This window comes from Achroia grisella, unplaced genomic scaffold (genome assembly GCF_030625045.1).
Source record: "Achroia grisella isolate CSIRO2021 unplaced genomic scaffold, CSIRO_AGI_Agris_v1 utg1110, whole genome shotgun sequence".
NCBI lineage: Eukaryota > Metazoa > Arthropoda > Insecta > Lepidoptera > Pyralidae > Achroia > Achroia grisella.
The window spans coordinates 411957-556135 of NW_026712580.1; the positions used below are offsets into that span (position 1 = coordinate 411957).

Below are 144179 nucleotides of genomic sequence, written 5' to 3' on the forward strand. Positions count from 1 at the left end.
ATATAAAGATTTTATTGCTTGTTTCCAATGCATTCTAACACTGATTTTCTTTAATCTATATTCTTCATTTGTTACACGGACTATATTTTCTTATAAAAAAATAGAGATTCCACAGTAAACAAAAATAACTTAGAGCGAAGCCGGGTTGTGTCGCTAGTGTATTATAAAATAGCATATTTAACCGAACTCTGATTTTCACAAAACTTTAAAGGAAGATAAAAATAAAATATCTCAAAAGTTGAATGAACCTTAAAACCTTGAAGGGAGAGGTTGGTTCGGACATAAAGGTAAATATACAATTCGTAGCACGTTTATGTCTGTAAACCTTAGTGATTTTGTACAGAGAGCGAGATATCAAAACAATAAATACTCTTATATACTATTAAAATTTAAACAACATAGCAACGAGACACAATAATAGTATTACTATTGTGTCTCGTTGCTATGTTGTTACCCTGGATAATCCACATAGCCCTAAGCTAAGTAGAGTTTGAAACAATATAGAAACGAGACAATAATAATAACCCTGGAAAATCCACACAGCGCCATCTAGCCCCAAGCTAAACAACTTGTGTTATGAGTACTAGACGACTTACATAAACACTTAAACATATATTTTTCTTAAATACATAAGGTTATAAATATAGGCAAAATGACATAGCTACGTATTACGTAGTTAATAGATGACAAGAATCTACCACCATTTCTTGTATTTACTGGTTAGTTTTTGGTATTTCCGTCACGGAAAGTTAGTTAGAAATATAAATTGACACAAACTTTTTTTTTGGTGTCGATCAGATTCGAAATCACAAACGTTCGATCTAGGTATGGATAGTAAAACAAATGGGCCATAATGCTCCGAGGCAGCGCCCCAACTAAATGACCCCGGAGACGTGCGCGTGTACACATTTCCACAATTGAGTAGGGTGAATAGGTCGCCCTAACAACGAGATGGGGCGTTCCTTACACTACTTATAGAGCGTATCACCGCCACAAGAGTCGCGGTACAGTGCAACGCGACGTCGCGGTAATAGCGCTCGTAGGTACACCGTATAGTTTTTAATAGGTAAGAACCTAAATGACCCCGGAAGCGTGCCCGTGTACGTTTCCACAATTGAGTAGGGCAAAATAGGTCGCCCTAACACCATCCACATTGCGCGGCGTGCCAACGCCGCTGGAGTCACGGTAGAATGCTTACGCGACCATGGCGCTCGTAGGTACACTGTGTGGTTTTTTAGTAGGTATGAACCTAAATGAACCCAAGGACGTGCACGTGTGCACGTTTCCGCAATTGAGTAGGGCATAATAGGTCGCCCTAACAACGAGATGGGGCCTGCCCTATACCATCTACAGGGCGGACCAACGCCGCCGGAGTCGCGGTAGAATGCTACGACCTTGCGACTCTGCTACAATGGTGCTCGTAGCTACACCGTGTGGTTTTTTAGTGAATAAGAATCTCACAAACCCCCTCGTCACTCTTTAACGATATTTTGAAGATTTTTCACACAATAAATAAGAGCATAATGCTCTCATGTATGTATATTATTAATGTCCTGCAATTAATAACTGCTTAAAGCAAGAACGGTTTTTAATTAAACTTTGGAAAGAAAAATTTTGCTGAAGCGTATCGGAAAGTGTAGGCGATGGGTCATAAATTGCAGGTACCTGGCGGTGCTTTCAGGATAGTGCTTGGTGTTAGTTATATGGGTCCGCATAATATAGGAAATTTATTTTTATTTTACTAGCTGATCCGGAACACGTTGTTTTTCCAAATAAATTAAAGTTAGAATATATACATAATAATAAACAATAAATAACTGTAGGGTTTGATAGTAGAAGGGTTGTTTTGGAACTTCTCTGATGATATTAGCTGCAGCTAGCCTACACAGCTTCATCGAACGATATCGTAATTTCGATACCCGAAATTAAATCGATCAGCTGAGAGGGGTAAAAATTAGGGGTTGTATGTATTTTTCAGTGCCGAATTATAAATCTATGAGTATTTCAACCGCCAAGAAGCTGGGTTTGTAAGATGTCATTCGGTTAAATATGTTGTGATGCCAGTGAAATTACAGGGTACAGTGGTACATATTCATAGACCTGCATAAAAAATAGCTTGCATTCTTCTTCTATAGACACGGTGAATAGAATAGAAAATCATTTATTCAAATAAACATAATTTAAGCACTTTTGAATGGTCATAACAATTTGTTTTTTATTTACCACTCGTTCGGAAAGCTGTCTCATCACAAGAAGAACGAGCAAGAAACTTGTGTGTTGCTCTTTTAAATAATCCTTGTAAGTTTACATTTACAAGTCGAAACGTGCGAATACAAACTACCAACAAGCACTAATTTTTTGGGTCAAATATAATCATGCAATAAGATTAAATCAGTCGTAGTGATAAGAGCAGACCAGTCCCTACAAGCAGCACTCGTTCACGATTATGACGGATGAGCCATCACTGCGCTGCGCATCACTGTGATTGTGAGTACTATTGACTAAGGAACCCTATTCGCTTGGAACCCTTTGAACTTGATAGCTATTAACCAAGGAACCCCACTCGCTTGTTTCCAATATGCTCTTGGACCGTTTTATCGTGTTTTAATGAAAAACTATTTTACGTTATAATTTTAATGAAGCCTGAAGCTTTCAAAGAAATAAAGACTGTGACAATTTATAAACTATTATATTGAAATGGTTCTTAGAAAAATGTTATTATAAATTCAATGAATATAAGATAGAAGAAAAATTTTGTTAGTTAGTTATTATATAGGTCAAATATGTGATTCTTATCACTATATATATATACTAGCTGTCCCGGCAAACGTTGTTTTGCCTTAAAATAAAAATAAAATTTAGGGGTGGACTACCCCTAACATTTAGGGGGATGAAAAATAGATGTTGGCCGATTCTCAGACCTACTCAATACGCTCACAAAATTTCATGAGAATCGGTCAAGCCGTTTCGGAGGAGTATGGGAACGAAAACTGTGATACGAGAATTTTATATATAATATATATATATTTAATGCAGGTAATATAGTGGTATATGTACATATGGGATTTTGTGTTTAACAATCTTTTATAACATATTTGTCGCAATAAATTATATTATTATTAATGTGGCTCTTCTAAGTTAGTCACTTTTTTTATTCTTTGTTGGTGACAAACAAGCATACGGCCCAACTGAAAGAAAAATTCAACTACTAGTGCATTTGGTACACACACAGATAATTTTTCTAGATTAATACATGAAGTAGTGTTACCCAAAATAACCCGCAAAAGCCGCGGTATACCGATAGGTACTTGTATATGAACACTTTTAGGAATTTATGCGCGTCAACTTTCAGTCGAATGAATCCCATTTCCTGAAACCTACGCTAAAATTTATAGGAAATCGTATGCTAAATCATCTGTAGACACTTTAAGGTTACTAGAGCATTCATTCTGTTTACACTACTTTTTAGCAAATGACTATATTACGACGGCTACGATGAAAGGGCTGTGCCACAAAAGGTCAATCTGAGGTAAAATCTTTATTCAGTTGTATCTAAGATGTTATGCCTCCGTACTTGTAATTTCACTGCCATCTCTAACACATTGAAGGTTTAGTTGAGGGCAGACGTTCTAGGGGTCGATCAGCAACGCAATGTACAGACCCTATCAAAACTACACAGCAGTCCATTGTACAATGTTCTGGCACAGCCAAAAACTGTACTAGATAAAGGCAAATTGCGACGAGCTCTATCACAAAGGAGGATGATGAAGAGAATCCACTAATACCATAATAAAAGCCACGACTACGGCCTCAAGAGTCTATGACTGAAGAAAAGATCTCACGACCTAAACGAAATACAACTTACAAATCAGCTCGGCGACTGTAATAGGTGAGAGTGAGCATGCAGTTTCCTCCCGTCAGCATTGTCCTCCTTGGTGGATAGAGCTCATCGCAATTTGCCTTAATCTGGTATGGTTTTTGACTATACTAAAACATTGTACAATAAAGTTTTGATAGAGTCAGTCCATCGCATTAGTCTTGAGGTATTCTCACCTATTTTAGTCGCCGATCTAAATTGTTAGTTGTATTTCGGTTAGGGGGAAAGATCTCTTTAGTAGTCATACACTCCTGAGTGGATATATGTATATATGTATATCCGTATCAATGGACCCATGCAGACACCTTCATATAACCTTTTACAAAGTTGTCATCATCGTCATTTCATCATTCAATCAACTATCAAATATATTCAAGCCATTTCCCACATATGATCTTCTACCTTTCGCATCGATCCACTTCCAGCCACATTCTTGAAGTCGTCGGTCCATCTTGTAGGAAGGCGCCCGATAATCCGTCGACCTGTATGCGGCCTACAAAGTATACAGTATTGTTGAAAACTGTTTAGTATATCTTTTATGTATGTTTTTTATAACAATTATATTGTTTTATATATATGACATAAGTCAATAAAATGTTGTGCGACTATATCAGTACCCTATCATCTCTGATCTCCTTCCTCTACAAGTATTCAAATTCAAATTCAAAATATCTTTATTCATATAGGTCTATTACAGACTCTTATAATATGTCAAATCTACCGTCAGTTCGGAATGATTTCGAGATGAGAAGAACTAACAAGAAACACAGCTCGTATTCTTTTTAAATAAATGTTATACACGTTTACAGTAATACAAATTCATTTTTAAATTCAAATTTGGGAAAATATAATGTCCAGCATATGAAGTCTAATCTGTGTTCGTAACCTGAAGAGACCAATCGCCACAAGCAGGACCCGTTCACAAGTATGACGTATCCTTTATCCAAAGTATACCTTGGTAAATAAATGATCTGTGGGCACTTCATAATTACTGAAGCATTCAGTGTGTACACTATTTATTAGCAAGTGACTGTATTAGGAGGGCGACGTCAAAAGGGCCGCAGGGATGTGTCACAAAAGGTTAATCTGGGTTGAAATCTTTATTCATTTTCTAATTTACATCTCAGTGTACATTAGAGACATACTAGTCGACTATTATTATGATGCTTATTATTTGACAGTGTCGGTGGTCTAGCGGTTTAGCATACCGCTTACTTCCGATGGTTGCGGGTTCGATTCACCGCACAGTACACATATTTGTATTCATGAATATACTCGTAATTGTTTGTATTGTTCCGGACGTTTTATATATATATTAAGTACGACAGTATGTATGTACAAAAATGACTGTATGTATCTATGTATTTATACCTGTTGCCTAGCACCCACAAGCTCTGCTTAGTATGGCACTAGGTGGCGCTGTGTGAATTGTTCTTTACTTATGACGCCACTAGAAATTATCTCTACTCAAATAAACTGAAAAAAATATTATATAAATGTTTAAGTGCTTTCAACATAAACAGTTTTTTTTTTATTCTACTGCTCTCATACATGGTATCCAAGTTGAAATATTAAGAAATACTGTTATATAAAAATAATTAATGGTTTATATGTATCTTCAGTATATTCATTTAATTTATTTAGTATAAAGAAATGTCGTTGGTTTTATCTTTGTGCTTTTCCGATTATTTCTAAATATTGTAACGGATTTTGATACAATTTTTAAGTAAAATTTCGAGGATATCTCTAAAGGTTTACGAGTATAATACATTCATATAATTATAAGTATATATATATTAGTTAGGACACATTATTTTATAAGTATAAATTATTTTACTACGTGAAGTTGTTTAGCATACTTCCTAATTCATCGATGGTTACAGTTTAGATCTCCGCATAATAGATATAATTGCATTACTATATGTATAAAAATATTTATATATGTCTGTCAGTTGTTCTGTATCCTAATAGTAGAAGTTTACTTTGGGACTAGACAGCACTGTGTAATTTGTTCAAGGATATTAATTTATTTGTAAATAATTAAAACAATTGCAAAATTATTATTTTTATTATTAAGCATATATGGTTAATTATAGGTGTATATGTATATACAAATCTTACTCTTGAATATTGCTAAAAACTGCAATAAAATTCGTTGCGTAGCTTCTTTAAGCGAATTCATTTTGTACTGTGCAAAACCAAGGTACACGTAGTTCCTTAATCTAAATATATATAACTCAAAGGTGACTGACATAGTGATCTATCAACGCACAGCCCAAACCACTGGACCGACCGACCGACCGATCGGCCTGAAATTTGGCATGCAGGTAGATGTTATGACGTAGGCATTCGCTAAGAAAAGATTTTGATTTATTCTACCCCCAAGGAGATAAAATAGGGGATGAAAGTTTGTATGAAATTTTGTCAATTTTAAACCGATCAGGCTGAGACTTTGCATGCATAAAGCTACTACGACGTAAGCATCCCTTAAAAAGGAGATAAATTAACGGGAGCGAAGCCGCGGGCAAAAGCTAGTATTCTATATACTTATGTAATACTGTTACGATACGTAGTATACGTTGTATTAAAATTACAAGTAAAATTTGTTAAAAGTTTTCAAGTTTCACGGTAATGGGTACATTAAACAATTTATGTGGTATAATGTTTCTTATGTCCATAAATATAAGAACGTCGGCGAGGCACCATTGGGAGACGGGGAAATATGGCGTCTACACGGCAAATAAGAGGCTTCGCTTCAGTACTAATCGTCTCATGCATAATTGAGTTATCGTTCTTGGTGTAGGAGTCACATGTCAGAGGGAATTGCCCCCACAGCTGTTATTTAGGTTCGAAGTTCAGTAGGCTTTCGAGAATCCTTAATAATATCATAAATGCGAAAGTAACTGTCTGTCTGTCTGTCGCGCTTTCGGGCCAAATCCACTGAACTGATTTATATGAAATGTGGTAGATGAATAGGAAAAGACTGTGTAAGGGATTGAAAGGAGAAATGAAAGGCTATATGAAAATATAGTAATTTTTAAATAGATAGATATAATAACTATGACATTCAAAGTTTGTAAAACAATTACCCTAAAGTTGTAAAATAGAATAGCGGATGAAAGTTTGTATGGAAATTCGTCTTTTTTCATGGTAGAATAATGAAACATTTTACTTTGGCTTTTTTGGCTTAGATTTATTATTAGTAATGAAATAAATGGAGGTGGTGGAACTCCACCTGGAAACCATCGAGATAAATGTTGGCCGGACTGACCTGATCTCATGTTCATCTTATCAATCTCCACTGATGCCCGCCCAGCGTAAACCGTTAGCGTAGATGGAAGCACCATTCCATTCTAACATCATATAATAGTGTAGTGGGTTGGCCTGCCAGTCTAAATATAGATACGTTACGAATAGCCAGTCTATGTTTAATAGTAGCGACGAAAATGGGATTCGAACCCACGCATGCACTTTGTTGATGTCATTTGCGTCGTTTGTCTATTCCTGTCGCAAATCCACTTGCTAAAAAATCCGTGTTTCTTTTGAAGAGCAGTGAAATTTTAGGGTGTACATAACATCAGTGTTGCTCTAGAATGGCAATGCATAAATCCGTTGATGAACCGTCGAATAAATGTTACCACTTACCGTATGTTTTTCTAGAAACTTTTTGTTATGCACATAGATCTAAAAATGTTTTCTAGAAACTTCTTGACCTTATTCAAAACCGAGCAGCAAGAATCATTAGTAATCAACATCTTTGTGACAGACTCGACTCATTGACTTTGCGGCAAGATATTGCATCTCTGTGCATTTTCTATCTACATATATCACGATGAGTGTTCTGAAGAATTATTCGGATTAATACCAGATGCTGAATTTCACTATACTACCAAAAACTAAAATACCACCCTGACCATCTGGATGAATGGCGGTCCTCTATCGTTCGTTTTTCTGGAAACTTTTTGCTATGCACAACCACATTATAGAATCACCTTCTACTAATGGTATTTCCGAATCGATATCATTATTGAAACCTTCAAGAAAAGAACTTATTCCTTCTTAAACCGGCCGTTAGCAATTCTCCTGGTGCTGAGGGTGCTCATGGGTGGCTGTAATCACTTACCATCAGTGAGCCGCAAGCTTATTTATCCCCTATACTATAAAAAACTATCATCAGATTGTCTGCTACTCCAGTTATATCTATACTAAATCTAAATATATATAACTCAAAGGTGACTGACGTAGTGGTCTATCAACGCACAGCTCAAACCACTGAACGGAGCGGGCTGAAATTTGGCATGCAGGTAGATGTTATGACGTCGGCATCCGCTAAGAAATAATTTTGACTAAATCTACCCCCAAGGGGGTAAAATAGGGGATGAAAGTTTGTATGAAACTTTGTCAATTTTAAACTAATCGGGCTGGGACTTTGTATGCATAAAGCTACTATGGCGTAGGCATTCCCTAGAAAGGATTTTGATAAATTCCACCCCTAAGGGCATAAATTAACGCGAGCGAAGCCGCGGGCAAAAGTTAGTTTAAAAATAAATCTGTAGTTTTATAAACATTATACAATCTCATTTGAAAAGAATGTGAACTGAGTTTCATGGCAGTTCTTCGTGGCTCGATGATAGATTTGACATATCAGAAGAGTCTATTACTCTTCTGATATATGAGTAAAAATATTTTGATATAAATAAAAGTCCACAATAAAAATACAATTTTATTCCAATGTCATGCACATCTACATTTGTTTCACTAAAGAGTAACGACGTGATATTCATTGTGCTAATTGTGGCGCAGACATGTTGACATCAAAGTAATTAATACCTGACCAAAGTGAACCTTACGACATTGACATAAAACTTAATTTGTTCAGGTTCTATAATATCGTAATGCAGACAACACTGCCAGAGAGATTTAACAAAAAATTCTGACACTTTTGTCTGGTACTAAAGTAATTGAAACCATAGCGTAAATAATAATAATGTTAAAGATTTTATTTATTATTGCTATATTTATTTAATGGATTTTCATTTGACGTAAATCCTAAGTAAATTTTGTGTGGTAAAATATTTTGTAATTCGAATTTTAAATATTTTATTCCTAACATGACTCATTATTTATTACATCGAAATTTTAAACTATATCTTAAAAGAAAGAAATAGTTTATTTATTTGTATAAAATTATTGTTTACCACTGAAAACTCCTTCACACGAATGGTAAATAAATCTATTCTCTAACTAATTCTTTATTATAATTGCATTTAGTACCAAATCTTAAATCAATGTGATGTTTATAAGCGTATCCTTTGGTGACTAATTAAATATACCTTAATATGATGTATAATAGGAGTATATAAAAAACACTACACGGATTTACGTCAAATATTTTTTACTAAATAAAGGAAAAACAACTTCAGGATTTACAAAAGATAGTGTTATTATATGTAATTTTCCCTATAATGGTGTTTTTATTATTGTTTCATGATTATTAATAAAATAATAAATAACGTAGTAAAAGACTGTACTGTATTGTAACATGCATCAACACATAAAACCTTGTAACCATTATATAGAAATTCGACTTTTTTTTGTTTTAAATTGTAAAGAGCAATAGAACATATAAAATAAGCTATACACGCGTGAGTCAATGTAAAATCATTTTCATTATGTAATACTTTCGAATAAAATAAATCTATTTGTATATAACAATTGTAATTTAGAAGATCAAATGTTAAATATCCTTCATAGAATTCCATAAATGGAAATCAAATTTTCATTATTACTATCAGTAGATAGATTATGACAGTATCTTTCAAGTACTTTTACACAATTAATTTAGTCGGTAGGAATTAATTTCCGTGAATCGCAGGAAAAACCCTGTACAGAATAATAAAATATAGTCAGAGATAAGTTACAATAAATTTTTATTCAAAACCCCATATATAGGGAATGTTTGGAATTCGAATTTCAAATTTCGAATCTAAAATAAAAAGTGAAACTATTTTTTTTTCTTTTGGTGACTAGGCACAAAACAATATGGCTGTCCTTATAGAACATGACTGACTCACCACGTGTCTATTGTCTAAGTATGTATTCAGAAATATTTTACACTAATTACCATCCAATTTAGTTATTATAAAAAAATAACCAGGTTCTTTTCCTTCCCAAATGTAAAATAGAATGACAACTAATAGTTCTTCAAGTTTCGTTTGTTTTATTGTTTTGTAAAATCTTGTTGTTATATGATAATGTTTTATTATTTAAATACATCAGTATTATTCCTAGACCAACAATTTCCTAGAACAATCAATAAAAATGTTTCTATACATGTACGAGTGTAATAAAATACTAAAACTGCTTTTATATAATTTCATATCGCTAGACCTTTTCCGAGGTAGTGCTTATATAATCAATTTAACTAATTAAATATGTCAAGCCTTCTAAAAATATTGTAAAATAATATTAATTGCTTGCAGGTTTATTGCAGGTATTACACCTGTAATAAACTAGTTTCCTGTAATAAACTGTTAGAAAACGTAATTCAGATTTTATTAAGGATACAGTATTTCTTTTTTACGTTCAACATATTTCCACGAAACTATTAGTACAATTCTAATCTAATTGTACATTTTTTTATGTATAACATTCTTGACTTATTGTGACACTTTTCCTGAAGCGAAATTAATTTATTCAGATTGTGACCAAACGTTAACATTATAAATAGCAACACCTAAGTAATATGGTAATTTCTTTTTTAAATATAAGCAAGAAAAGGTGACAGTTGTGTTGCTAGCGTAAAAATATTTTTAACGCTTCGATTATTCCCCTCATAACTAATTATTCATTTTTGTAGTTTGATTTTAATGAAAATTATTTTTAAAACAACAAGAACGATGATAATATCTGTAAGATATAATATGTTATTATACGAGTTTTAACAGTATTTATTTTATGGCAAATTAATATTAAAATTTAAATAAAAAAGTCAGTCAGTTCGTGACGATGGCGAGAGTAACTTAGTCGAAATGTCAAGAGAGGTAAATTTGTTTTTAAGGTAACTTTATTTACCATGTAATGTAGGTTAAAGCCCGGTTAATTATATTAAGTATATCACATATATAAGTAATGATAGTTTTGCTCCTGAAGAAATCACTAACTATCTATCTTCAAACAAAACTAATATTGTACAAGGGGTAACTAGGAATGTGAATTAAATATTTGTAAAAAACATAATCTGAAATCAGTCAAATCAATATAAATATATTTGTATATAAATATTTATATATGAAACTTTACCAACCTACCGTTATACTCGTATGACTTGAAAGAGTATAGGAATATATAATATAATCATGAAACAACAAAAAACACCTGTTCTATATAGAGGGAGATACCCTGATATCGATTTAATATTATTTAATAATCACTACTTAATTCCTTGCGGAAAAGTTTCATAGTAAAAACTACTATTTACATACTATTTACATTATTCATTAATTATTACATTAATTTGAAAAGAGTTTAATTGTTAAATGTAAAAATAAAATCGTCTATGGAATGTTACATTTTTTTTTAAATAATAGTTACAATTATTTACTTAAAATTAATAAACTTAAAATATATAAATTCCTAACACTAGATATATTAGTGAGTTCCATAGTAAAAAAAAAAACATATTTCTATTATTTTTATGCAACAAAAAATTTATGAAAGTTTTATAATTAAAATTATTGTATAATTAAATTAATTTGTTAGAATTTATTTTCTATGCAAGTAAAAAATGTCTATCCTAAGTATAACATCACAATAATTTGGTTTTGTTTCAACACGATGTTACTTCAAGATATTGTTTATTATTAATTTTTATTTAAGTTGAGTAATGTTTAAAGAATATACTGAAATTAATACATACATAGTTCTAAATTTAAATTACAATAATTAAAAATAAATATAACGTACCTAAATGGTATTCATGCTATTTGGATTCATATTGACGAATTAATGAAATATTTCATAAATAATGAAATATTTAGCATGTTCAGATTATGTGTATATTTATGTGCTTTATTTTCTTGTTCACATTAATTGAAATAATATTTTATTGCACTACAGTATACATTATTTTATATGAACATACAAAATCATTATTATGATGTAGCAATCTCTTGAATGGTTTTACAATTGTACACATTATAATCATATAACGGAATATTCACTATGAATTTTTAATTTTGAAATAATGAGACAGATTATGTTTAAAATTATGTGGCATCCATTGTTACATATTATTTAAAAAAATACAAATGTGATGAACTTCTTACCATTCCATCACCGTGCCATGGCATGGATAGACCAGGCATCCGGTCTATTGGGTTCAAAATTGTTAAACCGCGTATCTAAAGCGGCACTAGCAGACTCTTACCAGATTTAGCTGGGAAACTCCGAGCAGTTCCCGGGAGCATATACCCGGTTGTAGCCTTAAGGGTCCTTGCCGGCGTACGTCAACACTCATGTTCATCGCTCATATTACTCCGTTACTCTCCCTGCTCAGCCAGATCTGGTAGGAGTCTGCTAATGCAGCTTTAGATACACGTTCAATTATATACTCTAAAAAATTGAGTTGATACAGCGAGTGTTTTTTATCGTTACTATCAAGTTGTTTCGATGATAGAGGCAACGATTTCATTTTTTTTATCTTATTTTCTTGGACATATAAAATTTAGTGCTAAAGTACAAATGGTGATACTGGTGCCTGTACTAGATACCCGAAGAACCTGTGTAACAGCTCACCGGAAACGATGTACGAGTATGTAGCAAGAGACTAAGAAAGACCAGAGAGTTTTTATCGCAAACAGTTTTACACTGCCATCTCGATACAGTTACGAGTCTACGTGACCAGAATACTTGTAACTATATCGAAATATCGGTAGCCGATAATGATATTACAACATATACATATCCCGTTATATAACCTGTACAATTATGAATAAAAAAGTTTAACTATAACGTTAATTTGCTTTTAATAACACTTGATAGAATAATTTCAAGCTCGTGCTTGCAATAATACATTAGTATGGTTTCCTGGCGTCATCGCAAGGAAACCGTACTAAGCTCTGCGATGATGACAATGAACGCTTTTCATTAGCTACGGAGTGTAAAATTAGACAAATGTTTCAGATTACCCCAATTAATTACTCCTTAAACTGAGAATTAACTGAACAGGTAGCTTGGTCGCCTAAAATATTTTAGTAATAGAATCTCGTAAGCTATAGTGGAAACAAGAAATTGTTTTGTTGATTATATAGACATTACTGTCAGAGGGCGTTGACAAATAACAATTGAAACAATAGTATTTTTAATTTGGTTTTCAATATGAGTGAGATTTCCGTATTATAGATGCTACATTCATAAGGTCAATTTTAGGTGTTTTATACATTCTTATATATTTATTCTAATGAAATCGTTTTTATACTTTAAAACAGATAATTTAAGGCAATTCTAAAAGAAATAACAGTTGTATTTTTATGTGAAACTATATTTGTTACAGGTAGAAATTACATTACAGTTACTTATGCAAATTATAGAAGATTTACCGTAAAATATAAAGAATACATACGAAAAGGAAATTAAAGACATAAAAACACACATAAAAAACATTTTAGTAATTCATAACAATTATTATAAGAACGACGACTGTATTTTTCAACTAACTTGGATAACTGATACGTCTATATCCGATGTTTTCAGCATAATTGTGTCTATTTTGATGATTCTTTTTGCATTCGATAGACTACTTTTGTATTTATTCCATAATAATTAAAATGATTGTCCCGATTAAGAACAAATTGATTTTTTAATGATTCTATTTTCTGGAATTATCAATAATGGTAAAAATGGTTGATATATTTTAATGAAATTTCACACACAGACAGATAATATCCAAGATGTACTTTGTATTAAACAACGCATGATGTAGCTAGTCTAAAATGAATTAAAAGAAAAGACGAACTGAAAATAAATGTTGATTTCCATCTACATCGTAATTATTTGAGAAAGAAGTACACCTCTATTCTTTTTGGTCCCTATACTACAAGTATTTTCATTGTATTCTATAATTTTGTGACCATAAAATATAAATTATACTACGTTCAGAATCGCTATACCACTCCTGAAATACAGTAAACATTGAGAAATAGTTTGTCAAAGCTAGGAGAATTCATTGCTGCATAAATTTAAAGGGATTTGTGTGTAGCACAAAAGAGATGTTGATTAAGTATCATAACATCATAAGACATTCTAAGCAGAAGTTTGACAGATCAACATAAGGGAATGCGAAATACATTTAGTATTCGAAACACGTTCTACATACTGTTATATGTTGGAATCAACTTGCGTGTGTTTGTGAAGTTTGCAAACAGAACTTGGTTCTGCGAGTAAGGTTACATCAAGTGTAAACAAAGTTAATTGTATAACGAATGGTAAAACTGTATAATTAGTTAGTTGAAAAACACTGTCGCCCTGAAATGTCTGACTAGGAAAGATTTGGTAATGATATTTTATTACTCACTATGTAAAAAACTCGACAGTCCACGAAGCGTAAAACACGCGCATAAAAGTAATAATACTGATATACTTCTAATTCAAAGACATTTGTAATATCACATACAGACATCTGAAAACATTTTCACGCTTCGTTCACTGTCAAAGTGTTCAATTCTATGTACAATTCTACTTATATTCAGTCGCTTTATCACTTTATTAGCGTCTAGATTGCCCTGTTTACGCATTATCGTTGTGACGACGTCGTCAGATGTCGTTAGCATCACCCACGTAACCCTCGTCGGGGCTCTCCGAACAAATATCTGCGGCGCATTTAGCGTTCGACACTTGTGGCAAAGGCTTTAAAACATTTTCGGTGCCCTCACCGGGCATACGAGCGTCTGTGGTTTGTGTATCGACACACCTTGTTTCCACTTGATAACACCTGCCAGGAGCCTCGGCTACACCAACAGGCACCATCACTGCGCATGTCCCTTTAGGATTCACCCATGATGAGCAGGCTTCCGCTGGCGCACAACACTGTACTGCAGGCTCCGTTTTGTAACCTTCCGGCGGGGACGGAACAAACTCCTCGTTATAGTACACTGTTCCATTGCCCACAAAAGCTATTTGTCGGTTTCGTGGCACCGGATATCCGTCTAGAGTGCGTCTCACATTTGTCGCATTAAATAACTCGAAATTTGCACACGTAGGTGGCGTCGCGTTGAATTCCATGTCTTTAGCGAATTTACATACGAGTTTTTGTCCTTTCGATCTATTGTGTGGTAACGTTTGATAGAATGGTCCAACGACTGAGTAATTCGTCATCATTGGGGGTCGACATGGATGCTTAGGAAGACCATAATCATAAGGATAACCATCGCTATCTAAAAAGCAGCCAGGATTTAAATGTACATCAGCAGAATGTTGGTACATATTATTTAAAGTATTTTGTGGTAAATTAACGTTATTTAAATTCTGCTGGTCCTGCCACGTGACCTGTCGGGGTATTGTCGGAGCAGTGAAAGCGGTTTCCTCTTCAAAGCCCTCGCTGTTCGCGGTTTGCGTTTTGTACACAGATAACACTGTGTTCTCATTTTGAGTATTGTTAGCGACTGTTTCCGCGTCGCTAATTAGGTCAGGATTCCTGTCGACAAAGCCTTTCATATTATTGCTTTGATACACATCGCTAGACTCGTAATCACGATTTGTTTGCACTGTGTAGTGCAACGCGTGATGAGAATGTGCGTTTACAATGAGGCTGCCATTGTTTTTAGGCATTGTGCCATTACTTCGATTGGAAGGTAAAATTTGATTACACAGAGCTACATCTTTACCGCTCTCTTTCTTTTTACGACTCTTAGTGTCGGTTTTGAATTTTAATAAAACTACAGCTATTATAGCTATTAATAATACAATAATAAGAAATACTATTGTAACTATAACCACTAAATGTCTTTGAGGAAACGTTACCACAATAACTACAGGTTCCTCCTTTACTATAACTCTAAGCGTATAATTGGCACGTGATTTTCCCGCTGGATTTTCTGCAACGCACGAATAAGTTCCATTGTCGTCAGTATCAATATTGAATATGTATAGCTCACTCTTTTTGTCCGTAACACCATTCTCAACAAAGTACACATCATGGGAGTCGGTCGACATGCTTGTATAGTTGTGGATGATTTGCCCTTGATACAACCATGTTATTTTTGCTTCAGGTATAGCTTTAACTAAACATTCGAGAGTAATATTACTACCCATATTCGTATCTAGGAACACAGACGTAGGGGTCATTTTTGGTAAGCAAGCCAATTCAAGCTCGGGAATACTTGCTATTGTACGTTTCCTCAACCGGTCAGGAAGAGAGCAAATTGGTTCGACGGCATGGGGCATATTGAAATTCAACAACCAACTATGTAAATCTCTCAAATGGCAGTCGCAGTTCCAATTATTATTTTGCAAGTCGATTCCTCGCAATGTATCTGGAAATAAATTCTCTCCTTGAATGTTTGATAATCTGTTGCCATCCAATCGTAGCCACTCTAAATGTTGTAGCCCTGAGAAGGCTTCTCTTTCTATAACTTCGATCTTGCAATCACTCAATTCTAATGTATTCAAATAGTTCAGCTGTTGGAAGCAGTGGGTTTTTATACTTGTTACAGGATTGTTATTCAAAGATAATCTCATTAGAGACGGGAAATAAATGAAGTTTGTCGATGGTATGACAGTTAGATAATTATTAGATAAATCCAACTCAACTAGATTAGCGAGACTTTTGAAAGCATGGTTATCTATTTTCTGTAATTTACATCTTTGAAGATAAATCTTTTGCAAATCGAGTAATCCGAGTTTATGAAACGTTTCTTTTTGTAAGACTTGGAGATCGTTGCCCGAGAAGTCTAGCACTTGAGTTTCGGAGTCTAGCGCGTTTGGGATCGCCTTTAATTCTTTTTCTACGCATTCCACGTATCTTTTCCCATTTTTCCACTTACATACACATTGCGATGGACACGCTATTGCTGGAAGCAATAGGCAAGTTGTGCACAAGGCTATCAGCCGTACGTCTAGACTCCTTTTAACTTTCATATTGCCTCAGGGCATTAATATTTCAATGAAGATCCGGACCATTATCTGAAACAAAATGAAACAAAAGTTGATTAATGGCGATATAACTTGTTAATTTTATATTTACAAAGTCCGATATGTCAATGAATTAATCATTGTTTTATCATTAAACATTAATCATATTATTCTGAGTATTTGTTGCCTCTTAATCCACGTGTGATATCGATCTTTTTTTAGGAGGGACTGTGTAAGTAGGGCAATATAGAAAAAACATGGCAAAAATTGTATTTCAAAATTACAAGATTCGTGACATCGCAATTTAACGGAGTGGCAAATTAAAAGTACCTAGGTATTTGGACAGTGACGAGGGTTGGAAATGTTTGTTTTTATTTTAATTTCGTCTGGCATCTCGCGTTCTGCGTTAAGTGTCTACCAATTGCTCATGTCACTGTATCTGTTAAACTTTACATTTTCGCAAAATGTGAACTATATTATGTATGCTGTTGCATTATTTATGTGTATCGAGCGTCTGACCCATTTTATTCCTCTCCACGATTGTTTGTACGAGCCTTATTGCTACTATCTCCCGAATCTTTGTATACGCAGGCCTTTTCTCTGTGTCCCCGACGAAAAATAGCACCACAACAACAGACTGCTGAATAATGAATAATATTACCGGGAATATGAAATAATATAATTTTGCCCCTTAAAACAAATTGTTGGTGAGATATCTTATTAGCTTAGGAAATTTGCCAAATGTGGGTATGTAAAGAAATAAATGAGATGTTTTAAGAACGTTGAATAATGAAACATAGCAAGTAAAATGAAATATCTTCACGTCTATATCATAGATAGGATAATATAAAGTTAAATAGAAAATTATCAAATAAAAACTGTTGATAATAGGCGATTATAATTATGTTCATATTGTGCAGAAAGAAAATGTCTGATTGAAGTTCTTCAAATATATTTTAAGGTAAACCATAATTAAAGTGTCTATATACAACACGTATAGACATTGTTAAAATTTAAGTACAGTCAAGCATCAAGAAGAATTTGTAAATACCAAACGTAGACATAGTTAGCAGAAAGTAAATACTAACATGAATAATCCATTATAGGCCTCTTTGAAGGCAGTAGCACATTGTTAAATAATGTCTGGATTACTTTGTGTCTGAGAGCATGAAAGTTTTAGCTCTACATACGAGCAGTGGATAAATCTCTCCAATAGACATTCCAAGTATTTGTCATTAAAAATAAGAAATACTTGGAATGTCTGGAAATACGAAACGATTTCTTTTTTCTATATTTCTGATATTATTACATGGGTGAATACTGTTTTTTAAACAAATATTACAAAGGAAAGACTTGTTTTTTTTTATGTAAATTACTTTGCCGGTTACAAAAATATTTTATATAAAGAAAGTTCCATTATAAGCGATTAAACTAGAACATATGTTACGCGGGTAAAATGCGCCCCAGTTTGTTATAAATTGGTATCTTACTTGCTTGTAGTAGACTAAAAATAATATAGTTCAAAAAGAGTATCTTTCTAGATGTTTTTGAGATAAACTTTGTAAATGGTCATTTATGAAGATACCTTGTCTCGCCTTCTTCAGCAGCCAAACAGCTTGCTTTTAACAAGGTGTGTTTTGGTACAAGAGTAAAATAAGGCAGTGAAATTATAGGATAAGTGGTATAACATCTTAGTCCTTCTGAATGGCAATGATTGAGAAGTAACACGATCATCATTTAGCGACTTATAATTTATATATACCTGTATATAAGCGACGGTTATAATAATAATCTCAGGACAATTCACACAGCGCCATCTAGACCCAAGTTAAGCAGGCTTAAGCTTGTGTTATGGATATATATATTTTTGTATGTATAATATGTATTACATGCATATTGTACATAGAAAACACCCAGACCAATACAAACAATCATACTCATGAATACAAATGTTGATGCCGTGCGAGGAATCGAACCCGCGACCACCAGTCGTAAAACGGTGTGCCAGACCGCTAGACCATCGAGGTTATCACTGTATACACAAGATGTTGTAAAAATACAACTTTTAATTACTAGTCTGAAAGAATTTTACTGGTATATGTGTTCACAATAACTCCCTATCGTAGTTATAGTATCACGTTTGAGCTTCTGTTAAGAATTTGGAGAAAAATGAAATTGCCTTTGTTCTGGAGTAATCACAGCGGATTTTCGGGAATAATGAAATTAAAGACGCAGAGTAACTTGTACGACTTCTAGATTTTTAACTTAATAAAAACTACAAAATTGTATGAGCACAAATCGCAAAAGTGTAGTATTTGCGTAAATAAAATAAGTAGGCGCTTTGACTTCACAACATGCCCCCCGGCATTGAAAGCTACGCTTTCAATCAGACTCCGATGATACTGGTAATGGGCAGATTTTGCTAAAGGCTCGCCGAATAACTCCAGTGGATGTCCGGATATCAGCAACCCGTACTATGCCGTCAAGACCAGGATGAACTCCCACAACTCTTCCCAATTTCCACTTTAATGGCGGAAGATTATCCTCCTTAATTACTACCAACGTATTCAATTTTAAATTATCCTTGCAAGTACGCCACTTAACACGTTGTTGCAATTCTGCAATGTACTCTTTGCTCCATCTAGCCCAAAAATGTTGTCGTAATTGCTCAATGCGTTGGAACCGTGTTAATTTATTTGTGGAATGTCTTTGATAATCTCGGTCTGGCAAAGAAGTCAGAGACCGCCCAATTAAAAAATGGCCTGGGGTTAATGGATTATAGTCCGCAGGATCCGAAGAAAGTGGTGTCAGGGGTCGAGAGTTCAGCACTGCTTCAATTTGTATGAGAGTGGTGTTAAGCTCTTCATAGGTTAATGTACAATTACCCAACACTCTCTGTAAGTGGTATTTTGTCGACTTTACACCCGCTTCCCATAAACCTCCGTAATGAGGAGCATACGCCGGAATAAAATGGAAGTCAATGCCATCACAGGCTGCACTTTCGCCTAAAGAATTACAATTCGTCTTTAGAAATTTTGAAATGTCGTTGTATGCACCCACAAATGAGGTACCATTATCGGAATAAATATTGACAGGTTTACCTCTTCGCGAAATGAATCGACGTAAAGCAAGTATATAATTATTACTAGTTAAATCGCCTACCAACTCTAAATGAATAGCTTTGGTAGTGAAGCAAACAAAAACTGAAATATAAACCTTTACTAGCTTACAACCGCGGCCTTGTCGACTAGCGGACATAATAGGTCCGGCATAATCGACACCGACCGTTTCAAAGGGATAGCCACCAGAAAGTAGGCGCTGCTGTGGTAAATTTCCCATCAGGGGGTTACAATTTTACCCTTCATGCGTGTACATCTGATACAATTGTGATAACAGGTTTTCGCTAAATTTCGCCCGCCTATAGGCCAATACCTTTCTCTTATAGATGCTAGCAACAATTGAGGACCGGCATGCATTAGCCGTTTATGCTCATAAATAAATAATAATTTTGTAAAAATGTGACTGGACTGTAAAATTATAGGATGTTTTTTATCTTGTGAAAAATTTGAATTATCAATACGACCTCCGACGCGCATTAATTTATTTTCGTCCATAAAGACGTTCAGTTTTAATAGTTGACTGTTTTTTGGCAAATTATCATTATTTAACAGTAACTTGTACTCGGGAAAGGATTCATATTGACTATTTGAAATAATTAAAACTAAGGCGTCGCGTAAGTCTACCTCTTCTAAAAAATTTGATACTACAAATACCTTTTTACAATATTTGATAAATCTTAAAACATAGGCAACTGATCGCAATAGTCTTAAATAATTAGAAAAGCGACTAAATTCAATGAGCCCACAGGAATTGTTATTGTTAATAACAATAGCATTTAGAGATATGTCTGGTTTAATTTCTGGGAGAACTTCAACACACTTCAGTTGCGTAGGCCACTTCGACAAGTCATTCATGAGAAATTGCGGACCAGACCACCATAAGTTTAAACCTTGCAGATTACTAATATCCACACCACGAGATATTAGATCTGCTGAGTTTTCATCAGTTGGTACGTGTCGCCATGTACAATTTTCTGTCCTTTCTAAGACTTCAGCAACACGATTACGTACAAAAGGCTGAAGTCTAGAAGGCAGCATACGTAACCAACCTAAAACTATGGTGGAATCTGTCCAGCAGTAAGCTTGATCTATTCCCGATCTAAGCGACGTGATGACCTTATCATATAGCCGCGCTCCCATCAACGCACCGCACAGTTCCAACCTAGGTATTGTGGTAGGCTTAATAGGATACTCGGCTCTTAGCCATTAACAACCGAACCATAACTTCACCAGAAGTACTGACGCTACGCAAATAAATGCAAGCTCCATATGCACGCTCTGAAGCGTCCGAAAAAACATGCAACTCTGACGACTTACAGGAGTCGCAAATAACAATCCTCGGTACACGAAGATCGTTCAAAAGAGGCAAAGTTTTACGAATGTAATTCCAATGACGATTAATATCATCAGTTAATGGTTCGTCCCAAGCTAATTTTTTAATCCAAAGCTGCTGTAACAATATTTTCATATTAATTATGCATGGAGCCAAAAGTCCCAATGGGTCAAAAATTCGAGCAATCATCGAAAGAATATCACGTTTTGTATTACCATTAGGAACTAGAGAACTTATTGGGAAACAGAGTTCATCAGAATCTGTGTGCCAACTAAGACCTAATAACTTATTTGGCTCATCACTCCCAATATTCAAATCGAATGATGATGCTTGAACGTCCTGAGGATCAATCATAGGATTATTCGATTTCCATTTTCTTAATGGCATACATGCAGAAGCAAGTACATTAGTAACTTGCTTACGTATAACTTGAACTTCAGCCAAATCGTTACCGCCCGTTAATAGATCATCAACGTAAAAATCATGTTGAATGATCTCGGAAATTTTATCATCCTTGCAGTCGATTCCTAACTGCTTTAGACAGCGTGTAGCCAGAAATGGAGCACTGGATGTTCCATATGTGACCGTGTTCAATATGAATTTTGTAATTGGCTCAGCTACATTACTACGCCACAGTATTTGCTGCAGATGTCTATCAGACGGGTGGACAATTATTTGTCTGTACATTTTTTCAACATCTGCAGACAAAACATATTTATGCTGCCTAAATCGAAGCAATATGGATATCAAATCATCTTGGACGGTGGGACCAATCATTTGGATGTCATTGTAAGAAACACCTGAGGTCGTAGGAGAACTGGCATTAAATACAACACGGAGTTTGGTGCTCGTGCTACTATCTCGCATAACACCGTGATGAGGAATGAAATATTCCTTTTCATCTACCTCAGGCTGTTTATATTCTGACATATGGCCAAGCGATTTATACTCTGTCATGAAGTTGCTATACATATCTCTCAATTCAAGATTGCTCGTCAACCTACGCTCTAAAGAAAATAAACAGTGTTCCGCTCGATGAAACGAATTACCTAAAACAGAAGAATCATGTTTAAGCGGTATACGGACGCAGAAACGACCGTCATCGAGGCGCGTTGTGTTCGCAACAAAATGTTCCTCACACATTCTTTCTTCCGGAAAATAATTTGATTTGGAGCATATCTCTTCCAGCTGCCAGAATCGTGTCAAGTCAGCTCGAATGTCGTCCAAATCATGACTTGCACTAGAATCAATTTTATTAAAATTACATTTTATATCATTTAAATGCATAATTGTGTCATGATGACTAAAGATAGGACCTGAAATTATCCACCCTAATCTGGTTTCGCACAATACAGGCTTTTTCTTACCTAATATTATTCTCCGCGTCCCTACCAAATCCCAAAAGAGATCGGCACCAATCAAGATATCAACATCTGCTGGTACAAAGAACGTAGGATCCGCCAAACTAATGTCAGTAGGGATGTCAATATTAGAAATATTAATTTCGTGACCGGGTACATTACTTGTGATTGATGGCAAAACATAACATTGAAGCTCAGAAGAGAAACTGTTATTCAACGACGTCATGTGCACATGACAAGTTTTGCCTACGCGTAAAGTTGCGTTATTTACACCCATGATTGACTTATCTACCTGACAGGTTTCCAAATTTAATTGTCGACACAATCTCTCAGTCATTAGACTTGATGTACTACCACTGTCTAATATTGCACGTACTATATGTTCGTGATTATTCTTGTCATATAATTTTACCAACGCAGTAGATAATAATACATCACATTGAATTTTATTATAACTAGACATATTTGCTGCTAAAGTTACATTGTCAGAAGCAGCAGTCGTTGAAGACGACGCTAAATGTGTAGTTTCGGATACGACTCTATTTTCATTACGAATATGATGATCATTGGCTGCATGAATCAGAGTGTTGTGTCGACGCTTGCATATTTTGCAACCTGGCCTTTTGCATAGATTAGCAAAATGACCTACACGAAAGCAATTGAAACATACCTTAAAACTGGGTAGTACCTTTAGGCGCGCTTCAACGCTCAACGCAAGAAAAAAAACCGGTTAGACTATGGTCACCCTTACACTTAGGGCAGATTCGATTATGTGATTCTGCTGTATTGGAATTCTGATGTGGATGACTGCCATGAACTGAAACCATAGATTTTAATTTCATAGTCGATTTATGATTTAAATTGCCCTGATTGACACGTGAAAGCTCTAATGTTTCAATCAAATCTGCACGATTTCGGATAAATTCTAGAAAGGTGTCAAAGGTAATTGAAGTATCTTTATGTGAATGCCCCTTAAATTCCTCCCACTCTCTATAAGTTTTACTATCTAATTTATGGGTAATAATATGGATTAAAAGGGTATCCCAATGTTTGACAGGTTCACCTAATGATTCAAGTGCCCGCAAGTTTTTATTTACCTGATCAATTAACCGCTTTAAATTTGCTGATGACTCCTTTGTTATTGCTTCCACATTGAACAAAGAAGACACATGATTTTGTATCAACAGACGTTTGTTATCAAATCTATCGCACAAAAGTTTCCACGCAACAGCATAATTACTAGATGAAAACTCAACTGATTGAATTACCACGGCAGCAGAACCCTCTAACGATGCACGCAAATAGTGAAATTTATTCACTTCGTCTATTTCATCATTGTTGTGTATAAGGCTAGTAAAGGTGTCTCTAAATTCCAAATAATCATCGTATGAACCACTGAATCGCGGTAGCTGGATGGTCGGAAGACGCACCAGCTTATGATTATTGCTCGCTCGAGTACCTCCATCACTACCCATATTGCTCATAGTCTCAACATTAACATTTTGTAAACCTTGGGCTTTCGCGATTGCCTTGAAATATTGTGATTCAAAGTCGGAGCGCTCTTTAAATTGCTCTTCACTATTATCAACTATACATTCAAGGCGCAACTGTACCTGATCATACTGTTCATACAACGACTCAATTTTACCCATACGTAATTGTAATTCTCTGGCATCCGAGAGACTTAACGGTTCATCAGTTAGTGTATGCAAATAATTAATAAATGCAGTTAAACGGCCTTTAAAACTGCCTCGCTTTTTTATTAACTCCTTTTCTTCGGTCATTATGGGATTCGAGTGTTGTCGACCTGGAATTTATACAATTAAAAAATTAATTCTAATTAATGAAATAAAGATCTACGATCAATAGGTATGAATATAAAATATTAAGCTAACAATATGTTAATTCGATAAAGAAATATATTTATATGTATATTATATAAATCTAGTAAATGTACTGTAAATGTTGTGACATTACATATATTACATATGCACAAGCATAAGTACCGATTCAAATTGACATTAATAGAGAAAATACTAGATTGTTTCTTAACTTGCTGTCGTACATACGGCAAATTATTTGTTTAACATAAATGTACAGATTCCTTAAGTACCTAAATTGTAAAATAATATAGAACCTGACAATAAAATTAAACACCAAACACCAAAGTAACATTTAACACAAAAGAATTAGTTATACCTACTTTACTTACATACAACTGACGTGAATAACTATTGAAATTTGCAATTATAAGGCATATATTTTGATAATTAACTCAAACAATGTAGCATTAGTGCTTACTATACTTAATTAAGTAGATTTGTAGTTAATTTTAGCAAATTATGAAAAAGTACTAATATTATTCACAATGCAGTAGGTAGGAAACCAATGAAGTTAAAATAAAGTGATACAGATAAATAACGTAATTATCGTTTACTAACCTTAATAAAGTTTTTGATTTACTTATAATATACCTGTAGTGTTGGGATAAGTTTATTATATAGTAATTTATACTTAACACCACTATAAATTACACTCGATTCACATCCAATGGTAGGTAGTTCTGCCGGTCAACTTGAATCCAATTAATTTCTCTTTTATTTCTTGTATTTCGATTTAATTCCACAAAATAATAACTGATCCGCATTTAATTCACATCCGGCTTCGATATAGGACCATGTTCTGGAGTAATCACAGCGGATTTTCGGGAATAATGAAATTAAAGACGCAGAGTAACTTGTACGACTTCTAGATTTTTAACTTAATAAAAACTACAAAATTGTATGAGCACAAATCGCAAAAGTGTAGTATTTGCGTAAATAAAATAAGTAGGCGCTTTGACTTCACAACAGCCTTGTATTCATTTAAATTTTTTTAACAACTGCGCGAACACGTTTAAACTAACGTCAATTGTTAATACGATTACAGTGTTTGAGTTTGTAAACGACATAGTTGTGAAGTTACGAATATCTTAATTACATTTTAGAAATACTTGCTTCCGTACTCCATACAATAATTATATTTTATATTTTCGGACTACTCTAATGCTGTTAGGCGCAGCTGGCCTTTACAGCTTCACCGGACGATAGGGGACGTGTGCAGATGGCACTCCAAACCCGCGGTTTGACTTATGGAGCGGCTGAAGGCCAACTCCCGCCTGACGGATACGACTTTAGTCTGAGGACACCACTAGGAGTTCGAACATTCGAAAATCTGTAGTAAATTCGATTCCCATTTGAATTGGACGGGGTTTCGATCGGACTATAATTATGTTATGGTTTATCTTGCTATTTTTCAAAAATTGAGAGGTGCTTGATGCTTGGTAGTTTGTGGTGCCCACAGAAAATCACCATGCCCAAAAAAAGTTGTAATCTTGTTGGTCGTCTGCTTGTCTGATGTTCCAATTATATAAAGACATATTCTATCATTTGATGAATGAAGACATTTCATTTTAAATCAAACATATCTGATAATATACGTGTATATATAGAGAAAGGCTCCGAAACCTCAGATCGTGCTCCCAAAGGGAAACGTTTGCCGTTCTACATACCAATTACGCTGTGCCAACACGCTATCCAAGAAATATATCACCTAAATTTGCACAGTTATAGTACAATTGTAGGACTTTGCGCATGGTCTGGCCGTACAATTAATTTATCTTGACTCTGAGTTTACTAATAGCCCCAACTCGTAGGGTCCTTATTATATAAATAAAATTAAATGTATGTATGTCCGTGGACGCTTAGAAATATGACACCCATAATCACAATCGACTTAAAATGAAAACAAATAAAACATACAATGAACAAAACAAAAAATAATAGTAATAATATTTCAGGACGATTCACACAGCGACATCTAGTCCCAAGCTATGCAGAGCTTGTTTTATGGTTACTAGATAACTGATATAAATACAATATATTTTGTTTTTTGTAAATACATACTTAATATTATAGAAAAACCCAGATCGATAAAACAATCATACTTATGAATATAAATGTTTGTGCTGTGCAAGGAATCGAACCCGCTACCATCGGACGTAAAGCGGTGTGCTAAATCGCTAGAGCACCGAAGTCGTCAATATTACTAATAATTAAGAAATAAATATACGTATTCATATAAAGAAAGAGTAAACAGAAAAGAAATAAAAATGTTTGTACCATAATGTTTTATATGTATAAACCGAAGTGTGTGTATCATTTTATTAAATCATACGTACATGATGGTGTGTGCTTAATCTGTATGTAATAATTCTGTTGCCACGTAGTTATAAATAAGAAAAAAATATTTTTTCATTGTTGACGTTTGTACCATAATATTTTATATGCATAAACCGAAGTGTGTGTCATTTTATTAAACCGTATGTACTTAAGCTGTATGTAATAATTCCTTTGCCATTTAGTCATAAAAAAGAAAAAAATATTCTTAAATAAAATATGGTGGAAAATATACGGGAATTATATTGTTAATAAAGAATTTCTATTTCTATACAGCTCGGAGTTATTCATTGTGTATAAGCACCCACCAAACAGATCTGTGCTCAGCATAATACTGCAAGGCCTCTATCGTTGCAGCCCTAATATATAATCACTGCACAATTTGTTCTCCGTTCCTATAGGAATAATAAAAAAAAGTGGATTCTTTTCCATTACAAAATAAACCACCATTGTAATATATATCTGGTTTCTTGACTAAGTAAGCTGTAAGGTTTTATGGAAATATGGATTTCAACAAGTTTCAATTCTCAAAATAGGCTATTTTGCGTCGTCATACCTGAACAGGTTTGATGAGTCTTTTTAGAAAAGAAAGAAAGAAGGTGACATTGTTTTTTTTTTCGGACTCTTTTATAGATTCACCATGTTGAGCCAACGAGCATATATCTTAGGAGATACACATTTAAATGATTCTATCCATACGAATGCATAGAAAACGGCTAGTTATACAATATAGTCATACATGCTATCTAGTGATGCACGTATAATTTAGTTGAAATTTCAACCTTAATTCTATCACAGTAATACCCTCTATACTGTGGCAACGATAAACCGCAAACGGCAATCAAAAATTAAAAAATTCGAATGGCAATCTTTCGTCCGAGCCAGACCACGTGTTCTGTTTCATTTTTTATTGATACCGACCTTTGACGAGTTAAATATTCATCGTTCATACTACCAGTATAGGTATTGCTGTATTATTGTGTATTATTATGTATTACAGAACATATATTTTAAATAAAAATGCTCTATGTTAGAAGATTTTCTGACGGCCTCGGTGGTCTTGCGGTTTAGCACAGCGCTTTATTTGTTATGGTTGTGGGTTCGAATCCTTGCGTATACAAATACGTGTATACATGAGAATGATTATTGCGTATCGTTCTGTATATAATGTATATAATAATAATACACCTGGACAATCCACACAAAGTCATCTTGTCTCAAGAACTGATATAAATATTTTGAAATTTTTTTTTTGTAACGTGCGGTGAATTTATTTTATTTTAACTAGTGCTAACGCTGCATTTTAAGTCTGAGTGGTAAACCTAACGCTCTCAACTTTAGTCATGTCAAGTATCTAATCAGTATTAGTCATTATTTTTAAATTCCTTATTATTCATACTTCTATACCAATATTATAATTGCAAAGCTATAACTGTACATCTGTGTTTGTATAATACATTATCATATAGCTGTGTAAATGGTAATATAAAGAATCTAAATATATATAACTCAAAGGTGACCGACATAGTGATCTATCAACGCACAGCCCAAACCACTGGACGGATCGGGCTGAAATTTGGCATGCAAGTAGGTGTTATGACGTGGGCATCCGCTAAGAAAGGATTTTGGTTAATTCGGCCCCCAAGGGTATAAAATGGGGGATTAAAGTTTGTATGAAACTTTGTCAATTTTAAACCGATCGGGCTGAGATTTTGCATGCATAAAGCTACTATGACGTAGGCATCCCCAAAGAAAGGATTTTGATAAATTCCACCCCTAAAGGGATAAATTAACGTGAAGAAGCCGCGAGCAAAAGCTAGTTTCATATAAAAATACATTGTAATACCCTGATAAATATTCTATTATATTTTCGGTCTATTTTCTGTCATAATAAAAAGTTCTAATCTACTATTATTAATAAAATTAGCATTTTAAATTAGTACAGTACAATAGTAACATTAAAGTACTTAACTAGCTAACCTAAGTACCTTTCTATACACTTGAAACTTGGACCTTTTACATTAATGCTTGTAATCCTATTAGATTCTCGAAATCCTTTTTCGGGTTTAACGTGAGCCGAATGAATGAATCACTACTTTAGTTCAGACTTACATAATCCTAGTATTATACTTACTTATTGTGAATGACATTTCATTAACTTTAAGGATTATCATACTAAAGAAATCTATTTAAATAACACTCATCTCGCTTACGTGAAATTTGTTTACTTTATCAGAAAATTATTATGAAAGAATTTTACCTTTTATTTTTTTTTCGAACTATCCTAATTTACCACTGTTAGCCTTTACAGCTTCAATGGACAACAATTAGAATAGAATAGAATAGAAAATCTTTTATTCAAATAAACTTAATTTAAGCACTTTTGAATAGTCATTGTTGCGGGTAAATGATACGATGTTGTTGGTAGAGACGATGTATATTATAGATGATAATAGACTGACTATATGTACATAGAAATAATGATCTTATATACTAATTGACAATAGGAAAATGTAAGATGGGATGACACAGTTTGGACACAGCAGTGCTTAGTAGACAATATTGAATTTGTCTTACTAGGCATTATTAAATGCAATTATTATTTAGATGTATCTGGTAACTGTGTCCCATAGTTATAACATTTTTTTTAATCTACCACTCATTCGGAAAGCTATCTCATTACAAGAAGATTGAGCAAGAAACTTATGTGTTGCTTTTTTAAATAATCGTTGTAGGTTAAAATTTTCACGATTATAATTAGCACTAATTTAATTTTTAATTTGAGTGCAGAGTCACTATTAACCAAGGGATGAACTTATGGAGCAGTTGAAGCACAACTCCTGTGTGACGGACACCAGTTTAAGTCAGATAGCACCACTAGCATTCGCCTCGATCCAGGGCGTTGTAATTACGATTCTCATTAGAATGAGAGAGGGGATCTGTTGGATAGGTATCTCATGTGTCGGACAAATGTAATATCAGGTAAATGTGTGAAGTATAAGTTATAAAGTTTTATCGCAAAATATATACAAATTCATGAACAAACAAATATTAATATCTTTATGTAACACGATTTGTATCGCGCGATCTTCTGCACTAACTTTCACATCTTATTTCCACCCTTTTCAGATTATATTGGGGATAGCCGACGGATATAACGTTATTATAATACAATTATAACACATACAATCTTTTCATTCTGCTATTCTTCCTTTCTACTAAATTGTCTCTTTTTTAATTGCATATTACATAGTTACTGTGTTATTACAAATTTATTTCTTTAATTTTAATTATTTATTGTATTTTATACGTATATTATGTATAATGTATGTATATGTATTTACATTATGTATGTGTATATGTATATATATTTATATGATATATTACTATTTTTATTGAATCCATCATGTGCCATCCACCACCTTCTGTCTTTTTTGCTCTACCCAAAATTTGTCTGGAAGAAATCGCTTAAGCGATAATACCTTTTGTACCTAGATACTATGAATATTGTTTTGTTTTGTATTTTTTAAGGTGCAATAAAGAGTTATAAATATAAAATTCTATAAGATATAGTCACAAATATTTTCCAAGAAGGGGTTATCATCATCCTCATCAGCCCACTGCAGTCCACGGCTGGACATAGACCTCTCCCAAGGCATGCCACTGGGTACGATCTTCATCCCTAGAAGGGGTAGTCAGAGTATAGTTAATTGTCAATGTTGTGGTAAACGAACAGATCACGAGCGTTTGAATATTCGCTATCTATTTTGAATAGCACCTATAGTAATAGTATGGCCCGTAATACGTCTCCCCTCGTATTGTCTATTTACTTGGAAGGAAATAGCTTCGTCTGGGTTGAACGGACGTAATATAGGCCAGCCTATTATACATTCTCTTCAGATAGTTGTGTATAAATAAAATAGGGTTTATATTCAGTTTTTACACATTTAGAGCAGATTATAAATCTTTATTTTTTACAAAAGTAAACTAACCACCGTAATAATGTACATCGTTGTTTTTTTTTACATTATTTCTGTCCTAATTTTATTGTATACATAAACTACTGTAATATATTTTTATGTATTTTTTTTATTATAATTTATATTTTCGTGGCACTATAATACACGTGGACACATCTGTGTCATAAATAAACTCAGTGAACTAAGTGGTTTTGTATATGAACGTAAATATAGAAATGTTAACGTTTAATGAAAATTCTATGAAAAACCGATCATATAAAACTATTAATCCTGACATATACCTATGCATTAATATAACAAAGATTTGATTACTTATATGATAGAATCATTAATCATATCATGTGAGAAACATTTTATGCTAGAAACAAATACGTACAAGAATGTTATAAAAAATCAGACTATACTTTAAAATATAAACGTAAAATGCAAACTGCAATTTTTATATGCAGAGTATTGTAAAAGTTATAAATCAATATAGCTATAGTATATATATACTTACTTATATACATGTACTGTATATAAGTAACTACATAAGTATAAATACATATATATATATATATTTCAAAATGCTCTAAAACACTTCAATTAAATGAAATGAACACGCCGCCACCTAAGCTACCAAAAGCTTCTGAATAACGATTAGCTAATTTATTTATTTTGTCACGTATAGAAAAATCTACCTAACCAGTAAGCAAAATAGGCTACATCTCACTCAGACAGTGCAACGGACTCAGACTTCAGACGATGAAACTAGTATTGTAAATTGTGATCCACAATGTATTTCGAAATGACTATAAATGATTCTAGTCATGAGATCAAAGAGCTACTGAAATTCAGGTGTTAAATTAAATACAGTTTTGTACTAAACCTTTAATATCCCTTAGGGTTACGAGTCTCTAGGGTTGCCATAATCTATAATAAATCCCGAATAAAAACTCCTAAATACCCCGAACATTTGGAGATAACGGGATTTTTTCGGATCACACTTCAAAAAAGATATTTTATAAAACACAAACCATATGGCCTGGATTTGTACGGTGCAATTGTTACAAGAATTTCAAATATTTTTAGTACGTGAATTCATTTTATAATCTTCATATATAATATTTCTATATAATATGTACTAGTTGGAATATTAAATAAATAAAATAACATAAAAAAATATACCAGTCGAGTTTCTCGCCAGTTCTTCTCAACTGGAGAACTAATTTGAACTGGACTCTTTTTGTTATATTGATAAATATTTATGACTGGCCGAAAATTACTAAATAATTTTTGACTTTGATTTTGAATCCGGATAACCCGGGATAGTCACGGATATCCTTCAGAACTCCTGTTCTGACCCAAAAGAAGAAATATACGCGGATGGCAGCCCTGTCTTCAGACGGCTCTGATCTTTTACCCGCAGTATAAGTCAGTAATTTACATATCATTACATAAATATATTCATAACCGTAGAAAATTGAACTGCCAGCAAATATATTCGAGAGAAGTATCAGTTTAATATGATTTATATTAATATGAGAATGTTTCTTTTTTAATTCAAATTATTAACCGGGTCTTAACACGAATAATTTTATGGCAAATAAAGGTATTTACCTCTCTCGACTTCGACTAGGTTTTAGGTTTGTTAGGACCCGATTAATAATTTAAATAATGTATATTAAACACGAAAGTTTAAAATTAACTGTTTCTTTTTTAACTTTACAATTTTTTAATTGTATGTCATAAAATATTGGTTGGTTAATTTAAAATTCTAATTGGAAATCCGTAGTCCTTGTAAATATAAGGACAGTGTTGTATGTTATATGCTATATATTACACATAGGGAATACACAATTACAAATGTGAAAATCGGTCTGTATATCTAGTTGTTACCTTTTCAATAGATTTCACTTTGAAGATATATTTTTATATCTTTAGTCCCAGAAATTACCCGGTAAGGGTGACATGGAGGATGAAACTTTATACAGACGAAGTCTCAGTATTACTGAAGGAAACCTTTTGATAGATTTTTTTATAAATTTTTGGTTAAATATACGGTATTTGACATTATTTTCCTTTCTCTTTATACCGATTATTTTTCTAATACGATATCTATTATTTGTATTAAGTTTTCTCTAGAAGCTTAAATTTACCTCACTAAGGAACATGTTTCATTTAAAACCAGTTAATACAGTTCCGTCATACATGTTACAGCTAGGTACTATACCAGAAGGTTTACTCACAAAAGATGACGGTTGTTAGGTACCGTTCCTAAGCTCTCCTATTAAACTTAAGTCATAATTGTTAATTAGCTGTTATGGGCATCCAACTAAACTTTGGCCTAAGATTATCAGTTGTTATTGCGATTGCAAGTTACCCAATTACTTTAGATAGAGTCGCGTGCTAGTATCCAAGCATACATATAAGCATATACATAAAAATCATTTATTGTATCGTCTCGGATTGCAACATGTGATCATTCAAGCGTAGCCGTGAGCTAGACCACTAAACTAACGAGGCCTTAAAGAATATTGGTAAAAGAAAGATAAATACATATATCGAAAACTATTAATGTATTATTGGAATTAAAATTAATATCGGAAAAGTTACAGATAAGTTCAAGTTTAAAAGAACCTTATTTCCTCATTATTTCTATTACGAGAAAAAAAGTTACAAAACTCCAAAAAGGTTAGCGAAATATAGTCATGTCACAAATGTGTTCACTACAATATCCCCCTCCGATCGATCCCCCGTCCAATTCAAACGGGGATCGATATTACGACGGCCTGAACCCCTAGTGGTGCCCTCAGACTAAAGTCGTATCCGTCAGGCGGGAGTTGGTCTTCAGCCGCTCCGTAAGTTCTTCCGCAGGTTTGGAGTGCCATCTGCACTCACCGTCCGTTGAAGCTGTAAAGGCCAGCTGCGGCCGACAGCATTAGAGTAGTCCGAAAAAAAACTACAATATCGATAATTGACAATCCCTCTGCTTACCTCTTCTAGGACAGTCGTAAAGATACAGATATTATAAAATTTTACGAGCTCCACAAATAAATAATAACACACAAAGTCATGAACGCTTTGATATATTATTTCACTAGTCCGCCTCTAAACCTCAAACATCCCAACTAGACTGCATTCCGGATAAATCAAATAAGGGTTAACATTCCGCAGACATCGCATGGTTGTATTGGTATAGAATTTAATTTTGTACATTACGAAACGGCTACCGCCCTTTGTTACTTCAATGCCTCTGTACCGGTTTATTTATGACAATAATTATGATATTGCGCGCACCCTTTTGTATTATTTGATATTCTAAATGGTACGTCACGTTAAAAATGCCAGTGGTATGAAGCATCAGATAAAAATAATTATATTTTTAATGTAATTAAACATTTTTTTGGGTTAGGGTAGGAAAAGGTAAATTTTAACCCTTATGATATGTCTTTGACCGTTTATTCGTACATTTATTTGTACACGGTATTTATAATATTTTTAATTCTATTAATGATATTAATTTCAAATATAGAGAAATATCTTCTAAATATATATAACTCAAAGGTGACTGACATAGTGATCTATCAACGCCCAGCCCAAACCACTGGACGGATCGGGCTGAAATTTGGCATGCAGGTAGATGTTATGACGTAGGCATCCGCTAAGAAAGGATTTTGATTAATTCTATCAAATATCAACATTTTGTTACTTCAGCGCCATCTAGTAGCCAGTAATGAACTATCATTCATATGACACTTACCGACATTGCATGTAAAAATGAGCATATTTCTTAGCTCATATTTTTCTTAATTATTATTTGGTCAATATGTAGCAATTTATATTTGTAACTGACTCTCCAGTGAAGGAAAACCGTATTAAAACCAAAAATAATCGGAGAGATGGCGATAAGCTCGCTCTCTGCCATGTTGAATTCAAAATCCGAAATATGGGCATCGTAAGTTTTGTGTTTACTACAAGATTGACAATAGACGTACCTCTGATTACCTCATATCGTATAACACTACGAAGGTATGTATTATAATCCTTACAGAAACATTTCTTTTCTGCCTCTCCTCAGCTTTGCTAATATTTATATTTATGTATTTAGAGACCCGATAATTCAATAAAGTTATTCAAATACTATTAGAGAACCGGTTAATTATTTTAAAAAAGCATGACAGGTAAACCATCTACTATTTATTAAATTATGATAAAAAAAAAACAAAAACTCACACATGCGCCACCAGTTGTCCGGAAGGAATTACTTAATATATAAGATCACCTTTCGTAACTCAAAATCTATTTAACATAATTCTTGTATTACATATGTGGTGCAATAAAGAGTAACAAAAAAAAACTTATCTAGTAACATAAAACTTCTAAATAATACAAATACTTATGTATTAAAATGAATATAGTTATACACTAGTGTAACTATGTTAATGTAGATAGTAGAACATTGTTTGTATATAAGCACTTATGAATTTTAAGTAAGTATGGATTTATTAATTAATTATGTTCTCAGCAAATACATATTAATGCAATGATTATTAATAACAAGAACTTACTCTGGATATAATCCCTTCATCTTGTTAGACCGCAATCGATAAGTTGCGGATGGTACAAGACACCGACTTATCTAAGGTAACATATTTTTTAAAAATAATATAATTTATATTTTACACTAAAATCCTTTTCTAAATGTATTCTAAAGGGTTAATTGTCACTATTCAAAATTGTAATATGTATTTTATATTGTCATTAGAAAGTTTCATAATTTTAATCATAAAGTTTCAGGTGTCGACTATATTAATTAACATTTTTTAAACTCATTAAAATGCAATAAAAATATGATTACAATGTCTGTGAATATTTGACATATAACTAAATAACAAAATCATTGTATGTACATATAGAGCACAAAAATTATTATACAGAATAGTCTGTTAAAGATTCCTTCAGTCTTTCATCGTATCTTGCTGCGCTTTTTTGGGTCCATAGGCTCTTATTATATTATTATGTCAACCTTTATTATGACATTATGAAATACAACTGATTAAATAAATAAAAATTTTTAAGTACATGACACTCTCAGTTTGAGATGGTCACATAGGAAATTTGAAAATGATGAAATGGTTGTACCTTTATATTACCATCTATATCATTGCCACGAAAGTTATTAAAATATAAAAACTGTTGTCTTGTTGGTGTATCTGTGAGATGAGGTCTAGTTTATACCAACTTAGAAATCAAAATATTTCTATCTAGATAATATTAGATAATTTACTTGTAGTACACAGAGTAAAATCGTATTTTAAGAACTATTGATTTGATTCAAAATGTCGTCGTATTATTCTTATTTTAATTCTCTACTCATGCGGCCTGCAGAACATCGGTTGCAATTTTGTCATGACAAAAAAATAAGACACGAGTCCTGCATCTTATGATATATACCACTCAAAATGTCGCCACGTCTGCAACGATCGTTATTCATACATAAACGAGCTAAGTACACTGAATTTGATTTAAGACCAGCCAGGAGCAAGTTGACGCCATAAATTTTGCGTATGGCAACTGTTCAGTTAAACTATTACGATATAAATCATGTGCGCACACGAGCTGTTTTCTAACGAGGGAAGTGTGATGTTCGGGATACTATTAGTCACGCAGAGTTTAATGTGTCAACATTTGAAAAGGTACAAGTGTACACAAGTTGGTTTGACAAGTAAAAACCTTGCTTGTTAAATCTTATCGAATTTGGTGTTATTTTGCGGAAGGCCATTTCGTTACTTAGTGGATTTGTATTATTTTGTTTATGGAAGTGGAATTAAATTAAATAATAGAAATCTACCAGCTGTCCCGGCAAACGTTGTTTTGCCTTAATATAAAAAAAAAATTAGGCGTGGACTACCATTTAGGGGGATGAAAAATAGATGTTGGCCGATTATCAGACCTACTTAATACGCTCACAAAATTTCATGAAAATCGGTCAAGCCGTTTCGGAGGAGTATGGGAACGAAAACTGTGACACGAGAATTTTATATATAAGATTATATACTAATTATTAAGATTCAGACTCTAACTGTACATAACTTTTTTAGCAAAATAATCATTGTATAAAAATGTACTCTATCCAGAAAAAAAATCTGTTAAAGTATGACATTGTTTTAATTCATTTGTGAGATGCCAGTATATTGCCATATGCAAGGATTAAAATACAACTATTACCTTTGATATGAATAAACTTTTCACTAGGTAAGGAAGCCTACGAAATCTTAAATCGTCTGGTATTCATCATGATATAGAATCTAGAATATGTCTCTGACTACACTTTCTGTATTAACAGTTGTGAAACTATATAGGTGTTTTATCATCCAGACCATATATTATTAATATTATAAACGCGAAAGTTTGTGAGTATGGATGTTTTTTACTCTTTCACGCAAAAACTGCTGAACGGATTTTAATGAAACTTTACAGTAACATAATGTTATGTTACTGTAAAGTTTCAATAATAATATAAAGTAAAGTCCCGGGAACTGCTCGGAGTTTCTATCTCTGCCGCACGATAGAACGAATTCATAGAATGCTAAGTAGGTCGACCCTTTCTTAAACAAAAGCATATTATAAATTATATTAAGTGATATGTAATAAAAATATTATTATTATCATTTTATATACAACATAGCTACAATATTCTCATAACTTCACAAATACGCAGTAAACATTTCTTCGATCTCGAAGGGTTCTAAAGCAAACATTGCTAACACCCACTCTATCCCCCTAGTTTAAGTGGGCAATTAGTAAGCGTAGCCTTTAAGTCTGTTAAAATAGATAGAGTAATGAGAAAGTTTAGTGAAAACGCACCTGTCTGTTCATTTTGGGTGTTTAACATGCCACTAGCAGCTGGTACATTACTAGTAAGTCAGTGACATTGTCCTCAGTGGTTTAGTGGTTACCACATCGCGGTTTCTTGCGATGGTCGCGGGTACAATTATATTATTCAAGTGTGTATTTGTATTGGTCCGAGTGTTTCTATATTATCTCTGTCTGTCTTTGACGACCTCGGTGGTGTAGCGGTTTAGCACAGCGCTTTTCGTCCGATGGTCGCGGGTTCTATTCCTCGCACGGCACAAACATTTGTATTCGTGAGTATGATTGTTTGTATCGGTCTGGGTGTTTTCTACGTATAATATGTATGTATTTACAAAAAAAATCTATGTATTTGTATCAGTTGTCTAGTACCCATAACACAAGCTTTAGCTATCTTAACTTGGGTCTAGATGGCGCTGTGTGAATTGTCCTGAGATTATTATATTATAGGTTATTATTATTATATGTATATACAAATAAAAAAGTATTTAAGTATTTTACCTGTATTCTCTGTTATACCAGATACTCCATTTGCCATGTTATAAATGTCGAACTATCTGTTTATTACAGCTTATTCAATTATACAGAGCTACAGGTTATTCAACTAAACGGTTGAACAGATTTTCATGAAATTTATCGTGTGGATAGATTGCGTCACGAGAATGGTCATATCAATGATATATCTGAAAATAAGCAGATGACGTCGCGGGAAGCATTCTATATATTAACAACTGTTGATGTCTAGTAGGTTTTGTATCCATAACCCTCTTATCTGATTAACCAACATCATTATCTTATATTATTAATATAAACGTTTAAGAGCGTTTAATATGTAGATAGTTGTAAGCAACAATCTATATATTAATACTTTTTTCCTTTAACAAGGTTATATTAAGGTTTGTTAAGGGTCGGCAACGTGCACATGATACTCCTAGTGTCTCATCCATCTATAAGCTACGGTAACTATTTGCCATTAGATGTGCCATTTGCCTGTTTGCCAACATAATAGTATATAAAAAAAATATATGAAACAAAAACTTTGTACTCCTTTTTAAGAAATTTGCGCGGACAGAGAACTATAACATTTCGCAGTCTTATAATTTACTCGTATATAGAAAAAGAGTGCAGAATGCTAACATTTTTTTTTTAAATCGTATATAAAAATATCTTAAGACAATAAACAAAATATTAGACATACTCTTTTGTTTATTAGTGATGGTCTAATTTCGACCACTTGGCGAACATGAATAGATAAATGTTAAAAATAAAATTGTATTGTGTCGCCGAGATAAGGTATCACTTGAATCCCCAACGGGGTCGGCCACTTACAGCGCCGAGGAAAAAAAACGGGAGGGTTTCAATATCCATTTTTCTTTCGAAGGTCCAAGTCGCCACAGTCCAAACAAATTTGCAAACTCGCCTCCCGCGGGATTTTGAATACGTGACCTAAGTTTCTTTCTTCTTTTTAAGCCTTATTTGAATGCAGCTGCGGTTTCCTTCTGAGCAGATAACATTATTGCCACTATAATCCAAACATCTAACGGTATCTTCTGCATATTTAAGACACACGAAAAAAAATATCTGCATAAACTTTTCATAAATAAATGATTATTATTCAAATCATCCTTCCATATTCGTCACGATTATTTAAATTCAAATTTTTCAAATTCAATAATCATTTATTTAAATATGACATTTTAGTCACTTATGAACGTTAAATTTTTTAGTTATATTTTTTTCCCCTGCCGTTAAACGGCTATAATTTGTGCAGTTAATAAAATTTTAATATGTATGGTATATATTATATAAATCAATTTTGAAGAGGTAATAATAAAAAAATAATTTAACTTAACTACTATTTTTGAATTATTATTCTTATGACATTATCACTTCTTAGTCAAATATTTTTTTTTTAGAAAGACAAGTCACAATTTTTATCTACTTACACTTTCTATCTACTCTCACACTAATCAAAGCTTATAGAGCAAGAGCCCACGACTGCCAGACATACGTCATTTTAATAAACGTGAAAGTTCTTGTATGTGTGTCCCCAACACAGGTAAGAACGATCCCCAAATATGAAACCTGGATCGTGGTTCCTTTGGCAGGTACCAGGTAACAAAGGTGTAAAAAAAATCATACCAAATTCGTTATTTTAAGAAACTCCATATTTTCATATATTGTTCGTAGCACTATTATAACTTGCGCTGCTCATTGCCAGACACGTAGTGTGGTTCCAACCCACCGCCGGACCCCCCTAAACTATACTATTTTAGAAATAAACTTACGTCATTTTAATAAAGCTGTAATTTATATATATTATTGAGAGTTCTCTCAAACTGAGTTTCCTAAATTGCCAGACAGTTTTCTTGGTTCCTTATACCAGACTCATTGAAACCGTATATTGGGTAACAACGGTGTATACAATTTCATATCAAATTCGTTATTTTAAGATGCTCCATTTTTTCACATATTGCTCGTAACAGTATTATAACTTGCTCTGCTCATTGCCAGCCCCTTAGTGTGGTTCCAACCCCCCGCCGGACCCCCCTAAACTATACTATTTTATAAATAAACTTACGTCATTTTAATAAAGCTGAAATTTATATATATTATTGAGAGTTCTCTCAAACTGAGTTTCCTAAATTGCCAGACAGTTTTCTTGGTTTTTTATCCTACCAGACTCATTGAAACCGTATATTGGGTAACAACGGTGTATACAATTTCATATCAAATTCGTTATTTTAAGATGCTCCATTTTTTCACATATTGCTCGTAACAGTATTATAACTTGCTCTGCTCGTTAGACCCTTAGTGTGGTTCCAACCCCCGCCGGACTCCCCCAAACTATACTATTTTATAAATAAATTTACGTTATTTTAATAAAGCTGTAATTTATATATATTATTGAGAGTTCTCTCAAACTGAGTTTCCTAAATTGCCAGACAGTTTTCTTGGTTCCTTATCCTACCAGACTCATTGAAACCGTATATTGGGTAACAACGGTGTATACAATTTCATATCAAATTCGTTATTTTAAGATGCTCCATTTTTTCACATATTGCTCGTAACAGTATTATAACTTGCTCTGCTCATTGCCAGACCCTTAGTGTGGTTCCAACCCCCCGCCGGGCCCCCCTAAACTATACTATTTTATAAATAAACTTACGTCATTTTAATAAAGCTGAACCTTATATATATTATTGAGAGAACTATTAAACTGAGTTTCCTAAATTGCCAGACAGTTTTCTTGGTTCCTTATCCTACCAGACTCATTGAAACCGTATATTGGGTAACAACGGTGTATACAATTTCATACCGAATTCGTTATTTTAAGATGCTCCATTTTTTCACATATTGCTCGTAACAGTATTATAACTTGCTCTGATCGTTGTCGAACCAAGAAAACTGTCTGGCAATTTAGGAAACTCAGTTTAATAGTTCTCTCAATAACATATATAAAGTTCAGCTTTATTAAAATAACGTAAATTTATTTATAAAATAGTATAGTTTGGGGGGGTCCGGCGGGGGTTGGAAACACTAAGGGTCTGGCAACGAGCAGATAAGTTATATACTGATCAATATGTGAAAAAATGGAGCATCTTAAAATAACGAATTTGATATGAAATTGTATACACCGTTGTTACCCAATATACGGTTTCAATGAGTTTGGTAGGATAAGGAACCAAGAAAACTGTCTGGCAATTTAGGAAACTCATTTTAATAGTTCTCTCAATAATATATATAAGGTTCAGCTTTATTAAAATGACGTAAGTTTATTTATAAAATAGTATAGTTTAGGGGGGTCCGGCGGGGGGTTGGAACCACACTAAGGGTCTGGCAATGAGCAGAGCAAGTTATAATACTGTTACGAGCAATATGTGAAAAAATGGAGCATCTTAAAATAACGAATTTGATATGAAATTGTATACACCGTTGTTACCCAATATACGGTTCAATGAGTCTGGTATGATAAGGAACCAAGAAAACTGTCTGGCAATTTAGGAAACTCAGTTTGAGAGAACTCTCAATAATATATATAAATTTCAGCTTTATTAAAATGACGTAAGTTTATTTATAAAATAGTATAGTTTATTGGGGTCCGGCGGGGGGTTGGAACCACACTAAGGGTCTGGCAATGAGCAGAGCAAGTTATAATACTGTTACGAGCAATATGTGAAAAAATGGAGCATCTTAAAATAACGAATTTGATATGAAATTGTATACACCGTTGTTACCCAATATACGGTTTCAATGAGTTTGGTAGGATAAGGAACCAAGAAAACTGTCTGGCAATTTAGGAAACTCAGTTTAATAGTTCTCTCAATAATATATATAAAGTTCAGCTTTATTAAAATGACGTAAGTTTATTTATAAAATAGTAGAGTTTAGGGGGGTCCGGCGGGGGGTTGGAACCACACTACGTGTCTGGCAATGAGCAGCGCAAGTTATAATAATGCTACGAACAATATGTGAAAAAATGGAGCATCTTAAAATAATGAATTTGACATGAAATTGTATACACCGTTGTTACCCAATATACGGTTTCAATGAGTTTGGTAGGATAAAAAACCAAGAAAACTGTCTGGCAATTTAGGAAACTCAGTTTAATAGTTCTCTCAATAATATATATAAGGTTCAGCTTTATTAAAATGACGTAAGTTTATTTCTAAAATAGTATAGTTTGGGGGGTCCGGCAGGGGGTTGGAACCACACTAAGGGTCTGGCAATGAGCAGAGCAAGTTATAATACTGTTACGAGCAATATGTGATAAAATGGAGCATCTTAAAATAACGAATTTGATATGAAATTGTATACACCGTTGTTACCCAAAATACGGTTTCAATGAGTCTGTTATGATTAGGTACCAAGAAAACTGTCTGGCAATTTAGGAAACTCAGTTTGAGAGAACTCTCAATAATATATATAAATTTCAGCTTTATTAAAATGACGTAAGTTTATTTATAAAATAGTATAGTTTAGGGGGGTCCGGCGGGGGTTGGAACCACACTAAGGGTCTGGCAATGAGCAGAGCAAGTTATAATACTGTTACGAGCAATATGTGAAAAAATGGAGCATCTTAAAATAACGAATTTGATATGAAATTGTATACACCGTTGTTACCCAATATACGGTTTCAATGAGTCTGGTATGATAAGGAACCAAGAAAACTGTCTGGCAATTTAGGAAACTCAGTTTGAGAGAACTCTCAATAATATATATAAATTTCAGCTTTATTAAAATGACGTAAGTTTATTTATAAAATAGTATAGTTTAGGGGGGTCCGGCGGGGGGTTGGAACCACACTAAGGGTCTGGCAATGAGCAGAGCAAGTTATAATACTGTTACGAGCAATATGTGAAAAAATGGAGCATCTTAATATAACGAATTTGATATGAAATTGTATACACCGTTGTTACCCAATATACGGTTTCAATGAGTCTGGTAGGATAAGTAACCAAGAAAACTGTCTGGCAATTTAGGAAACTTAGTTTGAGAGAACTCTCAATAATATATATAAATTACAGCTTTATTAAAATAACGTAAATTTATTTATAAAATAGTATAGTTTGGGGGGGGTCCGGCGGGGGGTTGGAACCACACTAAGGGTCTGGCAACGAGCAGAGCAAGTTATAATACTGTTACGAGCAATATGTGAAAAAATGGAGCATCTTAAAATAACGAATTTGATATGAAATTGTATACACCGTTGTTACCCAATATACGGTTTCAATGAGTTTGGTAGGATAAGGAACCAAGAAAACTGTCTGGCAATTTAGGAAACTCAGTTTAATAGTTCTCTCAATAATATATATAAAGTTCAGCTTTATTAAAATGACGTAAGTTTATTTATAAAATAGTAGAGTTTAGGGGGGTCCGGCGGGGGGTTGGAACCACACTACGTGTCTGGCAATGAGCAGCGCAAGTTATAATAATGCTACGAACAATATGTGAAAAAATGGAGCATCTTAAAATAATGAATTTGACATGAAATTGTATACACCGTTGTTACCCAATATACGGTTTCAATGAGTTTGGTAGGATAAGGAACCAAGAAAACTGTCTGGCAATTTAGGAAACTCAGTTTAATAGTTCTCTCAATAATATATATAAGGTTCAGCTTTATTAAAATGACGTAAGTTTATTTATAAAATAGTATAGTTTAGGGGGGTCCGGCGGGGGGGTTGGAACCACACTAAGGGTCTGGCAATGAGCAGAGCAAGTTATAATACTGTTACGAGCAATATGTGATAAAATGGAGCATCTTAAACTAACGAATTTGATATGAAATTGTATACACCGTTGTTACCCAATATACGGTTTCAATGAGTCTGGTAGGATAAGTAACCAAGAAAACTGTCTGGCAATTTAGGAAACTCAGTTTGAGAGAACTCTCAATAATATATATAAATTACAGCTTTATTAAAATAACGTAAATTTATTTATAAAATAGTATAGTTTGGGGGGGTCCGGCGGGGGTTGGAACCACACTAAGGGTCTGGTAACGAGCAGAGCAAGTTATAATACTGTTACGAGCAATATGTGAAAAAATGGAGCATCTTAAAATAACGAATTTGATATGAAATTGTATACACCGTTGTTACCCAATATACGGTTTCAATGAGTTTGGTAGGATAAGGAACCAAGAAAACTGTCTGGCAATTTAGGAAACTCAGTTTAATAGTTCTCTCAATAATATATATAAAGTTCAGCTTTATTAAAATGACGTAAGTTTATTTATAAAATAGTATAGTTTAGGGGGGTCCGGCGGGCGGTTGGAACCACACTAAGGGTCTGGCAATGAGCAGAGCAAGTTATAATACTGTTACGAGCAATATGTGATAAAATGGAGCATCTTAAAATAACGAATTTGATATGAAATTGTATACACCGTTGTTACCCAAAATACGGTTTCAATGAGTCTGTTATGATAAGGTACCAAGAAAACTGTCTGGCAATTTAGGAAACTCAGTTTGAGAGAACTCTCAATAATATATATAAATTTCAGCTTTATTAAAATGACGTAAGTTTATTTATAAAATAGTATAGTTTAGGGGGGTCCGGTGGGGGGTTGGAACCACACTAAGGGTCTGGCAATGAGCAGAGCAAGTTATAATACTGTTACGAGCAATATGTGAAAAAATGGAGCATCTTAAAATAACGAATTTGATATGAAATTGTATACACCGTTGTTACCCAATATACGGTTTCAATGAGTCTGGTATGATAAGGAACCAAGAAAACTGTCTGGCAATTTAGGAAACTCAGTTTGAGAGAACTCTCAATAATATATATAAATTTCAGCTTTATTAAAATGACGTAAGTTTATTTACAAAATAGTATAGTTTAGGGGGTCCGGCGGGGGGTTGGAACCACACTAAGGGTCTGGCAACGAGCAGAGCAAGTTATAATACTGTTACGAGCAATATGTGAAAAAATGGAGCATCTTAAATAACGAATTTGATATGAAATTGTATACACCGTTGTTACCCAATATACGGTTTCAATGAGTCTGGTATGATAAGGAACCAAGAAAACTGTCTGGCAATTTAGGAAACTCAGTTTGAGAGAACTCTCAATAATATATATAAATTTCAGCTTTATTAAAATGACGTAAGTTTATTTACAAAATAGTATAGTTTAGGGGGGTCCGGCGGGGGGTTGGAACCACACTACGTGTCTGGCAATGAGCAGCGCAAGTTATAATAGTGCTACGAACAATATATGAAAATATGGAGTTTCTTAAAATAACGAATTTGGTATGATTTTTTTTACACCTTTGTTACCTAGTACCTGCCAAAGGAACCACGATCCAGGTTTCATATTTGGGGATCGTTCTTACCTGTGTTGGGGACACACATACAAGAACTTTCACGTTTATTAAAATGACGTATGTCTGGCAGTCGTGGGCTCTTGGGCTATTACCACCAGTCACTAGATTTGCTTAGTATGTAGTATGGATATTAAATAATTAATAAAAATACCAGAATATATATTTTTTTACAAATACAAAGAAATCAATACCAGCAATCATACTCATTTATACAAATGTATATTTCGGAAGGACGAGCTAGACCTCTAGATCTCAAGATATAAAAAAAAATTATGATATTTTTGTAAACATTAATATTATTTTTTGTATATTTTCAGACATTCCATTATACTCGTACATACTCGGTGGGCATTTTCTATCTAAAATGCCCATCGAACTGGAAAATAATTAAATTTAGCTATTTGGAAAGTCTCTAACCACAGCCCTGAATTCGTGGATACCACAAAATTGTGAGCAATCAAAAAGTTTGGACACATACAAATTAGTTTCACTGAATCGATAACATATTTTGGCAGTTTCCTGAACTTGAAGCTGAGATGAACTGATCAAACCATGAAATGTGGTTGTTTTCCCTGGAATTTCAAAGAGGATGACTATATGTTGCACCAGTGGAGTATGATACGATGAGCATGAGGTTAGGTCAGACAGCCTATCGTGAGGAATTCACCTGGAATTAACCATAATGGTTTCCAGTGGGAGCCGAGTGGAGATCTACTAGACGGGGTAAATTATAGTAATGGGGTTTGGACGGAAGAGGATTGTTAGTTAGTCTACATTAATAACCCAATTACTAACAATCTACCATAACCTTCACACGATTCCCCACAGAAACCGTCGTAATAAATACTACGCGATGAATTTGCCACGATGAGCTCTGATCTCATGCTTATCTTATCAGACTGCTGATCTTATCATACTATAGTGGTCGTTTGTATTCAAACGTTTCGACTTGTAAATGTAAACTTACAAGGATTATTTAAAAGAGCAACACTCAAGTTTCTTGCTCGTTCTTGTGATGAGACAGCTTTCCGAACGAGCGGTAGATAAAAAAAATTGTTATGACTATTCAAAAGTGCTTAAATTAAGTTTATTTGAATAAATGATTTTCTATTCTATTCTATTCTACTCCAATGGTGCACCGCCAGCTTTAATCTATATATATATTTAATTTATACATTAAATCAATAAAAAAACATTACACACGCTACCATTATAATTCACGACTGATAACAAAACGTCGATACAAATAATGTCAATATTGTTAATTGGCCGGTAGGGAAAAAATTAAAATTATAATGTAAAAATTTGACGTTCATAAGCGGCTAAAATGTCCTACATGAATAAATGATTTTTGAATTTTAATTGTCAAATCAGCGAATGTCATTCGCTGATTGTTTCTGTGATGTTATTAAAGTAATGACGACCTCGGTGGTCTAGCGGTCTAGCACATCGCTTTACGTCCGATGGTCGCGGGTTCGATTCCTCGTACGGCACAAGAATTTGCACGGCAAATGATTATTTGTATCGGTCTGGGTGTTTTCTATGTATAATATGTATGTATTTACGAAAAAAAATTATCTATGTACTTGTATCAGTTATCTAGTACCCGTAACACAAGCTTTAGCTAGCTTAACTTGGGACTAGATGGCGCTGTGTGAATTGTTCTGAGATTATTATTATTAATACTCTATATATTAATACGAGAAGCAAGCCTTTGACAATAGAAGCTTATTATTATAAAATTTAAATTAATTATCTTTGAATTTCGACTACTGGGCGATCTCTAAAAAATATAGTAAGAGATATCAAAATATAAATTAATAAATTTACTTTATAAATTGGCCGCATTCATTACAAAGTCATATTCACTAATTTAGTCAAAAACAAGACAAACTCCAGGTACATAACTGAAACAACAATGGCTAGTTGTTGTAAATACAATTCTATAACAAATTAAATATCAAAAGGAGAACTATAAAGTCTGCATTAGTAAATAGAACCTTTACATCATTTACCCTTTTATTCTCGATACCCTTGAGTAGGAAAACGTGAGTTTATAAATAAAATAATAAAGGGCGGATCTTGAGGGCTTTCTTTAACTTTTTTGAAATACCCATAGAAAGTTATTCTCCTTTATCTGCGTGTTTACGGCAGCACGTTTTCCGTTGTGAAATAAACAATATTTTACTCTACTAAATTGTGGCTTATTCCTTAAAAGAATCTCCGTTTGATGTAACAGAATTACTTATTTTACTTACATCTATTAGATGTTAGAATACGGTGAATTAAGCGATGTTTTCAGACGTCCATTTTTTATATTTGTAGGTCCAGATTTTTCTGTAAACACGACTCGATTTCGTATTGAAGGAAAAATATTGTTGAATGAATAATTTCTTTAATTACATCTTGTTTTTAACCTCGGTACATTTTTTACGTGTGTATTTCTGTGTTACATACTTTAGGTACGACACAAGTAGTTTGTTTGTGTAATGTAGGGATATGGCAGTGAAATTACAGGTAACGGAGGCATGATATCTTAGTGCAGAAATGCCGTCACGATATATTCTGTGATGTACTTGGTATTGCAAACTCTTTGCACAATTTTATATATTTACTTTTGTACTAATTTATTTATTTATTGCCATTATAATTAAATAAAACAAAAATGGTTTATAGCTCAAATCATTACTGGCACCATTCATTGAATTACTTTCATTTATTAGACGTAAGAACGCGTTAAATTAAGTGATCTTTCCAGAGACCATCTTTTTTATGTCAATATAATATTAAAAATGAGAAAAGAACAGTTACATACTTATTCAGAATTAAGTTGATTTTTCAACGTATTTATTCTTACAAAGCTGTTACATGATACTTGACACTGAAATGCTTTCTTGTAAAAATTTCTCGGAATCGAATCGTACCTTATAAATACGAGCTGATGATAGACGTCTCGAGATTTCAAAGCTTTTGTAAAATCACTTGGGAAATATGCACTTAAATATTACAATAATCCGTCGATACATTCCCTTGAAGAACTCTCAGCTGTATAAAAAATGTATCCAAAAGAAAAGTATAACTAACGGTACTGAAATAGCAAAAATCCCTTTTAGCAGCCCCTTCCCCAGTGGGCACGGAGATATTTCTTAATGAGAATTTTCATTCCCTCGTGATTCCATGACAAAAATTTTAGGGGCCGGAAAATTAGTCATGATCCCCCGTTTTTTAGTTTCCTCTGTCAAAGTTAACATTTTCGGCATATCTTTTTGTTAGACGACCCTAAAATTCTTTTTAAAATGAATTGTAATTATTCTCAATTTATATGTTACTAGTCTTTACCTATTTCCTGTACTTTTTTACGATAAAAGACAGCCTAAGTAGTTTCTCGTTTACAATCTATATTCTCGTCTTATTAACATTCTTTTATAGTAACCAGTAATCAACGCCTATATACACAAACAATACTACCAGGTTATCATTTGACGCTCGTGATACCATCCATATATTGCCATTCAAAGGAATAGGATATCATGCCTATCACACAGTATTTTTAATGCCTAATCGCATCCTATAGCAAAAATACAGCGTACATAGCTGGTTGCTTGACGGCTGAAATAGGTGAGACTAAGGTCCTCACGCTAACGACTTTTTACTGATTACTTCTGGTAAAATTACGTCCAACCTTGTGAAATAAACAAACACGCTTTCCATAATACTAATTGTTAATCGCTACTTCGTCTGCACAATCTTTAATCTCCTGTTTCACTCCCTAGCTATATTTTTTGAGATAGAAAATAGTCTATGTCTGACCTAACAATTCATTTTCATGTCATTTATAATTATATGTTTCCAGATTGTTTTTTTGTAAAACATGTATGATTACATAAGGAGATATTGGGTATATCACGAATTTGTCAGGCATGTTTAGCCTAAGGCATATAAATGCTAATCTTATATATAAAATTCTCGTGTCACAGTTTTCGTTCCCATACTCCTCCGAAACGGCTTGACCGATTCTCATGAAATTTTGTGAGCGTATTGAGTAGGTCTGAGAATCGGCCAACATCTGTTTTTCATCCCCCTAAAGGGTAGTCCAACCCTATTTTTTTTTTATATTAGGGCAAAACAACGTTTGCCGGGACAGCTAGTAGTATATAAAAAAGTAAATATAATATTTATTTAAAAAGTCTGATATTTTATCTTACTAACATTATAAACGTGAAATTTTTTGAGCCTGGATAATTGGATGAATGGATGTTTATTACTCTTTCACGCTACTAAATTTAGAACTACCTTATATATCAGAATGACAGATAGACTATAATTTAAAACGATGTCATGTAAATTGGGCGAAATATGTTAATAAATGTCAAGTAAATGTGATACAGAAGAAGTCGCTCCGGTAAGCTAGTATTATAATAGCATTTATCAATTTATAATTTCTTTAATTTATGTTAGTATCTTCGGAACGTTGCCTAAAGGGTTTTAATAATATATTTTAGTCATCATATTATATTTTTTTAAACTTTTTAATTTTAGGTTCTTAGTTGTACAATTAGGTTATGTAAATACTAGTAATAAATTTGAATTTATATCCACAAGACAGCAACCCAGATGATATAGTCAAAGCCATTGTCATTTATGTTTAAATTTATAATATTGGTATGAGTAAATGACACAATAAATTTAAAATGTGTATATTTACTAATCCTGTGGTTGTATAAAAGAAGAACGAGGTTTAGAGATCGAGGTATAGTAATAAAATATGCCTGAGTGACTTTTGTATGTACATAGAAGCATCCTTACATTTCGCTTAGGTGGATGACAGGTATTCTCACTAGGTACTCAAATTTTAATTAAATTTCAACACCAAATACTGCATCGAATTTATAAAGTAAACATTAGATTAATTAATAAAGTTTTTTTTATTATTTTTAATTATTATAGAGTTGTTTTTGTGCATATGACAGCCTCGGTGGTCTAGTGGTTTAGTACACCGCTTTACTATCGTGGTCGTGGGTTCGATTCCTCGCACGGTACAAACATTTGTATTCATGATTATGATTGTTTGTATCGGTCTGGGTGTTTTCTATGTATAATAAGTATTTATTTACAAAAAAAAATGTATCCATGTATTTATATCAGTTGTCTAGTACCCATACACAAGCTCTGCTTATCATGGGACTAGATGGCGCTGTGTGAATTGTCCTGAGATATTATATTATATCGAGCGTTGTTACCACAATAATGTATATCGCCACTTAATAAGAAATTATTTATAAGAACTGAAAGGAGAGATGAAATCTTGTATGGAAGAATCGTTATTTTTAAAGATAGAGGCAAGAAACTTGTTGTTTAGGCTGTTAATGTATAAGGGCTTTTTTGGGTTAGATTATTAAATATTTTTTTTCTAATTAGTTTTATTCCACGCGGACTGTCGCGTGCACAGCTAGAATCCTATATTTATAGAATAGAATTTTATTAACTCGTTTTTACAGTAATAACATATGAAATACAAGAATAATTTACACATTAAAAAACGGAGTCAATGTGGACCACAACTCAGCATAATGCTGGAAATAGTTTCCAGCGCTGATTTTCAGTTGGGCCCTCAGTACGGACGCGCAAATATTACAATTAAAAAATACGTATACATTAACTTAATAAATCAGATATTATGCAATTAAAATAAAAATAATAATATCAAGAGAAAAGTATATAAATAATAAAAAGTAAAATTATATATTAATAATCGTAAAACATTATATACGTAATGGATAAAAGATATTTCAGTGTTTTATCTCATTTTGCCAATAGATATTTACGAAGCAAGCAGCTTTGCGCCAGAAATAAGCGACACAGAGGTGCCCAAACGATTTTGTCTTATTATAATTATCTGCACAAAATCCCCAGATATAGCTTCTGATCTCAACAGCAAATCGTCAAAACTGGATTAAAGCAATTTCCTTCTCATTTACAGATTACTCGTATTTTTAAGCGTCTTAACACTGAATGATGACTTTATAAACCGACGGCGGTATCGCAAATCCGTTGACAGTAAACAACAAGCTGAGAGGAAAATTTGCACGAAAAATATTGTTAATTAAAAATTCTAAGCAACTGAGATAATTAATCTTGGGATGTTATTCGACCCCTATTTCATTTTGGGATAAATTTTGTACCTACTAACCGTTGAGATCGAAAGTAATTTGATATTAACGTTATTTTGTGAGAAAAAAAGAAAAAATACTATGAATCTATAATATACTAGAGGTCATCCCCTGCTTCACCCGGGTGATCATATAATAATCATAATCTCAAGACAATTCACACAGCGCCATCTAGACCCAAGGTAAGCTGGCTAAAGCTTGTATTATGGGTACTAGATAACTAATACAAATACATAGATATTTTTTTCATAAATACATAGAAAACACCCAGACCGACACAAACAGTCATACTCATGTATACAAGTATTTGTACCATATAAGGAATCGAACCCGCGACCATCGGAGGTAAGGTAGTTTGCTAAACCGCTAGACCACCGAAGTCAATCATAACTTTATAAGTTTTGCATATTATTTTTACTTCATAATTTTCTTTCGTTCTAAAGTCACGTATTTAAGCAGTGAATAAATTTCTTACATCGGTGTGTTCCAGAGTTTATTTGTCTCACAACGAAATTGACTCTGTCGATATATACGTATTAATATAAATTCTTCAGGGGTATTCTTCAGTAGTGAAATGTAATATGTGTTATAGATTTTATAAAACTATTGGGAAATCTGTGACAGCACTATATTTTTAAAACATCTAATAGTTGTCAACGGACAGGTTTTTTCATGCGCTATTTTTTTCGGACTACTCTAATGCTGTCCGCTGCTGTTTCGGACTACTCTAATGCTGTCCGCTGCTTCACCGGACGTTCATGCGCGATCAGGAGCGCTCGCTATTTACCGCGGGAAAACCAGCACGCGCAGAGTAAAGGATTGCATTTAACTATTTTTTCTGTTCACTCATGTAAGAGCATATATGAAAACGCTACGAAATAATGTTGATCCAAACATAATGGAAACCTTAAATTTTTTTTTGTATATATATTGTTAGGTGTAACTTCCTCTGGTGGCGCCACCGTCGTGCGGCGCGTCTATAAAAGGCTGTGAAACCCGGTGTGCGGCCTCTTTTGGTCGACAGACGTGCTCTCGAACGAATCTCCGTATCATACCGTGTTTGCTTTATAAGTTCTTTTACTGATTTTGTTAAAATTAATTATACGATTTGTTATCAGTTTCTTTTATTTAATTAAATTTAGAGGTTACTCCTAACATCAGAAGTGGGATTCGAGGCCATTTTTGGTCGCGAATAACATTTTTGACTAAGGATTGATTACATGTCGAGTAGAAAACGCCCATCGTTACGAGAGCACGCGTCTCCGTTCTCCACCTATCAAATATAGGTGAACTGGCAGCGTTAATGGACGCAAGTCTCAACAATTGGTGTCGCTGGAACAACGTGCGGTAGCTCAGCGAAACAGGGGTTCGCATATAGCTGCTGACGTAGATGCTGACGACGTGCCTGCGCCGGCACCGGCCCCGCCGCGCTGTCGCCGCCCGCGCAGACAGTCGGCGCGCCAGCCAGACCCGCCAACGAGCGCACCTGGTGCGGTGGCGCGATCGGTTGCTACCTCAACAGACATTACGAAACGTCTTATCGACGCTTAATGTCATGAATCTGGTGAGATCTTTCCATTTTTATATTTCATACTTTTAAGTATGCGCAACATTGACGAATAGTTGCGATGAAGTAGATCGTGGTCATACAGTGAACCGACAGACGGTGTCAGTTTTGTCGTTAAAAGGTGAAGAAAGCGCGTAATAACGTGAGTGGGCTAGTGATGATCATACTTGGTCATATATAATAGCAAACTACGTAGTATAGAAGTAGATTCTCAAATACGGTGCTATAGTTGCAATATAGTCGGGTAGTATAGAAGTAAATTTAGTTCTTTTGAAAAAATAACCTACGGACAAAAACGTATATGCATTTTGTAAGAAGATAGGTCTTACTGAATACGTTTACTTTACAAAGAAATAATCTGAATTAGGCTAACGCAAATTTTCGCCGTGACTTGGGACTAGTGATAATGCACATCGCGACGAAATTACCGCCGTAATATGCGGGTACCCACAGATGTTTAGTACGATAGTGGTTCAACAACTTCTTTTAAATCAAAATGATCGTTTTGTTGTAAGGTGTACATATTATGCTGTTTAGACGAAACGGATATGCGGTCTGATTATACCCACAAATGTTTAGTACGATAGTGGTTCAATAACTTCTTTTAAATCAAATGATCGTTTTCGTGTTGTAAGGTGCACATATTATGCTGTTTAGACGAAACGGATATGCGGTCTGATTATTTTCTTACTTTATCTGCAAAATTCATAACATCTCACAAGAAGTAACTTCTTAGTACCTTGTGATTATCTTAAAGACGCCAGTACTCATTGGTAACGATATTTTTAATATTGAAAAGACATTGCGTATACGAAATAACGATTTTTAGCGTATTTTTAGAAACCGCTCTTTTGAAAATGATGACAGTTTCGGAATGAATCGGAAGTTTATCATCAAGACCGTGAGTTAACTACGTTTCGCACAGTCTCGCGGTAGGTAGGCTGTGTGTGGGAACGCGAAATCAAATAGCGCGTAGTGAATCGATAGCGCGACTTCAATTAATAAATACACCGTTTCGTGGTGATGAAAAATAAAATTTGTAGTCTTAATGAATAAACATTCTGAATACTTTTTAGTGGCTCAGTCACAGCTATGGTCAATACCGTATAGAGATACACATTAGACTACTTGTTAACGAAGTAGCGTTATGTAGGTACGACGGCTAATTACCGAATCGACCATATAAATTATTTTACGGTTATAAATTAAGCATGCGTGTGAAAATCCAGGTTTACAATTAATTTCCGCTAAGTGTAATTACCTCGCTCCTGAGGTTCTGTATCCTAGGAGACTGGAACTATTTGTAAGAGTCAGGTCAGGCCGAGCGTATACAAATAGAAAAGATGGATTCTTCATTCAAACAAATTACAATTTGAGCACTTCATTCATTCATCAAGTAATACTTATTTTTGAATCTTCCGCGTGAACTATCTTATCGTATAAGGAACGAGCGAGGAAGACTAAGTCTGTTGCTTTTTTGAACACTTGTGGTAACTGTACATTTTAAGTTCAAATGTGTGAATACAAACTGCGAATTAGTACTAAATCATTAAAATCTAAATATTAAATACGCAATCAATTGGTTGATTAAGTAAATAAGATTAAAGCGGTGTTAGAGTAGGAAAGTCTCTACAAGCAGTCCTCGTTCATGTGTATGACGGACAGAGAAAATAAATGCCGTAGTAGTTTTGAATACCAAAAACTGTCGAAGCTGCTTGTTGCGGAATACGATGTTGTCGGTTGAGACGATGTATAATAAAAATGAACTGATCAAATGCAAACAATAACATTTAAGGAGAGCTGACATGGTTTGTGCAATATTTAGTTGATATTATTTAGTGATACTGGTCAGCTATCTTATTCGGTATATCCCGTGATACACCCAAATCGCCTCTTGAAATTTTAACGAGGAAAAGAATAGAAACTAGAGAGATGAGATCATCTCTATATTGGCTAGTCAATCCGCGTTGCTTATCTTTGACTATTTACGGACTGAAGTCCATACGGATGCAAGTGCACTAGGTTACGGTACTAATTCAAATAGGAAAAGACAGACACATATACGCAGTAGCTTTACAATATGTGCAGATCCAAGGTACTACTCCGGAGCTCGAGATACTTGCTGTTGTCAAGGCGTTGCAACATTTTCGTCATCTCATCGGAAAACATTTTTAGGGTAGTAACTAACTGCAGTGCCCTGAAAATTACACGAGGATTTCTTGCCTAGGGTAGTGCGCTGGTGAATGTGCCTACAGGATCGTAATTTGACGTTAGAATATCGTAAAGGTTAGTTCATATCTCACGTATCGAAATCCTTTTAATAACCTCACGAATCGTAGTAGCATATGCTGCTGATGAGGAAACTACTTGTACAAGGGCAGTTGAATAGTTTGCGATATATAAAGAAAATAAATCTTAAAGAAAATAATTATTAACATATCTCTATAGGAAAAGGTCGCGATTATTGTTATATTTCTAAAGACTACGTGTTGACCATGTTGACGTGGAAACGTTGTCGAGTTCAAATTAGTTGACGGTTTCAAAGTAGGGTCCATCTTGTAAAGAAATATTATAGGGCACGGAATTGTTTGTTTAATGTGTAAACATGTTACCTTATACCTTATATCACGTTCCTCTCCACCCAATGTCCAGGTCCACTATACTTTCAATACCTTATGATGCAGTACGTAAAATGTAACAAATACAAATATATTCTTGTACACACAGATGCTTTCTCTATTGTTCTAACCTATACAGAGTCAAAATAGTGCAGAGTCAAAAAGGAATTTGAGTTTTTCTAATGTAATTTGTATTTTTGAGATAAATTTTATCGTAAGGTATTTAGGTAACACCTCGTGTAAGGCTTTGTGCAGCATCGAGCTTGTTATAGGATACACCTCATCTAAGGCTTTGTGCAGCGTCGAGTATGTAATAGGTAGCACCTCGTATAAGGCTTTGTGCAGCATCGAGGGTGCTATAGGATACACCTCGTATAAGGCTTTGTGCAGCATCGAGTGTGTTATAAGATACACCTCGTGTAAGGCTTTGTGCAGCATCGAGCGCGTTATAAGATACACCTAGTGTAAGGCTTTGTGCAGCATCCAGCTTGTTATAGGATAAATCTCGTGTAAGGCTCTGTGTAGCGTAGAGTGTGTTATAGGTTACCTCTCGTGTAAAGCTTTGTGTGGCTTCTATGTATACATGCTTAGATCAGATTTAGATTAGTCCTTGTGAGGCAACGTGATCCTACTTCCAAAAATAAAATGCTTACCACTAACTTATGGTTCACAGGTTGTGAAGAGTCACTGTTGACTCGTCTCCGAGCAATAGCCCTGAGAATACCTTCAGCCTGGACAGAGCGCATAAGATTAGCAGTCGGACCAGACGACGCGCCGTGACCAGAAAGCATCGGGGACGATGCTCCGTCAGGAGAGGCCGTGTTAGGTGTAACTTCCTCTGGTGGCGCCACCGTCGTGCGGCGCGTCTATAAAAGGCTGTGAAACCCGGTGTGCGGCCTACACCGCCTCTCACTCATATGGAGGCCTCCGTCTGTCTTCTCGGCATGACCGGCCACCGACCGCTCGCCGTGGCATCCGTATATCAGCCTCCCGGCAAACTACTGCTGGAAAGCGACCTACGCGCCCTCCTAGATATCAACAGCGCCACCATTCTGGCTGGCGATTTGAATTGTAAACACACCCGCTGGAACTGCCACGTGTCCACGACAAACGGCCACAAACTAGACAGACTAGCCGACTCGCTCGAATTCGAGATAATCGCCCCGCTCCGCCCTACTCATTATCCCCATAACGTGAACCACCGACCCGACATACTGGACATGGCACTGCTGAGGAACGTAACCCTACGGGTGAGCTCCCCAGAAGTCCATGCCGAGCTTAACTCGGACCATCGACCGGTAACCCTCCTTCTGGGCCCTCCGCCCGACACGCCACTACCAACCAAAACGATAACAGACTGGCAACGACTCGAGAAATCTCTCGAATCGACCGACACACCGATTCTAAACCGTATTCCCGACGTCATAGAGTCCACCGAGGACACTCTCATTGCGATCGACTCGCTTACTAACCACCTGCAGTCGGCAGTCAAGGACTGCTCCAGGGAGGTACCGGCGACGGACGACCGTCGCTGGCAGCTCCCCGATGACGTAAGGAGGTTAATAAGCGATAAGAACGCAGCCACTAGAGCGTACGATCGCTACCCCTCCGAACCGAACCGGGTGCGCCTGCGAGCCTTACAGCGTAGCGTTAAGGAGCGCATCGCGCAGATCCGGGACGGCCGGTGGGGCAAGCTCCTAGAAGAGATAACGCCATGCCACACCGCGTACTGGCGCATAGCGAAATCTCTCAAAAACCGACCAACAGACAAACGACATGCCCCCGCTAGTCCGACCCGACAACACTATAGCCTTCTTCGACGAAGATAAGGCTGAGTGTCTAGCGTCCAACTTAGAAGCCCAATGCTCCCCCAGCACGCTCCCAGTCGAGGCAGGTCATCTCGAGAAGATAGACACCGAAGTCGAACGCATCGCGTCCACCCCGCCCACCGAATCCCTCTCACCAGTCACGCTTGATGAGGTCAAAACGCTAGTTAAACAACTACCTATCAAAAAATCACCCGGCTCAGACGGCATATCGAATAGATTAGTCAAAAGTCTGCCATCCCAACTTTTGTTATTACTCGTCGCTATTTTTAACGCGGCGCTGTCCAACGCTATATTTCCAGACAGCTGGAAAGAAGCCGTGGTCATTGGCATCCCCAAGCCCGGTAAAAATAAATCCGACCCGTCCAGTTATCGTCCTATCAGCCTCCTCAAGGCTATAGGCAAGCTGTACGAGCGAATCCTCCTCGCCCGCCTAAAGGAGTTTATATACTCCAAGGGCCTGCTCATCAATGAGCAGTTTGGCTTCCGAGCCAAACACTCATGCGTCCATCAAGTGCACCGCATCACGGAGCACATTCACAAAAACACTCTGTACTTCGCCACCAAGTCCCCCAAAGGCGGTACAGGCGTCCTATTTTTCGATGTGGCTAAGGCTTTCGATAAAGTCTGGCACAACGGCTTGATTTACAAGCTTCATCAGTTAGGTGTCCCCGACAGGCTAGTACTCATTGTACGAGATTTCCTGTCGAATCGCTCTTATCGCTACCGTATAAACGGAGCGTTATCCGACCCGCACCCCATACGAGCCGGCGTCCCTCAGGGCGCCGTCCTCTCTCCGATGCTCTACTCGTTGTACACCAACGACATCCCCAAATTCTCCGACTTAAAAGTCGAAATATCGCTGTTTGCCGATGACACGGCTCTCTTTACATCCGCCAAGTCCCGTGCGACAATAGCCAGACGGCTTCAGAAAGCCGTAACGATACTGGGCGAATGGTTCCGTCGGTGGCGCATAGAAGTCAATCCCGAAAAAAGTGCAGCAGTGTACTTTAGCAGGGAATTCGACTCTATGAATCACCCGATCGAACTATTCGGCCAAAACATCCCGTGGGTTTCGAAAACGAAATATCTCGGCGTCACCCTAGATAGGAAACTAACGTTTCGTCCTCACATCAAGCGTGTCCGCGACCGAGCCGCCTTTATACTAGGGCGACTCTATCCTTTTATTAACAAGCACAGTAAAATGTCGCTTCGCAACAAGCTGACATTATACAAGGCTTGCATCCGTCCCATCATGACCTACGCTAGTCCCGTATTCGCCCACATACCCTACTGCTTAATCAACAGACTGCAGGTCATTCAGAATAGGTTTCTGCGTCGAGCCACCGGTGCGCCGTGGTTCGTTCGCAGCGTAGATCTCCACCGCGATCTTAATCTGCCCTCCATCAAGCAGTTTATGAAGGAAGCGTCTCGACGCTACTTCGACTCTGCCCAATCCCACCCTAATCCGCTTATAGTCAGTGCGGTCGACTACGCACCGAGGAGTAATATCCGACATACGCGACAACGTCGCCCGAGGCACGTTCTCATTGACCCCGACGACCCCATAACGGCAGGTAACCTCCCCACGGGCCCACCCGTTCCACCCCGACCACACTTTTACACACACACACGACACCGTCCTCGCCGGCGAAGACGACGACCTCAAACACACAATATCGCGCATTCAACCGGGCGCCTGCGCGCGCCCGGGCGCTCCACACCGGCGCCCCCGGGCGCCCCTCCGATCGATCCCCCGTCCAATTCAAACGGGGATCGAAATTACGACGGCCTGAGCCGAGGTTCGAACCCCTAGTGGTGCCCTCAGACTAAAGTCGTATCCGTCGGGCAGGAGTTGGCCTTCAGCCGCTCCATAAGTCCTTCCGCGGGTTTGGAGTGCCATCTGCACTCGCCCCATAACGTCCGGTGAAGCTGTAAAGGCCAGCTACGGCCAACAGCATTAGAGTAGTCCGAAAAAAAAAAAAAAAAAAAAAAAAAAAGTGTGCGGCCTCTTTTGGTCGACAGACGTGCTCTCGAACGAATCTCCGTATCATACCGTGTTTGCTTTATAAGTTCTTTTACTGATTTTGTTAAAATTAATTATACGATTTGTTATCAGTTTCTTTTATTTAATTAAATTTAGAGGATACTCCTAACAATATTGTATATAAATATCTGTAAGATTGAGCTGGTATGGGCATGTTATGCGGAGGAATGAGGACCATGTCTTATGGAAAGTGTATAATATGAATGTAGATGGATGTAAAGGGAGGGGACGCCCAAAGAAAAGATGGATGGATTGTGTGAAAGATGATATGAATAAAAGAAGAGTATGTTTAGATATGACGACTGATAGAGATCAGTGGAAGAGAATGACATACTGCGCCGACCCCTAATAATGGGATAAAGGCAAGGCAATGATGATATATAAATATCTGTTAGTCGGTTATAATATCAGTATTAATAACTTAAGGATTGTTCTTTATGTAGTTATATTAAAAGTTAATTACAGACATAAAAATGTATATAGAGTTATTATTGTTTTAATTAAAAATTAATCATGCAACGAAACATCTTATTTAATGAGTTTTTTTGTTTTCCCGCACAAAACATAATGTACCACAGATATAATATTACACAGATGTAGGATTACGACCGTACCATAGCTGTATGCAATGTTGTGAATAATAAGTATGAGTGTTAACAAGGTATGAAATAGGGACTTAAGGTTTCAAAGTGGACTATCTAGCTAAGTGAGATATGTTACTAGGAGATTTTTCATGCCCCTAGGTGTTAAGTCCGCCATATATACTTCTTAGTGTTGTATTATGTGCATTAAAATTATTTAAATAAATAATAAAAAATCTTTTAGTTCTCATATATCCTTTGTAAACTAAAATGTATATTTTGTTGCCAGTGGTATGAAATATTTTATCAAACGTATCGTATTTAATATTCCGTTCTATCCTATTAATAAAACTGTCTGCCAGTTCGTTCATCCATTAAGCTCTATACTAATAATAGAACAAAATAGTATAATATATGAATATAAAAAATTGTTATATTTATCACAATCCTTTTATGGATTTATAGTATATTATATATGAACATTCATAGTACAATCTATATATATATATATATATACACTAGCTTTTGCTTGCGGCTTCGCTCGCGTTAATTTATCCCTTTAGGGGTGGAATTTATTAAAATCCTTTCTTAGGGGATGGTTACGACATAATAGCTTTATGCAAGCAAAGTCTCAGCCCGATCGGTTTAAAATTGACGAAGTTTCATATAAACTTTCATCCCCTATTTTATCCCCTTAGGGGTAGAATTAATCAAAATCCTTTCTTAGCGGATGCCTATGTCATAATATCTACCTGCATGCCAAATTTCAGCCCGATCCGTCTAGTGGTTTGGGCTGTGCGTTCATAGATCACTATGTCAGTCACCTTTGAGTTATATACATATATTTAGATATATAGTTTCAATCTTGCATAATATTAAAGTAAGTAATAAATAAGTAAATATGTACTATTAAATGAATTAATATTATTTAATAAGCTTTACTATAAAATCAAAACAAAATATCTTTATTACTAATTCCGAACTGACATATCATAAGAGTCTGTAATAAACCTGCTATTACAGACACTTATATGTCAGTTCGGAGTGCTCTCGAGCGAAGAAGAACTGACAAGAAACTCAGCACTTATCCTTTTCAAATAAGCTTGTACATGATTACATACGAATATTTCATAACATAAGTTATAAATTTATAATAAGACAGATTCAGAACATTCGTGTTTTAAAATTAATAACCATTATCTTATGCAGACTTTGCAATATTATCTGTACCTATACATCATCTGTTCCCGTCACAGAGCAGGTTGCTTTATAAACTGTGTTGTGATAGAAGAGTATATATCTGAAAATCATAGGATATAGAGGCAGGCAGTCCTTAGGTAAGACATATAACATGGGCGTCACAGGACGATGTAAAGTCTTTGAAGCTGTTCATGTGTACACATGATGGTAGAGCGAGCCATTTCCCATGCAGATACAAAATCTTATACAATATATATTTAAAAACTGGTTTTATTCTGAAAAACTATAGACAAAAGTGTTTATAATTATTGTTCCTTATTTATGTATTATTAATATATGAATAAAATTTTATCCACATTTTTTTTCACAACGAAAATTGTGCGGACGTAGGAATAGCTAATAGCTGGTTTGCTCTTATCACTACGACTAATTTAATCTTATTATGTACTAGATGCATCTGCGACTTCGTACGCGTGAAATTTTACTTTATTTATCTAAGTAAAAGAATTTATTCTAAAATAAAAGTAGCCTAAGTTACTCCTTATTACATCAGCTACGTGCCAAAATAAATCCCGTCAAAAGCGGTCCAGCCATTTCAGAGATTACAAGTAATGTTTTTAATATTTATAAATCTTTTCATAGAACAAACTTATTCATCAAGAAGTACTTTTGTTCTCTGTGGGGCCAGAGTTATTTTCTTCTCTATTTCCCACGATGCAAATGTGGGTTCTACGAGAATTGACGCCTACTTACTGCGGTAAAGTCGGTCAAGTGAGAGCCGCAACGACGGCTCGAGTTCGGTGTTCGAAGAGACTTGAGATGCCTTCAAATAAGAGAGTTGAATTATTGATTTCTTTGACAACACAAGTTTGTAAGCTATGAGTATATACCGTGATGCATATCCATTTTTAACTAAGTTAATAGTACTGATTTTCTTTAAACTCTTATGTTTATATGGTATTTGAGTTTATGTTTGTATAATATATTGAAGATGTGCCTTATGTTATAAAATTTGTTTGAGAATTGCAACAGCTCTTATTTCATTCTCTAAGTTCTTGGCTAAATCTTTACGAATATGATGGTGGAATAAATAAAATAGCTATTCATCAGTACTCTAAGTTCTGATAAAGAGCCATTATCATAGCATCATATTTTATATTTTTATAACTATAGTTTTATTTACTTGATTTTTTCAACTGTGTACAAACACATTGATATGTATTCCCGAACTAAGCTGAGATTGAAATATTACTACTAAACTACCGATGAATTATTTTGTAAATAATACAAAATATAAAACACTATATTTATACTAAAACTACTATATAGACAATTACAAATATCTATGTCGTGCGAAAATTGAACTATTATCGAAAGAAATGTTTTACCGAGGTTATCAATTCCTTTTTAAATGTTTGATCAATCTGTCGAGCGGTCGAGATCATAGTGTAAGCTCAAGATAATCTCCTATCAATTAATTTCCAGAATGTTGCCTTGTGTGTAGAGGTAAACACGTGGCATAGTGGTCTATATAGATATAATAGCAATAACTATCTGACCAGTATAATAGAGGGGCATGGAACGTCTGAGGTATATACCTACCCTGTTCCTTTATAGTTATGAATAGAACGTCTCCTAAGAGCATTTTTATACTCTACACCTCACGTTTATAGTTTATTTTTACGTATAAAAAACATATTTATATCAAAATCCATTGCCTTTTCACATGTGCAAGGAAAGAAATATCTATTAAATTTGAAAACATATTCTTAATTTGGATCATAATTTTCAGACTTCTAATTTTTAACTTGATATTCAGCTTTCCAAATTAGGCTGCGAGAGAGCCGATCGAGACTCTTCCCCACAGAACCATGATTTATCATAACATTAGAAATAGTGTCTGTTTCTTACCTTTTAAACTACTGAAAGGGATTTTAACATGACGTAAAGTAAGTAGGTGTTTCTGAATTTACAGTATTCTATCGGCTTACCTACACTTTGAATGCCATATTACTAGTATGTAGGATTGTTTAGTAATAGTCCTACGAAGATAGCCTCGATCATCATTCATGCCTAAACTCAAAGCAAGTAGCCATCAATAGAACTTGATTACTAGGTCTAGCTATCTTTATCGTCACTATACATTTATTATGGGATAGAGAGAGACGGTAGTACCAATGCTTGGAAATTAAATGCCTAAATTGCTTCCTTGGTAGACAGAGAACCAGCATTTAGGTAATTCAATAGTTCCTAAATAGTTCCTTGATTTACTGAAATATAAATTGTACTATTACTATGCCCCGGCTTTGCATGGTTCAATAATTGAACGCATCCCTAATCTAATAAAAGATAACCCATATTGAATAGAATGAGTTACTAATGGTAATTTCTGTAGGTAAGAAGAATTATTTTATAATTGAATCATTACAATAAAAAAATGACAGACGATTTAAATAGTTGATTATGAGGCGAACGTTTTCACCCTATTTTAGTGTAAGACCTACATTGTAAAGAAAATAATGTTACAGAAAATAAATTCTTTATTTATATATCTATCTAGAAATATAATTAGCTGAAGTACGTACCTACAATCGACCTAATTTTCAACTTACATTTAGGCCTCTTAGGGAAATCTTCATATAAGCTTCTATGAAGATTTCCCTGACTTGGGGGTTGATGGAACCAGCCGGGTTCTTACCGAATAAATACCTCCAGTTCGAAACACCGAGGCAATGAGAACCTTTTTGCATTCGTCCAAGATCCTGGCACGAGCCTAAGTGGAGGGAACATCCATCTATGCGTGTAGGGCAACCTCTGCACGCCACCTCGAGACCCTAAAACATCTCTGGTAAGCTCCGGATGGATCAAAATATTGGTAGCAAAATGAGATTTTCGGAATAAAAAAGGTTCATCTAAAGGAAACGTGTCTAAATTTACATAGAAGTCTTTTAAATGAAAACCAATTTCATTACAATTTCCGCTTTTGTCTACAGTGTCCCAAGCGATGTACCTAAGTGTTCAGTAAGTGGGGCTGAATAATACAAAGTCCATTATTTACTTAAGACAAAATATTTTCCCTTTTAATACTTATATTCATAATTTTAGCATTATAAGTATAAAACTTAAGAACCAGTACTTATTATACTTATGCATACAAAATTTAGCCAACCTAGACTGGTATAGCAACATATGTATGATTTGCAACGGGCTTCACATGTGTTAATATTATAATTATTTCTGGAATAGATTGCATTAGCCATAAGCCCGTAATTTTTTTTAGTTTTGTTCTAAATATTTTAATTTTGTTCTTACCCTTTCTTTGTTAATGCATTAAAGTATTAGAAGTTAATAAAAGTTTATTAGAAATAGTTTTTGTGTTATTTTTCCGTATCCTGCCATGCCTTGCCTGCCGTAAATGCCAGCCACTCTCGTAATCTCTACGCTTACTCAGTGTCTACCGCTGTAAAAAGAAATTCCCTGATCACTTTGAAAACCATTTGGTTTTGATATTTATTACATATTTACTAGCTACTCGCCCCGGCTTCCCGGGTGTACATGTATTATATATATAAACCTTCCTCTCGAATCACTCTATGTATTAAAAAAACCGATTTAAAATCCGTTGCGTAGTTTTAAAGATTTAAGCATACATGTCTGTCCGACAGCGATAGCGACTTTATATTATGTAATGATGATATAAATAGACAATTGGAAATCGATTTGAGATTACAACTAAGTAATAACATGAAACCAAATATTACTAATTTTATTGCAAAAAAAAACCTTAGAACATTCACATTAATACAACGCTTTTATTTTTTATAAACGACCTCGGTGGTCTAGTAGTTTAGCACACTTCTTTACTTCGAGTAGTCGCGGGTTAGATTCCTCGCACGGTGAAAATCATGAGTATGATTTTTTTATTGGTTTGAGTATTTTATATGTATATTATTTATGAATTTACAAAAAAAAGTTGTATATATTTATTTCGTTTCGTTTAGTTTTCTAGTATCCATAATAAAACCTCTGCTTAGCTTGAGACTTGAGGCTGACTTGAATTCGTCAGGGTTGGTATTATTACTAAGAAACTAGCTGACCCTCCGAACTTCGTCTGCGTTTCATTTCTCCACCTTTTGCAATATTTTTCATTGCAGCTACTCCTATTGGTCGTAGCGTAATATTATATAGCTTAAAGCCTTCCTCGACAAATGGACTATCCAACACAAAAAAAAAATCTATTCGAACTAGTAGTTCATATGATTTGCGCGTTCAAACAATCAACTCTTCAGCTTCATAATATTAGTATAGACATATAAATATAAAACAGATATTTTTTGCAATACTCAAATAAATTGTCCGAAATTTATTTCTATATTTTTTTTTTATTAAAAGTTACTGAATTTTCTAGAGGTCTGTGGACTGAAAAAGGTTCAGAAGCGCTGGTTTTGATGAAAGTTAGTTAATTTTGTTAACAGACTCCTGTCAGGGAATACAATAAGCCGCCAATGTGCGGGCGCTGTCAGAAATTTAACAAAGTTTACAATATCAAGAATGTAATTTGCTTTTAATTTGTTTGTAACTTTTGAACAGCAAAACTTGTCTTAATGTTAGTGTGTGTATTCAAATCGGGAGTTCGTCGTTAGAAGGGTTGGTTGATTTATATTTCCGCTTCAGGAGGGTGCATACCGTAAGACTAATTATTTTATCTGTGTAAGACCGCGTTTCCACTAAATTTCTGTTGCAAAACAATTGGTGTTTTTGACATTTTTTTTATTTAGTTAGCTCTACAAACAGTTTACTTTGTACATATGGTTTAAGGCTATTTTATGGTTTATGGTTTAGTAAATTAAATAAAAATGTGGTTAAAAAAATATTTACTTGTGTAATAATAGGCTGTTTAGATGACCACCATACCTCCGATGGTCGCAGATTCGATTCCGGACACGGAGCAACCATTTGTATTCATATTTTTTGTATCCATCTGGGTGTTTTTCTATTGATATTATGTATGTATTCACAAAAATAAAAATTGAGAAAAAGTATTTGTATCAGTTCTCTAGTACCCATAACAGATGTTCTGCTTTCCGTGAAACTAGATGGCGTCGAGTTAAGTGTCCAGGGCTATTTGTATAATGGTAATAACTAAAATATTGCGAATATTTGCTACGTTAGATATAAAGATGATATTTTCATCTCAGTTTATCAGCTTTTTTTAAGTAAAGAGTTTACTAGAGAATAGATCATAGTCATAGTGTTATATATATCGCTTTAGTTCCGATAGTCGCGGGTTCTAAAGAAAAATTGTATAAAGAAAGTATTATAAAAAGAACACCAGCTCGCTGCGACCAAGCGACTAGTAACAAATTAAGTCCTTCATAACTTTTGCATAAAACGTAAAGTGTAAGCAGACTTACAAAATGGGATTTTTATAAAAAAACTGTAAAAATATAGTTACTTTCATTCCGTTCAGTAAATGCACTGGAAAGGTTTATTGCGATGTGATTAAATATGTCATTACGTAAAATGGCGGAACGAGAAATACATTACTGTATTAAATTTTATTTTAAAACTTTATATTTTATTTTAATACCTTTTTACATTGCACTGAATAAAATATTTTTCTTTCTTTCTTTCTTTCTTCTTTTTTTCTTTCTTTATAGTGTCACATGCAACTCCAACTTATTTTTTTGAAATCAAAGGCAGTTTATACTCCTCCTAGTGATTCAGTGTGTAAATTTTATGTCTATCTTAAATTTTATTAAGATCCGTCAACCCGTATTTAAAAATTCAAAAAATCAAAATATCTTTATTCGTGTTGGTCTATTACAGACTCTTATGATATACTAGCTGTTCCCGCGACTTCGTCCGTGTGGATTTTTATTTTATATATCTAAAATAAAAGTAGCCTACTCCTTATTACATCAGCTACCTCCCAAAAAACGTCCCGTCAAAGTCGGTCTAGCCATTTCAGAGATTAGCTGGAACAAACAGACAGACAGACAAAAAATGATATTTTGGTGTATGTATCGTATTTATATTCATTTGCATGTAGTTTTCAAATGTTGTTTTGATGTATGTATCACACATATACCAAAACAACATTTTTTACCATTTTTGTATTTATATTAAATAACGTATATATGCTTATATATGCGTATATGCTTATAGTAAAAAACGGTTATTTCAATATTACAGACACTCCAATTTTATTTATATGTATAGATAAAATCTACCAATAATTTGGAATTATTTCGAGATCAGAAGAACTGACAAAAAATTCAGCCCGTATTCTTTGCAAATATATATTATACATGTTTACAATAACACAGTCATTTTTAAATTCAAATTTGGGTCAAAGTTCAATCAAAAATTTTTTTTAATGCAACGAGTTACAGGCTCACCTGATGGTAAACGGTAACCGTCGCCTATACATGGTACCTGAACAGTACTACGGACATCACGTTATCATATGACTTCAATGATACCACTCATCCATTGCCATGCCAGAGAAAATAAGATGACTGCAGAGAGACTAAGATGTTATGCCTCCATTCTGTAATTTCACAGCTTAATCTGCATCCTATAACCGAAATTCAGCTAACAAAAACAAATCCTTGGCAGCAAAAAAAAAAAAAATTTTTGGGAAATGATTTTAATATCAAATCTAGTATAATAGAAAGCACATTTTAAGACTATCTTTTATTGTTTTCCATGTATTTATCTACACGATAGTATTACCTAACGTCCGCAACAGGACGTACAATTAATTTATTATTTAAAATGACTTTAAATTAATAAAGTAACTATAAATATAACTTATTTAGAATTTTATGTAATAACCTCATTAAATTATTATTATCATTAATTCTAATTAATATCTATATTGTTGTTACATAATATTCTTAAATATCTTAAATAGTGTATTTAAAACTATAATAAAGAGTGCATAGACACGAAAACCTTTTTAATATCTCTTAAAAAAATGTTCACATTCATATTCGTACGTTCAATGTGAGAGACATTGATTTTTCTATAATATATTCTTAACACAGTTCAATATTTTACTCTCAACCCCTTCTCAACTCCACTTTATAATATTCATATAACACTAAAATATCGGTTTTCAAATTTAACATTAAAAAATATCGGTTCGTGGATAGTATAAAAATATATTCTGAGAAGAAAATTGAGATGTAACGCCGGCCGTACGTGCCTCGCCCCCGGGCTGCTATCGCCGTCGTTAACTCGATATGAAACGTCGATAAGAGCCGAGTAGAGGTATTCTGTTCAGCATCACTTACGAATTCGAAAGTGGAATCCACGGTGAGATTGGACATTGGTATTCTATAAAATTCTATAACGACTGCAGCGACCTATATTTCTACATAATAGGCAGACCTATATTTCTAAAAAATCACTAGTGCCTATTTTACCTCCATATCGCTCGAGAGCGGGAGCAGAGTAGTACCTAAGTAAGCAGAGTATCGCCGTCGTTAACTCGATATGAAACGTCGATAAGAGCCGAGTAGAGCTATTCTGTTTGTATCACTTACAAATTCGAAAATGGCTTCCGCGGTGAGATTTTGGTATTCTATAAAATTCTATAGCGACTGCAGCAATATATCTATATTTCAACAAAATAGGCAGGCCTATATTTCTAAAAAATCACTAGTGGGATAGAGGTAAAACAGGCACTAGTGATTTTATAGAAATAAAAATAAATATAGGCAAACTCAATAGCTCAGTAGAAACTTTATATTTGCAAATATTTACGAGAGCCTTGAGTGAAGCGACAAGTGAAATGAGTTGATAAAATGCTTACAGAATACCAATGCTCTGAGTAAGCTTACTACAGCACATACGAGATGTTAGGATCGACTTCTTATAACGTGCACTAATTTTTAAACAAACAAGCATTTTGTATGCATCGCCAAACGTTTAACGGCCATGTTTGTTCTCTAATCAGCATATTTTTCCTGCCCTGTTCGTGTTTTGAATTGCATGGATGTCGTAAAAGTTAATTGGCTCGATTGATGATAAGAACTAAGTAGGCTTCGCTTTTTGTACTCGTTATTTCTCCAGGTATTTCAGTTATATTGGATTTTAATATAATTGTATTACAGATCGTAATACAGTGGCGCCTCAAAAGACAATTATAAATTCTATAAAACCGTAAAATACCAGATGCCCTTGACCCATACATGTTCTAGAAAACTGACACAACTTTGCCAATGAATCGTCAATCACTAAATTGTATTCACAGAAGAACCGAATATATATTCCGTTACATTCAAACAAATACATGTAATTAATGAATGCGCCGCTCGTATATTGGTTTGGGGCCGCGGTTTTTTCGTTATAAATAAAATTACAGCGGCGTATTTGCAAGTACGTACAGAATTCAGTGAAACGTGAAAAACACGCAGTCAATTTGGTTGGAAACAGTTATACTTGTACATGTATCAATACTGCCGTAGTGATGCGACCGTCACTGGGAATTGAATTTTGGATACATAAAATAACGGTACATTATTTACCGTTAAAAATGTTTATAATGCACCGATATGTTGTTCTTGTTTTTTAGGCTAAAACATATATTCAACTTTCAATACAACGATATAGTTTATTAATCAACTTTAATGAAAGTAGGAGATTTTCAGTCTCTTTTGACTTTTAATTTTACAAGGCTTAATTTGTCGCGTTTAGCGTTATTTTATTTCATCGTTTTGAAACGGGTACAACCTGTAAAACCGGTAAACAATTTCAAAATTACATAGATATAGACGATATGACAAACTCTTCCCTAAGAATCAAACCCAATGAGTCTATATTTCTTATTATAAAAAAATATTCAAATGTGCAGTTCTTTTTTTGAAACGGTATTTGTTTTCGGATTTAGGGCGTTATCCTGAACAAATCTCCCTACGTGACGTCACTACTGTATATACAGCGTGTTCAATAATTGGATATACGCAATTAAATGTACAAACGGCTCACTGTTTTTGATAGATAACCGGAACGAGCACTTTATCACTGTCACTCTCGCGTCTATATCTACTCATCATGGGATATTTCACTATAGATATGTTTTGATGGAGCGTGAAATTGTCACATAGTTTGGAATATAACTTTACCATTGTTATAAAATTATACTCTTGTTTAAACGTTTACAAACTAATAAATTAAGTACGATTGTATTGGCAGAGTAATTTGTTTTCTATTTATGTATATCATTACATACATAGTATGAAACAAAGTCGCTGTCACTGTCTGTCCGTCCCTATGTATACTTAAATTTTTAAAACCATGTAATGTATTTCGATGCGGTTTTTTTTTATAGATAGAGTGTTTCAAGAGGAGTTTTTATATATATAATTAGTGTTTTATATATTTAATAAGGTTTATATATATAATTCACCCTTGGGAAGCTGGAAGCTAGTAATGAATAATATTGAGAGCAATGAAAATTATAACCATCATCTAAATATATATAACTCAAAGGTGACTGACTGACTAACATAGTGATCTATCAACGCACAGCCCAAACCACTGGACGGATCGGGCTGAAATTTGGCATGCAGGTAGATGTTATGACGTAGGCATCCACAAAGAAAGGATTTTGATTATTTCTACCCCCAAGAAGATAAAATAGGGGATGAAAGTTTGTATGAAACTTTGTCAATTTTAAACCGATCGGGCTGAGACTTTGCATGCATAAAGCTATAATGACGTAGGCATCTCCTAAGAAAGAATTTTGATAAATTCCACCACGGGCAAAAGCTAGTACATATTGTACTAACTTTTGCCTGCAGCGGTTTACTAACGCGACAGGGTAAGCAATAACAACTCTGATTAACAGTCTTGGATGTATTATAATAATAATAATAAATAAACCTGGACAATTAACTCAGCGCCATCTAGCCTCACGGCAAGCAGAGCTTGTGTTATGGGTACTAAATAAGTGATATAAATGATTAGATCTATATTTTTTTTAAATACGTACATAATATACCTAGAATCGCAGAACAATACAAACAATCATACTCGAATCAAATCCGAGATCATCGGAAGGAAAGCGATGTCCTATACCGCTAAACTCCCGAGGCCGTTAGGTATATAATTATAATTCCAATGAAATATATATAAAAATTATTCCAGGAACCTACATGTAGTAAGTTGTATTAAGAATAATTAATAATTACTTTATTGATAATTAATTAACAGTTACCTATAATTAATTTGTTCGGAACTCTAAATTTAGAAGGAGCCCTTGCTGAAAATATCAACTCAAATCTAAAATTGACTTAATAACCTCCTTTATATGGAATGAAATCCTTACTAATATTATAAATGTGAAAGTAACTCTGTATGTCTGTCTGTCTCGCTTTCACGCCAAAACGACTGCACTGATTTAAATGAAATTTGGTATACAGATAGTCCAGACCCTGAGAAAGGACATAGGGTACTTTTTAATGCGAAGAAAGGGTTGTAAGGCGTTGAAAGGGCAGATGAAATATTCTATAGAAGTATCGCCATTTTTAAACCTAGAAGCTTGAAACTTATTTTGTAAACTTTAAAACTATCAATATGACATTCAAAGTTTGTACAAATTTTACCCTTAAAGGGGTAAAATAAGATAGGGGATGAAATGGAAATTCCTCATTCGTCCTCTATTCCTTGCGAACGAAGTCGCGGTTACAGCTAGTAATTACATAATTGATATAGTAAATTGCAGGATAAGAAGACATGGAACGTTATTCTCCAGGCATGGCAACACATGATGGGACGGATATCACAATTAGATTTTTTTATGTGCGTACATACATAAAAAAATCTGTGGTACTTAATTTCATTAAAATATTTTAAGTTTTCTGTTTATTACTAAATTTAAGCGCATTTGAATGCAATCCTACCTTATGTTAAGTGATGTTGCGGTCTAAGCTGTTATACGCAAGCTCAAATAGTTCCTATACGATCGTCCGGTGAAGCTGTAAAGGCCAGCTGCGACCAACCGCATTAGAGTAGACCGAAAAAAAGTGTCTGTTCACTCTTGACTTGAAAGACCTAATGTTGTATGAGGAAATACTAACGCTGAGAGAGAGTTCCACTCCTTAGCAGCTAGCATAGGGAAAGATGATGCAACTCGGTTGGATCAAGCAGCAGAGTAATTCCAATAAACAATGAATCACTGATGATGCGCCGTTCAGAGGGAAAACACATGTCGCAATATGGGTATAAATTCACTAACGGTCAGTATTTGGTCACTAGTAGAGATGGTTGTAACGCTTTCTGTAACGGTGGTCAGGTTACTTCACTAGAGAATTGTGGTCTCATACATCTGGAAACGAAAATGTTTAATGAAATGGATAACTCTAAAATCATCTTATTAGATAAGACACACATTTATAAGTGATTTTAATAATGCAATTTCAATCTTAGAGAATAAAGTAAATTTATTTCATATGTTATTACTAAAGAATAATAGAGAAGCAAGAGGTACCTAGGTGGTTACTAAGAGGTGCTTACTAAAATGTACCTCAATTCTATAGTAGGTAAATGATTTACCATTTCAGTACTATAATAAACTGTATGTTAAATTAAATTAATTTAAATCAAATACTGGAGTTTATTACACGCTAGTGTTCTATATTTTTAATATAATTTTCACACTTGAAGATATCCTTTCAGTTCTATAATACAATAGAATAGAACACGTGTCAGTTTACCATGTTCGGTAACTCGGCGAAAATCTTTAGAATTTAACTTGGTTTCTATTACTTCGAAATATAATCACATTTTTGCCTAAATTTTTATTTTTTTAAAAGTATAGGCAAAAATTGGATTATACTGGTAATACAGCCTTTATCTAAAACAATTTGTACCATAAATATAATAAATATTTTGTAATCAATTTATTACTATCTAATGTACTATTTCGCATCCTTGTTATTATTAATTCAAAAAAAAATTTGCATATATTTTTAAATTATTTTTATACAACAAAGTTTCATACACCTGGAAGTATCATGACGTCTCATTAGGATGTGACGTTACACGAAGTTAACAATATTTAAAATTGATAAATAATATTTGTTGTATGTCAGAAATGACTAAGTAAAACAAATAAAGACAATTTAAAATACCACCTCCAATGTACCACATTTTTATACCAAATATGTGAAAAAATAATAACTATTTAAAATATCACTCTTGTTTTATGCAATAAAATTTCATTTCATTACACATTACACTTTATTATTATTTTGACGTCCTCGGTGGTCTAGCGGTTTACCATACCGCTTTACGTCCGATGGTCGCGGGTTCGATTCCTCGCACGGCACAAACATTTGTATTCATGAGTATGATTGTTTGTATCGGTCTGGGTATTTTCTACGTATAATATATATGTATTTACGAAAAAAAACAAAAACTATGTATTTGTATCAGTTGTCTAGTACCCATAACACAAGCTTTAGTTAGCTTAACTTGGGTCTAGATGGCGCTGTGTGAATTGTCCTGAGATTATTATTATTATTATTACAAGTATGTAAATTGAAATAAAATTTATTCACTAAGTCCTGGGTTCTTTAACTATCTAGTGTGTTATCGTTTTGATAGAATCTTCACACTTCATGACATTCCTTTCAGTTCCATAATACAATATCACCTTGAATAGCACACGTGTCAGTTTATCAAGTCCCTGTTCGGTAACTCGGGGAAATCGCGCCGTAAAACCTCCACTCGCAGTGACCCTCATAAAACGACAGTGCGCCCAATCTTTTTTTTATCACGCCGACAGCAGATGATCAATCATCCAGCAGACATTTATTATGTATCTGTTTCCACATTTTGTACCCGTAACGTTGGTGCGATCTGCAAAGCTTGGTATAAGATAATAAATGGGTCTGTAGTGTTTTTAGGTGCCTTCAATCAAAGGGAGATTTTCTGTCTGTTATTTGTAGTTCGCATAAATGGAGGATTCAGAAAAAATAACTGACACGCTGTTTGGTGATTATAATTCAACATAATGAAGTGTGATTTACTATGTCAGACATATTTATTAAAAATAAAATGTATGGTTGAAAGTATGGAGTATTGAAAGATGCGTATAATGGAGTATGATGTGAATGAGACAGAAGAGTGGTGTGAAAGAGAATGAATGACGTGATGCACGAGTGAGTTGAGGTGCGGAAAGTGAGCAGGAGTTAGTCGAAGTTGGGACGAGAGTTAAAAGAAGTAGTTGGGAATATTTAAGAAAAAATAAAGTAAATCGTGTTTTAAGTTGTTAAAAGCTGTATGTGTTATCATATAAATAATAGTTTTATCATTCAATCCCGGTATATATGTACTACAGAAATTTATTAATTTTTATGCATTATGCCCATTGAAAATCAGCGGTAAACTCTTTGATTCCAGCATTACGAGTTGAGTTGTGGCCAGACGAAGAGAGAGGAGAAGTAAGATTGAGACATCCATGCAGACAACTTTGTACAAAGTCTATCTCTATTTATTTTTTTATTAAATTTAACAGCTAATATTTAGCTACGTTATTAATTTCTTGACACTTTGACAATCAAATCTCCTAATTAAGAAATATAATTAAAGTGAACTTGATCCTAATTAAAGTCAAAGCACAGAATAATAGTTCCCGGGGATATAGTTACTTTAGTACCTCAGCGAATTAAGTTATGTTAATAATATTGAGATGAGTGCGGGATGCTGTACACGATAGTAAAATACAGGTTGATATCTTAATGTGTTACTTTACACTAATTTGCAATATTAAAGTATTAGTATGCTTATGCAAACACCATGAAAGACCCTTTCCCGTCGTTTTTACTAATTTATGTCTATAATAATCTGAAATCGTGAAATCAAATGTGCTTATCGTTATAGCATAGAAGATAAACGAGCCTGCGGCTCGCCTGATGGTCAGAGAATACTGCCGCCCATGATCAAGTGGAGGCTCGCCATCCATCTATCCATCCACATGATCAGGATATAAAAGAAAGGATAATATTTTAGTTCCTGACGGGTGCGATGGTGAAATTCAGCAGCTAATGTAAAAGGCACAGAGATAAGATGTCTCTTCGCAAAAAGATGGGTCGAGTCTGTCACAAAAACATTACCAACGATTAACTAAAACAAAATATCTTCGAATGTCAATTTAAACTTCAAACTATATATTTTATTTATTTATTTAATTCGGAACACATCCATATTGTCTTAATAAACAACTTATAAATTATGTTAGTAAATTGTAATGTATAGAGATATGCTCTCAGTTCATATAACTATATCTACATCTAGAAGCACTGGATCCGCAGCAGTGCAACGATATCCAGTGCCTCTGGGCAATCTGACATATTTGAAATAAGTTGTTGAGGCTCTTTGTGCTCCCTCGAATTCTAAACATCAATGATGAAGCTCTTTTGCGTATTATGACTTGAGAACCATCTATCCGCGTTGCTGCAAAATCTCTAATGCGCTTCATATAGATAATAAATCAAATATAACACAATCAAATCAAACACGTCCAAAGATGTCGATTGACTCGAAATGTCAAATGTACTATTCACTCTAACAAGCAATATGGATTATTAATGCCTCTGTCTTCCCCTACTAGAATACCAGTAGTGTAGATTTGAATTCCGATCCATTGTGTATATGCTAAATAAAAAATTGTTCTACATACATACAAATTTATGTAATACCACAGACTACATAAATACGGAATGTAAACTTTTCAGCCAGTGCTTATTATAGAAAATTGCACACACGTAAAATAATAGCACAGACTACATAAAGGAGTGTAAGCTTTTCAGCCAGTGCTTATTATGGAAAATTGTAATGCTGAATGAAAACACGATAGCTTTAAACAATATTTTTGATACAACCGTTTTAATAATAATTTTAAAAATCCATAGCCAGTGTAATTTTAATTATATTCTTAGTTGAGTAATCCCACATTCCAGCGTTAGTGTTCAAGTTTACACTCTGTAATATATAGTACTCCCTGTTAGAAATACCTATGTAATGAATTCTAGAAAATACTCAAAATGTTTACACTAAAAACAACCACCAACTATCTATATTAACTGAATTAATCTATAACAATTTTCAGTAATAATACGTTGAAATTGAACTAGATTATTGGTTGAATGATTTTATTTACTAGCACAACTAGTTTAGTAGGCACTTTTTTTTAATATATAAATTGAGGAGCGCGATTCATTTTTATATAAACAGTTCCACGTTCTATTAAGTGAATTCATTATAACAATGTTAATAATACGTAGCAATGGGTGTCTGAGAGATTTATGAATACAAGCAATTATGGCATTGTTAAGATTTCGCTTAAAATTTCCTCGGCAAGGATATTATAATGAATAAAGGAAATTAAGGGTAATGGTTGGTGAGTTGAGAGGGAATTTATGTCTTTGGATAATGATCTAGTCATGTATCAGTCGTGTTAACATTTAATGATACATCGTTATTAAGTCTTGAGATAATGAAAATATAGAATATCCAAAAATAATAATAATAATAACTAACTTCCCGTATGGATGCGTATTACTTTCTTTTAAACGAGATAAAAGAAAAGAAAGATACATAATAATAATAATCTCACGACAATTCAGACAACGCCATCTAGATCCAAGTTAAGCCAGCTAAAGCTTGTGTTATGGGTACTAGATAACAGATATAAATACCTATGTATTTATATGTATTATATACCTATGTATTAAATATATCTATATATTTTTTTTATAAATACATACATACTAACAATAATACTCATGAATACAAATGTTTGTGCCGTGCGAGGAATAGAACAAAACAAAATGGAGGGAAGAACATGTCACTTTAATATTTGCACTTACTACAATTATACTGTTTCAATAATTAAGAACGTACAAAATATTTCCTCACAAGTGTGTTGAAGAACGTCGTACGTTATATGTGCGTATTTAACACACTCGGCTCTATTACGCCTTTAACACCGGCTCGGGCTGAAATTCCGCATCGAGTGTTATAACCACGCTAGTATGCTGAAGAACGTCGTACGTTATACGTGCGTATTTAACACACTCGGCTCTATTACGCCTTTAACACCTTCGGCTCGAGTATTATAACGACGCAAGTATGTTGGAGAACGTCGTACGTTATACGTGCGGATTTAACACACTCGGCTCTATTACGCTCGCCTTCGACTCGGGCTGAAATTTCGCTTCGGTTGTCATAACCATCATTATGATGGTTCAGTATGCACTTACATCGTAATATACATATTATAATGTGTTTTTTTTTACAGTTTGTTCCTCTATTTATAGAATTCGATTGTTATAAACGAGTAGTCCCAATTATAGATGAGTTGTTATGAAATATAATGGAAGCGCTCGAGTGGGTACATGAGGCAATGATAAATTTAGAATACCATCGCTTTAGGGCATCGTTTCTCAATTCAAAATAAAAATCTTATTGCGACCCACGAACGTACAAAAAATATAAGTACAAAATGTAGCTAAAATTTTTGTCCTTTCCCACCGCTGCTCATAAACCGCTTTCTATTCTTACCGAATGGTTAGTTGGTAGAGAATACCATATGGCACGCCAATATGTAAAATTTTTAAGTGCCATAAAGAATAAATAAATAAATAAAAATATAAAATTGTAATAAGAATATCCCTGGACAATTCACACAACGCCATCTAGCCCCAAAGTAAGCAGAATTTGTGTTATGTGTAGTATACAACTGATGTAAATACTTAAATATATATTTTTAAATACATACATAGAAAACACCCAGAATGACACAAGCAATCATAATCTTGAATACAAAAATTTGTGCCGTGCGGGGATCGAACCTGTGACCACAGTAAGTAAAGCGGTGTGCTATGGATTTATTAATATTTATATTATTTTTGGACAAACCGAACCGCTTTAAAAACAAACTCGACCCCCCAAGGGTGTCGACCCCCCGCTTGAGAAACAATGCTTTAGGGCGATTGTCACTTGTAAACCCAGGGGTGTCATCTGTGTGGAACTGCGCATTTCCACTAAAATACCTTTTGCGTTGCTTCCATAATTTCCTTTATCATTTTCTATGCATTTTTGATGTAAGTGCTTTCATTCATTAATAACAGCTCTTCGGGGTAATTCACTTACAATATTTCATGATCTAGAGCCGGGCGGATGGATTATCCCAATTTCTATGGAGAGTTATGAAATAAAGCGTAAGTATATTTACGTACTATACATGCGACTTCGCCTGAATGGAATATAACTTTATTTTTCTAAAATAAAATAATTTTACTAAAATAAAATTAGCCTAAGTTACTCCTTATTACATCAGCTACTTGCCAAAAAAAGTCCCGTCAAAATCGGTCCAGCCATTTCAGAGATTAGCCCGGAACAAACAGACAGACAGACAAAAATTGTAAAAAATGTTATTTTGGTGTATGTATCCTATTTATATTCATATGCATGTAGTAAAAAACGTTTATTTCAATATTACAAACAGATACTCCAATTTTATTTATATGTATAGATACATATATATCTATGTGCTTATGTCTATAAGCTTACTTTTATTCGAAAAGAATATAATATAATAATAATAATAATATGTAGATATTGCTGTAGAATTTAGTACATATTTTTGTATAGATAACATTTTAGAGTTTAATAAATATTATGACAGACAACAACAGTAGGTTTTTATTAAATTTAATAAATAATAAATATTTTATATAATAATAAATAGTTGAAATTGTATTATATGTAAAATATCGGTTATGTACGTGAAGTGAAGGGATACGATATCCGGGACAAAAATATACAAATGCAAACATATATGCGCATATGTGGGATATATAGCTAGGAAGAGAGAGATAGAGAGAGAGAGATACCGCTTAAAAGTATAAATCGAAAAATATTTACAATTATCATTAAAATAATGTTTAACTTACATAATATCGTTGCACTGCGAAACATGTGTCACGTAGTCGTGTTTGTAAATGAAAACACATTTCATTTAGTGAACGCAGCGTAATTTAAATTTATAAACATGTGAACGCAACGTATTTTTGATATCTTCCTCTCTCTTCCAATAAACACAGATTTTTGTTTCCAATTGTTTATATTTCAGCAAAACTTAGTATTTATATATTTATTGACGACCTCGGTGGTCCAGCGGTCTAGTGCACCGCTTTACGACCGATGGTCGCGGGTTCGATTCCTCGCACGGTACAAACATTTGTATTCATGAGTATGATTATTTGTAACGGTCTGGGTGTTTTCTATGTATAATATGTATGTATTTATAAAAAAAAAATTATCTATGTATATGTCTAGTCAATTATCTAGTACCCATAACACAAGCTTTAGCTAGCTTAACTTGGGTCTAGATGGCGCTGTGTGAATTGTCCTGAGATTATTATTATTATTATTATTTTATAATACCGATGTTTATCAGGTGATGATAATAGTAATAATAATACCCCTGGAAAATTGAGATATATATTTATATATATTAAATTGTTCGATACTTTCTTTTGCATTATATTATATTTACTTCTACCTCATATCAGGCGGAAAAAATATATCAGTTTTTTTAAACGGTTTTATTGCAAATTGGAAGAAATATCAAGTTCATATTACTATCTAATATTAGTAATATTATAAACGCGAAAGTTTATGAGGTTAGATAAATAGATAGATGGATGTCTGTTCCTCTTTCACGTAAAAACTACTGAACGGATTTTGATGAAACTTTACGATAATATAGCTTATACACCAGAATAACACATACGCTACTTACATAGTGAAACAAAAGTACAAATGTATACCTATTGTGTTTGGCAGATGTGTTAAGGTAAGATGAGGTGGTAAATTGGAATCCTACACGAACCAGTAGTCAATAAAATATAAATTTGTGAGAGTCTGCGTAACAAAGCAACAAAATTAATTATCGACTGTCCCAAAACAATTTCTTATTCCATTTTCTGAGATAAACAATTTGTATTTTGTTACAGTTGTTTCTGCACTATAACAAATTCAATTCTATATTCAAAATTTCAATTTATTCGTCACTCACACAGTTCCAATTTTGAATAAATAGGGATAATTTTATTATTACAGCACAGGAATCTGAGGAATTGCAGATGTTTTGAATTTGGAAGATAAATTCTTGTTGGAATTATTGAGTTCTATTTTCAAATTTTATAGTCTACAATAATAAATAAAATTTGAAATATATTTTATTTATTTATTAAAATATTTAATGTGATAAATATGTGACTTAAGTCTCATGGCCAAGGTTTTTCGATTCCACTCACAGTACAGTCATTTCTATTAATGAATATGATTGTTTGTATCGATTTGGGTGTTTTCTATGTACATAATATATGTATTTAAAAACGTATCCATGTATTTATATCAGATATCTAGTACCCATAACACAAGCTCTGTTTAGCTTAGGACTAGATGACTGTGTCTGTCCTGAGATATTATGTTATATGAAAAGATTTGGGCGATATATATTAAAATTTCCAATTTAAAATATAAACGTATTAAATTTTTTTTATATATTTGTGTTAATAATAAATATGTAATTTTCAATCATTGATATTGTAGTCACCTGCAAGAAAATATTTAATCGAATTTATAAAATGTTCATACAAATTATTCTTTATGTTGTCGATAAAAATATAAATAGATACAACTACACGTTTATATTACTAACTAATGACGCTAAGAGAGAATACTGCCATTGAAATGTATAGGTCTGTTAAAACATTTACCTGGGAAATGTTCACAATTTATCTTATTCGACATCAAGAGAATAACTTACATTCAGGAATGTCTGTGTGTAAGGATGGCTCTACAGGATCAGCCGGTTATGTACCTCTGTCGATTTAGTTCCAGAGGTAACCCTAATATCCCTTTTCTAAAGCCGGAAATACACGGCACGGCAAAATACAGTCGCGTCGCGATCTAAGTGCAACGATAAATCTTACTTAACATGTTTATGTGCTTAGTAAAGTTATTCCTGAATAAATTGGCTAAAATCGTCATAAACGTTACGATAATATGTAACCTTATGTTAATAATTGAAAATCGTTAAATAATAGTAAACAGTATACATAAGTTCGTTATGATGGTTATACCACCCGAAGCGGAAGTTCGTAATAGAGCCGAGTGTCTTAAATACGTAAGTATATCGTACGACGGTTTTCAACACATTTGTTAGGAAACAAAATAAAAAATCATGATATATATCGACACTTTCCCGCCGTTTTATTTTTTTAAATCAGCGCCAGCCAAAGGCAGCGCTCCTGTTGGCTGGCGCCGCGCGGCGTGGCAGTCAGTTCGAAATTTGAAAAATAACAAATAGTGCGGAGTATAGTTATGGAATAACTTCACTATTTGCATTTATAACGCACGCGTGTTTTATGAATTGCTTTATATATATATCGAAAACGGGTGAAATTAGATCCATTTTATGAGCAAGCGTGTCGAAATGTTAATAATATACTTATATACAATTCGAATTGATAGTCTCCATTGTTTAGCAGTCGGCGTTATATTGTGAGAATATATGATATATAATATTCGTTTTACGTATAATATATATATAGTATATGTAGGAAAGAGAAAGCATTATGTCGTCTCTATCGCTCACTGCTGGCGTCATGCGGGCATTAAGCTGTAAACGTAATAATGTAACTGCTAATACTGTATTCTTCAAACAATAGATATACAAGTATAGTCTTTGTATAGTAACTACAAGAGAGAGAATACAAATATAAATGCCTACTATTCTTAAAATGATGCGTAATTGAAACTATAAGGAACTATATATAGATAGATATAGATATCTAAAGAATCATGAGTCCCGGAACCGGCGTTTATATTACAGCATTATTAAGAGGGAGAGTACCTACTGTTACGAGAAATGTTAAATGACGTTATTTAAATAATTTAAAGTTTAAATAAGTTAAAGCTTTAAAGTTATTTAAATAAAATAAATAAAAAACAAAATGGTGAAATTACTGAATAGGATATATAAACCATTCTATACAACTCAGATCCAACGGATTACTTTTAATATTTAATTTTGTGTGGGAGGGGTCAAAATTATGTTTATAAAGATGTAATTTGGACTAGACAAAGGAAGCCGCATAGTAGGTAGGCCTAAGTAACCAATGTAATCGACTATCAAAAAGTCAATGTAGGTACACGACATATAGTGTGTCAGGTTAAGAGATTTTAGAACCTAAAATAGACAAAATATACATTCTATCTTATTAATATTATAAACGCAAGTTTATTAGTATGAATGGATGTTTGTTAATCTACTGAACAGATTTTGATGAAACTTTACAACAATATAGCTTATACATCAGAATTACATATAGGCTATAAATTTTAGGCGAGTGAAACTGCCGGCACAACTAGTGTTTATAAAATTCGGTAGTCAGCGATTTAGCACACCATCGTAAGTAAGGCGATGTACTGAACCGGTAGACTGTCCCTTACTTGATTTTTATGTATTTTTTCATTATTCATCTCGTTTAAAAATACAAATTTGAATATAGTGGTAATATAAAAAATAGTTTTTTTTTTTCTAGTTCTTTAGAACAATTATTATTATTATAACATTTACTTTTTCTATTTCATATAATATTAAAAGATTACTATATCTAATAAATTACAATTACGATGACTTATTACACTGAATTTCTTACACGACCAACGAACGAACGAACTTCTTCAAGACCCTTAGGACTAAAGCACTCCCTTCCCTACCAGGTATCGCGAAATCTAATCAACGTAGCAATAAATAATTTGAAACTTCGTCCATTTTTATTCCTTAATTACAATGTTTAGATAAGAAATTATCCACCACAGATTATGCGAGAATATAAAGATTATTTCTTTATTAAATATACGAATCTTTTTTTAACCATTCTAATGCTGTTGGACGCGGCAAGACGACACTTCAAACTTGCGGAAGGACTTATGGAGCGGCTGAAGGTAGGTAGGTACAGGTTTAGTTGTAAAAATTATATTGAGTAGAGAATGAGTGATAGAGCTAATACAACTGTATTTAGAATAAATAAATTAAAAATCTTAATAATATTATAAACGCGATATTTTGTGAGTATGGATGTTTGTTACTCCTACACTCATAAACTACTGAACAGATTTTAATGAAACTTTACAGTAATATATCTTATACATCACAATAACACATAGGCTATAATTTTAAAAAAATATTATGTAAACTGGATGACATATACTGATGCACATAGAATTATTAAAAAAAAAATGTGAATACTGTAAATTAACACAGGGAATTCCAACAATCTCAATCTCTCATACAATACCATAATCTTGTATGTCTAATGTCAATAAAAATTTACAATAAGTTACGTGATAAAATAAAAATACTACCGATAAATATGTTCAAAAGAGAGTTAAAAAGATGATTGATCAATAAATGGTTTTTATTATTAATAAATAAATAAATAAATTTAATAATGAATAAAATAAAAATGAAACTGAGGAATACGTAAACTCTTCTATAGATTCTATAGATAAATAGACACTGTTAATTTTGCATGCCAGTTTCTGGTGAAAAGTGTGATACATAAATTATAATTTTTTTAAATCCTATAAACCACTTTTCAGGTACCACCAAATAACCAAATCACCAAATCACCAAAATAAAGATATTTGTATTTGTATTTGATAGTAAGTGTGATGCGGACCAGGTTGCGCGTGTCAGCTATTAAGTAAATAAATTAACTTAATTTCAAATGTAAATTCTAGAACACATTTATTCTATAATTAAGTACATTAATAAAACATTTAATGTAATAAATTTAATATACTCTATTAACGTAGAAACTACCTGCCAACGGATGTATGAGTGTTTAGGTGGCTTTCTATTGGTGGTAGTCACGCAGGGATTACGATTGAATTCTAAAGATTGCTATTACTTAAAATTTATTGCTAGTTCAGCTATGTTTGTCATTAACTACTGAATTTAGGATTCCGAATTTCTGTCGAGGTGAAACCTCAATTCGTGGCAAATTACTAATATGTGAAGATGATACTTCTAAAGGTACATAGTGCTGTGAGATCAGTTTAGTTGTCTATGGTCAATTTTAGATATTCAATGATCTTCTTTGTTAGATAGATCTTAAAGAAGTAAAGTAGATAATTAAATTGATCTACAATAAAATTTACTGAATTTTTTTTATAATCTGTTAAACAAATTAAAAATAGACGTATTCTATTAAATATTGTTGTAATAAACTATTTTCTGCCATTGCGCTCTTCTATATCATACTATAGCATGAATAAGGATCTTTGTACTCTAGCATGAAAATGAAATGAAAAATTATTTATTTTTCCTCTCACAGAAATAAATAAATTGGTGTAATTTTATTTTAACGAAAAAGTCTAGGTATACGTAAAAAATATATTCAAAAGTATTGACATAACAGAATGATGTATCAAACAAGAAAGTACTATAAAATTAAAATACAAATTTAGAATAAAAAATACATTTTTGATCAGCCAGTTACAACTTAAATAAATAGCGATATCTTCCAGGCAATCTTAGGATGGAGACGAGTGATTATATGGAGTTCAGTCGAGGCATGTAATTATAATAGTTTGTTTTAAACTAATTCGAAAACGTTTTGTCATTCTCGATATAGCTGGTTGTGAAGTGTCGAATAAATTTACAATTTTCGTGTTTTGTATTACTTGAAAAACAACTTGATGGTTTCCTTGTAAAAAGTCTGTGAGGGAAACATTTTCGAAGTGAAGTTCAAACATCCCGGGGCTATATAGATCGCCTTAACCGTATTCGTGAGATGAGGACGATGGTTTTGTAGAACTTTATTCGTTTCTAGTATAAGTTAAAGTAAGTACAAGTTGTTTGTATCGACATTGCCGATTTGTAGGGATTTATGTAACTCCTACTTTTTAGACTTTCAACCCCTTTAAATCGGCCACTGCTAGAATTTACAAATAAACAAAATATTTTTCACAGTTGCAAGTTGTTGCAAATATATTAACAAACTAAATAAAATGTGTCTAAGAATGTTATTCATTAAAATTTAAATTATACAAATTAAGAATTAAAAATTCATTAATTGTAAAGAAGAATTAAATTAATTTAAAATTAATTATAGAATTCTTAAATCTCGAGAATATAAGCGTAATTAATGATAGAAATAAGAATGACATGTAAAGGATTTATGATTTTAATTAAAACATGTAAGCAAGTTGAAACTAACAATTTAATTGTATATGAATGTTAAATGGAAATAGTGTGAATTGTAGAAACTAATTTCGTTGGCAGGATGTTTTAAATAAGATGTGATGGGAATCCAGCAGACTTGCGATAAATTAAACTTGGAGGAGTTTTAATTCTTTTTTTGTGCCGTTCCGCAACGGTTGTGCGGAAAAATTTCAATTTGCTGTTGTCTGCAGTTGAATAACAAAGAATCTAAAAACTCACTGATTGTATTTATTCAGGTTTCTCTTAAGAAAAATTGTTATATTTGATTACAGTGTTATCTAATACTTTATGATTGATTGCAGAAACATTAATATCTGTAATTAAAAATATTGTACAACTATTGATTACCTATTTATTAACCTATTGATTATTCAGATATAGAGACAAACGATTAACGTTGTTAAACACAATACTCTTTATCTAAATTTAAGTAAATCTTTAGAAATCTGTAGAAATAACCTTTACAAGCTGTGTCCGCGATTTCATCCGCATGAAATTTATAGCATATGTGTTATTGTTGTTTGTTTGTGTAGTTTATAAGCTATTTTACTATAAAGTGTCATCAAAATCGGTGCAGTAATTTTTGCGCAAAAGAGTAACAAACATCCATCCATTCATATTAATGACATTATTTAAATGAAATATATCATTTACTTTTTAGAGCTATAATATAATATCACCAATTATTTATATTAAAAGATTTTTGTTTCATAGATTTGTGGGATGAATAATTTAATTTTAGGAGTGTAAACGTAAAACCATCTGCAGTATTCTCGTAAAATTGCAAGGAAGTGGGCTTTAATGGGTGCAGGTAGCCCCGGACCGTACTTTGTTTTAAAATATTGGGGTCTATCCACTAATATTATAAAGAGGTAATATTTTTGTCTGTACGAAACTAATGAAATGTTTACAAAAATTCTATTGCTAATATAAAGCAATATTTTATATGTTACTAGCAGACCCGACCATACGTTGCTGTGGCTTTCTTGAATAAATTGCACACAATGTGCAAATCAAATTTGCAATCGGTTCAGTTGTTTAGGAGTCCGTCTCAGATATACCACGTGATACAGTTAATTTTTATGTATAAAATATGTAAAATTCTCGTATCACAATGTTACCATGTTCTTCCGAAACGGCTTAACTGATTTTTATGAAATTTTATATGCATAATCAATAGATCTGAGAATCGGTTTTTACTATTTTTCATACCTTTAAGTGATAAGGGTTGTCTACCCGTAACATTTTTTTTCTATTTTTTGGACAATGTTTTTTATTTATAACGTGGCATTAAAACGTACATACCGCCCTATTTCACCCATCTATCACCAAAACCTATTGTTTATAGCGATTTAAATTTATATGGCAAAAAACGTTTGCGGGTTCAGTCAGGTCACTTCTTTATTAACATTACCTTTGAATAGGCTCTAAAATTATAATTGCAAAAGTATATCTGTCTTTTTCAATTTAATATTATAGATTAGATCACGAGAAAAGAATATATTTATTTATGCTATACAAGTATGATATAAGAAATTTACATACATAATATCCAAAATATTGCCTCTTTTACCTAAAAAAAATCTGATAAATCCGAGAATAACATGTAAATTTCATATTACTACACACTACTTTACATTTTACTTGCGCGCACTGAAGATTTCTTTGACAGAATTTATACAAAAACATACTGAGTAGTTTATTCCAGTTGCTGCTTATTTCAAAGAGCGTTGCGGGATATTGCTACCTTTACGTGAAGTGCATCCTTCCATTAAAGAAGCTTATGTTATTGTAAATACTTACATTAGGAATTTCATCTCGGTGCCATTTATCGTTGAAATGCTCTTACTTCATTCTTACTGAATGTTTCCATTTCTCTAGAAGTTTCTCTACAATGTATTTAGTGTACGTTGAGTTTCCGCTTACGTGTTCAGGAAACGGTCCGTTGTTGATCGGTGTAAGTTTGCTGAGTGGGCCGGATTACGCTTGACCGAACCAAGTCGATTATTTTTATTATTTGGATAAGCAACATGTAAAAGCAAAACCAATACCCCTATATAATTCTTAAATCTAAAAATTGTTGCAACAAACGCTTTCTAAGAAGAGCCCATAAATTTTGTTTTTTCACCCTCAAACAATATTAAAAAAAAACTATTATCTAGTACAAACGTCAAATCTGCTTAGCTTGGTACTTTAGGAGTTGTCTATACTTATAAAAGAAAACAATAGAAGTAATCTAGTACAAATACAATGTCTTCTTAACTTGGGACTAGATGGCGCTTTGTAAATTGTCCATGCTTATAAAAAAACTATGGAAGTAACTTCATGACGCATTGGTACGTGATGGAATACTGTAAACACATAATCTTGTGCGGTGTTCAGTGATGTCTGGCTTTACGATGACATTGCTTATCAAAGTATCAGCAGCTTGCCTTTGAGCAAGTCGATTCAGCGTTGGAAATACGCCAAGACACTGACGAACGGAGATAAAAGATCTGAGATATCTCATGAACCACTACAATAGTTTTCTCGAACATAAAATACTGTATTATATAAATCCCTGAGATTTTTCCTCATATACTGTTCTTAGTGTTTTGTATTATACGCTTGGTTATGGATGCACATTCTGACTTATAGCAAAAATAGGTAACTACATAAAGCACTCATAGCTTCTGTTGCTGGCAGCATATTCATCATATCCATTCGACGACCTCGTTGGTCTAGCGGTCTAGTTGGTCCTATACCGCTGTATAGGACACAGCTTTACTTCCGATGGTCGCGGTTCGATTCCTCGCACAGTACAAATATTTCTATTCCTGAGTATGAGTTAATATATTTTTATCATTATTATATTTTGTTCATCATCATCGGTGGTCTAGTGGTTTACCACACCGCTTTCATTTATGAGCATGACTGTAATAGCACGCTCCACACCGGCCCCCCAGGTCATCCCTCCGATCGATCTCCGTCCAATTCAAACGGGGACCAATGTTACGACGGCCTGAGCCGAGGTTCGAACCCCTAGCGATGCCCTCAGACTAAAGTCGTATCCGTCTGGCGGGAGTTGCCCTTCAGCCGCTCTATTAGTCCTTCCGCGGGTTTGGAGTGCCATCTGCACTCGCCCCCTATCGTCCGGTGAAGCTGTAAAGGCCAGCAGCGACCAACAGCATTAGAGTAGTCCGAAAACAAAAGAGTATGATTATTTGTTTCTCGGTAATTTGTACATTCAGATATTATGTATATAATAATAATAATAATAATAATAATCTTAGGACAATTCACACAGCGCCATCTAGACCCAAGTTAAGCTAGCTAAAGCTTGTGTTATGGGTACTAGATAACTGATACAAATACATAGATATTTTTTTTTTGTAAATACATACATATTATATATAGAAAACACCCAAACCGATACAAACAATCATACTCATGAATACAAATGTTTGTGCCGTGCGAGGAATCGAACCCGCGACCATCGGTCGTAAAGCGGTGTACTAGACCGCTGGACCACCGAGGTCGTCAATTGTATATTTACAAAGAAATGTATCTTAGTATTTATATTCGTTATTTACTACCTATAATAATATATCCCTAGACAACACACAAAAAGTGGTTATGGTACTAGACTAATGATATAAATATTATATAGTTTTTCTGAATACATATATTAATGCACATAGAAATCACGAAGACTGACACAAAAATCATACTAATGAATACAAATGTTTTCACTGTGCCATGAATCGAACTTGTGTCCATCGAATTGGTATGCTAAACCGCTATACCACTGAGGGCGTTCTATCAATATACATATGTGTGTATATATGTAATGGAAACATATTAATTTTCCTAAATAGTAATTAAGTTTGTAACATAAATGTAGTGTAATATATTGTAATATAAATATATTACACTACATTTATGTTACAAACTTAATTACTATTTCTAATAAAATCCTAAAGATTCTGCAAGCTGCATTTGTAGCAAATGAACTATTTCATTTCATATACAGCAAGCGACTATAATCAACTGCCGTGTACAACACACGTATGGTTTTGATTTCCTCTTACAGTTTTTCTTTTCCTATTTATTTTAGTATTGCTTTTTGTTAGTCTAAATGATTCTATAAGTAAACTAGCTGTTGCCAGTAACTTTGTCTATCATTACTGTCCGTATGTATGCTTAAATCTTTAAAACTACGCAACGGATTTGAAGTGGTATTATTTAGTAGATTGAGTGATTCTAGAAGTTCTAGGTTTATATATATAATTCATGTAGAGTAATGTACACCCGTGCGAAGCCGGGGCGATTAGCTAGTATCACATAAAAGAGAAGAGATAAAAGGAATGCAAATTCTTCGTTTTTTTGCCACTTATTTCATTACTGCTCCACTTCTATTGGTTAGTGAGTAACTTCGTCTATATCACATAAAAGAGATAGTGACAAAAGGAAAAAAAAATTGCGCCTTTTTATGCTCGGATTGCTCATTTGGTTCCTACAGGACAGACCCAGCCTAGTGTAGGAATCAATACTATTGTGCTATATTCAAATTCAAATTCAAATTAAAAAATCATTTATTCAAGTAGGACATATTAGCCGCTTATGAAAGTCTTATTTTTTACATTATATATTTTTTTTATTTTAAGTATATGAAACAATTTTGGTAAATAAGTAAATTATAGTAGTGTGATTCTATTGTTATATAGCCTTTATAGATAAAAGAATAAGTATTTTTTTAATTCTAAGTAGTGGTTCCTGAGTCTGCGTTCAACCAAAAGAACAAATTCATCAGTTTTATAATCCATCTATATTCTACTGATACTAATCCTAACCAATATTATACGTGTATGTTCGTTTATTAACAAATATAGTTATAATATATATCAGTCAGAAATATAAAATGCAAACACCTAAAGTACAAATAGGACACGTACACAGCTGTATAAATCACAGTGTACACTATATAATCCGCGCAACTTCGTCTGTGGCACATTTACCCCATTATGAAATATTTTTTGAAGTACTTGTTGTTGTATAACATAAATACCTACCATCTAAATATATATAACTCAAAGGTGACTGACTGATATAGTGATCTATCAACGCACAACCCAAACCACTGGACGGATCGGGCTGAAATTTGCCATGCAGGTAGATGTTATGACGTCCATCCGCTAAGAAAGGATTTTGATTAATTCTACCACCAAGGTTATAAAATAGAGGATGAAAGTTTGTATTAAACTTTGTCAATTTTAAACCGATTCCCTAAGAAAGGATTTTGATAAATTCCATCCCTAAGGGGATAAAATAGGGGGTAAAAGTTTATATAAATCTTTTTAGATTTTCTACTAATTGAACTGAAATTAAAGATTGAAGTTACTATGATGAAGACGTTCGCATAAACAGGATTTTGATGAATTCAACCCCCATGGGGATAAAATAAGGAATGATGCAGGATGTAAATGTATTAGTTTGAACCTATCAGTACCTAATGGAACGAATAAATTAAGACGAACAAAATAATTTTTAGTTCTTTAGGCTACTTTTATTTTTGAAAAATATAGTTAAATTCCACGCGGACGAATTCCCGGGAACAGTTAGTCCTTTATAAATTTGCTATTTAACCGTAAAATAATTTTCAAAATCGGATTTAGTACAGGAGATTACCGCTATCATCCAATCTTACAAACTTTAGCTCTATGTGATATTCGTACATATATAGTCCATTCATGCCACTAAGTTTAATAAAGTAGGTACTTCTGTTTTACCGTCTTAGTGGTAAGCAATTTTACTTGTAATTTACTTGTAATTTTAAAGCTACAAGGCACAAAAGCTATGTGTACATTCTAAGTGTTAAAGAATTACTTTTTGCACCAAAATTTACTTCACGTCTTGCGATATGTTAAATGGGTCGCAAATATTGAAATGGAGCAATAATATCCCATAAAATAATCTTAATATAATTATAAACGTGAAAGTTTGTAAGTATGGTATGATATTTCACGCAAAAACTACTGTACAGATTTTGATGAAACTTCACAGTAATGTAGCTTATACATAGGCTACAAAGTGAGTGAAACCGCGGGCACAGTTGTGAACTATAATTTAGTTCGTGGTAGTTAGATGGTAGTGGAAATAGAACTCTCACTAAATATACCTTCAATTTACAGTTCTGACTTGAGTAAGCCTATTTCAATTTAATAAAGAATAACTTTTTTATGCCAAAATTCATTCCATGTGTCGCAAGAAATAACAAATTGGTCGTAAATTTCGTTCGTTTCCTCAGGAACTGCCTTATAAAATTCAATTAAACTTTGCAACAACATTGGAGGTGTCAAGAGTTGTATCATTTTTCATAATACAAAATATTGGAATACAGCCAGAATACTGACCCTATCACAATGGATGGTACATTGTGAGGAATCATTGTGATTTTAATAGATTTCCTAGACGTTCTAGCGATATGGTGCCAAGATCTTTGTGCTTATGCCAAGAAAATAATCACTGAAAAAATATTACAGCCTTGCTTGTCTTAGATAAAACATAAATGTCATGTTCTTTAATATATACATGACGGCTGTCTCGTATTGGGGTAGACAGAGATAATGGAATGCCAAATACAGCCAAACTTTTTGCATCTACCATATTTATATTTCTATACATTCAAACTCTCTGGTTATTCGTCTATCTATATCAATATTATTAAGCTGAACTATTTCTGTTATTTATATACGTTGGATCGTCTTTCTATACTGATATAATAATATTACGAGCTGTAAGCTGAAGTGTTTGTTTGTTTGATTTAGCACGCTTATCTCTGTAATCGCTGGTTGGAATTAAGAAATTCTATTAGTATTGGATAGCACATATACCTAGGCTACCTTTTAAGTCTTGTCGTTTGCCAACCTCTCGCGATTATTTTTATATTTTTGAATTTAGAATTCGAAAACAAAAGAAAGTTTTCAGATTGGTCGAATAGTTTTATTGTATCGTCTATTCAAAGGTGACAAGTCAGTTGTATAAATAGAAATCTCTAAGGAAAATTTGCGTGCGATAATTTTCTACTACTATCAAAGGGGATTATCGCGACTTCAGTGCTTTGAGGAAATAATTTCTGTATTTACTGTTGTAGCACCATGTCTTAGGACTATCGAATAATGGTATTTCGAATTTCAACGTGGCCACTCTAGCCTCAGTGACAAGCCACGTGAAGGTAGTCCAAAAACCGCCATGACGCAAGAGAATATCGAAGCCGTGCGGCAACTAATCCTCGAAGATCGTCATGTGACATACCGTGAGATAGAGGTATCCTTGGACATTCAGGGACCGCTGTCCAAAAAATCCTGCACGGAGAACTTGGCGTCAGAAAGTTGATCTCTCGTTGGATACCACATTTGCTTAGCGACGACGAAAAAACAGCCCGTGTTAGTTGGTGTCGCAAAACTCTGCAGCGATTCAACCGAGGAGAGTCAAACCATGTTTATGATATGGTTAGTGGTGACGAGTCTTGGATATATGCTTACGATCCAGATTCTAAGCAGCAGTCAACTTTTTGGGTCTTTCAGGATGAGGCAAAACCGACCAAAATCATTCGCTCAGGGAGCAATAGAAAACAATTATTTAAAAAAGTAACACGCAACGTTTCTTGCTCGGTCTTGTAATAAGTCAGATTTCCAAATGAGCTGTAGGTTAAAAAAGAAGTATGACTATGCAAAAGTGTTCAAATTTAAGTTTATTTGATTGCATACTTTTCTATTCTATTTTGTAGATAATTAAATATGGTTTCTTGGATGAAATCGCGGGTAAAAGGTAGTACTAAATAATGTTGTATTCTAAGGAATCAATTTCTCTCCCCACGCGTACAAAGTTACGCTTCATTTACTCAGAAACATGGACAAATGTGTAAAGAAATATAAATATACTTAAAGACTTCTGGCAACGATATTTATTGACATTCACGGTAATGGAGGATTCGCGAAGAAAATGCTTTGTTTGTTGCGAATAGAAAAGAAAAAATCTTTATTCAAATAAACTTTATTTAAGTACTTTTAATAGTCATACTTTTTTTAATCTACTACTCATACGACAAGCTGTCACGGCGCTGAAAATATCAAGATTTTTAGTGTAATATTTTTGGCTTTATATTTTTGAGAGCAATATGGACTATGTTTTATTACTTAGTGTTGGTTAAACCAAATCATAAAGAGTTTAAACCTGAATCCAACAGTATTTATGTGTTAGAATTTTATTGTGTTATTTGTGCGCTCCAATCTCAGAAACAGGTTCACTTGGTGGAAAGCTTCACTTAAAATATAGTGTTTATATATTCGAATCAGTTTAATAACAAAGTACATGAGCTCAGTTTGAAATTAATATGTTTTCTTAACAGGAACATAGTGAGTTTGAGAGGTTGTAGGGGATAATCTCTGGATCTACTAAAGCGATTTGTAAAACTCTTTTACAAAGTGCCACGTTATTTATGAGTGCAAAGTCTGTATTACATAATGCTACGGCCAATATGAGCGGAGTAGCAATAAAAATGTTACAAAATCGGAAACAATCTGACGCTAGTTAGAATTTCACTATATTCAGCATTTGCATGGTCTACATAGCTGACCCGACAACGAAAGGGACGAAAGAAATATATATATATGTTACAATATATAAGAAATATAAATATGTATATTCTTGGCCCACACAAATGTAAAAGTATAGATAAATAATAACATACATTATAGAGCTTCCAAATTCTTAATTTCAACGGCATAAAATTTCCATATACCTTTCCTACACTGCTCTTATGAGAGTGTTTTGTGAAAATTTAAACTTTCAAGGTTAGCTGGTCTTACTTAAATGAATAACCGAAGACACCGCCTCGTTTTATGTTAATACATTTGGTACTTTACTGCTGAGCTTAATAACTTGACGTGAAAACTGCGGAAGACGGGACGAGACGGGAAAGGGACAGGTTGGCGGGGGGAGGGGAATGTGCGTGTTTTATAATGAACAGGTGAAATTTAGGTCACGAAAAAACAATTGCCTAATTATAAATTTTAATACGTGGCTCAACACGTTATAATTGGTATATCGCATGATATTTTTATTAGAACTAACGAAATGTGTTTTTAACATATTTTTTAAATCTACTCTAGGAATGAGGGTAACAATGTTGTTGTTTATGTGTGTACTTAATTTGAAATATTACTGTGTTAGTAGATTCAAATTACTTCTAGAAATTTCGATCCCATAAAGCGAGGTAGCGCGAAAGCATAGATATCTAGTGTACTCGTCCGATACACCTGTCCTATATGATTCTAACGGTAATCGAAATTACGACAGCCTGAGGCAAGATTCGAACCCTTAGCGAGGTACCCTCAACCTGAAATCGTGTCCGTCAAACAGAAGTTAGTCCCAACCGCTCTATGACCCCATTTCCGGCCGGTCAGCTGCAGCCAACAGCATTAGGATAGTTATAAAATTAAATCTTCATACAATTTGTATGATTTTTTTTAGTTACAGCCTTTGTTGTCTCTATTGCTATATCTATAGAATAGTTAGGTAATTCAAATACGATATACAACACAGTCTTTGATGATTGAAAATGGGATGTAGTATTATATATCATATATACATGGAAGTAAGAAGACTTCATTTCCTATAAAAGGTACCAGATGTTTAATTTAGGCAAGATTTCTTATATCACGTCACGAGTCAAGGAAATACGAAAAGAAAAGAACTTCTCTTAGTATGAATTGATATAAGAACATACCATCTGTACTCGAATAGTAGAACTAAAATGTTAGTTCGGGTAAGAGGACCCACAACGACAATTTGTCCTTTGTGAAAACACTGATTGAAAAGTCAGTAGGTACCGGGGCGGATCGTGTTTGTTTTACATTTACAATCAGATCCCTTCTTTTGCTCCATCATCCGTGAAGACGCACTGTATACTGTACTGAATGTATGTGTTTTATATCAATATGGTGGCTTGTACTTGTTGAGTAGATTATGTAGGTTAAGCAATGTCGAGTGCGGAAATTTTCCGGATGGGTGACCGTAGATATAACATTGACCAGAATCATAATAACCATGGGCAATCTGAGCATTACCAGATGTAACCAGGATGGCGATGGAAATGCGTGGACACTAACCAGACATTGTTAGCATAAACTGACAATAATCTCCATCACTGGTAATTATTCTTTCTTCTCCATATAATTCCCCATATAATAAACATTCATAGCTACTTACCTAGGGGATTCGTCAAATATACCCTATGGATTACCATGTCAAATTATGTGAAAAATAACTGCAGATCTTTTTTAATACAATGTAATTCAAATATTGCTGATAGGGAATTACATAAAAATAAAATAAGAGAGAGAGAATAAGAAATATTTTTTCCAAAGATTTAAACAATTCTTTTACCATTAGAATGCTACATTATCCCTTAGTGACATACGCTGTATTTGTTACCAGAAAAATTTAGGGATCCGTACTAAAACTTCAATAAAGTTACCCAAAGCGTAAAAAAATATCCACACGTGAATCGGCGAGACGTGAGACAGGCTGCTTAATGAAAAAGTTAACATCAAGCAAGTTTAAACCTGAACACATTCATATAACTTCAAAACTTTCAATAGTGCGTCTCTAACGACCTGTGTGTAACTAAGCGGCCATCTTAATCCATCCTCCTATACTGCCACGTCTGCAAACCGATCCGTGCCTTAATCTAAAGCATCAAACTCCTGTTTCCCTTGGCAGACGTTATCGCTTACGCCATTACGTGTTATAAATTATAAAGCGGAATTATAGTTAGTTTCGTAAATTATATGTCGTTAACTGCTGAGACTGGTTGGGATCAAAGGGTTAGGTGTAGTACCTAGCCCTCCGTGGTATTAACTTGAAAATAAACATGTTTAATCCAGTTTTCATCTTAAGCTTAAACATTTACTAGTAACAGACTTAGTAAAAAGACGTCGGTTACATTTGCTTCAGAGTAAACTTTTTTTTCATTTATATAAGTCCTCTTTATTGCACTTGTAACTTAAAATTGTACGTGAATATTAGAAATAATGCGAGCAAGGGAGGAGTAATATGCTATGTTGTAATGTAAGTTGGCCTCCATTTTCCGCAATTGGCCTCTCATTTGGGCCGTTGTGCTTGTAGAATCTCTGCTATGTTATTGGAACGGCAACAAATCTTATAGTTCAACTGATGGTAAGTGGTAACGGTCGCCAATATACATAATTAGATATATCTACGTCGCGTCAATATATTCTTCGATTTTCACTAGGTCCGGCCGGCGGGGGAGCGGGCAAGAGCTTTTTAAGTACGTGTGCAGATATACAGGGTAGAAAGAATTAAATTCATATGTACCGCATAAAATATTAATAATTTTATTACAAAGACATTGGCGTAACCACTTTTTGTATTTGTAAATTAAACTTTAAATAAATTAGTATTTTTAAATCAAGGCTGGAATTACTTCATTAAGTTCTTGTGTTTAGAGATCCCTCTCTATGGTCGTATATACCTGTATATTTAAAGATAAAATACATTTTTATTAGCTAAGTTTAAATGATTCCTGACTATATTAATATACTAGTAGCTTTACTTCAAAAATAAAACAGATATATGGCGACACTTTACTAAATGTGCTGTATGCAGCTGAATAATGAAGTACCCATAAAATCTGCCATCTACATTAGCTTCGTGGGTATGCGTTATGTAATCCCTGAAACTCAAATGCCACGCACTGAAGGACTCATAAAATAGCTATCAATATGGAAACTCTCGTAAAATAAGCAGTAGGCACACCATCTGTCAGATGATGAGTATGACGTACTCAATTTAATGACTATTTCATATAGTGGGACTATAGTCTGTGGCGATATCAATCACGGCCAGGGGGAAGGGGAAAAAAAACGGGACGGGACGGTAGGGAAAAAAAATTATAATGTAAAAACTTGACGTTCATATGCAGCTAAAATGTCCTGATGTGAATAATTTATGAATTTTGAATTTTGGAATTTTGAAGATTTCTTTATATTCTCTAATCAAAAATCTATATATGTCACTTCACTTTCTTTACCTAAAACATTTATCCATTTATAGTTTTACTATATGTTTCTACAACGAACTGCCGCCTATATATGTACTCTAGCTGTACTCGCAATTTCACCGCGACAAATTTATTGCCTATATATTATTATGATGTATAAACTACATTATTGTAAAGTTTAATTAAAATAATTTCTTTGACGGTGATCTAGCGGTTTAGCACACCGCTTTACTTTCGACGCTCGCGGGATCGAGTCCTTACAGAAGCATTTGTATTCTTCAGTATGATTGTTTGTATCGGTCTGGGTATTTTCTATGTATATGTTTTTACAAAAAAAGAAAATCTAAATATTTGTATCAATTGTCTAGTACCCATAACACAAGCACTGCTTATCTTGGGACTAGATAACGTTGTGTGAATTGTCCAGGGTTATTATTATTCAGAAGTTTTCGCGTGAAAGAGTAACAAACATCCATCTATCCATCTACACTCAGAAACATCCGCGTTTATAATATGAGTAAGATTAATAGGATCACGAATGTACGTCAGTGTGTGATGTAGTACCAAAAGGTCCATGCCACAAATCGTCATCATGAGCTCACTGCAGTCCACTGCTAAACATAGGACTCTCCCAAATCACGGCACCGGGCACGATCTTCAACCATTCTCTTCCAGTTATTACCTGCGACCCTACGTATATCGTCCCTCCTCCTAGATGAGTACTAAACTACATTCGTTCTTCTTGTGATGAGACAGCTATCCGAACGAGCGGTAGATTAAAAAAAATGTAATGACTATTCAAAAGTGCTTCAATGTCAGTTTATTTGAATAAATGATTTTCTATTCTTCTATTCTATTCTATTCTTTGCCAATTCGCGGTCTCCATTCTAGAACACGTCTACTCCAATGAGCATTAGTTCTTTCACAGATATGGCCAGCCCACTGCCTCTTCAATTTGTATGTAAACATGGCACCAATCATACGTTGCTCTTTTGAAGAACTATAAAGAGTTGTCATGCCTATAAACAGTAATGGCTACTGCCTCAACTTAAGCACAACTCACAAAGCAAAACCTCTGCGGCATGAAATAGGTCATATAGAGGTATGCAGGGAGGTTAGTATGTAAGCGAACCTCGGTAAAGATGAATAGTAATTACTTATAATACTTGTAATGTATAGATATAATATATAATAATAATTTATGTTTCATTCAATATTTATATTTTACATTATTTTATATATTGATAATAAAAATAATAATCTCAGGGCAATTAAAACAGCGCCATCTAAACCCAAGTTAAGCTAAGTGTTATGGGTACTAAATAACTGATACAAATACATAGATATTTTTTTTGTAAATACAAAATAGAAAACACTCATACCGATACAAACAATCATAAACATGAATACAAATATTTGTGCCGTGCGAGGAATCGAACCCGCGACCATCGGAAGTAAGGCGGTGTGCTAAACCACTAGACCACCGAGGCCGTCGAATTGACTTTCACACCAAATTCATTCAAATTAAATACATTTCGTAGACAGATTATGTCCTAAATTGAAACATAGTATACTTTTTACCCGAATACAAGCAAGCAGCACTTCGGGAAATTAGAGTTTAATATTCTTAAACCTTATGCATAAATTGACAAAAATATTTAAGGCAAATAAATACCTATTAAAGTTAACAACAAAGTTTTATTGAATAATAAAATCCACTTAGTCCTCACTTAGTATTCTAAGCTTCCACGCATTAAGTCTCTCAGAATACTTAAGTTATGTAAATTGATGTATAAGATTTTATTATACAATTTAATCTCAGGACATGTGTTGATGTTTGGAACTTATTTAGTTATTCAACAGTTAATTAACTTAATAAAACAAACGCTTATAAAGATACGAACTCAATTAAGGATAAAGTTTGAAGAGCAGCTGATTATGGATATATAAATAGACGAAAAGGATTTTTTACTCTGTGACTTTATCTATCTGTCCCTCCGACACAACGCTTAAAGATAATTATTTCTGTTGTTTGATTAGAGACAATTGATAAATAGAAAGTGAAGAGCTAATTATGGATCTGTATATATATGTATCTATAGACAATACGTATACGTGACAGCTACCTCCAGGCTTGTGGAGACTGGTATATTCGGGTTACGAACACCGATTAGACTATTTGCTTTAGCAACAGCATATTTATTTGAAAAGAATACGAGCTGAGTTTCTGGCCAGTTCTTCTCTTCTCGAAATCATTCCGAACTGACGGTATATTTGACATACAATAATATTCTGTAATAGACCTACATGAATAAAATTATTTTGAATTTGAATTTGAATACAAGAGCACTAAGTATATAATTTATATATTTAAGTTATTATACATAATTCCACTGCCCAATCGCACCCCATAACCGAGACACAGCTATATATTATAAAATTAAGTGAAAACTTCTTTAAAAATTTGTTCAATTTTACCAAATCGTAACATATTTTACGCAATCCCTTAAAGTGAAAAGATCTTTGGTACTTAGTTTTTTTTTTCTTAAGGAGTTTGGACTATTCTTCTTTTCTTCTTCCCTCATTACTGAGGATCAACACTATCTTATTGATCATTTGTCGCCATTAGTTGTGCTCAGATGCCTGATGTAGTGCGGTGCTGGCAGTAATATTCAGCTGACTGGATATCTGGTCTGAACATCGAATGGGACTTTGAGCTATTACTCGGTGCTAAAGAGATCTAATAGATCTATTCAGAAAATGTCCACTGCTGGACATAGGCCTCCCCCAAAGATCTCCGTGGCGATCGGTCCTGCGCTGCTCGCATCCATCGCCTTCCAGCGATCTTGACCAGATCGTCGGTCCACCTTGCTGGAGGTCTTACCACTCTGCCTCTTCCGATCCGTGATCGCCACTCGATGACTTTATTGCCCTAACAGCCATCTGTCCTACGAGATATGTGCCCTGACCATTGTCACTTCAGTGTCGCAAAAAAATTATGATGATTTTATTTTATTATGAAAGACTTATTATATATATACTTTTTTAAATTTCATTTCATCTCTACTTAACCACCGCTAATTGAAATAGCCAATAAATTAAACGAAACTTAACCCTACTTCAACGTAATCAGGTAAAAAATGGACTAAACAGTATCGCATTCAAACATAATGGACTGCGGGCTAACAACACCTGGGCCTGTTAATTTATTAAATACCTATTACCCGTTGAAAGGCGGCCGTAATTTAGGTTTGATAGACTTCCCGGTGTGTTATCGGCATGTACTTTATATGTTCGATGATTGAATAGTGAACTTGATTAGCAAAACCCCAATTCTGTCAAATCAGAAACTCTATAGTCTCGATGGAATTTAAAACGTCAAAACTGTCAACCAATAATGTAGACAAGTGCTTATAATAATAATAATAATAATAATCTCAGGACAATTCACACAGCGCCATCTGGACCCTAGCTAAAGCTTGTGTTATGGGTATTAGATAACGGGGATACAAATATATAGATATATTCTTTTCTTATATTATCTAATACATACATATTAAAATACATAGATAAATATTTTTTACGCCCGCACCCAGACCGATATAAATAATCATACTCATGAATACAAATATTTCCACCGTGCGAGGAATCGAACCCTCAACCATAGGAAGTAAAGCGGTATGCTAAACCGCTAGACTACTGAGGTTATAATTCTTCAAACATGTCTCATGACCTGTATCAAATAGAGCGGACAGGACGCCTAAATAAACATTTCCTCAGGTCGATTTATCGAGGAAGACGAATCAAGAAGAGCGAAGCATTACTGGTGCTTGTAAATATTGCAAAAATAGGGAAAATTTATTCCATTATGAAGAAGACGAAGTTCCGCGGGTCAATCAAATGTTGCGTTCAAATCGATGTCCTCAATTGATAATGACTGTGGATTGACAATCACGTCTTGGATAACAGTCGTGTTTATAAATTAACTAGCTGACTCCGCAACCTACGTTCTGCCTCAAAATTGAATATTAGACATATTTAATTTTAAAGCAAAGCGGAGTTCACGTTTTTTAGTTATGTATTTTGAAGTTTAGTTAAGCAACTAATTTCTGAACGCACCCTATTTGACAAGTATCAGCAGTTTGTATGAGAAAATAAAATTGTTCTTTTTACTATTTTACATGCAATTTCTTCATATTTTATCACCTTCCCTGGACTTCCACGAATGTTTCAAGACTAAAATTAGCTAAATCGGTTCAGCCGTTCTCGAGTTTTAGTGAGACTAACGAACAGCCATTAATTTTTTTTATATATATAGATTAATATAATGCATATAATGTTGCGATAGTAATTGTAAGTCTTTTATAAACACTTAATATAAATAAATAATAATAATAAATAAATAAGCTTGAACAATTAACACAGCGCTATCTAATTCCACAATTCTGCTATAGGTACCATCTGAGTTTCTATTATTATTCCATCCAACTCATATAAATACTTAGATGTTTTTTAATAAATGCATAACATATATAGAAAACACCGAGATCGTTACAATCAATCAATCATACTAATGAATACAAATGTTTGTACCATGCGACGATTTTCTAAGTAAAAAACTAGGAAAAAAACTAAGTTTTTATATCAGTTGTCTAGTACACCTAACACGAGCTCTGCTTACCGTGGAACTAGATGGAGCTGTGTTAATTGTGGACGCTTATTTATTTATTATTATTATTAAACTTCCTCAATCAATGACGTACATTATTCTGTCTGAATTAACTACTAATGCGCGCGAAATTCAAATATAGAATATAAATGACCTTCATTTACAAAACTATTTTTAATTTTAGAACAAACAATTGATTAATGTTATTGTCAAATTTCTATGCTGCCAGATATTACCGTAAAGAAAACGCATTCATGCGAAAACATCGTCAAGGATCGTGTATTCAATGATTCCAGGGATCCGATCATAAAGGCAAACAACTACAAATCAAGACGTCGAAGCTATACACGCCCAAGGCCCCTTTATCGCTTCACACAAACATACATAATAACCTTATTTCCGCTACCATGAAAAAAGAATTTCAGGCATAAGAACATGCTACTAACCGAGGGAGGGAATTATTGCTAACAATGTATTTATGGTATGTTGAACTCTACAAGGTCACCCTTCGGAAACCATTTTTATTCCTTGTAATGAGCCAGATAGGCTTACTGAGGTAACTGGTTTCTTATATTGAGGTCCTACCAGCGTAAATGGTTAGCGCAGTAGGAAGGACTATATCATTAAAATAATATAATATATATAAACATATATGTTACTATCCCAGGTAGATTTTAATAATAATAATAACTCAGTATAATTTACAGAAAATCAGGAATTAAGAACAGCGCACATAGGACATATCCTAAGCAGATCCTGTGTTATAGGTACTAGATAACTGATAGATATACCTAAATATTTCTTTTGGAAACTCAAAACATAATATATATATAAGACACCTACACTGATACATAAATCATACTCTTGAATACAAATGCAAGTATCGGGTGAGGAAGCGAAGCTACAACCTATAGAGGTAAGGTCCTGTGCTCAACCGTTGGTCGTTTATCTTTTTGTAATAAAGCCGAGTTTAAGGGAAAAAATATTATTATAAGAAAATTGACGTTCATAAACGTGTAAAATATCTTACATTTTTTTTTGTTTCTAGTTCATCCGCGATCAGTATGTCTACTATAATCGGATTGGTTGGCAAATGGCAATGAGAAATAGAAATAGAAATAATTAAAAAAATTCAGGCGTTTTGGGAGGTTGTCAGTTAGTCACCTCTGAGCTAGTTCATTGGGGTGGACACTCAGCCGAGCCTTGTATTTTGAGCATGTGCTAGCAAGCTCCTCTCGCACTGTGGGTAAATTCGAAAAATATTTTACATGATTAAATTATTTTTGATTTGATTTGATTTAAAATCTATGTTATTGCTGTTTTTTTTTATTTATTTTATGGCTCAGAGAACAAACGATCGTGCGGCTCACCTGATGGTAAGCGATTACCGCCGCCCATGTGTACCCGCAAGATTTGCGTTGTCGGCCGTTTAAAAAGGAATAAGCTCTTGAAGGTTTCAATATCATCATCGTCATTAGCCTACTGCAGTCCACTGCTGGACATAGGCCTCTCCGAAGGCACGCCACTGGTCACGACCCAACCCTTCTCTTCTAGTCATTACCCGCACCTCTACGTATGTCGTTACTTCACCTAGCTGCGGAGCGTCCTACACTATCGTATCGGTTTGGAAATACCATTGCTGTAAGGTGATAGTACGGTTGCATGAAAGAGGCAATTTTAACAGATCGTACTCAATTAACTCTCCGCCTTTTTACCTCGTATTCAAATTGTGCATGACGTTTAAATATTTTACCACAGATAACATAATATATTTTTATATACAAACAATTTAATAGGGCCGGTGTAACGTATGTATATATGAAATGTCGAATTACATTTTGCCTGTACAATATAGTTAATTGTACAAAAACGCAGCCAACCCCAATATTAAGTAAATATCGATTTACTCGTATTTTAATTTAATACTAGCTACTACTCGTTTTATGGAAGTATCGTCATTTTTAAACGTAACAATTAAACATTTTTGTTTGCTTTTTTGGGTTAAGTTATGAATATTTTTGTTTATTTAGGAAAGGTCACTGTAACAAACAAAGTAGCGGATGTTATAGTTAGTATTACGACACATCCTCAACGGCAATCGGATTGGACCATCAAGCATGACGCAACAAGGTGCGCTACCGAGAAAGACAGCTGCGTCGAGTCAGCAATTCAATTCCCGCAACAAAGGTACACATTTCCGTTTTTTTTTATTTTATATAACTTCACTTACGAATCACACATCGATCCGAAGATACTTATTATTGTAATGATTAATTTTTTAATTAAATTTAGTTTTACTCATAAAATTGTTTTTTTTTTGGATCTTCCGCCAGAGACTTCAGTAACTCGAGCGTAGCTAGTAATAAATATATAAAGAAACAAATATCTCGAAGCATCAGCAATTAATAAATAAAGATAAACATCTTATTACATAACTTGTGAAGTAAATAACCGCAAACAAATTTAAGACAATCCAGTACTGACTAGGTAAAGCAATTCTTGAAAGGAACAATCCTATATTACTTGGTTGTTACATGTAACTTCGTCATAGAGTTCATATAGAACTATATATACATATTTCCTTATTTATTTAAACTTTAATGCACATATACAATATATAAATCTATATATGGCGAACTTAATACCTAAAACATATTATGTTATCTGTGCTAAAACTGAGAAATAATAATGATTAATAAGACAAACTGAGATCTGCACTATAGTTTACAAAAATTCCTACGCGGTAACTATCCGTATCCGTGCTAATTTATACACATAATTCCAATTTATTCTTTATACTTCCAATTTATTATTCACATTCATCTTATAATGTACAACTTATTCTTCATATCTATAAATATATACTGTATAATATATATCTAAATATGTATATAATAAATTTCATCTTTACGTGAATTTCATTAAGATCTGTTCAGACAGACATGTTTTCAAATTTTAAATTTTGTATAGGTTATAAGTACAAAATGTATCCAGAGCTGTGACAGTTATGTAATTTATTTATGGATACATTGTTTTATAAACTGTATAATAGCAAACACATATTAATAAAAAAAAATTGTTGTATTAAGAATATAAAAAAAAAAATATAGATTGTGAGCTGTTTTTTTTAGCGGATTTTATAAAATATATAGAAGAAAATAATTTAAGTGAGAGGAAGAGAAATACAAAAGTTTAATAGCCACTGTCGAGTGTAGATTTTATTAAAACAATTATATTAATTTAGTATTTCCTTATTTAAAATTCGGAGCGTCCGTCTTGTTGCAGACCTTTTTAAATTCATTATTTTTCTCCTAAATTTAAATGGCTACATGTTTTCATTAGTGGCCAGTATTAGGGCCTTTGCTCAAGTTAGCAATCCTGTGATATAACCTGCTTGTAAAAGAAGTGTTCTAAATTAATTCTTCTTTTTCAAAATTTAAATGGCTACGTTGTGTACTATCTTTTTATTAGTGGCCAGTATTAGGGCCTTTGCTCAAGTTTTCAATCCCGTGATTTAACCTGCTTGTACAAGAAGTGTTCTAAATAAAATCTATTTCTTTAAAATTTAAGTGGCTATATGATTTTATTAGTGGGCAGTATTAGGGTCTTTGCTCTAGTTAGTAATCCCTTATACAACCTACTTATACAAGAAGTGTTCTAAATTAATTCTTTTTCTTCAAAATTTAAGTGGCTATATGTTTTATGCCAGTATTAGGGCCTTTGCTCTAGTTAGCAATCTTGTGATATAACCTGCTAGTATAAGCAGGAAGTGTTCTTTTTGTGTATATTTTATCAGTACAGTTTTCAGTATTTAAATCTATATGGCAACAGTCAACCGAATTATGGAAGAAGGAAGAATGCTACCAAACGAATACAGGAAATTAATTTGTATCAACCAAGTAACATTATATTGAAAACTAAAACACTCAGTTGATACCACCTCTTCTGTGTATTACCACTTAACCTAAACAATGTTCAACTCTAATCTCAAGAGAGGTTAGTTAAAACAATCTGATTGTTGAACAGTTATAAATGTCAACATAACCAAATAATATTTGCTTTCAATAAAGTAACCAACTTATAATCCGTAGAGTAAATTGATTTTATGAACTTGACAGTTACCATTATATTTCTCCCTATTTACACAATATCTTTTTAAATTATTATCTATGTGTTATTCTGATATATATTCTACTTTAAAAAATAACACGGAACACTTTAATTTTAAATTTGTCATTCTGAGCTAAATCTTTGGAGGGAAAATAAAGTCCTTTACATTAGTACAAAAAATTTGTTTTATTTTTACAAGAACAAAAGGTTTTATTCGCGTAGGTTCGCCCAAATTATATAATTTAAAAAGATATTATATAATTTGGGCGAAATATAATGATAAATATCAAGTAAATGTGATGTAGGCGAAGTTGCGCGCGTCAGCTAGTATTATATAAAGTCATCTGCTTGGATACCTCTGTCGCACCTATTTCAGCTGCCAAGCAGCTTGCGGTTGAAGGGTGAAATAAGGCACTGAAATTACATTATCAGCAGTATTAATTCCTACAACTGTGAATAGAAAACAATATTTTATTCTATTTTAAAAGAGCTTCAAATAGAAGTTGAAGAGAGTTTGAGTTGAAGACGATTCTTTTAGGCCGAAATTGTAATCCGTATAGGGCGGTAGTAACATAAAAAACACGATTCCAAACCGTCCTCGACAGACGAGGGTGATTTTATCGGCGTTTGTCCTACGAAGAAAATATTTTTTTATGTTAACCGCAAACTTGTACGGATACGTTTGTATTTTTTTGCTTTTGCATGCAATCTAGAGAGAGAGAGAGAGAGAGAGAGAGAGAGAGAGAGAGAGAGATTTCCTATTTCGTAGACTTTAAACGTTGTTTCTATTCATACCGTTCCGTATTTCCGTTATTGTTTACGAAACAACAAACTTGTTATTAATTGTTAATTCACACATGAAGTAATTAACCCAAACTGTTTACGTTACGCTACTACTCATTCTAAGAATAGCGTGATTGTTGTTTAACTATAATAATTATTAATAATACAGAACCATGCCGAGAGAGGCAATAAGATCTATTAGTGAAAATCGTCTTTTGTATACATAAATTCAGCCCTTAACATCTCCGCAAATACCCGAAGATAGTACGCCAAGTAAGCCTCTGGGTGGCTGAAGGGCGTTGAGGGATACAAAGGCATTTTTTCCACCCCCGCCCCTATTTATCTACAGTGACTAGGGTTGCCATCCATACCAATATATCAGGATTGTCACTAATGAAGCCCTTATCCTGAGCTGCTGACAAAGGCGATAAGTAACACGTTTTATACAAAGGTAATGGTAATTTGAAACTTGCATTTCTTTAATGTTTGGTTTTGTTTTTAGTCGTGTCATTATCGTTTATACATATCGATATACCGATATTGTGTGTTACGCAGTAAACGTTCTAATAAAACGTAAATGAGACAACATTGTCTTGATCTTGCCTACTTCACAGTAAATATATGGTGAGGGTTTTTATAGACACATATTTTCTTTTAGTTTTTCTGTCATGACATTTTTTTTTTTTTTTTTTTTATTCTTACATTTATTTAGGGACTTTTATCATAATATGATAATGCCAGTCCCATCGTATCTTATTACTAATCTTATCTTCTACTGCACAATGAAAATAAAAATTTTGCTGGCGATGATACAGGATCAGATAGTATACCGTGGTACATACCAACATCAAGCCGATTCAGTCCAAATTTTTTCAAAAACAATTCCCTTTTAACAGCGTCTCGGACACACTCCATTAATATGTGATGCAGATCTTCTATAGTATTGCATGTTTCGCAGTTGGGGGAATTCGATTTATGCATTAAAAAGGCAAATGAATTTAATGGATAATGTCCGGAACGCAGCCTTAATGCTGTGACAATTAATTTCCTATTGTACTTAATGAAATGAAACCAGGGTACATGAGGAGGCTCACATTGTAAACTTTTATACCAAATACCCTTACTTTTTGACCTTTCATCAAAATAAGTTTTCCATTTATAATGACTAATGCGCTTATATTTTCTAAAAATTTCATAGTGACTAGGTAAGATTTCAGTATTTAATCCTTCTTCTATAGCTTGTTTTGCGTACATGTCAGCCTTCTCATTTCCTGTCAAACCTATATGTGCTGGTACCCACTGCAATATCAAACACATGCCTTTATTAAGAAACTCATTAATTTGATTAAGAATTATGAATGCTATATCTACTCCGATTTTTCCAGATCTACATTTTAATATGTGATGCAACGCACTTTTACTGTCTGTAAAGATCACTGTTCTTTTCTGGTTTAATTTGAAAGCGTATGTTAATGCTTTGGATATTGCATAAAGTTCAGCTGTCATAATAGAAATATAAGAATTCATTTTATACATTTCATAATATTTTAACTCTGGAACATAAAAAGCTGCACCTAATCCTTGTTTATTTTTAGATCCATCAGTCCATATTGTATGCCAATATTGATATTTTTGATAAAGTTCTTGAGTTACATCTACTCTTAAATTATTAAGTTCATATTTAGATTTAGCCATTTGTAACATATCTAACTTTAATTTAATTACATTTGAAAGATTTATATACGATACCCAGACATCAAGAGAGAACACATTTACAAGATTTGACGATTGTACAATTTCATCCTCCATTTCGTTGAAAATTAACGCTAACAATGGCTTCTTTTTGTTATTCCAATACCTTTCATTACATAGTGTGTACAATTTAGATAAAGACAATTTTATCATGCTGTCAGACAAGCATTTAATTTTTAAACAAAATTTGTAAGCTAGGTATTGCCTTCTAATGAATAAAGGTGGTATACAAAGCTCACTCTCCATCACATGTATGGGAGTTGATTTGATAAAACCTCCTACTATACGCAAAGCTTGATTTTGAAGCTTATCCAATTTGGACACGTGAGTAGATGCAGCGTTATCGTACAAAAATGCTCCATAGTCTAACCTGCTACGTATGATACATATGTAAAGTTTACGTAGGTGTGAAGGATGTAATCCCCACCCTGACCCAGCAAGAACTTTCAATAAAGATATATACTTTTGAGACTTCTGAAAGACTTCATTTACATGCTTTCCCCAACGCAAACGTGCATCGAGCCACATACCCAAATATCTAACTTTGTCTACTAATTTCAGTGCACTACCATTTACATTAATAATAGCCTTATTACATTTACGACCTCTCGAAAAAATACATAGTTTAGTTTTATTTACAGATATTTCCAAACCCAAATCTTGCAGTAATGTAAGAATAACATTAAGAGAACTTTGGATTCTGCTAGTACTGTCTATTAACGAATTTTTATTAGAGTAAATAACAAAATCGTCTGCATATTGACAGATATATGTATTCTGTATACTGCGAGAAATTTCAACTGTCACGATGTTGAACAAAAGGGGAGAAATGGGGTCACCTTGAGGAATTCCTCTGTATGCCCATCTCGAATAAAAATTATCGTCTTCGTCTAACTTTATAAGGAGATGCCTTTCTTTTAAATACTCCCACAAATATGTACAAATTTTAACTCCTACATTACATTTATCTAATTTATCAATAACTGCGTTTACCTGGACGTTATTATAAGCACCCTCAATATCTAAAAAACATGCTATAGTTTGTTGATTTTTGGAAAAACCACTATATATGCTAGAAACAAGACGTACTAATGCATCTAAGGAAGATTGAGCTCGTCTAAATCCACTTGTATATTTTGATAAAATCTTATTATGTTCAACATACCATTCAAGGCGATTTTTAATCATTGAGTGAAAAATTTTACATAAGCAGGATAGTAAAGATATTGGTCGTAACTTATTACCTGGATCGTTAGGTTTTGGAATAGGTATAATCAATATATCTTTCCACTGTTTAGGAACATGTCCAGAACTAAATATCAAATTATATAACTGTAATAAATAAAGCTTAGCATTATCCGGTAAATGATAAACCATCGAATATGTAATTTCATCGCTACCGGGGGCAGTATCTTTATATTTTAAACAAATTTCTAATTCTTGTTTAGTAAAGTTTGCATCTAATTTAGGATTATCTGAATTTATAGGGGGGCACAACTGGACAGTGTAGTCAGGCGTTAAGGAATCTATTAAGTTTCTCTTTTGTTTATCCGGAAAACATTGACGCGCGTGTTTGTTTCCTTTCATCCATTTCATTTTTCTCCACATTTCTGATACCGAAGTGTTTTCATTAATACTATCACAAAAACTATACCAATTATTTGATTTTGCTCTGCGAATTAACCGTTGAGCTTCTGCTATTTTAGATTTTAAACGGGCGTTATTAGCATCAGTGGGATTTTTCCGAAAAATTTTAAGTGCTAAACGCCTTTCTGCTATTGCTTTAGACAGATCTTGGTTCCAATATGGTTTAACTTGAAAATTTGAGATAGGGTTATTACTAATTTTAATAAATGGTACATTATTATTGGTAGCTTTAGTTATTTGATCCAAAAAATAATCATACCTAATCTGTACATTATTTGTTACAGGAATATTTCTAAAGAAATCAGAGTGAAGTTCATTTTTATAATTTATCCAATCAGCAGCTCTGAAGTTTCTTCTATTAGCAATATGTACATAGTCTTGATATTTGAAGCATAGTTTAATTACATTATGATCACTTCCTAAATTTTCATTGGTGACGTCCCAATTAAAATTCATAGATATATCTGTGGAGCAAAAAGAGATGTCTGGCGAAGTTTTATGTGTAATACCATCTACTAATTTAATACGTGTAGACCTGTTATCATTAAGTGAAATAAGACCATATTCGATAGAACTATCGTACAAGAAATTACCTCTGCTGTCTGATTTCGTCGACCAATTGGTATGATGACCATTGAAGTCGCCAACTATTAATGATTGTTCCGTAAATTGCGAAAAAATTTCGTCCCAGTCACTTCTTGTAGTATGGACCGATGAGGGACAATAGACAGAAACTATATGTTTAACTAATTTACAGTTTAGAATCTTAATATGTATGATTTCTATGTCTGGGTTACTAACATTTATTGTATATAAACATGATTTTATAGATTTATGACAAAATATTGCTACTCCACCATATGAGTCTGACCTATCTTTTCTATAAATATTATACCCGGTAACGCGTAAAGATGATTCAGGCTCCAACCATGTTTCACTAATAACCGCAATATGAATTTTTTCTCGATTTAATAAAAGTTCAAAATCTACTAACTTTGGCTGTAAACTTCGTGCATTCCATTGTAAAATGTTAATATTAAAGGTTTTATTATGATCCACCTTTGATAATATTAATTACTGATTCTAACAACTCTCCTTCTTTAACATATCTGAAACACCAATGCATAAACTCTTCTATGATAATTTTAATACTGAATGTGATTTTTTTTTCAAATGATGATTCTGACAGAATTATTTGTTTGATTTTATAATAAATTTTGTAAAATGTCGAGATATTTTTGCGTTCTTTTGTTCTATCTCTTCCACTATCATCTTTGTCAGAGGAATTCTCTTCTGAACTAAGTTCTTCCTCTGCTCTTTCTTCTATTAAGTTACTAGAATTTCTTTGCTTTTTTTCCTTTTTCTTCTTGTGTTTCGACTTAGACGGTAAATTAAGTATTACAGAAGTTGTCTCTTCGTTTTCATTTATATTCTTCGTTACTTCACTGTATGAGCGCTTAGCAGCACTGGAATTCTGATAATCTTGTTTATATGTTACGGAATCTTCTGAAACATTAGCTTGAGTACTTATGACACGTAGTTCTTTGCCGCTTGACAACTCTTGTAAATATACAGACAGTGCTTTCTTATATGACCAGTTATTATCACTCATGATTTTTCTAATATATTTCTCTTTTAAGTACATAGGGCAACTCTTGTCAATAGCCAAATGTTTACCTTTGCAATTAATACAAAAAAAAAAATATTCGTATCGCATTTATCATGATCATCTCCACATTTTGCACATTTAATTTTATTAGTTGGACAAAAACGCTTCATATGACCAAATTTCCAACAAGTTGAACATTGCGATACGGGAAAAATGTATTTTTCTACCTTAAACCGGCACCCATATCCAACGATATGTGGAGGTAAGGTATTACTTTTAAAGCAGAAACGAACTGCTGTACTATCTATCCATTTTCCCATCGCATCCAGTCGTTTTAATCGACGTACAGAGCTTATCTCGTAAATACTTTCAAAAGTTTCCAACATTTCTTTTTCTTCTATGTCTAAATCTATTTCCTTCACTATACCATAGGTAAAATCTAGTTGGGACGTGTATTGACATCTAACGTCTAATTCGGATAATTTTTGACACTTCAGTAATTTTTCGGCATCTAGTTTATATTTTAAAGTTATGAAGCACTTAAAAGGTCCTTTATATTTAATTTTCAAAATATTTGTAATGTTGTCTGCTTTTAGTAATTTTGCCATACCAAACTGTTTAGGAAGTGTTTGTTTAGAAAATAGACATACCTCAAAAAAATCATCGTCGCTTAGACCTTCATCCATATCTATCTCATTATTTTCGTTACTACACTTCGAAAAACTGCGATGTATACGTTTTTTTCGTCTTAATACCGTAGTGAAACCTTCATTATCATCTTCACCTTCTTTACTTTCATCAGAATCGGGTCGGTTACGTTTTTCCACAATTCTCTCGTCGGTATTATTGTCAATAGTGTCATGAGTATCTTCCGTGTTTTGTTCATCCAAATCGTTATAAATTACCTCCTCATTTGCATTGGATAAATAACTATTAGATCTATTAAAACTATCCATTTTCACTAAGTAAATTAAACATGTGGGTAGTTAAAACAATAAAATATAGCACAGTAATAACCACCTACAAACGCGCGTACGCCTCGACAGTCGGGGCGACACTGGTCATGACATTCTATGACATTATATCTACTAGCGGATATCTATTCATATTGAACAAGATATTTTTATGTATAATTACTAATTATATATATAAAACTCTTCAACGCATAGTGTAAATTTTTTTTTTTTTATTATATCTGCCTGATGATGAATTTCAGATAAAGAAAGTAAATCTAATTACAATTAGGAATCTTGATTGATTCGACTAAAAAATAACAACAATAATAAATTCGCGCTCGACTAAATCTAGAGTGTCCGTCCACCTGTCGTCGTATGTTCTAGTATCTCTTGGATGCCGTTATTTTGAGTCATCAATTTTTGGAAATAATTGGGACATCCTTTCCGAAAATAATAGCTGTATCCATGCCGATTGTGTAACTACAAGTAGGTAATTGTATGGACTTTACTAGGGGATTGTACCCGTAACAACTGATAAATATTTTTCTTTCTTTCTTTCTTCTTTCTTTCTTTCTTTTTTTCTTCTTTCTTTCTTTCTTTATTCTTTCTTTCTTTCATATAATCACCGTTTAATGAAACTATACTTCACTACGTAGCTAATATGTATGTGCTACTATATACCTGCCACAGTCAATCTACAATTGCTCTATACATAATCCCACACTAAGTTAATAACCAGCCAACGATGTAGTAGGCAATGTTATATGAAATTGTCCCCTCTAATTACCCCTATTTGCACCTCCAAATTTGCCCGTTACAATTTAATATTCATTACATTTACAATTAGGTTTGTTTCCGTTTGCAAATTAAAATCAGATTTATTATTTGAAGCTCAATGTGAACATTTGTATTCGTGTGTCAACTACTTTATTATTAGTTTATTACCCATATATATGTATGATTAAGCTACCACTTTTTGTAACTTTTCTTTACCTAATAAGCCTGTCTGTAAGGAATTACTTGCTAGCGATAAGACCACCGCCTTTTGAAAATGAAAATCTCAAGCCAGTATAATTCTTGTATCGTTGCTTGCTTACTCTAGTGATACCCAAAATAAAATAGTTAAGAAGAAGTAAGCGTAATAACAGATAAAAATAGCGATTTTGCTTTAGGTAATCTATCTGCAGATTATTATTACATTATATGGGAAACCTTCGAGTGATCTGACCGGCTTATTACACATAGGCTTCCAGACTTTGGCAACTGTTGAAGTTGATCAAAGTCATTTTATGTTTGTAATCAATAAATAAATAATACATCTATACATATAAATAAAATTGGAATGTCGGTGTGTAATATTGAAATAATCGTTTTTTACTACATGCATATGAATATAAATACGATACATACACCAAAATAACATTTTTACATTTTTTGTCTGTATGTCTGTTTGTATGTTTATTCCAGCTAATCTCTGAAATGCCTGGACCGAATTTGACGGGACTTTTATTGGCAGGTAACTGATGTAATAAGGAGTAACTTAGCTTAGTTTTATTTTATAAAAATAAGGTTTCCACGCGGATGAAGTCGCGGCTGCAGCTAGTTGTCAAATAAATCTCTTCGAAACTCATACAAGACCATAATTAAGTCATACAACAGATTGAAATCCAATACAACAGTAATATATTAATTATATTTACTTATAGAAACTGCTATGCTCGATATTTATTCAACGTACTCATTAAAATTAAAACATTTTCTGAGAAAATCATATATTAAATAATCATTAACAATGTTTAATTGACATCTAAGTAGTAACTAAAATAAAATTATTCGTTCTTCGAATTTCTATAACATGGCACTAATTTACATAAATTTGAGACATTTAAAGCCTTTCTGAACTTACAAATTTAATAAAATGAGAAAGATTTTCAAATGTAATTCTGAAATTTAAAATTAGCCAATGAAACTAAATGTTTAAAGCGAGAAACGTTCCTTTTTCAAATTATTTAGTTCTACGAATTTACATTTAAATTTTGAAAATATGTAAAACTTTCATTTTGTAATTGTTGAATTTCGGAGAAGAACATGTAAGAATTGATGTCGTTACATCAGAAATAACATTGTAAAATACGGTGTTATCTTAATCTTTCACAAACAAATTGTTAATACCCTATTATTCCACACTCTCATTACTTAATCATGAAATTGTAACAGGTAGACAGCTAGAAAAGGTTTACCCTTTATATATTGGTGAGAGGTAAAGTTAGGAAATAAAATCTTTGAGGCAAACTTACCCTTTTCTATTGTTTAGTAAAACCTTTTCATTTATTACCCTGGTATGTACCTATCGGATCCCTAATCGCTCTATAGCCGGGTATTACAAAGAGTGAAAACACCTATGGGGTTTACACAGCCCCTATTAACTAAGTGTGAACATTAATTCAAAGATTAGTGAGTATATAGTATTATTATTAAACGAAAGTCCTACTAGTATCTTTTTTCATCCCTTTAGGTACACAACTATCTGTAAATATACCTAAATTGTATGTAGGAGAGAACTGGCTTTCGTGTCACACGTTTACCTATATCGAAAGCCAGGGTTTTTTGTATTGAATTGTACTGTATATTGATGAACAAAAGATTATTATTATTCTAAATTTAAAAGTCTATAAGTTTATTACTCTATTATCATTAAATGGCTGTATGAATTCAATTGGATTTGACCGTATAGATAGATCATAATATGCATAACATGTGAGTCAAATAAAAATGTGTTGTTCATAGACATTTAGGCGATGATTACCACCATGTCATCAGGTAATCAATCAGTCTGTTTGCCATTTCTATCACATAAAAAAAAGCTTAAATTGTTCGTCTGTTTTTTTTAAATTATGATGGAATGATGATCCAGCCTATGTCAAAGTTATACGGATGAAAGAATGGGGATGAAACAAGGTCACGATTTATTACGGTTAATCAGGCTTAATGTACTGGGAGCCGAGTGAAAGTCGAACAGACAGGGTCCATTACTACTAATGGGGCCCATGATGCCCATTAGTTCCTTCGAGGGTTGGAAAATTGAAATGTTTGCACGTAAATTGATGCAGAATTGACCGATTGATCTATTAATACACAACTGACAATTCTAAATTTAAAATTTAGAATAGGCGTTCTTTTTATAAAATTCACTAAAAAGGTCCGTCAACTCTTTCAAAACGGCATAAAATGGAATTTAATCGTCAAAGACGCTGTAAAAATTCTCATCAAATATAATTATTATTGAATAAATATTTACTAATGGAAATTACGGTTATAATTATAATATAAAGTATATTACAGAGTTTTCCCAAATAGTTTATACAAATAACACTTTCATATACCTACCTACCATAACTAATAGAAATCTTAATATAAACCCACAAACAGCAAAACATTTTTTCCTTCACGACATAAATTCCAGACTTAAATTCTAAAAATTACTGGTTATAATATAAATAGTTTTATTTATTTGTCTGCTATTTTACTATACAGCATTTCACCGATTGAACTTGTATATTATTGTATAGGTATATATATATACATATATCCAAAAATACACCATTACATAAGTAGGTATACAAAACACTTACGTGATGCACATTGTCGAATCCACTTCAAGTGTAAATCATAAGTGCATAACTCACTTTCACCGACACCACACCACACTTTCAGTTATCACTTCTCACTTGTGATACAAACACGTTTGAAATTCGAACACTTGCGTTTATTATTTGCTGTGGAAGCGGAAAAATTGTGAAGAACGACGTCTCCCCCCCAAGGGTTGGTTATGACTGAGTGCGGGGTGCGGGAGGGGCGCGGGGGTAGGGGCCTCGGCGCCGCGCAGGCGAGTTACCCTCAACCCTCAACCCTCCATAACATAGAATCGGGACCGACTACTTTTCTGTTTTCGTATGTACTTAACTATAATGTTGATTTTTATAAAAATATTATGCTCTCCCTCGACAAATCTGTCGTTTGTACTTTTAAATAACTTATTTGTAGTTATTATTTTTTATATTGCGGCACTACGTACTAGTTTAGTTTGTTACTTTAAATATTTTAGACTTTAAAACATAAATTTCTACTTTTATGTAAGTTTGTTTTGTCACTCGCACCGCATTATGCGCGTAATATGTCATTATAAGTACATAAATACATAAAGCACCAGATTTAAAAAAAATAACAATTTTAAATTTAGAATTATCAAATAATTCACTGTCTATAATTATAGACCGATTTCCAATCTATTTAATTTTAACATAAAGAACAAAACAATGCTTTCAAACCAAAAATGGAACAATAGAGTTCTTCATTCAAATATTAAATTAACTTGCAGTTAAGAAAAAAAAATATCTTCCTAGCTACTTGTCAAGGTCTCAATTGAGAACAATATTTAATTTCAATCTCCTTTCAAATTATTTGAAGCGTAGTGATAAGATTACTACGTTTAATTTATCTATTACAATTCGAAATATAAACAACTGAAGTCTGAATCGATCGATTTGATTTTCGAATAGGGCCAGAGGTGACGTCATTATTTATGTTGTGGAATATCAGACCCTCTGCCTTGCGTGAGGAAGATTTATATTTCGTAATTGGATTTAGAATGGGTGAGCGAATAAGAAATGAATTTATTATTCTATTATAATGTAATATCAATTAAATGAACTGACTTGTTATTATTATATTCTCGTTTCTACTGTTCTCTCATTATGTTATTCTATTGACTTGTTATTCTACACGAGGGAAGCGGTATCAATGGTGCTAGGATTTTAGGCGAACGATTTTCGTTCCATTTTCGCGGCTATTAAATTACTTGTATAAATTATAAAAGCATTGATGTACTCGGTGCTTTAGAGCTTTAGCACACTGCCTTACTTCCGATGGTCGCAGGTTCGATTCCTCGCATGACACAAACATTTGTATTCATGAGTATGATTGTTTGTTTAGATATATTCAGTATCTTTAGTTATAAGTATTTCTATCACCGTATAGTCTAAGTGGATCCCGACGCAGTAAGTTTAATAACATAATTGTGTCTAGTTTTACAAAGAACTTTATACATCAATATATAATAGTTGCCGTAATTAATATTTGAAACTCTTTTGACAATTCCTGGTAAATTTCCCATAATGGACAATATGAATATTTCACTCCCAACATAAAACTTAATTTGTTGGTACACCATTACTATTAAAAAAGTCAGTAAAAACCCTACCTGAAAATAATTTCGTTTCTATATTAAATACAACTACAAAGTCGTGATTGTTTCTGTTATTTGTATTTCATATTTACATATGCTATTTTTGTCGAACTGAGGATTGTCAGCAATCCGGACGGAAGCAGAGATTTTTTTTTATTTTGATCCTATGTGTGTCGATAAAAATGGAAATATTTATTTAAACCCTTCAATTACTGGCTGAAACGAACGCTATAATTCTATAATCTTTTATTCAAGATTGTATGAAATCCTTCCGTTTGAATTAAGAATTCGAAATTCGAATCGCGGGAAAAATTTAAATTATTTCCAATCTTTGAAGTATTCCAATGTCGTAATAAGACACAGGGCGCGAAATCACTCCGCTTTAATTTAGCTCCATCCAAAAATCTATATCTCTCGAACGAAATCAAATTAAAAATTTAATCAAATTAAATTAAAATACAAAACGAAATACGATAACAGGATGGAGCGTACTTGTAGATACTTTTGTTCAGCGCTATCGATCTTTTTGACACGAGTGGGTTTGTGAGTCGTCTCGATCGGCTTCCATGTTTAGTGCTACTGAATAATTTAGTATATTAAAAATATTATTAATATTCTGTAATTCCTTAAAAGAATTTGCAATGCCTATTAGAAAATGTAATACGTGATTTCATTTTTTATAATAATATCCAACGATTTCCTTTGACGTATACAGACGATATGAAATTCATTTTTAATTTAACTTTTATTATTATTTGTAAATATCTATTTTCGTATTTTACTTGTACGCTTGTATCTACTTACTTTGAAGGTATTACTTTTGTAAATTTATCGTCAATTTCATTTATATGTCTTCCGATTTCACCCAGCTTTTAAATTAAAAGAAATCCTATAATGATACAAATATATAAATTAATTTTAAGTATTTCAACGTATACAGTTCTACCTGTGGTAAGAATTTGTTATCACTTAGATTTACTACTGACTCTTTCTTTATGCTCGTCTTCAGAGGATCGTAGCGCAATCTTAAATATCCCAAAATATTATTTAAGAAACAAGCCAATAAAAACTAAGGACATTTTTCAAATTCAAATGGTAGTTCCAAAATGGCGACAAAACAAAAACGTACCGTATTATTTTACAGTACAGAAAAAAAAATTATCATGTTATATCACATAAGAAACATAAGATAAATTATGTATTAACTTAAATTTTATTCACATTTGAAGAAAATTACAGCTTTTCAACTTCCAAAACATAATTATATGAAAGTCATTATAGCACATAAGAATTCTCAGATATACTTCGCAAACCTACTTCGAGAAATTTAAGTAAACAAAGCTCAATAGTCAGAAATTAGAGATAAAATAACACGACACTGAATACAGTCAATCTGTATTCACTTTCTTGTTGCGAACGCTTTTGAATATTAAGTGTTTTTCAACGGCAATTTACAGGAATATTCCTCTTATAAAGTTGCTTGCTGGACTTAGCAGTTTAATATTCGGTTTTATTTCGAACTCCGGTCTTCATTAAGGCCCTCATTAGCAGCAGAAAATAGTTTTGTATCAACCTGTTTAGGTGCACAGTTAATATTTCTGTTTCACAGTATGACTAACTTATCTGTGGACGGACGAAGTAGGCGGGAAAGTGGGTTGCTATTTTAAAAATAAATGTTATCCGCGGTCATAAAATTTCATTCATTTCTTTATGCCTGTATAATTGAAGTGTATATATGTAAAATAAGTATGTAGGTATCAACCTACATACTTATTTTACTTAGTAATTACATAGTATAACACTTTATAATTATGTATTCGAAATGCGTACATAATAATACACAATAATATAATTTATTATTTTTACAAATGTTGCCAGTTCAAAAAAATTTATCTTTTGTTAGTGTGTATCTACAGTTATTTGTGAGCTTTGAGCGTATTTCGCGGCGTAATATATTTTAACAAAACATTTTAAATAATATATACATATATATAAATAAAAATATATTCATAAACAATATATGTGTACTTGACTTATTATTAATAATACTGCACAACTTACTGCCATTTGATTACCTAGCCAATGAAGCTTCAACTATTATGTACTCTCCTTTTAATTTTGTAATCTTGTGGTTGTACAAATAAAGCATTATTATTATTATTAATAATACAAGAATAATAACAACCCAGAATAACTCACACAGCGCAATCTAGTCCCAAGAGTTATTGTTCTAGATAACTAATACAAATATTTACCTAATATTCTATTTGCAAATACAGACCTAATATACATAGAATACATCCAGGCCTTCGATAATCATACTTATGTACACAACAAATGTTTGTACCGTACGAAGAATCGAACTCGTGGCCATAGAATTAAAAGCGGTATGCTAAACCGCTAGACTGCAGTCCACCGAGCCTGTCACATCAATATTAATATATAACTAGAAATATATTTTATAATATTGAAGCTGACTGAAGTTGTTTTTCATATATTATATTTGTACCATCAATAATTATTCTGGTAGAAAATGAGGCAAATCAAATCAAATCAAATTATCTTTATTCATGTAGGTCTATTATAGGCTCTTATGATATGTCAAATTTATCGTCAGTTCGAAGTGCTTTCGAGCTAAGAAGTACTGACAAGAAACTCAGCTCGTATTCTTTTCAAATAAGTTGATACATGTTACAATAATACTGATTCTTTTTTAAATTCAAATTTAGGAGAATAGAGTAGCCATCAACATATGCATAAGGAAATAATATCAGTGCATATCCGTACTTTGTTCTCGAAAGGTCTAGAACCGTTGACCTATATCAAAGTATATAGAACAATGTAGATTAGTAGTCAGGGGGCGAAATGCAACCATAATTTATAACATTCACTAAACATAATTAAATTAAACTATTGTCAATTTGACCACAGACTTCAACAAGAGAGTATGTATGCTCGAGTATATATCAAATGCATGGTAGTTTGGGTAAGGTTTTTTATTGATTTAATGTATTTTTTAGTCACAAATTTACGAAAAGCATTCAGAACTTCTTTCTCTAAATAAACTAAATAATAAGTGTCCGAAATTGTATACTCCTTCGTCCGCGAAATTTTCGTAAAAAGGCGTACAAAGTTTTTGCTTCATGTATTAATATATAGATATACTGCAGTTTCCTGTTTGTACAATATTGATATAATTATTATCGTTTTCTTAACAAACAATATATCTAATGTCAACAGCAATATTAGCACAAACCCTTATTGTTTCAAAATATTTACTGATGTAATCCGACGGGGAAAATATATTGAGTTAAGATATTACAATTGCAATATACATTGAACGAAATATCATTGTGACGGAGAGACAAAATGTATAAAATAAACGTTATTATTATAATAATTATAAAATGTTAAGTAAATACTTCATATATATTTCAGAACAATTACTTTAATTATTTTATATTTTTTGACATGAAATAGTAGGTATATATTGTGTCTCAGTGCAGCAACTAATATTTTTATCAGAAGAGCATTATTTTAAATTTAGAACATAGAAAAGGATTCCAGTAAAAATAATATATATTTAGTACGTAACGTACCCAACGTACTTATAATTAATATAGCATACATTTCATCACAGTGCAGCAAATAATATTACTATCAGAAGAGCGTTATTTTAAATTTAGAACACAGAGCAGGATTCTAAAATAAATAATACGCTTATGAGCTTTACTCATAATATAGTATACCTGCATTATATCACAGTGCAGCAAATAATATATTTATCAGAAGAGCATTATTTTAAATTAAGTACGTAGTGAGGTATTCTGGAAAAAATAATTAATTTATCCCATAACACGTTGCCTGAAGATATTATATTATCTGTGCCTGAGGTAAATATATTGCGATCGCATCGTTTACTTTTCTATTCATCCTCAACTAAAGCCGCCTCATAATTTGTACTTACGTAAGTACATTAGTGACATACAACTTGACGGCCTCGGTAGTAGCGGTTTAGTATACCGCTTTACTTCTAGTGGTCGCGGGTTCGATTCCTCGCACGGTGCAATGATTTGTATTTATGATAAAAATTATTTGTATCAGTCTGGGTGCTTTCTATTTATTTTATATATGTATTACAAAATATCTATGTATTTGTATTAGTTGTCTAGTACCCATAATACAAGGTCTTCTTACCGTGGGACTAGATGGCGGTGTGGTAATTATCTAATGTGGTGATAATATAGAGAAATTTATTTTTAATATCCAATTCTGGAGAATTGCATGTGAAAGTTTACGAAAATATATTTTGAATATTGATGTTACAGACGATGCCAATAAAAAAAATTGTTACGATAAAATTGCAACGATGGATGCATTTTACTATACCACTTTTATTGAATTAAGATATTGATAAAAGAAATTATATTTTACTTAGAATTCAGAAATTTAAATTTCGAATTCATGATTCGTTTCACACTCTAAAAATATTTCAGCCATCTATATAAAAAAAGAAGATAATAAAATTTTCACAAAGTTCTAAATTTGAAATTGAATTTAGAATATGATTTTTCATTTTACTATATTAACTTAATCCATAAACACGTTCATAATACAATTAAGGTTAAGAGAAGACTCTATAATTTATTTGAAGTCTATAATTGTAGATTAAACACTGTTGCTCATAATTTAGGGTACTTTTTTTTTATTAAATATGTGCTCTCGTGTAGCGAATTTTTTAATTATATATTTTCTAACCGGAGTATTGTATAAAAAACTTGTAAAAGTATGTATATGGATATAATTAAAATATAAATGTTTGAGTTTGAACGAGCAAAAGCCTATATACTATTATTTCAATAATACATCTTAGATTTTTATTGTTTTTGTATTAGGAAACTATGTAATACATGTTCTACATGAGGTTAAGAGTCGGTCAAGTATTTTCGGTTGCTTCGATGATATTTCTTGTTCGACAACACGTACTAGGGTCTATTCACTTGTAGATACATACATACATACATTGTACATACCAGTATATTTTTATTTTACACTAGCTGTTCCCAAGTCGCGGGAACAGACTATTATTATTAATAATAATTATATCTTAGAAAAATTCACACAGCTCCATCTAGTCCGAAGCTAAATAAAGGTTGTATTATGGATACTAGATAACTGATATATAATAGATACATAAATATTTTTTTTGTAAATACATAGATAATATAGATAATGCACACCTAGACATCTAGATACAAACAATTATCCTCATAAATGCAAATATTTGTAACAAAATGTATATACATCTATTAAAAAAAATATCCATCAACATTACTGAAATTACTTTTTATATAAACGAAAATGCATATAGACCTATTAAAAAAAAAGCATTAAATCAACCAGATCGGCAATCAGAAAATAAACATCTGGTCACCCTTCGTGGATTAATAATGAACAGTGGAGGGTTGAAATACCAAACGTAAATATTGTTGTTCTTTTAAACATTAATAAAAGAGAAACAGACGTTGAAACAATGAAAGTCAGAATCATGATTTCGAGTGTTTTCGAGTTCGGGTGTTTTCCTGTTACAATGACCATTAAACAGGTTAAAAACGTGATTATCATAATGAAATAGGCCACACGATCAATTTGTATTTTTGTTGTGTGCTTTTTATTTTATTTTATGCTAGCTGTTATTTGCGATATCGTCCGCGAGAAATTTACTTTCTTTGTTTTATTATAATAAATAAACTTTTAAGTAAAAGTAGCCTAAATTACTGCTTATAATATTAGTGAAGCGATTGAAAGTACCGTCAAAATTTCAGAGATTAACAAGAACAAACAGACAGAGAGACAGACAAACATTACTATGAACAGAAAAGCTGTTAATTTGAAATTATTGTTTATTTGTACAGATTATGTTTTTATTGTATTTTCTTTTTAACTTTTCTTTTTACTATTTATACATATTATTTTATTTTATTTTTCTCATTATATTTAGCCGAATTTACATAAGTATGTATTATTCTGATGTATAAGCAAAATTACTGTAAAGTTTCATCAAAGATCGTACAGTAGTTTTTGCTTGAAAGAGTAACAAACATCCATATATACGAGTACTCACAAACATTCTTATTTATATCTACTAAATGGATATTTTAGCTAGTAGCACATCACACCCAGATCATTTTGCACCTAATATATATTATACTAGCTTTTGTCCGCGGCTTCGCTCGCGTTAATTTATATCTTTAGGGGTGGAATTTATCAAAATCCTTTCTAATCTACTATGCCTACGTCACAGTATATTTATATGCATGCAAAGTCTCAGCCCGATCGGTTTAAAATTGACAAAGTTTCATACAAACTTTCATCCCCTATTTTATTCCCTTGGGGATAGAATTAATCAAAATCCTTTCTTTGCGGATGCCTAGGTCATAACATCTACCTGCATGCCAAATTTCAGCCCGATCCGTCCAGTGGTTTGGGCTGTGTGTTGATAGATCACTACGTCAGTCACCTTTGAGTTATATGTATATAGATTAGATGCAAAATTATTTGGAATATAGCCAAATTACATTTTTACAATGATGTTGAAGTAAGTTATGTCCCAGAATGATTTTCCCTTAAATTAAAATGAAGTTATAGTTTTTGAGATAGGAATGTACTATACTTCGAAATCACAGCATTCTGTACTTTATGGTACAGTTACAAGACCAACTTTAGCATGCAGAGATATCCCTAGAGACAAGCCGTGTTCAGCTTCAGTTTGCAACAATATTCAGAACATTTATAGTATGTAATATTAACTTATCTGTTGTTATAGTAACATGTGTACGATTGTAAATAATGATTCGCATTACTTCTAATTTGATTCACATACATAATTTTTGTTTGAATGAATGAGTTATATGAATGAATAAATTTCTGCATAAATTTATTAATTTTTTAAAACATTGATTTCAACAAAGCATATTTATTAAACACCATTAAGAGTTATTACATTGTTCTTTTTTCAAATTATTTATTATTCGAAATACAAAAGGTTTATGTAACGGTTTTGTTTCTTTTTTGACCAATATCAAAAAAGGTAGAGAAGGTTATTTCATTTATTTTAATGTTTGTTACGTCCCCGTCATTTATAATTTGAAAGTAACTTTTAATATTTGAAAGAGTATACAGATTAGTCAAGCGTGTGGTGTCGCTGTAAGAATAGCACCACCCCCTCTCTTCCCGTGGGTGTCGTAAAAGGCGACTAAGGGATTCATCGACCAGTGGACGGGCAGCAGCGTCCTACTGAGTACCTACCATCATACTGCGATCGCCAACCCGCATGCCAAGCGTGGCGATTATGGCAATATCCCCCCAAATGAATTTACACCCAAGGCCCCGGCCCCCAGTCCCCGGCGGCCCCGCTAGTCTTGACCATGGTAGCGGTCATGGAAACGGCGGGGCAGGGGGTGCGAAGAATCTCCGGGTAAGACCAGGCTACCACAAACGACGACCACTGGCCCTGGCAACATACAACGTTCAAACACTGCGGACCGACGAAAAGTTAATTGAACTGGAGGAAGAGTTGAGCAGATTGCACTGGCATGTCGTGGGATTATCTGAAGTCCGAAGAAAGGGGGAGGACTCGATAGTCCTGAAATCCGGCAATCTGCTTTACTTCCGGGAGGGCGATCAACTGTCCCAAGGCGGTGTCGGGTTCCTCGTCCACAAGTCCCTTGTGAATAATGTTATCAAGGTCGAGAGCGTGTCGACTAGGGTAGCGTACCTGATACTCAGAATTACCAAACGGTATTCATTGAAGGTCATCCAAGTGTACGCTCCAACTTCGACGCACTCCGACGATGAGGTTGAGGCTATGTATGAGGATATCTCCAGAGCCATACATAGTACAAAGACTCATTATAGCGTTATCATGGGGGACTTTAACGCAAAATTGGGCAAACGAAGCGGTGATGAGCTGAGAGTGGGGCAATTTGGTATCGGTGATCGGAACTTCCGAGGTCAAATGCTGGCCGACTTCATGGAGAAGGAGAACCTCTTTATGATGAACTCCTTCTTCAGGAAGCCGGAACACCGGAAATGGACGTGGATTAGTCCCGATGGTGCCACAAAAAACGAGATAGATTTCATCTTGTCAACGAGAAGACAGATTTTCAATGATGTCTCTGTGATCAATGCCGTCAAAATTGGAAGTGATCACCGGATTGTAAGAGGCACATTGAATCTGAATCTGAAACTCGAACGATCCCGACTGATGAAATCTACGCTCCGCCCTACACCTATACAGATCCAAAACCCCGAAAGCTTTCAGCTAGAATTGCAAAACCGTTTCGAAAGCCTTGGTGACTGCGTTGACGTGGACGATTACAACAACAGGTTCGTGGAAACTGTCCGTGCGGCTGGGTCTAAGCACTTCAAAACCCGCCGCGCAGAAAGAACCGGAAAAATATCTATCTCTACCCTCAAATTGATGGATGAAAGGCGAAGTATGGTCCTGCAGTCTCCGACTGACGCTTCTCAGTATCGGCAACTTAGCAGGCAGATCTCTAAGTCCTTGACTCGTGACTTACGCCACTTTAACACAAATTGTGTAAAGGAGGCTATTGAGAGAAACAAGGGCTCAAAAGTCTTTAACAGGGATCTGGCTGCCGGACAGAGCCAGCTGACGCGACTTAAGACGGATGACGGCAGGATCGTTTCGTCTAAACCCGAACTTTTGAGGGAAATTGAGAAGTTCTATGGACAGTTATACACGACAACACGGGCACCTGTTAACAACACGGCGAAAGACCCTAGAGCCAAATTAACCCGACACTATACCGAAGATATCCCGGACGTCAGCCTGTACGAGATTGGTATGGCTCTTAAACAACTTAAAAACAACAAGGCGCCGGGCGATGATGGAGTTACTGCTGAGCTTCTGAGGGCTGGAGGTAGACCTGTTCTACGAATCCTCCAGAAGCTATTCAACTCCGTCATCCTCGAGGGCAAAACGCCTCAAGCATGGCAAAGGGGTGTGGTGGTTCTGTTCTTCAAGAAGGGAGACAAATCGCTTCTGAAGAATTTCAGACCCGTAACACTGCTGAGCCATGTTTATAAGTTGTTTTCGAGAGTCATCACGAATCGTCTCGCGCGCAGGTTTGACGACTTCCAGCCTCCCGAACAAGCCGGGTTCCGAAAAGGCTTCAGTACCATAGACCACATTCATACGCTGCGGCAGGTAATTCAGAAGACCGAAGAATACAACCTGCCACTTTGCTTGGCGTTTGTGGACTATGAAAAAGCCTTTGATTCGATCGAGACGTGGGCTGTGCTACAGTCTCTCCAGCGGTGCCAAATTGACTATCGATATATCGAAGCGTTGAAATGTTTGTATGAAAACGCCACTATGTCAGTTCGCCTCCACGACCAGAATTCGAAGCCTATCCAACTGCAGCGAGGTGTCAGACAAGGCGATGTCATATCGCCAAAGCTGTTTACCGCTGCGTTGGAAGATGTCTTCAAGCTTCTGGACTGGAGCGGGCTGGGCATCAACATTAACGGCGAGTACATCAATCACCTTCGATTTGCCGACGATATCGTGGTCATGGCTGAGACCCTGGAAGACCTTAGCAAAATGCTCGAAGACCTCAGTAGAGTCTCACAAGGAGTAGGTCTTAAAATGAACATGGACAAGACGAAAATTATGTCAAACGTCCATGTCGTACCTGCTCCCGTAAAAATCGGAGATTCTACACTCGAAATTGTCGATCACTACGTATACTTAGGGCAAACTATCCAGCTAGGTAGATCCAATTTCGAGAAAGAGGTCAATCGTCGAATCCAACTCGGATGGGCAGCGTTCGGGAAGCTCCGATATATCTTTTCGTCCAAATTTCCGCAGTGTCTCAAGACGAAGGTTTACGACCAATGTGTGTTGCCAGTGATGACTTACGGAACAGAGACGTGGTCGCTAACTATGGGCCCCATCAACAAGCTCAGAGTCACTCAGAGGGCAATGGAGAGGGCTATGCTCGGAGTTTCTCTGCGTGATCGAATCAGAAATGAGGAGATCCGCAGAAGAACCAGAGTGACCGACATAGCCCGAAGAATTGCGACTTTGAAGTGGCAATGGGCAGGGCACATAGCTCGTAGGACAGATGGCCGTTGGGGCAGTAAAGTCCTCGAGTGGCGACCACGGACCGGAAGACGCAGCGTGGGAAGGCCTCCAGCAAGGTGGACCGACGATCTGGTCAAGATCGCGGGAAGGCATTGGATGCGAGCAGCGCAGGACCGATCGTCGTGGAGATCTTTGGGGGAGGCCTATGTCCAGCAGTGGACGTCTTCCAGGCTGCGATGATGATGATGATGATGACAGATTAGTCCTATTTTTTATTCTTTTATGGACTACTTTTTCTTAACAAAACTATCAAATATTTATTTTTTGCGCGGCCTATAATTTTAAAAATCGGCTTTGAAATACGAGTAATTGAATTAATTATTCTCACTTGAAGTCGTAGGATTATTTTGAAATATTAAGGTTATATTGGCTGGTATGTGTATCCTTTTATTATAATTTATTGGAACAAAATATTATTTTCACCGTTATTTCAATTACTACAGTAAATTGTTCACCGAAGGTAGACAGTGATCGATCGCCAGCGAGTGTTACATTTGATGCCCAAACTGAAGGCGATGTCTCCGAATAGCACGGGCTGAGAATTGTGCATTCTCCCGAGTGTTATACCGTAGTTTGATGGTCGCGGTTTCGATTCCTAGGACGGTACAAACATTTGTATTCATGAGTATGATTATTTGTATTGGTCTTGGTTTATTCTATGTATATTTTATATATATTTACAAAAAATATGTTTAAGTATATGTATCAGTTGTCTAGTACATTAACATTAGCTTGGGACTACGTGGCATTGTGTGAATTGTCCAGGGATATTATTATTATTGAGATTATTGGCGTGGGAAGGCCTTCAGCAAGGTGGAGCGACGATCTGGTCAGGACTGTTGGAAGGCGTAGGATACGAGCAACGCAGGACCGATCGTCGTGGATACTTGCGGGAGGCTTTTGTTCATCAGTGGACGTCTTCCGGGCTGAGGTGATGATGATGATGATGATTATTATTATTATTTCTAAACTTCAAAAAAAATTTCATCTCCCCTCTTAAGGAGAGGAGATGGCAACTTACCCCCGGCAGAAGCACAGTCGGCCGGGGTTCAGGGCCCCAGGGAGAGAAACCGGCGTACAATGCGGGCAGAATCTAAGAGCACCGCTTTCTGCATCTTTCCCGGGAGTGAGCCGCCTCGGAATCTTATATTTTTATTATTATTATTTATTTATTTTTGCAAGAACAAGAAATCGTTATATGGTGTATTACTAAGCAATGTTATAAATTATGATTCATGTCGAATTAATATAAATATATAACTCACAAAGTTATTTACAAATTATGTGAAAACTGTTATATTTCGAGTTGCAGCGAGTAAAAACTATATGTACTCATTTTATACCTTATTACTTATTATTTAGTGCCTTATTACTAATACCTTAGCCTCAGGAGACGTGAACATAATCTATACCTAGAAGGTAACCCAGGTAACGAATACAAATAAAAAATATGAAATACATATTTTTTAAGTTCTTCCAGTAAATATATTGTATCGAAATAGGTATTATTTTGAAGTCCATTTCATTAATACATATATTTAGTGTTTTGCTCTATTTAAGGCAAAACAATGAATGAGGTACTGAGCATTTTTAGACGTAATTATATAATTACGCAACAACACAATACGGAGTTAAAATCTTTCTTTTTTGTTTTTTATGTTTCATTTTTTGTGTGTGTTTTAGCACATAAATTAGCATACAACATAAATAATTCATCTATCTATCTATCTATCTATTATCATGGTATATATCTTCTTTATATAATGTACGAGTATACAATAGTAACAGATATGTGTAACTAGTGCTAACATGAAATAGAATAATAAAATTATTTGAAATAAATGTCAAAACTGGAAGGAATACACGCATTTCCATCCCTACTTGTTGGGATCATTATGTAAGCGCAGATGCAAGATGGGGTGCCCATGCTACCCGCCTCCCGGGAGACTTCCCGAACTCAGTTCGAGGCGAAATTCATACACCAACATGTTCGCGTTTTAATAAAAACGAAGAGGGAAATTTTGTTTGCGATTCTGTATTCTGAGTGGCCGTTTTTTTGTTGAATGTCGTTAGAGGGTTTTTGTTAGAATTACACGAGAGTTGTTGAAATGTTCGCGGATGTATTACAAAGGGTTCATTAAAAGTTGTGTAGAAAAAATATTATAAAAATAATAATAATAATGATATAGCTACCTACACATTTTTATGATTTTTAGCATTGGAGACAAACGAGCTTGGGTTCCCCTGATGGTGAATGTTTACCGCCGCCAATGACCACCCGTAAAACCCCGTGAATTGCAAGTGCGTTTTAGGTGAAATAGACTCTTTTCTTGAAGGTTTCTGAAGGTTAGGATACCTTGATGAAAAAACAATGTTGCTGTCGTGCTGAACGGAACACTTAACAAAATTTCTCAGTGTACATATGTATATAATAATAATAATAATATAATAATTTCAGGACAATTCACACAGAGCCATCTAGACCCAAGTTAAGCTAGCTAGAGCTTGTGTTATGGGTACTAGATAACTGATACATATACATAGATATTTTTTTTTGTAAATACATACATATTATACATATAAAACACCCAGACCGATACAAACAATCATACTCATGAATACAAATGTTTGTGCCGTGCGAGGAATCGAACCCGGGACCATCGGTCGTAAAGCGGTGTGCTTGACCGCCAGACCACCGAGGTCGTCTTATATATATATATGTATATATATATTTTAATTAATGATAATGGAATAGTGCATAAACAATTTACGCTGATGTGTATGAGAAAGTAAAAGGCTCACAATATATCAAAACAGTAAAATTTATGAAGCATAGAAGATACGAATACATTTTCTAAATATAAAATTCTAATCGCAATATATTCTATTTAGGCAGATACAAATTTCCAATCAAAGGAAGTCTATTGTAAGTAATATGAACTGATGATCCCAGTGCTAGCAATGTACCATGTTAGGTTGACTTCCACGCGGTTCCTCCTGAACACATTATGACAAATTTCTGGTTAACTGGACAAAATAGGCTAACTGATCTGTCTTCATGTTCATTTTATCATCCCCCACTGGTGTCCCGCCAACGTAACCCGTTAGCGTAAGCGGGTGCATCATCTCATTATCATCCATAATAAAATATATATAGTATACAATTATATCTGCTGTATTATATTTGACAAAAGTGTTTAAAATAAACATAATTATTATATATATTTGACGGTCTTGGCGGTCTAGCGGTTTAGCACGCCGCTTTACTACCAATGTTCGCGGGTTCAATTCCTCGCACGGTGCAAAAATTTGTATTCATGACCATGATTGTTTGTATCAGTCTGGGTGTTTTCTAAATATATTAGGTATGTATTTAAAAAAAAACAATGTTTTTATATCAGTTGTCTGGGTACTAATCTATAACACAAGCTTTGCTTACAGCGGGACTAGATGGCGCTGTGTTAATTGTCTAGGGTTATTATTATTATAAATAAAGTTTCAGAGAAAACAAAAGTTAATGACAATAGAAGGGACAAATTTTCTTTATCGTCCAACGGACGCAATTATCTTAAATTATTCCACGAAACTGAACGGAGGCCTTGTCCGTTCGCGTCCCCGCTTCTAACCCTTTATTGTCATTTTTAATTAACCTTTATCCATAACGTGGTCCCCCTACAACGGGCATGATTAAAACGAATCAAGTGGACCTCTGGCAGGTATGGAGAACAATGGCGGACGGGCGCGCTTGGTTGTCGCTACGTATCTCAGTATATGTAGTGGTTTCGAAAGGATTCGAATAAATGTTCAGAATTCATCACTACAGAGTATAAAACAAAGTCGCTGTCGCTGCCTGTTCGTCCTTATGTGTGCTTAAATCTTTAAAACTACGTAGCGGTTTTTTTAATAGATAGAGTGATCAAAAGGAAGGTTTACATGTATAATACATGTACACCTATGAGAAACCGGGGCGAGTTGCTAGTAGTTCATAAAATAGGTCGATAAGGGTATACTGTACAGCGCCATCTATGTAGTTAGTCCTAAAATAAGTAGAGCTTGAACTGTGATAAATAAAAATTATGATGATAATAACAATAATATCCCTAGACAATTCAAACAGCTCTATCTAGTCCCAAGCTAAGCCATGCCTGTGTTATGCGTACTATACAACTGATAAACATAGGTATTTTTTTTTAGTAATGACATGATTACAAATGTTTGCACCGAGCGAGGAACCAAACCCGCGACCATCAGCAGTAAAGCGTAGTGTAAACCGTTAGGCCACTGAGATCGTTATTTGGTGGATTTTATTTACAGTAAATACGTATATAAATTTAGAAAATAAAAAATAGTTACAATACGATTCGAAATTTAAATTTAAAAATTATTACAGAAGTTTGTTACTATAATATGTCGTGTTCATAATAGATGTTTATTTTCAAAAATGACTTATTACAAACACTAGTGGATAGTATTTCTAATAAGTCATAATAGTATTTATTTGTATAATGTGACAACAACAAACACTAATAAGAATGGTATTATTTTTTGTATCCTTTATTCATATACAACGTCAAATCCCCTCCGATCGATCTCCCTTCCAATTCAAACGGGGACCCATGTTACGACGGCCTGAGCCGAGGTTCGAACCCCTAGCGGTGCCCTCAGACTAAAGTCGTATCCGTCAGGCGTTTGGAGTGCCATCTGCACTCGCCCCCTATCGTCCGGTGAAGCTGTAAAGGCCAGCTGCGGCCAACAGCATTAGAGTAGTCCGAAAAAAAAACGACGTTAAATATTACAAATAAATGCTGATTTTTGTTTTGTAATAGATAAACTGAATAGTTACAAGTCTTATATTTTATTGCATTTAAAAAAAGAGGTCACTGCAGTAACTGCCCGGTGCGGAGCCAGGTTGCAGTTATTAATACTACAAGTTCATCAACTACAAATACGTGAATTAACATTGACTGTTTCTTCCTTATCCCATTTATTTGGGGTCGGCGTAATATGCTTTTCTCTTCCATTCATCCCTGTTCGCAGTCATCTCTTTATTTACTTCTCATATCATCTTTCACACAGTCCATCCATCTCTTATTCGGCCTTCCTCTGCCCTTATAACAATCCACATTCATATGTAACACCTTCCTTAAAATATTATCTTCATTCCTACGCATTACATGTCCATACCATGATAGACGATCACTCTTCAATCTTTCCAACACCGGCGCGATTTTCATACTTCCTCTAATGTATTCATTCCTTATCTTAACCATTCACACCACACATCCATCTCAACATTCGCATTTCAGTTGCATGCAGTCGTCTTTCATTCACGTAAAAATACGTGAATTAACATTGTAATTATATGGCCGATGTGTCGCAAATATTTCGTATTTCAAACCGACCTGAACATACTTCGCCCACTGCCGGCAAACTCTCGCACATCAAAGGAATTGTTGGAGAGTGCGAACGTCACGATAATACAACTCTAATGTATCATATATATATGTCATACATAATAATAATAATCTCAGGACAATTCAAACAGCGCCATCTAGACGCTAGAAAGCTAAGGCAAAATCTTGTGTTATGAGTACTAAATAACTGATACAAATACATATCTATGTATTTTTTCGTAAATACAAACTCAGACCGATACAAACAATCATACTCATGAATACAATGTTTGTGCCGTGCGGGAAATCGAACCCGCGACCATCGGAATGAAGGTGTGCTAACCGGTAGACTACCTATAACAATAAACCAATGTGCATGTGTAAACATACATGGTAGTGTGGTTCTTTTTATTAATTTTACGAAATTTTTATGCATAAAAAAATATATTAGCTTTTTGCACTCCTTCTCTATATAAACTACAAGTGTGCGATTTTGTACTCTACCCGTGCGCGCAATTTTCGTGAAAACGAATATAGAGTTCTTGCTCTTTAGAATCTATGTAACAAAAGAGCGAAAACTATAAACTTTTATATAACCATATAACTTTTGTTCTTCATAATATATAGATTCCACAGACTAATAGCATATTACTGTTTGTAAGTGAACAGGACAATATATAATATAATTATAAATAACCCTGGACAATTAACACGTCATCTAGTCCCACAGTAAGCAGAGCTTGTCATATGGGTACTAGACAACTGATATGAATGCTTAAATGATTTTTTTGTAAATATATAATACACACAGAAAACACCCAGACCGATACAAACTATTATACTCATGAATACAAATGTTTGCTCCGTGCGAGGAATCGAACCCGCGACTATCGGAAGAAAAGCGGTGTGCTAAATCGCTAAACCATCGAGGTCGAATTAGAATCGAAGAAGAGAAGCTGTAAAATAGTAAAGACTTTAAAATAGTGGTTTCTCAAATAATACGTGTTCAGGAATTCTCATAATAAATTACTGACATTTTTCAACGAAATCAACCGTAAATCTTGAATAGCATTACATATTCGTAAAATATCTACGTAGGATATTTCAGTGCGGAGCGAAACTTTGAAAGTTGCATGTAGATAGACGAATTGCAATTTATAGGTTACAATCTCGATGTTACGGTCGCTTCTGTTGTATTGCGGTTATCAAACGCTTATTCCAAACCCAGTCTAAAATGTACTGCAATCTTGTAATGTCAAAAATTTAACTTATTTCGCCACTTATGTACGAGTAAGTCGATTTATGTAATATACTAGTTGTTCTCCGCGACTTCGACCGCGTGGAATTTAACTTTCATTTTCTAAAATAAAAGTAGTCTTAGTTACTCCTTTTTACATCGGCTACCGGCCATAAACAGTCCCGTCAAAATCGGTCCAGTCATCTCTGAAACAAGCCGGAACAAACAGATAGACAGTCAAAAATTGTAAAAAATGTTATTTTGGTGTTTGTACCGTATTTATATTCATATGCATCTAGTAAAAAACGGTTATTTCAATATTACAAACAGACTCTCCAATTTTATTTATATGTATATATTATTTATGTTATTGTTGTTATATTTGGCGGCATCGGTGGTGTAGCGGTTTAGAAGACCGATTTATTTCAGATGGTCGCGGGTTTGATTCCTCATTTTTTACACAGTCATTTATATTGACGTTTCTGATTATCGGTCTAGGTATTTTGCATGTATATTATGTATGTATTCACAATTTTTTTTCGGACTACTCCAATGCTGTTGGCCGCAGCTGGTCTTTATAGCTTCACCGGACATTAGGGGGCGAGTGCAGATGGCACTCCAAACCCTTGAAAGGACTTATGGAGCAGCTGAAGTCGAACTCCCGCCTGACGGATACGACTTTAGTCTGAGGGCACCACTAGAGGTTTGAACTTCGGCCTCAGGCCATCGTAATTTCGATTGCCGTTTGATTTAGACAGGAGATCGATCAATTTTAACCCCCTTGGTTAAAAAATATATTTACATATTTGTACCGGTTGTATAGTCTTCATAATACACGCTGCTTAGCATGTGACTAGATGGCGTTGTCCGAAGTATTTTTTTTTTCGGACTACTCTAATGCTGTTGGCCATAGCTGGCCTTTACAGCTTCACCGGACGTTATTGGGCGAGTGCAGATGGCACTCCAAACCTGCGGAAGGACTTATGGAGCGGCTGAAGGCCAACTCCTAGCTGACGGATACGACTTTAGTCTGAGGGCACCACTAGGGGTTCGAACCTCGGCTCAGGCCGTCGTAATTTCGATTTAATTCCCGTTTGAATTGGACGGGGCATCGATCGGAGGGTACAAGTATGCAAGGGTATTATTAGAGGTTATTATAATCGATAACAATTTAGCTATTCCATCGTAAACTATAAATTCGATTATTGCAACCATTACCTTCCAATATACTAAAATTAATTTATTGTCAGGCGGAAATTCAAGCATCAGACATCGAGAGAGATTTATAATCAAAGGGTGAACTGTTCCGAATTCAGCAGGTAAATTTACCAAACAATTACACAATCTTGATTTGTTGGCTAACGTTAGGCGTCTACGATGTAAGATTACTGTTTCTATTGCATTATTCATAACTATTACGTTATTCATAAACAAATTGTTAATTGACGGTAATTGTTATTGGTTAATAGATGCGAGGTATCATTTAGAAATGAATTCAAAAACCGAAATCGAATTTGTTTACCTATATTACTAATTTTGTTTTTATTTATTTAACTTAAATGCACTCAATACGAGTTATACCTTTTATAAATGAATTCAAAACCCGAAATTGAATTGTATATTTCTAATTTTATTGTTATTTATTTAACTTCAATATACACAGTACAAAACGTAGTACAGTAAATTTGGCGGACGTAATAAAATGCGGCTATTTTAATATATTAAATTTGAATATTATTTAAAAATATATACTTTTGTGTAAATTAGAATTTTGTGAAATATATTTTAATCAGCTTTTATCTTTTCTTTTCCGTTTAAATTTTTTTTTAAATGACAAACATTAATAAATTAATTAATTAAACTAAATAATTATTAATATACTTTGTTTGATGGAGGAATATTGCTGTGTTTATATTACAATAATAATTAAATTAAATTAAAAAAAAAAGGATGGAAGGATATTTGTTTCTCTTTCACGCAAAAACTACTGAAAGAATTCTGGTGAAACTTGACAATAATATAGCTTATACATCAGAATAACACATAGGCTATCATTTAAATATATTATGTATTGAAGAAATGTAATAATAAATATCAAATAAATAATAAATGTAATACAGATGAAGTTGCTAGTACAAAATATTTATAGAAAAAGATCGGAAAATGGCATGTATATTGTGAATGCGGTGCACATAAATATCACTAAACGTACAAACCCCACTTAATTTGTGTGTGTATGTATGTGTGTGTGCAGAAAGTTTGCATGACGCCAAAACAGGAGATAGCGTTGAGCACGTAAATATAAGCACGCGGCAGTGTACCAAGCCAAGTACAAAAAAGAAACTTGGACATACAACAGCAGTGTTATAGAGTTGACGAATCATTTATTGTTAATTAAATTTTGAGTTATATTAAGTATAACCCAAAATTTATTTAACCTATACATATGAAATTTAGTTCAATAATTCCAATAGAAATATTTAAGAAACTGTGTTTTAAATTTATATTATAATAATAATAGTTTCAGAATAATTTATACAGCACTATCTAGACCCAAATTAAACTAACGAAATCTTGTGTTATGGCTGCTAGATAACTGATACAAGCACATAGATAACACCCAAACCAATACAAATAATCATACTTATGAATACAAATATTTGTGCAGGGCGAGAAATCGAACCTGCGACTATCGGAAGTAAGGCAGTATGTCTAAACCGCTAGACTACTGAGGCCGTCACGTATATTATATTATAGTACGTATATAAGCTGTATTTGTTCTTATGAGATAAACTTCTTAGCGATTCATGGATTCACTGTACGAGTGCCGAGTACATCGTGTATCAGAAAGGGAAACTTTGAGCAAAATCAAAATATTAAAATTGTTAAATATAGAATTCGTAATAATATTATTACGAAATGTAGCACCTAAATGAGTGCCAAGTCTAAATTGCTTTGCCAGTGAAATTGTAAACCACAGATGTTCTTAATATTGAACTTGGCTCTCATTTTCACATTTCTGTTTTTGGTGAGATTAACTTATCATAATTAATTGGTAGTACGTATAGCGGAAGCGGAAATAAATGTTGGCAAGTCGGAACACGCAACGAGGTCTTTGATCTTGTGTTACCTGTTTGAGAAACGTAACTCGTTTAACAAACTGTTCGTAAGAATTGTTTATATTGTGGGAAATAGTTACAGTTAGGCCCACACAGTTTGATATCCACTGTACATTTGATACTTGTGAGGTTAGGGTTGTCAAAAATTTTTTTTCTTCATACTTATACAAAATGTGTTCAAGCGGGGAGGTATGTTATGTGTTTGATGAGTGACAGGTATTGAGGGTTTTATGAGGAAAAATATAGAGATAAAGGAAAATGCGACCAATATGACAGCGATATAATAGAATGTTACAAAAAATAATATGTTAAAAAAATATGATCATAAAATTAAAAAATAATATAAAAACCTACTAAGGAGTTCGCTACAGGTGTATATATATATGTGTATTTGTTACTTTTTCACGAGTAACGGTAGAACGGACCTTATTGAAATTTGATGTGTTTTAGGTAATTAATATAATTAGTTAATAAATCATCATCACTACATAGTATAAAACAAAGTCGCTGTCGCTGTCTGTCCATCCCTATGTATGCTTAAATCTTTAGAACTACGCAACGGATTTTGACGCGGTTTTTATTTTACAAATAGAATGATTCAAAAGGAAGGTTTATATGTATAATACATGTACACCCGTGCGAAGCCGGGGCGAATAGCTAGTTACTAATAAATTAGATGTATGCACTGCTACATAATTATTAAAGATAATATCATAGCGAGAATATTACATCCAAAAATTTAATTAGTAATCAAGATATTGGTAATGAGTTTGAATCTATGATCCGATTTCATTATTAAAGTACGGGTACGAATTTCGATTACAATTGAAATATTAATATTTTGAACGAATATCTAAACACTACTAAGTGTACAGTTAGTCTCATATACATATATATCTTACTAACTACCCGCCTCGGCTTCGCACGGGTGTACATGACCTTTCTCTTGAATCACTATATCTATTTATAAAAACCGCTTAAAAATCCGTTGCGTAGTTCTAAAGATTTAAGCATACATAGGGACGGACAGACAGCGACAGCGACTTTATTTTATACTATACAATGAAGTGGCGGAGTAATCAACAACTACCAATATTAGTAGCTAGCTTTCGTTAATTGTTTTAGATAATATTTCAAGTCATACCTAATTAATTGTTAAGCTGTTAAAAATTACCTACTTAGAAAATATTTAATATTACTATACATTGAAATTAAAAGAATGTGTTTAATTTTTTTTAACCTCACTTCGAATTATTTAATTTATTTATTTCCACTCTTACAGCTATTTTCATAAGGCTTAGCCTAGTACTATCCATTACATTTGATTGCAATCAACAAAGCGTTTGGTATATTTGGATTTAAAGTGACTGACGGCGAATTTACTGCTGTGCCCAGGGGCGGATCGTGAATTTGTGGGGCCCTGGGCTAAATCTACTTAGGGCCCTATCTAATTGTATTATTCAGAAATTCCCCATTCTTTTTGATAGACGCGCACTTGCTATAGGTTGATTGGTCTCAGGGTTGCCAACCTTATGATAGGTTATTTAAAATTCTACATATTTTTTTATATTCTAAATATCGTTTCAGTGGGAACTGGGAGCCCTTTGTAATCTCGGGGCCCTGGGCTACAGCCCAAAAAGCCCATAGTGGATCCGCCCCTGGCTCTGCCGTCTCTTATTACTTTAGTTGGTTAACGGTGACATCACAGGAGAGTCAAAACTACAAATTCATGAAATGGTTTTTTCTTATTGCTAGCCATTTTCGAACCTACAACTAGGTCGCACAACTTTTGACATGCAATTTATGTTTAATTAAAATAAAATTTCGCATGTCTAATAGTAATATATGAAACCGAGTGTACCAAATATAAATTAATCAATTCGAAACAAATACCAAGAGATTAGCAATTAAGTAAACAATACTGGGCTCTCGGCGTGACTTCGAAATTAGTAAACCAGTCAAGTACAGCTGCGGATGTCATCTACTGAGGATTCTGTATTTATTCAATTAAGACGGGCTCGTCCGCTCAAATCTATTTTTAGATGCTTTTTATCAGGATGCCATAGATAATTATAATAATACCCCTAGACAATACCCACAAGCCATCTAGTTTTAAGATAACCAGAGCTTGTATTATGGGTACTGGACAACTTGACGACCTCGGTGGTTCAGCGGTCTAGTACACCGCTTTACGACCGATGGTCGCGGGTTCGATTCCTCGCACGGCACAAACATTTGTATTCATGAGTACGATTGTTTCTTTCGGTCTGGGTGTTTTCTGTATATAATATGTATGTATTTACAAAAAATAAATATCTATGTATTTGTATCAGTTATCTAGTACCCATAACACAAGCTTTAGCTAGCTTAACTTGGGTCTAGATGGCGCTGTGTGAATTGTCCTAGGGTTATTATTATTATATTTTTGTTTTCTAAATACATACATAATGTACATAGAAAACACTAAAACCAAATAATACTCATGAATACAAGACTGAAGAGTATACGGCCTCGGTGGTCTAGCGGTGTTACACACCGCTTTTCTTCCGATGGTCGCAGGTTCGATTCCTCGCAATGTACAAATTTTTGTATTCATGAGTATAATTGTTTATGTCAGTATGAATGTTTTATGTATATTTTTACAAAAAAATATCAGTTGTCTAGTACCCATAACACAATCTCTGCTTACCGTGGTACTAGATGGCGCTGTGTAAATTGTCCAGGGTTCTTATTATTATACGATATACATAGAAAACCCCGCAGACTGATACAAACAATCATACTCATGTATACAAAAATTTGTATCGTGCTAGGAATCGAACCCGCGACCTTCAGATATAAAGTAGTGTGCTAAACCACTAAACCACCGAGGCCGTCAATAATTTAAACAATGATGTTCGTAATAATATATAATCGACGGTTATCATTTACAATAAGGCTGGTAGATTTCATATAATTCCAGGTACATGAGAAAAATTTCTATTGAAGCAGATGATAATAGGCAATAAAACTGCTGCCTGAAAACCAGCGCTGTATAGGCACCTCATTGAGGCTGTGCTTATATCAGCGACAGCCGAGGCAGCTCCTATTGTCAACTTTCTATGTTTATTTTCTTATTTTGTAATTTGTTTAAAGATGGCAATAATGTTTTATCTATCTATCTAAAATTATTATACCTCAGTGGTTTTTTTTTTGAAACAGCATATGTTTATTATTGTGGATTCATGATTGTTTGTATCGATCTGGGTGTTTTCTATGTATATTATGTACATATATACGAAAAAAATCTATTTATTTGTATCAGTTATCTAGTACCCATAACACAAGCTTAAGTTAGCTTAACTTAGTTGTAGATGGCGCTGTGTAAATTGTCCTGAGATTATTATTGTGGTATTGAAAATCATTTGAAGATATAACTTTATATCAGATTGGTTTCAGTGAGTTTAAAAATGCAGACGAGATGTTGATTTTGTGTATCAGTCTTAAAGAAAAAAACATATACTTTAAACTTTAAAAAAAATATCAGTTTTATGCTACAAAATAAAACGTACCATCTATTCAGACTACTTCATTCCATTTTTATTTCTTATGTTAACAGTCCAACTCGAAAAGAGCCATTAACAATATTTCAAATCTTGATTATTAAAAGTAATAATATTTCAGCACCTGAAATAAAACTTTTAAACAAATAACCATATAAACTTTGTGATTGATGTAGCAAAACTAATGTATTAAGTTCATTCCGTTTTGAAAAATGGGTCTTTAAAGTTCGTTAATGAGAATATATGAGAACCTTTTGGTACAATAATGAATAGAGGTCGATGTGAAGCCGGTACGTTGGCTTCAGTTTCAATAAGCCAGTAATGATAGAGCGTAATCTCGACGGTAGATCGAGATTAGAGAATTAATTAAGTAAAACTATACATAATATTAAACGGGATTATATTCTTTTCTAGTAACTTTTTCATTAATGTCAGATGGTAATACGTTTTTATCATCGCTATTTGCATTGAAATATGAAATCAGTTGTATTGTTACTAATTTAAGCACTATTAAAAGGCTTCATATTTATTTAAAACTAGCTGTGCCAGCGACTTAGTCCGCGTGGAATTAAAATTTATTTTTCTAAAATAACAGTAGCCTGAATTACTCCTTATTACATCAGCTACTTGCCAAAAAAAGTCCCGTCAAAATCGGTCCAGCCATTTCAGAGATTAGCCGGAACAAACAGACAGACAGACAAAAATTGTAAAAAATGTTAATTTGGTGTATGTACCGTATTTATATTCATGTGCACGTAATAAAAATCGATTATTTCAATATTACAAACAGACACTCCAATTTTATTTATATGTATAGAGTAAATTGAATTAAAAACTCTTAATTATTCATCACACAGACAAGAAAAACAATTATGTAAACTATGTCCATATACAAATATAAATAACATAAATAAAATAAGATACAGAGGTAACAATGGTAACAAGCACACAGTTCATCGGATGGTAAATGGTTACCGTTGCATATGAATATAAATACGGTACATAAACGAAAATAACATATTTTACAATTTTGTCTGTCTGTCGGTTTGTTCCGGATAATCTCTGAAATGGGTGGACCGATTTTGACGGGACTTTTTTTGGCAGGCAGCTGATGTAGTAAGGAGTAACTTAGGTTACTGTTATTTTAGAAAAATTCTCAAATAACTTTTTTGTTAAATTCCACGCGGATGATGTGCCGAATACAGCTAGTAATATAATAAAATCTTTATAAAAAAGGGTTTCAGTGCCATTGTCCGTTAAATATCAATTGTAATTTTATATGAATCGCCAACTGGACATTATATTTCCAAGGCCGTAAAATACAGTCGTTTTCTTTAGTACCCATTTCCGATAGGCGAAATCGAGCGGGATTGTAATATCGTTTTCGGTCGGCTAGTCTTACCTAGACTGCTGAGAGTTTTATGTACTCTATAGATAACTGATAGCTTTATATGTTCATAAATTTTAATCTAAACTATCCTTTTTAATGTTTTATATTTTGTTTGTAATGTAATATAACGTAAATCATTATATAGTATAAAACAAAGTCGCTGTCGCTGTCTGTCCGTCCCTATGTATGCTTAAATCTTTAAAACTACGCAACGGATTTTAAAGCGATTTTTTTAATAGATAGAGTGATTGAAGATGACGGTTTATATATATAATGTTGTTAATAAAATAAACTCATAAAATTTCTAAACGGTTTTATTAAACCTAATCAAATTAAAAAAAAACACAACTTTATGGAAGGCTGCAGTTGATACGCTATATTTAATTTTAAAAATAATATGTAATAATTGCGCGGAAATCAAATCTGCGACTATCACCAAAATCATTTTCAATTA

The 144179-nt window shown here is 33.7% G+C and overlaps 3 protein-coding genes across 3 annotated transcripts; all 3 read right to left on the minus strand.

The window, feature by feature from the left end:
• Window positions 1–14689: 14689 nt before the first annotated feature.
• LOC131849360 (uncharacterized) lies at window positions 14690–117321 on the minus strand. The gene is made up of 2 exons (XM_059199430.1): window positions 117261–117321; window positions 14690–17056 (listed from the first exon to the last, which is right to left on the minus strand). The coding sequence occupies exon 2, from the start codon at window positions 17009–17011 to the stop codon at window positions 14690–14692; it is 2322 nt and encodes a 773-aa protein (XP_059055413.1). The 5' UTR covers window positions 17012–17056; window positions 117261–117321.
• On the minus strand, window positions 19388–20344 carry LOC131849420 (uncharacterized). The gene has a single exon (XM_059199500.1). The coding sequence runs from the start codon at window positions 20342–20344 to the stop codon at window positions 19388–19390; it is 957 nt and encodes a 318-aa protein (XP_059055483.1).
• On the minus strand, window positions 21305–25287 carry LOC131849430 (uncharacterized). The gene is made up of 3 exons (XM_059199510.1): window positions 25260–25287; window positions 23882–24625; window positions 21305–23463 (listed from the first exon to the last, which is right to left on the minus strand). The coding sequence occupies exons 2-3, from the start codon at window positions 24600–24602 to the stop codon at window positions 21305–21307; spliced, it is 2880 nt and encodes a 959-aa protein (XP_059055493.1). The 5' UTR covers window positions 24603–24625; window positions 25260–25287.
• Window positions 117322–144179: the final 26858 nt, after the last annotated feature.

What these genes read in the sequence shown, in the direction of transcription:
- LOC131849360 (XM_059199430.1), bottom strand. Translation starts at nt 17,011, where the DNA reads ATGAAAGTTAAAAGGAGTCTAGACGTACGGCTGATAGCCTTGTGCACA.
- LOC131849420 (XM_059199500.1), bottom strand. Translation starts at nt 20,344, where the DNA reads ATGGGAAATTTACCACAGCAGCGCCTACTTTCTGGTGGCTATCCCTTT.
- LOC131849430 (XM_059199510.1), bottom strand. Translation starts at nt 24,602, where the DNA reads ATGACCGAAGAAAAGGAGTTAATAAAAAAGCGAGGCAGTTTTAAAGGC. An exon ending in GCGGGCACTTGAATCATTAG is followed by an intron (nt 23,464 to 23,881) that starts GTGAACCTGTCA and finishes GCTTTCGTGTAG; the next exon opens with GTCATTTTGCTAATCTATGC.